This window comes from Ictidomys tridecemlineatus, chromosome 2 (genome assembly GCF_052094955.1).
Source record: "Ictidomys tridecemlineatus isolate mIctTri1 chromosome 2, mIctTri1.hap1, whole genome shotgun sequence".
Taxonomy (NCBI): domain Eukaryota; kingdom Metazoa; phylum Chordata; class Mammalia; order Rodentia; family Sciuridae; genus Ictidomys; species Ictidomys tridecemlineatus.
Genome location: NC_135478.1, coordinates 65,422,259 through 65,566,437, shown reverse-complemented (window position 1 = coordinate 65,566,437; position 144,179 = coordinate 65,422,259). Strand labels below are relative to the sequence as shown.

General features: G+C 39.6%; 1 protein-coding gene and 1 pseudogene across 1 annotated transcript; one reads left to right on the top strand and one right to left on the bottom strand.

Moving 5' to 3' along the window:
• Nucleotides 1-27,772: 27,772 nt before the first annotated feature.
• On the top strand, nt 27,773-95,358 carry LOC101978479 (VPS10 domain-containing receptor SorCS1-like). The gene is made up of 14 exons (XM_078026721.1): nt 27,773-27,895; nt 28,211-28,333; nt 33,585-33,764; nt 42,834-42,980; nt 51,559-51,661; nt 51,928-52,004; nt 53,664-53,728; nt 54,141-54,258; nt 55,729-55,859; nt 59,171-59,284; nt 70,940-71,111; nt 87,094-87,280; nt 92,909-93,042; nt 94,965-95,358. Exons 1-14 carry the CDS (start codon nt 27,773-27,775, stop codon nt 95,205-95,207), a joined length of 1,917 nt encoding a protein of 638 aa, XP_077882847.1. The 3' UTR covers nt 95,208-95,358.
• A 9,565-nt stretch (nt 95,359-104,923) lies between these two features.
• On the bottom strand, nt 104,924-125,167 carry LOC144368126 (DNA polymerase epsilon subunit 4-like; annotated as a pseudogene).
• Nucleotides 125,168-144,179: the final 19,012 nt, after the last annotated feature.

Below are 144,179 nucleotides of genomic sequence, written 5' to 3'. Positions count from 1 at the left end.
CTCAAATGAGGGTTTTGGGGGAGGAGTGAAGGAGCAGGTTATGGGCAGAGCAGGCGTCAAGCTATGCACGACTTGCAGGCTGTGGCCCAGGGCTCCAATCTTCCTGCTTCCCCACGCTCCCTGAGGGGCTGCCCTGGGGCCTCTCCATGCTTCCCAGAGGACAGTCAGGTCCCATCTTACCCATGGGATAGTCAACCTGCCTTGTTATCTACAAAGTGAGGAGGCAGATGAGAGCTGGAGGGGCAGTCCCATAGGGGGACATGAGACCAGGGCTAGGAGACAAAAGATGAGTGTTCTAACCCAGAGCCAGACTGGAACTCCTGGAACTTCAGCTTCCTTCCTGAATCAAGGAGCCAAGCATCTCCTCAGGAGCTTGCAGGAAGGAGTTTGGGGAAGGTCAAATGGGCTCCCAAACATTATATTTGTAGCACATGCAGTGTGACTAAGGAAGAGACCTGTTAGTAAGTGACATATCAGTGGAAGCAGTAGTAGAGGTGGGATGACAGCAGGACAGGATGAAGGCTACAAACATCAGAATTAACAGGCACTGTCCTTAGGTGTTGAGGATGCTCTCAGTTTGCGCTCAGGCTCTGGGATCACAGGGTGAAACTTCCCATCACTCTGCAGGCAGGATGAGATGAGAAGTGCCCTGCAGGACACTCAAGGAGCTAAGATGCACCCTGCCACAGCACAAAGGGGGGACCTGGAGGCTGGACACGACTTGCTTCCAGGGAACGACAGGGCTAAGTATACACTCACAGCTAAGAAGTCGGGGGAGAACTTATATTTATAAATCTCACTTTGAGATTGTATGCATGTTGAGACCCCAATACTGGAAACTCTCCTGGTCATCAGGCATGGGACAGAAGACCCACTGTCCCACTCCCAGCCTGGCTATTGTGAGCAGGGGGGAGTTCAAGAACAGTAAGGCTGCTTTTCAGAGAAGTTTGGGAACAACCACTGGCCATCAGCAGCCAAGTCCACAAAGATGACTTACCTAGAATGTAAACTAAGTTTGAGGCCAATAGAGGAGCTGGAAGGAGGCAGAGGGTTGTGTTGGGGAAGGGCATTTTCAGTGGCATGCCCTGCCTGGAGCTGTGGAGCCCAGGACACTACAATCAGCATGAGAGGAATCTGTGCCCACCATCACCTATGCTGTTCCTGCCCATCAGATACCATCACCAAGCAAACCCCGGGCCTGCCATAGAGATAGGTGCTGCAGGCTCAGTGGCTGCCAACACATATGGGCCTGCCCTCCTGGAGCCTAACTAGAGCAGGGTGCTGGGATCCACAATGGTGTGGATTCAGGGCATCCCTGAACTTCTCTGCCTACTCACCGAGGCCCCCATGTCTCTGGATCACATGCTACTTTTCAGGTAATGCCACTGTCTTGCATTCTGCCATCCAGGACCAGAACACACTGCCTGCCATCTACCAGTCCTTGTGTAGACAACAGGAGAATAATGCAGAGACTAGCACTGTCCCAGAAAACCTGCTGTGTGGCCTGAGCTCTGGAGAAGTAGGCTGTGCCTGTGCTGCACTGTTCTGAGCATCCAGGGAAGGATCCAGGGAGAGGCAACCCCAGGAGGAAAATCAGGGAGTCTGGCTGGGGCACATGGGTGCATGGCCAACACCTGAAGTGTCTGTTTTTGACGAAGACTTCTTTTTCCAAGAAAATAAAGGACATTGTGTCTAAAATGAGCTACCTGGGCAAAGCCCACAGAGAAGCTGTTTATATCTCTGCTGCTTGTTCTGCAGGGAAGGTGAGGAGGGAAAACAAGGCTAGCTTGAACACTGTGTAAAGGCAGCAAATTCTGTCATGCATGAAGAGTGCAAGTCAAACCAGGAGTTCTTTTCAAGTTCAAGATTCAATTTGTTGCTTTTCCTGAGCATTTGCTTCAAAAGGTACCAATTTGAATATAAAGAAAACATCAGCATCTTTATGGTTCAATAACAGGGCTTAACGACAGTCCTAAAATTGTTATCAGGGACACAAGTACAAACATTTTCTGCCATTGTAATGGCAGATGGCATTTGTATTTGTCTTCCACCCTTTTCTTAAAAAAAAAAAAAAAGAAAAGAAAAAGAAAAAACCGGCAACAAATGACCTGCTGTTTCTCCTCTGACCAGTAGAGGAAGACACTTCACTCAAGGAGACAGATATAGGCCTCAAGTTTTCTGCAGGTTGGTCATAGGATCCAAATTCCCAGAGTAGCTGGGTTCAGGTATCTGTCCTCTGTCCTGGTATAATTACTGATAGTGCCTTCTTTCCCTCTCAAAGGTATTCCAGACTACATATACTGTTGCAGTCACTCCAGGTTGAGACAATTCCAGAATGATCCTCAACTTTACCAGGGCTCTCAAGAGTTTCACTTCTGGTGGGAGAAATGTTGGCATTCCCTCTGCCTGGCACAATCTTAATGTTTGAGGCAGCTGGGGCACCAGCTCCAAAGGCTGGCTTAATTCTTAACTTTCCAGAGTCTCCCCTGACCCTCCCAGGGCAGACCTATCCCAGCTGTGTGGCTATAGGAACTTCCCACTCCTGCTTGCCTGGCTCTGCTTCAAGGTCAAGGACAGGGTGGAGTTTGCTGTATGCCTAGCATCCTGCCTTACAGATGCTCAACAAATGCTGTTAGCACTATGAGCATGGTTGGCCAGTGAGCCTTAGCTTGGTATAAATTTTTAACAGCAGCCAGCGGGTGAATTCACCAGGATGGCTAACCTGAGCCTTTTGTAGCTCCCTTCTTAGAAATGAAACTCCTTGTGCACAGTGAGCCTGAAAGGGCTGCAAGAGAGTCATCAGATGTATGTGGGTTTATTTCTGTTGACTAACAATCTGGCAGAGCTGGATCCACTGGTGATGGGGCACTACCTTGGATTTCCCAAGCAAAAGGGCTCTTCCTGCAGCTTTTGCTGGACCTTGAAGATTTCCAATAGTTTTTCTCCCTCTTAAGAGGGAGCTCAGGCTAAGATGTACTTCTTCAAACAGTCTCAAGTTAAACTTGAGAATTATGATGGTACCAAATTCAATCTTAACCAATGAGGTTGCTTAGCTGGGGGCAGGTAGGGAAAGAGGGTGTGAACCTTATCAAAGACCCCTTCCAAGAGACTGAATGAGTACATTTAATGGGGGAAAAACTCCAACCACTTTCCATGTAGCAGCTCCAGGCAGTGGTGACAGCACAACATTCCTCGGCAGTACTCTTGCCATATTTCCTAAACATCTGGAATGGTTCAGAAGATACAGGGGCAGACTTAAAGGCAGCTCATCCTGTAAAGAGCTCAATGTGTTCTCAGTGTATGATGTCACTCATGACAAACAATCCAACTCAATGCAAAAGGGACCACAGCCCCCAGGGCATTCTCACAGGACTAAGACCTCCTTCCACAAGACTCAACCCTAGGCAGGACCACCTCGGCTTCTTAAGCCTGAAGGGTACACACCTTAGTTTTGAAAAGTTCTCCTTATCCAGGGCCAGCCAGGTCATCACATGTAACTACTAGAAAACAGTAGTTACTATTTCCCTTGATTTCCTTTTCTCCACGAGCACAGCTAACAGGAGCAAGGCACCCAGAGCCTGTGGGAATGACTCTGGAGCTGAAGGCCACTTATGAAAGATGCTCCCCAAGTAGAGGGCACATGTGGTGGACACAGTAGGGTTTTCCCAGGTCTCTAAGCTGCTGTAATTCACAGAATAATTAATTAATATATTAATTCTCAGGCTGAGACCTGAGACTGACTGTCTTCTACAGAGCTGTGGCCGCCCAGGGGAGGACAGGGGCCCTCTGATTCCTGCTAGTAGGTCTATTTACTGTACACTGGGTGACTTCAACTCAGGGACAAATGTGCAGGATTCTATCTTAGAATTCTGAGAGCATCATTTCAAGGGAGTAGCCCAGTGAACTTAGCTCCAAAAGACTCTTTAATTTATCAATTAAAAGAAATAGACAGAAGGACCCACAAGGGATAAATAAATTATTAAACTATTAAGACATTGCTATAAATATGCAATGGTGATTCAAAAATTCATAATGGACTAGTACAACAAGATTGTTAGGTTTCATAAAACATCGCTGCTTTGGTGTAGCCAGCTTCCTGGGGCATGGGCCAACTGCTTCTCTACCCAGCAGCCTGGGTGCAGGGGTGCCAAGGACCTGTGGTGGAGGGCAGAGCAAGACCTTGCTGTGTGATGTTTCCTGTAGTGTAGCATGCACTCTACGAGCTTCTGCTTGATCCTGTTTCCTTTTTTGAAAGTGCTGATCTCTACTCACTTTATGGACTGCCAGTGGGTGGCAACCTAGTTTGAAGGAACAGGTTAAAGGAGCTTCCATTTCCTATGTAACCACAAGCAGTGAGTGATGACACTATGGCTCTGCAGGTCAGTTCCTATGCTGCAGGTCTGTCACAGGAATGGGGTTTGGGACAACAGTTGACAGTGACCACCATCACAGGTACTTAGAACCTGTGACCAGACACATTGGGAGTACAGGGGATCACATGTGCTTCTCATAGGGGAATCATTTCTCCAATAGACCCAAGCCTTATTTAGCTGAATTTCACCAATTTGAAGTTTGTGCTCATTGGTTAAGGGCCATAGACAACACAAACAAGATGGAAGCATATTAAAATCCTCCAAGAAAACAAGGTTGGGAAAACCCAACAATATTATGTAATGAAAGCTTACACACAAATAATATATGTGCTTACTACAAATAATTCTATTTGTACATTGAATCATGCATCCTGTAAGAGGAATTTACTGGGCCCCTCTGCTAGACAACTCTGAGCTACGGTGTGATCTGAAAGTAACACCACATTTCCTTATAAATATTTTATAATTTGGATTTTAGAAAGCAGATCAAACTACCATTCACTTTAATTAATACAAGATGGCGAGGTTCTACAGCACAAGGGCATACTTCATAAACGTTTCTATGTTTGCTATTCAGAATACGCACAAGCATCCTACAAAGAGCCCTAGGAATTGCCTGCCATGGAAGACAAACAGGAGCCTAATCCCAGCACCCAGTTGGCAAGGTGCAGCTCCGGCCTGTGCACAAGACCCCAACCCAGCACATGAGGGAAGCAGGAAAGAGGTAAATAAGCCCCACTGGAGAGGTTTGATGAGGGTTCTGTTGCCCAAGTGGGCTCATAAACTTTTCTCTGGGCTGCTTCATGGTCGGGTGGGCTTGGCAGGTGTGGGTTAAACAGGATTTGCGGCCATCTCTCAGGCACACACACCCCTTGGCTGGGTTCTAAGCTAGGATGGGCTGTGAATTCCCCAGAGGCGACCCTCGGAAGATTTGTATCTGTGACCCCTAGCCAGAACTCTTCATCAGAGTGCTTGACATAAATGGCTAAGAAAGATGTCACACAACAAAGAACATGCCCATACTTCACAAGGCGGTGACAGGGCTGTGTTAAAGAAGCTGAGAATCACCTGTGTGTACCATGTCCCAGGCGATGTCTCAAAGGGAACAGTAAGGTCTGCTGCCCCAAATTCGTCAGCTTTTCTCTCTTATTCATTAGAGCAGTAGGTCAAAGTAGGGCCCCAGGACTTAGGCATCAGCACTAATTCACCCAGAAAACCAAACTTCATATTCTGAAGCCACACCCAGACACCTCCTTTGGAATCTTGGGGGCCAGTGACCTGCTTTGAGCCAGCCCCTGGTGATGCTGGTGTAGCCCAAGGTTGAGAATCTGGCTCTGCTTGGAGGGTCCAGTGCCTACAGGAAGGGGCAGTCCTAGGCGGCCTCTACCACTTCACCTTTAGAAACAAATAAGGGAAAAGCCAATACCCAGGGGTGGGCAATGAGAAAAACAAGGAAGTGCTTTTCAGTTGCCCTCCCTCCCAGCCTTTTCTAGAGAAATCCAGCCCTTAGGCCCTGGGTGGAGCTGAGCAAATGTGTTTCAGAGCCTGCTGCTGGCCAGGTGCCATTCACAGAGAGGCCTTGGCCAGCCTCGATCATGGAAAGTCTTATGAAAAGACATGACAAGGCTCAGAGCATTGCAGACTCTCCAGGTAGATTTTATTTGGCAAATACCACCCAGCAGCCATAGCAGACATGAGCAGGCCCCTGCTCTCTCCCTACACTTAGCCCACTGCACCAAGGTCCTCCTGGGACTCAGGTCCATGGTCACAACACCAGACAAAACCAAAGGGACTGTGAGAGATTCTTAGTGGGATGAGGGCTCTGTGTGGAGTCAGGCTGCCTTTGTCACTGGGTCTGGACACCTAATTGGATAGTAGGGAGCACGGGAAAGCTCAGAGAGGAAGGGAGAGAGGGACCAACCTGGAGGACAGGCCAGTGGCCAGGCAGCATATAGAGAGTGAGGCCAGAGAGGCATTTCCAGGGAGGACAAATGCACACAGACTTCTGAGGACAATGGTGGCAGTGGGTGGACTTACTCTGCAGACTGAGCCTGGCATGGCTGGGTATGGGCAGCTGATGGCTTCCACGGAAGCCTGGGCCCTGCCCTGGGGAAAATGCCCAGGTTGGATGGCCAGTGTCCCAGCTCCAGCCCCTCCCAGGGTGACACACATGACCCCTGAGGACAGGTGGCCTGCTGCAGAGCACAGCCTTTGTCCACCCATCTCATGGCTTCCCCTGACCTACGCCAGAGCTGGCGAGGACTCTGTGGTGGGAACTCTGTGGTGGGGAGGTAGGTTAAAACACATCCATCAGCACACCTGGGCTTAAAGAATACTCAGTGCTTCAGGGAAGCCAGGAAGGGGCATGTCACACCCTGGTGGGTGCGCCAAGTGCTGTGTGATGAGGAGGAGGTCAGGAGGAGTTTTGGTCAGGAGGTGGGAAGGGGAAGGCTTGTGCATTTTACCCATTGTGAAATGGTCCCGTGCCAGGGCTGGAGACACATGATGGCTGAGGCCCACTGAGGCCCCAGTGGCTCCCACTCCACAGGAGCCCCAGAGTGCATACAGACCAAAAAGGAACTGAAGATGAGCAATCAGCTCAGGAATGGGGATTCCCACTAACGGAACCACAGAGCACCTGCTGTGAAGCTTACTTGAGTCACCAGACTATGATATTGGCTACAAACATCTAGACTTTTTATCACAGGCACAAGAATCCACTACACACAGGCCTGCAGGTGCACACACACAGTGGGGTGTGTGTGTGTGTGTGTGTGTGTGTGTGTGTGTGTGTGTGTGTCTGTGTGTGTGTGTGTGCATGCTCATGAACATGTAGGTTCATGTTGAGGGGACAGTGGGGCAAATGAGAAGGGGGTATGGAGGAGAGGCAAATGGAATTTGATTTAGGACAATCCAAGCAAGATGTCTTGGGCATGCATGTTGGAGTGTAGCCAGCAATATGCTGCTGCAGGGCAGTAATGGGTGCAAGATGCACATGGGCTCTCTACAGATGCACTGCCTGGAAAGCTGGAGTTGAAAGGAGATCCCTCTGAGCATGTGTAAAAGGACAGGGGACAGAGAGGAAATATCATGTGGCTGATCAGGAGCAACTGAGGGCATTGGTTAAACATGAGTGAATGTGGGACTCAACCCTTTGAATATTCAAAATCTTTAAACATAAAAGAAATCCCACCATGGGTACATGCTTCCAGGCTTAAGGACAGGGCAGAGGACAGGGTTACACTCCTCTGCACGTTGAAAGGCACAGTGAGGGCTGGGCATAACCAGGACTCAGCATGGCCACGGTACCTGCAGCTGCTCGAGGAGGTGGACAGTCTCCCACAGGGGTCGATCTGGAGCCTTTTCCTTCATCATCCACAGAGGCCTAAGGAAGGGTATCAGGGACCACTCATCATCCAGGGAAAATCCCACCAGTCTGCCTGTGTGTTTTCCCTCCCTATTTGTGATGGAAAACATTAATTTAGACTGGCAGCGAGAGCAGATTTGCCAAGAGCCTCTTAAATGAAGATGCAGGTACTTTCCTCAGAGGAGGCTCAGAACCATCAGAGCTCCACAGAAATCCAGACCTTAGGAAAGTTGTCTGAATGTCACAGAAAATCAGAGGAGACCTGATAGAAGTTTAGACATGCATGTTTACTATAAAATGTACCAAAGACAAATGGACAGATCTCCTCCAACACATCCAAAAGTAGAACCCAGGGCACCCAGGAACCAGGAGGGGAACCAACTAATGACCAGTCGACCATCCTTACATCTCTGCTTCCAACATCTCATTGGTACTTGGCATTCCCTCTCGCTAAGAGATAGTAGCCCAGTTCCTACTTTAGAAGAGAGAAAAAGGAGGGCCACACCTAAGACACTGCAGAGGCTGAAGAACTGTCATCAGACGTCCCATGGAAGTGTGATGCTGTACCCCACCCAGTGGGAATCTCCTACGGTAACAGAAATGCTGGCTGAAGTCCAAGGCTCAGGATGGCAGTGGGAGTAACTCTCAGGCCTGTCCACTACTGACACTCACCCATGTCCAGGGCCACTCGAATGCCTGGCCACACCTGCTCCAATCCACCCACAGGGACACAGAGTGGAGGCTGGATCAGTCCTGGTTCCCAACTCAGTGCATGTTGACCTGGAGAGACCCCCACATGCTGGCTTTAACAAGCAGCTCCTGAGGACTTAGCAAATGGCCTTCTAAAATAGCTGCTGCGTGACTTCTAGGTAAATAACACCCCTCCAAAGCAGCAGAAGGATGCTACGAGTAAATGAAATGGTGGGAGGCAGTGGGTTAAGGAAGGCAACAGGAAAACCAGGAAGTTTGGGCAGGTTGCTCTCAGTGGGTAGAAGCCGGCAGCCTCCTTCACCCTCCGCCTCACGGCGGAAAGCATGGTGGAGTTTCAGCACCAACTATTTATCACCTTCTGCACATGTCAGCTTGTAACATGTAACAATTAATTTGATGATCCCAAACTGGGCCTAACAGGATGCCTTGATGGTTCCCCAGGCCTAGATTTAGCAGAGATACACACCCTCGCTGATTTCTCCTGCAGAGGATGCTGGCATCAGCCCAGGACAACTTTCCCTCATCGCCAGTCCTCTCACCTAGGGACCGCCTTCTATCAACCTGCTCCCTGTTCCTAATCGCATGGCCAGTGTCAGGACACATGGGCTGTCACTGGCGTCTACTGACCACTTAACAGTTTAGAGGCAAAGAGGACATGAGGGGAAGAAACAGAAATTGAGTGCTGTCAATGGAGAATCAGAGGGAAACAGGCTCAAACTGTGGTTTGTGAGGAGCAAAGAAAACTGTCTCCGAGATCTAGATACCCGTAGGCAGCAAGAAAAAATAATATTATCCAGCCCTTCTCCCCAAAGTAACTCTAAACTGTTGACAGCTGCATGGTGGCTGGCCATTGTCTGCCATACCTCACCTGGACCCAGATGCCATGGGAATGCCACCCTAATGAAAACCACTGGGGTTGGTCATCAGCTCCTTCCCCATGAATCCTTTAAGACCATCCTGGGGAGGACGACACTGCAGCCACCATCAGCAATTCCCTCCCCAAACCCACCACCCAGTGACTGAAGGCACATGCCAATTTTTTCCTGAAATTACTATTCCCCAGCATGCTTTAGGGAGTGAAGTTAGGAAGGAGCACACAGAAATGGGTATCAATCACAGGAGCCACTGAACAAGGCACTCAGTGCTCCATGTACCAAGAAATCCTCTTTATGCTTCTGGCCATTGCGGCCACAAATTCCCAGCCATTAGAAGGGACAGCCATCTTTCAGAGCCATGTTCCCTGGTGAAATGAAATGTCAAAGCCAAGGAAATCCAGACAGACATGCCTTGATTATGTGCTTTCTCTCTTCCCTCTTCCCATCATGTTCTCCTCCAAGAGAGTAAGTTATTAAAGATGAAAAGCCAAATACTTAGTTCCTCTAAAACAGCATTTGTGACAGACTTATGCTGACAGAGGGGAACAGATATGGTATCAATAGTCTACCAGATTTTTTAAAAAAATAGAAGATTGATAATAATCAGAGAAACTAGTTCAACTCTCTCTCTCTGCATATTTCTTTTTCCATCCTATAAATATAGTTTGATTCATGCAAGGTCACTGGCCGGTGGTGGAACTGCTCACCTCAGGTCTTTTATCAGGAGTTTTATGGGGGTCTTGCACTTCATTCACCCCATGCCTCATAAGAAAAATGCAGCCTACATAACTTTGCAAATAATTCCAGCTGCTCTTGTCAGTAAGTAGAGACCAGGACTCTGTTTACTGTGAGTGAGCACCTGGCGAAGGCATGGCAGAGAGGTGGAGAAACAAGCAGTAAGAGGACCAGGCAGGAGATCAAACAAAAGAGGTCCTGAGCATTTTTAGTAAAGAAAAAGACAGCAGGCTCTAGTCACTAATTAATACATAGCACTCTCCAAGGAGAGGCTCCAGCCCAGGTTGCAGGCCAGAAAGCAAGAAAATAAAAGTGTGAATTCCAGATCCCCTCTCATTAAACACCCTCCGTCTGCCTTGGCTATACATTTCATTATGGCCCTTATCTCCGCCCTCAGCAGTTCCCACAGACAGCCCTGAGTTGGCAGAGCTCCCCAGGCTTCTGAGAACAGGCTGGTCCATCTCGCTGTGCATCATGGGGCTGTTTGTCATCCCCTATATTTGCCAGGTGTCTATTTGGATGGTTATGGAAGCAAAAGTCAAAACACAAATGACGCGTTGTTTGGGTGCAGAAGAGAAAGAAAACATACAGCACAACTGTGAGGCTGGTTCAGTGCTTTCTTGCTGCCCTACAATTGTTTCACACTCATCTCTGGTAAAAACCTTAAATTAAAAACATTTAAAGCACAGCACCTCTAATCCTACATGACTGAAATAATTTTTGAACACCTACCCAGGACCTACCCTCCCACCAAAGCCGCACAGGATCAGCCAATCTCAGTGAGGACTAGCCAGGCTCTGGGGGTTTCTTGCAGGCTAATTTCTCTTTTCTTATCTCCTTTAATGTCTAGTGAGGTTCACCCTCATTAACAAAAAACACACAAGAATGAGGCTGTTATTGATTCATGCTGTGCTTTTAATTCTTTTCATAACTTTCAGATTCTCATTTTTATCATAAAAGCCCTAAAAGAGGAGCAGACATATGTATAAATTGGCTACAGCCATGAAAACAGGAGCCAGAGCCCAGTGATTTACTTGAGCACCCCATCCCCAACTGCCTCCAGGCTTGTCCCAGGACCCTGGGGAGCCCAGGGCTCCTCCCCTAAGCTCAGGATGCTCCCAGACAAAAAGTGTGAAATGCACATTTCAGGAGGACAAGAGCAGGCTGACTTTTAGGGATTGTGTGCACCTAATTTGCTTAATTCAGGGTCATAATCAAGGTCTCTGATTTAAAAAAGAAGTTAGAAAGACCAACAGAAGAAAGCGAAGGGCTGTCTGGGTTGTTTCAAGGTCATGCCCCTGGCAAACAGTTTCCTTTTCTTGTTCCATTCCCTCAGGGATGTGGATGAGCTCAGGGACTCCAAGGAGGCAGGGCCCTTCTGCTCCCTGGGACCTGGGTTTTCAGTGCCTGTCACCCAGGAAGTAGGCACAGCCAAGCTCTGTAGGGCTGGTTTCCTCCCTCTTCCAGGAGAAGAAGGGTCCCACAGAGCTCGTAGGACCTGCCTTTCTCCTTTCCCAAAGGGGGTCCCTCCACCCAGCACCTGGCTCTGCCTTGCCACAGCTGGTCTGGTTCCTTTCTATCCACCCCCACATTTGGACCCCTACGAAAGAAAACACACTCTTCCAATTCCTTAGCAGCTCTTGTTGGGGCCCAGAGGTGCCATCCACTAAAAGTCATCATGAATTCAGTAGCAGGGACTCATCATCCTTGTGGCTCACCCATGCTGCAGCCTGTGGCAGGATTTCCTTTGTTTACCCCCATCTATCAATGGATACTGGGCTGCTCCCTGCTCTTGGCTATGCACACAGTGCATCTGTGAATGTAGGAGACCTTGCATTAGGATACCTACTCAGAAGTGGGTGGGGGTTTGTTTTTAGCATGAAAGAACTCTGTGGATCCTTACTGTTATGGTTTAGATGTGGTGTCCCCCAAAAGCATATTTGTGAGACAATGCAAGTCATAGAGGAGAAATGATTGGATTATAAGAACCTTAATACAATCAGTGGATTAATCTCCTGATAGGGATTGACTGAGTGGTAGCTGAAGGCAGGTGTGGCTTGAGGAGGCAGGTCCCTAGAGGTGTGATTTACATTTTGTCTGTTGAATGAGTGTCTCTTTTTACTGATTATTATCTGAGCTGGTTTACTCAGTCCCACTCTGCTGCCATGATGTCCTGCCTCATCTTGAGCCCTGAAGAATGGAATCTGCTCTCTATGGACTGAGACCTCTGAAACTGTGAACCCCCAAAGAAACTTTTACTCTTCCACAATTGTGCTGGTTGGGTCTTTTAGTTGCAGCCATGAAGAAAGCTGATAAGACACTTACCTGGCACATGTTTTGCTTTTGGTATCTGAATCCTTCTGGATCTTCAGAAAAGTCTTGGATTTTGCCCCTTGGGGGTCCCATTTGAGAGTGCTAGGTCTGGGGATCCCTCAGGTGGGTCCAGCTCTGAATCTGACGAGTCTATGAGCAGTTTCTGGGTACAGCTCCACCTGCAGCCCTCCACATTACCTCCTTCAGCCCACATCATTTCTATATTCATGACTGTAGACCAGTCTGATGTGCACAACAAAAAATCAAGTAAACATACTGCCTAGAGAGAGTAGAGAGCTTGCAAAACATGGCTACAAAGACTAAGAATTTTCTTCTCCAACGCTGACACTGCCCTATTCACCCACTTTCACCAGCTGGGAAGTAAGAAGTAATTATGCTATTAAGTTACATAACTGCCAAAGAATCAAAGTCTAAGCTAATTGTCACTGATGTGCTAAGCATTTTTAGAGTTCTGTGTGTTCCTACACAGTTGAAGTCAATGTGGTTTGCTTAGATGCTTAAGTTTCAAGCAAAGTAATTTTGATGTAATAAGCTTAATAGAGGGCTCTTGTTTCTATGTAGTTAGTGTGTATTTCATCCCATAAAATCCAGTTGCTAGACCGCTGATTTGAATCTGGCTCACACATTTACATGAAACATTCCTGATAGCTACCATACAACAGAAGCACAGAAGCATCAATTGTTGGGCGAGGCCGACTCCAGCACAGATGTGCAGAGCAGGGTCTGGGAGGGAAAGCCCCAGGCTGCATCTCCTATCTGTCTCTTCCTATCTGACAAGAAGGGCTCTCCTGGTGTGAGGCGGCTCAGAAGCTAGTAAATCTCACCTGGTTTCCACACCTGTCACGCAAGCAGATGTTGTACAAACACTACCACAAAGCCTCTTGCCAGCTCCAGGGTGGGAAAGAAGCCGGCCTGCTGGGCTTTCCTTCCCCCAGATGCGAGGAGTCCAGCACAGATCCTGGGACATATGGGCGCCCATATGCTCCATGGCTGCAGAGCACTGGAACCTGCCAGACCTGGGTCTTCCTCTGTTGCCCATCGAGTGAGAGGAGGAATCAGAGAAGGAGATCCTGACAGCACAGAAGCCATGACTTCTAGTACATGGTGACATGTTAGAGGAGAAATAAGTGTCTGCATCCCGCACATCCTGATCTGCACTCACAGGCAATGCTGGGCGAAGCTTCTTAAAACACACATATCACACTCCTGTTGATTGTGCTAAAACACACGTGCCTGCAGGTTTTGGAATGAAATGTTTTAATTTCTACCATGCACAACAATGAAACTGTATTGGGATCACCAGGAGGCAAGCAATGGCTAAGACAATTCCTTCTGATTAATAAGGCTATGATTTAGATGGGAAATTGATATTAACATGAAAATCTGTTCTGTTCACATTTTCTTTAATCCAAAGGAACAAAACAAATTGTGTTTTATCACTGTTTACTATGTACACTGTAAAAATTGTCCACAGGCAAACTGTCCCTCAGCTGGCCCCATAGTCCTAAGGGCTCCTGAGGAAGATCTGGGGTTACCACCCTCAGGCTATGTGTCCCAACACTTACTCTCAGTGTCTTGAAACTCACATGGGACCATGTCTGAGGGATAGAGTGATTGAATTCTCTGGTTCTATCTTCAATGTATCCCAAGTACGAGAATTATGCTCAAATGTTACATTATGAATGAATTTCAACTAACTTTTACAAAATGGACAAGTGAATTAAGAAAATTCCTGAAAGCCAGGTGTGGTGGCACACACTGGTGATCCCAGCAGTTTCAGAGGCTGAGGCAGGAGGATTTCGAGTTCAAAGCCAGCCTCAGCAACTTAGTGAGGACCTAAATCACTTAGAGAACCCTGTCTCTAAATAAAATATACAAAAGTACTGGGGATGTTGCTCAGTTGTTAAGCACATTTGGGTTCATTCCGTGGTACCAAAAAAAAAAAAAAAAAGAAAGGAAAATTCTTGCAAAAAGACACTCTGGATGCTGGATGCTGAAGTTGATCTGTATACAGCACAGCGAAGAGTACGAGAGGAATCAGCTCACACCTCCTCTCATCAACAGCAGCACAGATACCAGGGATCTAATCAGACCTGACAAGGAGCACCCTCCCCCACAAAACCCAGAATTACCAGAAGGTCGTTAGAAATTCAGATTCACATCCTGAATCATTAATGAGAAACTTCACCTCAAGGGTATTTGGACTATGTGATCTTAGCTAACGAAAGAATGAAGTCACGGTGCTTAGCAACACACTTAAAATACTGCTTATTTCTCCTGTAACATGTCACCATCCATTTTTGTATACATGTTACAATCTACACATGTGTAATTTACATACACATGTATGTTGGAGATGAATGCGGAGCACATTCCTTTTAACTTGACAGGCACGCTAATCGATAGGCAGAGCATCCGCCTGATTTGGAAGTGCTGGAAAAGGGAGGGATCACAATTGCAATCTGCAGCAAGTACTTCTCTCTATTCCCTGGATTTTGGTCATTGGATCCTTCCAGGTCCATGATGCAGCCAGGCAGCATGTAACAACAGCAGAGAGCAGCATGTGCCTGGGTCTGTGATGGAGAGGATGGAGGGGCCCTTGGGGTGGCGGTGGGGTGCAGGGCTGCCAGGGAAGGGTGGGCCTCCTGCAGGGTCCCTAAACATGTGCATGCAGGGGGAGCTTTAGGGCAGCCCAGATCTGATGCTGGAAGTACCTGCCATCCAGACAGCAGTGGACTGCCAAGGGGCAAGGGAGACACTGTGCACCAAAGAGCTGCTGCTTCTGCACTCAGCAGGGCAAAGAAGCCTCTGAGAACTGGACTCTAGGCTAGTCTGAATTTACAGCCAGGGCTGGAGTGCAGAGAATACATGGAAGGGGCACCCCATGGTCTTTTGCATAAGATCCTTTCCGAGGCCAACAGTGAGGTGGGCTGTCTGGGAGATAAGAACAGCATGAAGACCTGGTTTTGTTTATTAAAAAAGCTCTAGGAATGTTTGGGATGGCACCTGAGAAATTCCAAGCACAGACACATATACACATGCAATGCATACAGATGAAAATACATTTATACACACACATGCACACGCACACTCAGATACAGATGCACATACATACATACTCACACACTTGCTCACATACATACTGCACACCTACACATACTACATGCTTATATACATGCACAGATACACACCCATACACACTTTTCATTTACAATCATAAATTAAGCAGGCTGCTCACTTGCTCAGGTGAAAGTAACAGTGAATGGGAGAAACACAGGCTGCAGCTGGAGCAGAAAACTCTGTCCCTCTTTTGAGGTGTCAAGGGGCTCTGAGCAAGAGCTTTGCTTGTATTGGTCACAGGGCCAAGAGAATGCTAATACTCAAGTAGAGAATGCACTAGGGGTCAAAGGGCAGCTCCCTGGGAGAGGCATGAGTGTTCTGTGTGCACCAAGTCTCCAAACTAAATTTTCACAGCTGGTGTTTTGCTGCCATTATTTGCCACAGAGGTTGTTCACCCCATGCACACAGAGGCGAGCGCCACACATACACACACACACACACACACACACACACTCATGTTGTGGAAATGTTTTTTTCAAGTGAATTAGCATTCTTAATACACATAAAGCTCACCAAAGATCCAATATGTGTTTCCTGGACTCATTCATATCTTCTCTATAAAACCACTAGAAACATGCCAAGAAAGGGGGAAAGGGATTCTCAATGAATGAATTGCAAATCCCTTTCAAATAATCTGGGAAAGGTTGAAGTTATCTCCAAAGCCCATGCTTACTCTGGAGAAGAGAGAGCCTCATATGTGAGCAAGAGGGCTGTCATAGAACATTAGGAGGCGAGCTCCTGGTCAGCGGGCACTGCATCAGCTTCTCCATCCACCATGGTGCTCAGAGCACGCCTGTCCCCTGAAGTGATCAGCTCACAGGGTGTACAGTGAGGACATGAGATGGCCCAAAGACTGCCCATCTTATCAAGTTCAGAGCAGGTAAAATGCCCTCTTGGTATTTTGTCTTCTTAGCCTCGGAGTCAGCCTTACTCGGTGGGTCCTCTGCTTCCAAAAGAATTCCTGGACCTTCCCCCCCACCCCCACCCCCAGGGGAGAACATGATGATCAGCAGCACGACCCGCGGGGCTGACAGGAGACCCTAGGGCTTTACCCTTCCACAACACACCTGGGCAGGAAACATTCTGGTCCACCCGGCCAGGCCCTCCCCACTGTCTTCCTGTGCCACCTCCTTTCTCCCCCTCCTTCACTTACTCCATCCGCAAGGTGGGCATAGCGATGGTCTCTCTTCTCATGCCACCCGTCATGTATTGCATAATGAGACTAATGTGCAGCACTTTGAAACCAGATGACTTGGGAAACAAACAAACCCCTCCCCGCCAAGCCTGTGGCTCTGGATGGTGTCTCCGCACCAGATTGCGGCGGTGAGCTGGGTTGCAGCACGTGCAGCGTTGCAGTATTTTCTCGAGGCTTTGCTCACAGGCGCCCCAGTACTTGTCCTCTTCTTGTACCCTTCCGCCTGGAAAGAAATGGCCCTGGCTCCCCCTAGCGGCCAGAAGCTCATGGCGCTGATCTGGGATGTTTCCCATTGTCGTGGTAATTAGCCACTAGTTCAGTTGCAGCCACACTCTCCTCTGTTTCTTTGGAGACTTAACTATACTCTCATCTATTGCATTGACTGTTGCCTATAAGCTCAAAATGAAAAAAAATTCCAGGTTATTATTTTAGAGGCCACTGCCCTATACAGTGCGGTAGATGACAACCTGTGTGTTCCCCTGACCTATAGTGCCAGCCCTGCCTGGGAGGTTGATAGAATTTTCATTCTTGGTCCCCTTCTCATCCCTACTCAATTGTTACCTCTTGGGGTTGGAGCCCAGGAATCTGCGTCTTAATAGTTCTCTAGAGGATTCTGATCCACAACGAAGAATGGGAAGAACTGGTCTAGACCAAGCATCCATGGTATTTTGTTCCTATTAATCTCCAGAATCCTCATTTTATTATTAAAGAGCTGCACAAAAAGACTGTCAAAGACACTGCTTCCTTATTCCAATCAGTAATAAGCAATAATGCATTAAAGACCTTCCAGGAGCCCAAAAGACCTTCCAGGTTTGTCTCTGGATCCCTCATGTCATTAAATGGAGTCTGGGTTATTCAGGCATCTTTGGAAGGAAAAGCTTGGAAATTAAAAGTGAGAACCTAGCCTGGGAGGTCACTTCAAAGAATCCCCATCACTTGGCACCAGCCCACTGAAGAAACCAGAGGCCCCCAAAGAAACTAGAGAGCAGGCAGGTTGAATCAGAAAGCCTAAACTTTGGCTCTGTTTTCAGACTTTTCCAGTTTATTGCTATGAAATGCATTGATTGCTTTCAACACTGTTAAGCAAGGCAAGGCTCAGGATCAGTTGACTGGTTCCAAGAGGGTAATTTTATTTTTAAAAGATATTTATGTAGGGAGCAGGGCACGTTTAATAGATTCCAATTTCCAGAAAACTAGTGACCCAAGGGCCTCAATACAGAAGAACAAACTGAACATACCACTGTCACAGAAAGGATTTTGAATCAACTCCCTGCTTCACAAGGGGGAAACTGAGTCCCAGAGTAGATGTGCACTGGTGGGGACAAAGTTGTGCACAGGGTCACCTTTCAGTCTGTCTCCAGGTACTTTCAACTGATTCCAGGTCCAGTTACCAGGTAACAGTTCTAAATCATTCCACCTGATTCTTAGCCTGGTGGGAGTCCAGAAAATCTCTGTGACCAACTGGTATTTGAACTGGAAAAATCATTTTTCTAAAAGACACCTGATCTCTTTGCTGTGTCATCTCCTGGTCCCTATAGAAAATACCCTTCCACAGAGCGAACTGGGCCAAAGTCCCCAGGACGTCAATTCTCCGTGTGGAGTTTCCAAGGCAGTGTCCTTCAGTTTCCGGCTGCTCTATTGCCCCTTCCAGGAGATTGGAGACACCCCACAGGGTCTACCCCACAAAGGCTCTTGAGATTGCCCACCTGCTTTCACAAGCCAGGGATCAGAGAGCCTGTAACATCTGCACAGGAATAATCCTTCCAGGGGCAGCTCATTGTCCATGTTATCTCTAGACATCCACCACAGCATGGCTGGCTGCTCCTCTCTGCCAGGGAGAGCAACCAATAGGCCTAGAGGAAGGGCAGTACAGACTGTCAGCCCAGAAAAGATTTCCACAACACCTTTGGTTGGTCCTTCCAACAGAGGGCCATGATAAACCCTAGGGTAGGCAGGCTCTGAGGGGCTTTGGGGAAACTGGGTGATGTTGGCTCCCTCTAGTGGCATGTTGTGGAAAATTGAAAGTGGCTCTGTCCAGTGAAGAAGGTGCAAAGGGATCTGCTGGACATTATAGAACTGAGGAGTGTGTCGCAAAGATTGTCACACAGTCACCTCAAGTAACACGTTCAGTTTGTAAAGGAAGCTGTTTGGCTTTCTCCATCACATCGAGCACAGAAGGCCAGGCTACAGAGTCACTCCTGCTCTCTGACTATGGACCCATGACAACAGCAGGTCAGCCGCCGGAGCACCAGCAGTGCTGATCCTCTGCCCAGGCAGCCTCCTCCAGCCACTGTCACACTGGTAACAAACCACCTGCACTTCTCTGTGGATTTCTTCCCTCCATTAGTTAGGGAGTGTGGTGTACAGGTCAACCAGCTGACCCCCAGCTCTGAAATGCTGTAAACACCATGACTTCATAGCCATGACTCTAAAATGAGCTCCGACTATTGTTCATCTAAGAGGAAGCTGAAGCATTGTTCACAACCTTCTATGTTTGCCTGGAGTCTGTCAGCGAGCACCTTCATGAACATTACAGAACTTTGCTCTCACAGCCGCCTTCTGACACACCTTATCCTGAGCCCTCCCACTCTGTCCCAGCTCCCAGGTAGGTTTTGTATTCTGAGATGGAGCTAAAGAGAGAAAGATCCTCTTGTGTGGTCCACAGAGACCAAGGCTCCAACCCAGTGTTCAATGGGGTTCTTAGCTTGGCCTGGAAGCCCTGTGAAAATGAAGCAGAGGAACCCACCCTTCCTGGGCAGGAGGAAAAAGTCTATGTGACCCAGCCCATAATAGTAATGATAATAATAATGATGGTTAATGCTTACACTGGCTTACTGCCAGCCAGTCAGCACTCTACTTATATTAATTCTATGTCATAGGTAATCCATAAGCCCACCATTCTTGCCCGGATACCAGTATCCTTGTAACAGAAACCAAAGTCACCCGGATATTATAACTTCCTACCACAGAGTATCCAAACATCAAAGAATTGAAACAACATGGAACTCCCTAGGACAGAGGAAAGGGCTTTCATTATCTGTCATGGATCTGGAAATTGGCTTGCCTTAGGTTTTTCAGGTGCAGTTTTAAATCTCAGAACTACAAAGCGGAGTTCCCACAAAGCGGGAAGCAACACAGGAGACCACCTGGTCCAACTCCCCACTCCCCAGATAGACAGGAAGAGTCTTGAGGTATATCTTGCAGTGAGTTAGTAGCAGAACCAGATCTGGCTCCCAGGGCTACAGATTCTTGGCCCAGAGTTCTTCCCCCTCTACCATGCTGTGACTGTCCAGCACCTGAGCTGACGGATCGTACTGGAGTCTCCCCCTTGAGGGCTGCATGCACTCCCTGGTTATCAGCCAGCCCACTTGAGCTCAAGAAGCAGAATCCTGCTAATGTTGACCAAAGGCATCTAAACTTCTGTCTGGTAAATCAGTTGTCTGCCACCTTGCCCTATAAATAAAGATAGTAATTACTCCTGAAATAATAGACCCAGAGAGCTGGGACAGTCTGGGGCAGCCTGTAACAGCACTCCTGTCCACCTCATGAGGAGGAACCTTCCTCCTTTATCCATCCACCCATCTGCTCTAGACAAGACCTCCCTGGTCTGCACCAGAAGCTTTCATCAGAATTCTCTTCTTTTCTCTAAAGTGACTTTCAGTTCTTTTGCTGGTGCCCACCATGAACCCCACCTTTTCCTCACCCATCATCTCTGCTCTGGACATTTTGACCTCTCACTTTCCATTTTGGTATGGTTTCCTCCAGATGTGACAATACTCTGCCACTCTGTCACTTCCCAGCCAGAGTCAAGTCCCTGACGTTTCCAGGAGTGGTCCTGGTGGAAATAGAGCCTCCTAGATGGTTTCTCTTTGTTACTCCAGTGGGCCTAGACTTGAGTGGCAGTTCCCTGGTCCCAGGGTACCCTAAGGTTTGCTGGCCACTTTGTTTATGGGCGTTCTGTCACTTGGCTGGGAAGCAGACTTGCTCTGCTCTCGTCTGAGTGGAGAGGGAGAGAAACGTGAGGAGGGTAGTGAATATGATCCAGGGGTGGGCGCGTGGAGGAGGAGAGTGAGAGACCAGAATGAATCATGGAAACTCAGAAGCACAATAAATATAATTTGACATTTTGAAAGAGATTGAAACGACATTATCTCCCTCACCCAGGTTCTTCAATCCTTCCAGCACTAATGTCCAAATTTGCCATGCAGGTTAACCTACATAGAAGTAGATTTTTTTATTTTTTTTATTTTTGTTTTTCTTTTTAAAATCAATTTATTTATTTTAATTGGTATATATGACAGCAGAATGCATTTGGATTTATTGTACATAATTACAGCACAACTTTTCATTTCAGTGGTTGTACACGACGTAGCATCATACCATACATGCAGTCATACATGTACCTAGAGTAATGATGTCCATCTCATCTTATCATAAAGAGATAGAGATTCTACAAAAGAATCTAATGGAAATCTTCAACATGAAGGAATCAATAAATCAAATTAAAAATTAAATGAAAAGTATCACCACTAGATTAGATCACTTTGAGGACAGATTTTTCAGACCTTGAAGACAAAGTATACAATCTTGAAAATAACATTGAACATAGAGAAAAGAGCTTAAGGAATCATGAACAGAATATTCAAGAAATCTGGGATAATATTAAAAGCCAAGAAACTTAAGATTCATTTGGAATAGAGGAAGTCTCTAAGACAGAAACTAAAGGAATGCACAATCTTTTCAATGTAATAATATCAGGAAAATTTTTAAACCTGAAAAATGAAATGGAAATTAACAGGAGACATGTACAACTCCAAATATAAAAAAAAATAACAACAGATTTACTCAAATATACATTATAATCAAAATGCCTAACATTTTAAATAGTTAAATATCAAATTGAAGTTAACAACCTGAAACTTAACCAGATCCATGGAATTTACTAAAATCAACACCTTGAGGTTCATTGCACACAGAAAGTACAAGAAATCAGACAGAAAATTTGCTGTTGATTCTCAACTACTACTGTCTCCTAAGGTACTTTCTGAGAGACATGCCTTGGTTTTATTTTTCCTCACTCATCCTTTTAGTATTCCTGGCACAATCTGCTTCTTTGGTGTCCTCCCCTCCAGCCCAAATGAAACAAAGCAAAACAAAAAACAGACAAATAAAATCCCACTCCTTTTCTCCTGTCAATTTCATTTTCTTTCTTGCTTTAGTAAAGAAACAAAATCAAAAATAAAAACAAACAAAAAAAAAAAGATCCTATACTTTGTCTTCAAGTCTTATTGATCAAGAGACATAAAACTGAGAAAAGGGAAATTTCCCCAGAATTGAACACATTAATATGGTATCCCAAACTCCTTAACAGTCAGCTCCACTATATGTGGAATGGAATCCCAGGAGAAGGAGTATGAGGGCAATCATCTGAATTATTTAAAACCCAAATGGACAAAGCCGTGGAGGACGTGCTACCAGGACTGTGACAATCTGAGCCAAAGAGGAAAGAAGAAAATAAACCTAAAGGACGTATTTTCTGTCCTCAGCTCAATTTGTCTCTAGGCTGAAATCTCTGGTTTCTGCTGAAATCAGCTGCATCATAGAAGAAAAGGATTTCTCTTTCAATTATCAAGAATCAGACTGGACTTACAGGCAAAAACCTGTAGCTGGATTCTAGGACACAAGTTCTATTTCCAGGCCTGTTCCTGATTCTACAGAAATCCCAACCAAATTATAGGGGAAGAGGTCAGTATGTAACATTTCATGAAAATGCCTTTCCTAATACATCACTTCTTGTAATTCCAAGGTCATGTCTATCCACAAATGAGTAATTCTTTCTTCCCACAAGAAAGTACCTATTTTCTGACTGTAAAATAGTATTGTAACTACTCTAATATATATATATATATATATATATATATATATATATATATATATATATATATATATATGTTTATTCATTTTTAAATACATATCAGCATAGGAATCTCACCCCAAGACAAAATCCTACATATGGTCCTTCAGGCCTGACCATAGGCAAAATCAAGCCTTTGTCTGACAAGCGTCAGGAAGAAAACCTGTCCTCCCTGAGCTATACTTGGTGAAGTCTGTGTCCTTCAGGCAGTCGGGAACTCTGGCCCTGGCTACTCCACTCTAAGAACTTCCCAGATGCTTCTGCCAAGACCTCCTGAGCCAGGGCTTTACTGAGGCACTTTTCTTCACTGACTTGATATTTTCCCGATTCTTTTGGAGAAAAATGAACCCCTGTACACTTTGGTAACATGATAAATTAGTGCAGTTCTTTTGGAAAAGAGTATGGAGGTTCCTCAGAAAACTAAAGATGAAATGACAGTATGATTCAGAAATTAAAGGAATTGAAATCAGTGTGTGGAAATGATATCTGCATCTCCATATACAATGCAGCATTATTTACAATATTAAAGACATGGGATCCACTAAAGCACCCATGAAGGATGGAATGGGTTTTTTAAATGTGGGATGTATACATAATGAAATACTATTCTACTGTCACAAAGCAGCAACTTCTGTCATTTACAATAATGTGGAGGAATCTATAGGATATTTGACTAACTTAAACAAGCAAGGCACAGAGGAAAAACATCATATGACCTTATCTATATGTGGAAATTTTAAAAGTGGAGAGTAGCTGGAGGTTACCAGTGGAGTAGGTATGAGGGCCGGATGGCATGATGGAAATTATAGGTAACTGAAAAATAGCATAATTAAGATATTCTACTAATTTTAATTTTAAAGAATAATTGAACCAGTTTTCTTGAGACATACAGGGGTAGAAAAGACTCCTGAAGTTCTATGTTTGTCTAAAGAGCACATATTAATATACCCCAGTAAGGGCCACTGTCCTCCACAATGACAGCATGCACACATGAAAACATATACATTTAACCCTTGGAGGACTTATTTCTGGAAATATTTTTCTTAACACTCTTAAATTTGAGAGATTGGCTTATATTCAAGAATATATGTCTACCGGGTTCTGTGGTGTACACCTGTGATTCTATCATCTCAGATATCTGAGGCAGGAGGATTGCAAGTTTGAGGCCCGAGGGAGGTCCTGTCTCAAAATTTAAAAAAGTAAAAGGGGATGGGAGTATATCTTAGTACTAAAGTGCCCCTGGGTTTACTCTCCAGTACCATAGTTTCTGCAAAAAACAATGGATTTTTTTAAAAAAAAAAAATTAGTGTTTCTTTAAGAAGGGAGAATTTTAAAGTAAGAATCTTGACAAATAAACTCTTGCTCTTAAATGCACATTTTCTTGCTCTTCTGAATCCTCGGTAGGAGTTAGATTTTAAAACAATGTCGGGAGAGAGTAATTGGGATACAGCCCACTAACCACCAAAGTCCTAGGTTAGAACTTCTGCTGGCTCCTCTGAGGAATGTTTAGCTTGAATAGCTAAAGAATTGTCCCTATCAAGGAGGGTGACTTAAACCAATCCAACCAAAGATTGGTTTTGAAGATTTTGTTGAGATCCTATCTAAAGGATCTCCTTTGTCTTTGAAGTCAAGATAATTTTGAGTCTATCATAAAACCTGCCTAAGAGTATTTGCTTACTATTATCACAATTTATAAAACCTCATGTTTGAAAAGCTTATATTTGAATCTATAGATATAAAAACACCTCAAAAACCTACAGAAATTTCTGGAAGAAAAATTTTCTTGCATTAGCATGGTGGTTTATATGACTCAGACAGAAACTGCTCAGGGGATGGAAAACTCTGCTTTCTTTGCATATGCACATGTAAGAGAGCTGTCATTTACTGTCATTACAAACAAATTAGAGGTAAATGTAAATAGTCAATTGCATTCTATTGAAGTTACATTTCCTGTTGTCTGTAGTCCATCTACATTTTAGATGTAGGTCAGAAATCATGTCTGTTTAGCTTATTTAAGTCCTACTCAGAGTACAATGCTTGGCATAGTAGGCACTTGTTACATATGTGTTAAACACCTCCAAAACAAATGAAGGGATGAATCTTGGCCATTTCCAGATGTATTATTTAATGTATTTTTACAGATTTGTTACATTCATTAAAAATATATGGCTCAGAGATTAGGAGAGCTGTGGACTCAGGTAGAGAAATAGTACCAATCAGTGTCCTGGTAGAGGGGCCGGGGCCGGGGCCGGGGCCCGGGCTGGGAGGCATGGAGGATGAAGTGTAAAAGCATCAGTTTGTCCCTTTCCTGCCTTAGAACTCTGACCAGTTCCTCCTGAATGTCTAACCAGATGCCTTGGGAGCTTTGTGTTTGCAGCCTCAGCATCTATATCCTAAGACACAAAATATGGGCCGGGACAGTAGGAATGGACCTGGAGCAGCAAAAGGAAATAGTCCTGTCAGTTTTATGCTTTTATTTTGCCAATGAGGAAATTGATGGGAGAGGGGGATTGGGGAAAACTAGTGTTATGATAGCATAGAAAAATGAATGGGGAAAAAAGAGGTGATATCTAAATGTGAATTAGTGAAAATCTTGGGTTCAAAATGAGTTTATGGTGGGTTATTTTCAGAATTTGGCTTTTAAAATATTGATAGTTTTCACAAAAGTTTACTGAGTGCATGTGATATAGTGAGCTATTTTGTTAAAGCTAATTCTTTTCATGCATGATCTCTGTGTTCCATATAACTAAGTACTTAACTTTCCCGTGTGAGAAATAAAAGATGAATGTCAGATCAATAGTATATGGTAAGACAGGCTTTTGAACCTGGTCATATGTATTACCCCAGAGCCAGTCCCTTCTACCTTTAAGCAGTTGTTAAAGCAAAGCACAAAACCTTCAGGATCTTATTCCTCATTACGTAAAACATAAACTTGTCTATTTCTTGCTTCTGCAGTATAACAATAACTTAGAAATGTATTATCTGCATTTAAAGTGACTGCAAACACTGGATCAGATGTAATTCACCCACCCATTAGAAAATCATGAGTAACTATGTCGACTCAGTATTTTTTATCATGGATATGGTTATTTCTAGTTGGGTGGAAATGGGAAATAGTGCGGTTTTTACAAATACAAGAGGAAAATTTCCTGGGTAAAGTTGTAAAGTGTGTCTTTATTCCTGGGTTTTATGCAAATTGAATCCTACAAGCCATTTGGAAATAACTATGTTGGTGTTATACGATTTATTATAAGCATGGTACATAGTATTTTCATATTTGGCTTTATAATAATTTAGCTGAATCACTTCAGCTTCTCCTTGGATGAAAGGTTAACTCTAAAAGAAAAAATATATATATATATATATATTATAAAATTCCTTGTGATTTCTGCCCTATACTTAGCCATTTGGTAACTTTTTAAATTTTTATTTTACTGTAAAACTCAGCACTGATAAATCACTGGCCTTTACATGTAAAGTGGATTCAAAATTTATACTCTGTGACTTAGGTGAGTAGAAATATAACTTTATTCCTCTATAACTAAATACTGCTTGCTCACCAGCACCCATTTCTGCTTAAAGAAGTAATGCTCAGATGCCACTTGAATTTATCTTTCTCTCTTCCAGTTAAAATTCATTGCATTTTAAGTAAATCCAACTCTCTGGAGCAGACAAATCTTTCATAGCTTTACCCTCACCTCTTCTTTCCTTGGGTTTAAGGGCCACATTGAGTAAGTTGTAGTGGGAATGGGCATCACAGGCATCAGATCAGTGCATATTATTTGGTTGTTGCATTGCCGTAAGGAACATCACCAACTGGTCCTTCATATTGACCCTGTCAGTGCCACAATAGCAAATGAACTAAATTGTCTGCTGGTTCCTTGTCTGTGTCATGCCTGTCTTATCTTTGTTAAGTCACTCTCATATGCTTGTTGGTGCTACATTTTTTCCTAAGATGGGTTTTACCTTCTTTTAATCCCCAGCTTGGACTATTTATCCAAACTTCCTCTTCTCCACAATCATAAAAACTAACACTCCTGAATGGAAGGAAAGAAGACTCTGTAAACCTTTGGATTGGATCATAGATGTGTTTTACAACCACTCAGCCCTAACAAAAGAGATACATGGCTTTGAATTATCTGTGGCATTTAATCCTTTAAGCAGCTAAGCTTTCAAGAGGAAATCCAAGGTATTTGGATTATCATTCCTAAAATTGGAATTTGATTAAATGCTCTTTGCTTAGAGTTACTCTGTTTTTTGTGATCCAAATCAACTCTTCAGGCCAGCTGCAGTAATTGCTCATGTAACTAGAAAATGTAGTTAGTGCTTGGAAAAGCCTATCCACAATATAATCACAGTCAGTCAATCAGACCATCAGCAAATACTGAAGCTCTCTAGGTCAGTGGGAGAGTATTATGTGTGAGCTCAGAGAATAACACAGACATTGACATGACCTTGACTTAAACACGAAGGCAGGAGGCAGGACTGGCTTGGCCCTCTAGGTCATATTATGCCGTTTAATCTTTGTTTTTATGTGTGTGTGTGCAGACACACACATATCTTAAAGAATGTGGAAATATAATAAGATTACTTTTTAAAAAATACTATGATGGCAGCAATGTATAGGGTGACATAGGAGAGGTACTAAGTAACTCAGTGAGACTCTGTCTCTAAATAAAATACAGAATTGGCCTGGGGATGTGGCTCACTGGTTGATTGCCCCTGAGTTCAGTCTCTGTTACCAAAACACACATATACATACACACAAAAAAATTCTGTTTAAACATGACTCTCTGTAACCCACAAAGAGGACTAAGAGGCAATCTGCGCATAATGGCCAAGCAGATGATAACTTTCCTGTCACACTCCTGAGTGTCTGATGAACATTACCCCAGGTATTTGTTGACATTCTAAATATGCAAACTCTCACTAACGTTTCATGTCCAGGTATTCACATAGATTAAGAGCAGCAACCAAGGAGAGAGATGCTGGCAGAGTCTCTGTCCAGCCTGGTGCCTGTGCCTACGGGGAGAATATAACCCTTCTTTCTCTCTCTCCCACCCATCAAGATTCAAATTTTCCCAATTTCTTTCTAAAGAGACCTAAAATGGATTTGGACCATGATCTTGGCTTGCCTTTCTGCCTAGCATGCCGGTGTTTCTGTCTGTGGGATGTGCCTACAGTCATCAGTGTGACTTCATCAAAAGGGACCCTGGTGCCCAGAGATGTGAGGCTCCCCTTCCATTATTCAACCGGAGCCATTTCCTTCTGGTATGGCAAAGGCACCTGTTAGAGGGCTGGAGAGCTGGGCTGGAGCTGATACACTCTAAGGCTTATATCATTTGGAAACAAAAAAACCTGAGAATGTTTTCTGGCTTCTGAGCTACAGTGCAAATTAAAAGAATTATATTTTTGTACAGTGGGTTCACTTTGGGCCTCTGACTAATACACATACCGAGTGTTGGCTGATTTTTGAACTAAATGCCAATTCCTTACACTTGCCTGCACGGGCATCCATTCTGCTGCGTGGGCAACCAACTCCTTCCATTCAGGTAGCACTTCTGTGACCTGCGACCTTTATGGTAGAGCTCCTCTTACAACCTTGTTTTTATAATACAGCTGACGTCAGGAGGAAGACCACATTACTATGTGTCCTACCGGAGGAATGTGTTTGCCCAAATGAAGCTTCCGAAATACGCTTTGCCCAAGGTATACCCTGATTGGCTTTTTCCATTTCACTACTTTCTCTGATTCACATTGTCCTGCCTCCACTCTGTTCTCGGAGACCTTTTTAGTCTCTCACAGTCAAATCTTTCTTATCACCCCACCTCTGTTTCTCAAGCTGGACTTGCCTTACTTTCTTGTTTGCCAGTGTTGCTCCTTCCTTTCTCTTTTGGTGCCCCCCCATCAGTCCCTTCCTTTCTTTCATTATCTCTCTGGAATTCTTGCTTTAGGAGCATCCAAATAAATTAATGGTTTGCTTTTGCTTTTCATTAGTAATGATTTTAACAGAATGCCTTGTTTTTTTTTCTATAAAGACAGAGACAATTTATTTGGATTCATGGTATATCAGCTCAACATGTGGAACTCATTTCTATCCCAATTTATTGTTACTATTTGTTTATTGAGAGGTGTTGCAAACACATGACAGCATTATTTCTCAATGGGACTTACTAAACGGATATTCTTTAGAGTTCTGAAGCACAGCTAATTTTTTAGACTTCCCCAAACATTCCCCTTTGAACATAGCGGTATTGGGAAGTTAGAGACCCTCAACCACTGGCAACCCCAGGCGATCTTTCTGGAAACACTAAAAAACTACGTTGATACGGAGCGCCACCTAGTGGAGGTCAAACTGATGTGGGCCTTCAGAGCTGCCTGTTTGAGAGAGCACCAATGTATTTTAAGTGCCCAATTTGTTAATGTATTGGCGCTTAATCTTAGAACAAGGGAGATACATGTGTAAAATGTTTAAGAAGGGGATTTTGAAGGTTTAAATAGAATTACAGGTGGACTTTGAGCTTTGGGGTTGAAAAGAAAACCTAATGAACTTTTTTTTTTTTGATTGTTCAACACCGTCTCTTTCTCTTATATTTTCATCCTCTAACTTTGTAGTATTCCACCTTCAACCAATACAGATATCTAGACAAGAAACTATGCGACAGACCTAGTACAAGGGCATAGTAGGTCTTCTTTCCATGGAGAGCAATGATAACAAGTTGCTGACTTCTCCAAGCAGAATCTCTTAGGGGGCACCCACTCTACCCCTTAACACTGAATGGGGAGATGAAAGACCCAGCCATTAGAGGTGATAAGGCACATTGAATTGCACTATTAACTCCAAGGATCTATCTCCATGAGAGTAGCTATTATTATTTTCAGCTGCTAAGAGATCAATGACTGTTGTAATTGCCCAGACCCATGTGTCTGTTTTGGAATACACCTTTAAGTACTTCTTCTCTTGATTTGACTTAACTTTTTTTTCTTTAATAAGGTAAGAACTTACAACATTGAAGTTTGGCCTTGGAAGAAAATTGGATGAAGTTTGTTTGTAACAGGAAGACAGAATGTTGTTAACTCACACTCAATAATCTATTAGGAAGGTTCTTGAAAGAGATGAACATATTACCTCAGTAGATAAAACAACAGTTTCCCTCCTAGTGCTGAAATAAATTGTGATTTCTCTGACCCCCCCACCCACAAATGAAATAGTTGATTTGCAAGATTTGTACCTTTGAAAATAAGAATTACACTCAATGCAGGGAGCTTCTGTGGTCCAGGCAGCTTGTGGAATTGAGACCAGTTCAAGAAACTGCAGCTTTGAGGCACTCAACTTGGGCTCATCCTGAGGTGAATGTACTCTTTGAGTAAACTAAATCTGAGCCAAAACCAAATGCTATTTGCCACAGACTTGAGGCTAGAACTAAAGTCTTTGGACACACATGCTAGTGTCTTTTATACATATTTTATTTCTTTAAATGTAAATGAATAACTTCTGTTGTTAAAACAGCATCACTGTCCTTCCCTCAAATCTGATATATCACCAGGGGCATGGAGAGTAAAAGCCTATTGACTTTGGGAATCCCCAACATGGTAGTTTAAAATCAAAGAAACTTGTGTGGACCCATAGCTGGGAGATTTGGAAGAAAGACATTTTGCATTGCTTGGTCACAGCCATCATGCAGATCACGGCTGATAGTGGCCTCCAGTAGCATGCAGCCAATCTGGAAGGAAAAGCTCTACTCTGAATCCAAATTGGCCATCTATCCCCTCCCTCTGCTCTTCTGAATGAGTGTGTTCATGGCTCAGGCTCTTTTGAGCACTAAGGATAAAATGCAGTGTCTAATTTGTCCTGTCCCCACAGAAAATGGGAGCTGATGTACAAGTGAATGGATTATTGGGTCCAGGTGTGTTTTATTGTATAAAGCAATGAGATGCTCCATAACAATCCCATTAGACCTTCAAAAAGAAGGAGAAGTGATCTGTGGCAAAGGCCCATATATTTCCTGGCCTTCATCCGATCCGAGGCTGATGGGACTTTAAAGGAAGTAAGTTCGTTGCTGACCAAAGGAATTGAGACAAACCTGCACGTTCATGCTCAAATCTTCTTTAATCAGCTATTGACATTTGTCAACTCTTAAAAACCAGAGTTACCCAGAACCGTGTTTACATATATATATGTAAAGAATAACCAAGGAGCGAGCTGGGTAAATTTTAATGTTGCCATTACCATTAAGAGCATGTGGTCCTCTAGATCAGAGAGACAGGGTGACAGTCTTCATTCGCTTGACTTACTGGGGGCTCGTTCTGAGCTACTCATGTGAGATAAATGAGGCAATACATATGAAAGTGCTTGGAGCATTTTGGAGGACAGATACTCTATAAAAGCAAGGTAATATTATTAGTAGTATGGATCTGGTTGTCTCCATGGTGGAAGATCGATGTGTACCAGGGTGCAGCGGGGCATGGAGGCTGTTTGATTCGCAACAGAAGACCCAGATGGGAACCTGGATCTGTTACTAACTTGCTTTGAAACCTTGTGTGGCTGATTTGTCAATTTTTCTTTTCTTCATTTTTTTTAAATAAGGCGCTTAGATTTAAAATATTATCTTCTCAAATGTGTTACTCAGAATGAAATGTCCTCAGTGATGTTCTGCAAAAATTTGGTCCTATGATAATATAAATTTAAAGGAATAGACTCCATTATATGTTCCTTCCCTAGAGACTAACAGGAGCTCACTGGTATGCTAAAGAACCTTGAATGTACTCTCAGCAAGAAAGATCTTTAATTCAGCATTAATTCAGAATTTTACCAAAGAGCCCCTACTTTCCTTTTTACATCTTATTAAAAACCAACAATGCTGTTTTCCTACAGATCAGTTATTAAAAATGCTTTAATAGAAAAGGTATAAGATCCTGTGTTAGTCTAAAATCATGTGACTCAGTGAAAAAGAAAGAACACATTTTCCTGAAGACAAGGAAGATTTAGCAAGATGGAAAAAGAAAGATAATATTTAAATATGTTTGGCTTTTTAATTGAAACATTTAAGACCACCATCGTTTTTAAAAAGGCTTTTCAATGTAATTAGAGTGTATGAAGAGAAAGACAGATGTTCTCAGCCCATGTCTAGAGATGAAAATTTTAATCTACTATCATTATGTGACAGATTTTCTTAAGTGACCTGGAACTTGATGCATCTGTGCTTCAGTTTCAAATCTACAAAACAAGCATCTCTGCAAGGTGGGATTGTATAGATGATCTGCTTTTGTTCCCCAAAGATGACTTAGTATCTATAGCAAGGCTCATAGAAATTCTCCTGTGCAAATATTCACTCCAAAGGCACAGACATATAGATATACTAGAACCAGTTTACTCTTGAAATAGAGTAATTTGAATTCAGGGAGTATATTATATTGTTGAAGGAAGGAAACATGAACTGGGAGTAGTTTTTTGACAATTTTAAATGCCAGGGTAAGGACTCTGGTCTTGGCCTTATAGAGAATGGGGAGCCATAGAGGGTTTGTCCCTCAGTGGACAAAGGAAGGGCAACCATGGGGCTCATTTGCATAGCTAATTTCATTAGAAAGAAAGAAAACATTTGGATGAACCACCTTTTGTTGAGAGCATTAGTGAAGACAAAATAGAAAAGCCAACTCACCTTGCCTGATCAACAAGGGGGATAAAAGTGGTCCCTTAACTGAAAATAGCTATCATTTATAGAGCATATGCTAAGTACTGGGCACTATTATAAGTGTATTAACACTTAATAACTACTTTTATCTTCACAATGCAATGGGGACGCCTGCTATTTTTATCTCTATTTTGCAGGTGAAAATTCTGAGCACAGAGTTCCACCTGCATTGGCTGAATTAAAGAGCCAAGATGTGAATTCCAGTTACAAGGGCTGGGGTGATAGCTCAGTGGCACAGCACTTGCCTAGCATGCCTGAGGCCCAGGGACCCAGCTTTGCAGGAAAGAAAAGAAAAATAACTTGAGCAACAATGAAAAATTTAGTATAGAGGTGAAGGAGAACTTTCCAGCACTAGGATTGTTACTAAGGAATGATAGCCAGATATCCTGAAGTGTCTGAGGACAGAGCCAGGTTCATTTCTTAAGATTAGAAAGAGAACATAAAGGCCAAGAATCTTTCCACATTTTTCTTCTACCCTTGTGATATGTATAGCTTCGTATTTAGAAACTTTTTTCCCTTTGTTTTTATTTTTAATTTTTGGAAGTTATATTGTGTCTACTGATTTGGGAAAAATAAAAGGCAGCTGAGAGCATGTGAACAGGTATCCCCTAAAAGAGACAGGGACCCTTTGTTGGGGATGGCAAGCTCTTGTCTGTGTTAGAATCCACTTCTCCATAGTTCTGAACAAGGGGAAAGGGTTTGGAATTTCACCCAGATGCAGCTTCCCGCTGCTTATTATTAAAGTATCTTATTAAGATGCATATTTTGATTTCATAAATGGGCCCTGAAGTTCTGTGTATCTAACAAGCTTGCAGATGGCATCCATTTTCTTAGTCTGTGGACCATGGTAAGAGATGAAGGGTTTTCTCTTTTCTCTCTGTTCCTGCAGACTTTCCTCATATTTGCCTCACATAAGCTTTACCATGTTTAAACTTGACAAATACATCAGAATGATTGGTTCTCCATAGTCATATATATTTAAGACAGTATTCTTCAAATTCTCTAATGAGGACATTAAATTATAACTGAGCCACTAAGCATCTCTCTTATTTTTTCTCATGATCTTACTGCCTGACCTCTCACATGATGAAGAAAACATATGAATAACCCTTATCTAATTATTATTTTTATATATGCAAATGGATGCTCTCTGTCTTTCATCAAAATGCTGATTCTGATATACTTCAGTAGATCCCAAGCTTATTAGGTGCACGCCAGTTAACGCATAAAACTCTTCTTCCCTCTTCACTTCCTGTATCTTCCTGCAGGATATGCATGTCATTAGCACAGATGAGAACCAAGTGTTTGCAGCAGTCCAAGAATGGAACCAGAATGATACCTACAACCTCTACATCTCAGACACCCAAGGTGTCTACTTCACATTGGACTTGGAGAATGTCCAGAGCAGCAGAGGTCCTGAGGGTAATGTCATGATTGACCTCTATGAGGTATGTCACCAGGTACATGTGGTCGCTGAGCTATAGCAGTGACTGGACTGGCCAAGGAAGAGCCAGTGCCAGTTGTTGGATCATTTTATTACTGTTTCCATGTGCAGTCTCATTGCACTTGGGAGTTGAAGGGATTTATGGAATGTTTTTGTTAGTTCATTTGCAATCCACAGAACTCTCTGGGAGGCATTCTCTTTGACCAAGTCTGCAAGATGTGAAGGCCCAGAGAGGACTTGGAGAGTGTCTGGGTAGATAGACAATGAAAGTGTTTGCATAAGTGTGTTCCACACATGGCATTTGAAAATAGTTTGACGAGGCTGACAGGGTGCTGCAAGAAGAACCAGTGGGCAGAACTCCTTTATCTCTCTCTGAAGAGTGAAAGGGACAGGGACATCTTGGCATGACATCAGAGAACACTTTTTAACTCAGTGACTTCCCCTAGCTAATGATCTTCCTCTTCCTGGACCAGAATGTGAGATAAGATTAAGAGGTTTTTTCCCTCCAAAATCTGGGAAAAGTAATTTAACAAACCACAACAAAACCAGAGCTTTCTGGATTCCCCAAGGGAACTAAGGTTCTTCATTCCTCAAAATAATACAAATTAAAAATAAACTCATACACTTTGGATCAACCAGTTTTTATGACAAACACCAGTGCTTTAATTGCCTTTTAAGGCACAGTTGGGTAGAAAGAAAGCTAGTATTTGGGGTTGTATTTTAGCCATTTGCCAGACGTATCATGCACCAAGAAGAATTTATAATGGGTTATAATGTGTCATTTTAAAAACATGCAGGATTTAGAAAATAATGTCATACCTATATTCTATCTGATAAAAAAAAATCTAAAATGGATTTAAACATGTAGTATCCTAATGTCACAATCATTTGGTGGAGGGTAAATTCAGGCTTTCAAGTAGTTGTTTATATAATAAGAAGCAAGGGAGTTATATCCAGGATGAAAGAAACCAATTTCACTTACAAAACTCAAGCCCATCACTGTAATTCTTCTTAGTGATTTCTGTTTTCCTTTCCCTTTAGGAACTCATAGAGATGTCTTCTAGGAACTAGATTTCTCTGTATGTATAAAGGCTGGTTAATAAATGGTCTGCCAAATTCATTGTCCAAGTATTTATGATACAATTATGACAGACTAGCAAGAGACATGATTTGTGTGTATGTATTTAGAAAAAATGTACTGCAAACTTTTCCCACTTTCTATCCTGACCATGTTTCAGGTAAATATAGTATCTTACATCTCTGCCTGAAACTGAACATGTATTCTGGAAAACATTTACATACTCTGGTGATTTAGTTTCAAATTCCCTTCAGATGAAATTTAATTTAGAGGATAGATTTTAGATTCAGGTTGCCTGGGTGAAAACCCTTGCTATACCATTTGTTTGTAGTTTTGAGCCAAATCTATACTCTCTCAGCCACAGTGTCCTTGTTTAAAATATGGAGATAAACACAGGACCTCCAGGATGGAATCTCTCTGAGAATGAAATGAGTTAATTTTTGTATGTGTTGAGTGCAATACCTGGAATACAGTAATGCTCAACAAAATGTAGATGACATAATTAATATGTTACAAAGAGTCTAAACATCAATATAATCTTGTACTCTTGTAGTCCTCAAATATGCTCTCATTGTTTAAATGTTCAATACATTTCCATTATTTTGGATTTCTACTTCTTCTCATATTGCAATTAGCATTATGACCATATGTCCTTTTTTTTGACACAAACTAGTTGACTTCTTATAAGCAAGTATAAATTGTCACATTGCTTTCCTCCTTTGTAAATGCCCTGTGGACATTTAAATTTGAAGTGTGTTTTGTTGAAATGCCATACATTCTCTTCCCTGGATCCAGCATTTACAATGGAAGTGTCTTCAGGTGTCCAGCTGTTGTGATATCACACCAGCTGCCCCAGCCTAATCGTCCAGAGTGCTTTCTTGGGTCTGGTTCTGTATTTGGTCTCTGGAGTACATTTTCTGATTTATCAGGTAGCTTCCTGATTATTCTCTCCTCTTTTATCAAATCCATTCAAAATAGAGGTTCCTGATACATTTTGTTTTCTGCCAGAAATAAAGACCATTTTAATTGGTCCCTTGATAATGGGAAAGATGACAGATCTGAGCAGGAATGACTTTGCAATGTCTTGCTATTTGCGATTGTTTTCATGGATTGTTTTCTGAATTCAAATGTTGGCATGGGTATGGAATTAGAATAGGAAGCAGGGTGACCTCTGGACATGGCAAACATTCCTTTGTTAATCCTGCAGTTCCCCTTTGTGTCTCTCTTGCAGTTGAGTCTCTGTAGGGAAACTGCTGCCTCTGATTATCATCACTTTGAGCAGTGGTGTGACTGTATTATGTAAAGGTGTTCTGCATCCTGGGGCCAGGAGTGAAGCATCTTTGTTTTATTAGCCTGATAGTTCACAGCAACTTGAAATTGATGTGATCAGAACGACAGTGCCATATCTGCTGATTACCTAGATACAAAGAATATTGGTGGACACGGAGCCTGGCACAAATGTTCCCTTAAATCTGATTGTTCTGGCTAGCAGGAAGCTGAAAGCCATCCAGCATGAATTTCCCAGTAGAGTTGCAATGAATGATGAGAGCTTAGAGATAAATGAAAAGTAAGAAAATCCATACATGAGTTAATAAGGAACAGAGATGAGCATCATAAGAGATGGGGGAGACAGGGATGGAATATACGGAGTGCACATCTGCTCACATTTGGGGGTGACTAAAGAGGATGCCATTCATTGTTTATATGCTTCTGCATGCCAGTCACTTGCTGTTTCTGTACCTGCGATCTCTTGAAGCTATTTTAACAGAGGTGAACTGTTTCAGCTATGAGCATGTAGATGGGCCCATATCTTAGGAATTACATTGTTGATGGGTCCTTATGGGAAATGCAGAAGGAAGCAAAAGTCTCATTAAAACCATTTTGTTTGCACATACATTAGAACCTGGTTACAAATACTCCATCCTTTACTCTAGCTGCTACATGTGTATAGGGAATGAAATGGGAAAATGTTGAGGATAAAGTGTTGGGGAACAATCTCCTGTGGTTTAATTATTAAAATTCCAGAATTTTCTCTGAGTGTGAATTTGACATTGAACATGTCTCTTGTTTAAGATGGTGAAGAAATGTGAGCCCGAAAAGTTGGCTACAGAGTAAACATATTAGAAATATTTTTGGTTGTTGTATATGAGATATAATAATAATAGCAAATATTTTGGGGTGGAAATTTTGTACAAAGCACTGTGGAAATAATCTTCCATAACTATACCATTCAATCCACATTTGAACTTTGGAATATAGAGGGACTATAATCACTCTCCTCTCATTAAGTAAATAGAGGTTGAGATAATATAACCATTTTTACAAGGATTCAAAGCTAGTTTGTGACAGAATTAGGACCTAAATCCGAGCGTCTGTAAACTCCTCACTATGAAATATTGTTTCTTCCCTGAAAGATTGTTTCTGATTGCAGATGAGTAATGGCATCAAGATTGAAAGATATTACAGGGCAGGAAAATTGCATTAGACTTTGCCTAGCAGTGGAAGAAACCATACAGGAAGAAGAAAACTATCTGAGGGAATATTTAATATGAATAGAATCAGCAGTTGATGACTCCGGACCTATACATCACCTTCAGAAGCAAGTTTGTGACTTATAAGGCAGTACTTACACATGACTCCAAATTTTTGTGTGGTGGATGCATGTGTGTAAGAAAAGCCTGGAAGCAAATTGTCCTAAGACATTGCTATTCCTGAATAGCTCAAAAGTTCCAATAGCATTGTATTAGTTAAATAACAGAAGACGGCATGCTTGATGGTGGCCAGAGCGAAAGGGATGTGATAAGTGTGTCTGAGACATGTGATTCCAGTGTATTTGGGTGGTGTGGATGATGAAAGGGAATGTGGCAGCTTTGGACAATATCCTCCCTCCTTTGGGAAGGGAATATTAATTAATGATGATGAAGAGCCCTTTGGCTTAATGGGCAATGACAGTTCACCCAAGCTGAGTGGGAAAGGTTGTGTTGGGAGTGAAGCCACCTGGCTGACAGATTCGGAATGCACAAGAATGTGGGCGAATGGATGGGCCATGACATGCATCAGGAAAGCCATAACCAGTGAGCAGGATGCCGTGGCATCTTTAGCACATTATGCATGTCCTGTCTTTAAAAGAGAAAATTCAACAGTCCCAGTACTGCTGATGTGACTTCTTGAAGAAAAACTACCTCTTACAAGATGGGAAAGAATGCTGTCCAACTCAAGACATCCTTATTACAGGATGTAGAACAGGTTCCTGTCTCTCCAGGAGGAGAGTGTCTTTTGATCAGGGGAATAGGGGAAGAAAGAACATTTAAATCTTTTTTTTTTAATCAAGTAAGTTTGCTGGTTGCAGAGGCAACCCTGACTGCTTCTGAGTACGTGTCTCTTCTGGCTGAGATCTTGTCTTTAGAAGATAAAAATATCCCATCACAAAGCCCAAAGAAATGACAGTTATGAAAATGCTCTCTTTCTTGCCATACTTTTTCATCTGTTTTTAATTCTCCTCAAATTTTGACACTTAGGATTTTTTATTTAAGTCGAGAGAGTGGAAATAAATCATCTCTCAATCACCATCAGAATAGAAATAAAGAAAATACCAGCCGAAGGCTGCTCTCAACATTACCTCTACATGAACCATTGGTGCAGGGGACAACCATCTAGAGAGTGAATCAAAAAAATGAGGAAGGTATGTGAGGTTCTTCCTTTAAATCAAGAAATCCCAACATCTAGCACATTCTCATTCTCAAAAAAAAAGAAAAGAAAAAGAAAATCTGTTGAATAAAGGGACAGTGGCTTAGAAAATCTAGGTGTTTTATCCTCAGTGCTTAAAAAAGTACATGACACATAGAAGATGCTCAGAAAATATTTACTGAATGACTGTTGAGTACATTACTGAAGGATGACTAAAGGGTATTTTCCTATTGTCATGATATCCCAATATGGTATTTCTCTCAGGATACTCAGGTAAGAGAAAAGTTTGAAAAAATAATATAGCCACAGTGTTATGAACTCTAGAGTTAGACTAAAAATGGAGTCCAGATCTCAGCTTCTCTAGCTGAATGACATTAGGCAAGTGATTGTCCACATCTGAGCCTTAGTTCAATCATCAGCACAATGAGAATAAGTGACTCTTCCACTCAGAGTGCGCCAAGAGACCCAGGAGCTCATGTTTGCAGGAGCTTTTCATGAAATGTCTCGTTATTTATTAGCATTCAGTAAATTTATGTTATTTTTGTAGTTGTTACATCTTCTAATGCAGAACTCTTACTACCTATCTTATGAAAACAAAATTGGGGCTCATTGTACAAAGTGACTTTACCTTTAATAATTTTAAAGAAGCAATATGGTAAAGTGAACAGCAATCCAAAGATTATCTTAAGGTTGGAGACTGTAATGTAAGAGTTCATAAAAGAAGATAAAGTTGAATTAACTTGTGATAAGAAGTATAAAGAGTACAAGAGAAGTCTACGGGAAGATTGTCATCCATAAGAAGATTCTACAGTTGTTGAGACCAAGATATAGCCATATCTATACAAAACAAGTGGAAGAACAGAGAAACGTTAGAGACAATCAAGATGAAAAGAGGTTCTTATTTCTGGGAAAGGGTTATAGAGCTGGATCTTGAGGTAGAGGTAGAGACACATTGAGAAGTTATCTGAGAAATTTGGGGTTGGCCTATAAGCATGAAGAGAGCAAGAGAAAAGAAGAAACAGCACTGTAAGATGCTCATGCTCAGGTACAGTAAATGTTTGAAATGCTCTCTACTAGGTTGAGGTTTGAGCTATTGCATATTCATATTAAGAACCTCGTAAAAATGATAACCTGGCTTCTATAATATTAAAAACAAGAAATAATTTTTCATGACCTTTGAGATTTCTCTTATCCAATTCATCCATATGAGAAGTGAAGAGAGAACAGTAGCTTCTCAAGACACCAAGCCCTCTTGGAAGTCTTTCTGCAGAATTCAGTAGCATAAAAGTTAACAGTTCTTTCCCCAAGGGAAGATGAGCTTCCACCAATGTGCTGCACCTTTTTCAAAGGAGTGTCTTTGCTGGAAATGCCGTGTCCATGTGAAGGCAGAACTTCTGCTGGGAATACTACATTTCCCCACCCTTGCTGTCCTTCAGTTTTACTCAATTCTTTTAGTTGTAGATGGACAGAATGCCTTTATTTCATTGCTTATTTTTATGTGGTGCTGAGGATCGAACCCAGTGCCTCATGCATGCTAGGCAAGCGCTCTGCCACTGAGCTATAGCCCCATCCCCTTACTCAGTTCTTAAACATGCATGTAATGTGGGCACAGAAGGAGGTCATCTGGCAATATAAATATGTTCTTTCATCCTCAGTGGGACCCCCCCCACCTTACATACACCCATAAACACCCATGCATACCCACAAAATTTCACATTTGGGACCCTTTTGAGATCCATAGGCCTGCAATGAGAAGGAACACAAAAGGCATTATGAGATCTTATTTAAAAAGCATTAGAAGAAAGTACCTCCTGCATAAATAAGGTTGCAGTGGGAAACACAGATGGATTGATCAAGCCCAGAGGCAGAGCAGAGTGAGTGGAACAGAACCTAGGAGCAGGGCTGACCATCTTTGCATACCAGGCTAGAGAGCAAGACAATAAAAGACACTTCAAATGGAAAAGTGTCTTGTCTGTAAGAGGGGAAATAAACAGACTCTCTCCAAATCTAGCCTCTGTTGATACACATTCCCTCTACTTTGCCAAGTTTTTATTCCTCAAGATAAACGTGAAGGTCAAGCTGCCAGAGATGAATTACAAAGCCCAGCTCTCTGCTCAAGTAGCATTTGATAATGCCAAGCAGTGGGGGCCCAATAAAATCACCACTTTTGCAAATCAGGTGAACCAGATCTACACATGCATAACCCTGCTCTGCTGCCCTTGGCAAAAGAAGGAGAGAGCAGGAAGGAAACTGGGCAATGAAAATATGGGACTAGGTAACATTTTTATTTCTTATTGTAACCCTCTAGAATACTGAGTGACTAACTAAGACAGAGTCGTTTCTCATTTCTGGTTATGGTATAGAGAGAAGACCAGCATGACTTTGTTGAAAATTCTGATATATGAAATTTCATTTTTAAAGAACAGGCAGTTTGGTCATATTTAAGTTTCTAACAGCTGCTTGAACATATGCAAAAGTAATATAGAGTCTCCTGGTGAGCAGCCCTTATGGAGCTGGTATAGCAAATAACTAGATATAATTTGGAACTAACATAGTGTCATTGGGAGTCTGAGTGCCCCAATAGCTCCTGCCTAACTCTTTTTTTGAGGATTGACAGAGCACAAGAAATTGTCCTAGCTGCTGTTGATTGCCCAGAATGTAGCTCCTTTTCCTAAATAGTTCAAAGTATTCCTCTCAGCAACGCGTTTAAACCATTTATTTGTTTAACAAACTTGTAGTTCCAAATTTAGCCCAACTCTGAATTATCCCAGATGCCAAATCAGCAGGTACAAACTAATGAAGTCTGACTGTGTCCAAAGCAAAGGCAAAGCGTGTGTCTTCTATTGATCGAAGCCCAACCTCTTTGATTTGCCACATTTGGAGCTATAGTTACTGAAAGAATTTTGAGAGTCATACAGATTTGAGTAGGAAACCCAACGCTCTGTAATCATAAACCATTCATTTTGTCCGCACCTTAGTTTTCTCATCCATAAAAGTTCCTAAGACAGGTTGATAGCAAGTGTTGAAGTTTGTCTATGAAGGACTGGGATAGTGCTTGATAGTATTGTTTCACTCATCTGATTCAAAATATTCACTTGGTAATACAATGGTTCCGAGTTAAGTAGGTTCAGAGATACTTACTTATCCATTTATGTCCCGTGCACCTGTCTCGGGTAGCTTTTAATCTAAGTCTCCCCTCCCTCATCCTCCAAATGTGGCTCATGAGAACTCTCTCTCTCGGTTATTGAGAGCATTAAGTGAGATGCTGCACATGCAGAGATGAAAAGCACAACTCAACACATTTTAGTTCTTTTCTTCACTGCTCTCCATTATTTCTGGATTGGGATTATTTTCTGCAGGGTGAAATCTATGTTTGATCAGTCCAGACCACCTGAAAATTCAGTGCACAGTGGATAACTTGTTATTGCACAATTTTGACAATTGGTCAATTATTACCTCTTTCTTAACATATAGAAGAAAGAAAATAGTTATCTTCTCAGAGTTAAACAATTGATAAGAACTGCTAATGGTGAGAAAAAAAACCATTATAATGGACAGGGATCAATTAGTGATTTAGAAAAACAATGTTTTCTTAAGTTTTAAGGTTTTTCTCAAATGTACACTGCATTTGGTGAATTAAAAGAGATCTTATACCAAAAAAAATCACAACAGTTATTATAATAGAATCTTTGACTCTTCTCAGTTGCCCAAGGCTGCAGATGGCTCAGTAATTTGGTCATTAAGAGCACAAGCTCTAAAGCCATTGAGTTCTGGGTAAAAATTCTAGGTATATACTGTGTGTCCTTAGTGTAACTTGGGAAAGTGTAACTCTGGATAAGCCTGAGATCTCATATGTGGAATAAAGAATAGAGTGATTTTTTCCCCCAGGAGGACTGTTAACAGGATTAAATGAGATACAAAATATTTAAGACTCTGGGTGCTAGTCTAGCTTACAATAAAAGTAGTGTTTCTTTATTGAGCACTTGGAAAGTAACAGAACTGAGTGCAACCAGAGTTTATCTCCTGGCAACTAAAGGCTGCTGCCTACCTACCTTAGAGTAATAATAAGCTTCTGTCAAACTTGTATTATGATTCCTATACAACAAGGGGCTGATCTGCTGCTTTCTGTCCAACTATCTGGGGAGTCATACCTAAGCATCATCTGCCCACCTCCATTCTCACCCTGTGTTTCTTCCAAGACAAATGCTCTTGGCTGAAATTTGACAGCTTGCTTAAAAAAAAAAGGTGAACAAAGATGTCTCTTCTTCTCAAATTGATGTATTTTTCAGCCATGTCCATTTTTCCCAGGTAGCAGGGATAAAGGGAATGTTCTTGGCTAACAAGAAGATTGACAACCAAGTGAAGACCTTCATCACATACAACAAAGGCAGAGACTGGCGTTTGCTGCAGGCACCAGACACAGATCTCAGAGGGGACCCTGTACATTGCTTGCTGGTGAGTCTTCTTGGTGGAGTAGAGCACCCCCACAGAGAAGGCCTGGAAGTGCCTTTAATAAGAGGATGAGGCTAGTTCTGGGATGTTTGTTCAGTTGATGAACAAAATGGGCAGGAAAGGGCGTAAAGGCAGAGTTTGCAGAAAAGAATCTCAGGGCTGCCTTTGTGATGGGCCAAGGAGATAAGAGCATATGATCAGTCTTGTGCTCATGACCAGGATCTTTATTTCCCCCAGTTTTTTTTTGTTGTTTGTTTGTTTGGGGGATTTTTGTTTGTTTCTTTCTTTTTGAATTGAACCTAGGGTCTCATGCATGCTAAAGTGCACCCTTCTTCTAATGAACATTTACTGCCCTATAAGCAGAGTCCTGACCAGGACCTCAACTGGTAGTTTCAGGCAGAATATGATCATATTCATCTTTCATGAGAGTGTCCCATAAATATTCTTACTTTCTTGTAAAAAATCCCATTACAGTTCTAATGAGGAATACATTTAGCTGCAAAACTGATGAATTGAATGCAGAATTGTGTGACAGATTCCCGTGGTAAGGTTTGCTTGCATTTTGAGATAAGTTTATGCCTCAAAAAAAGGGTTAAATATTACCAATTTAAACCCGTTTATTTTCTTTATATTATGTTCCACTCATTTGTCTTAGTCTATAAAGCTTGGGCTGAGAGAATCGATGGCCTGTGGAAAAATATGACCCATTGTGTTTTTCTAAACAATATTTCACTGTTGAAAAAACACAATCATGTTTTTTCTTGTCTGTGTTGTCTATGGCTACTTTCACTCTACAAAGGTAGAATCAAGTCGTCCTGACAGAATATGGCCAACAAAGCCTAAGATATTTACTTTATAGCCCACTGAAAAACAATTTCTGACCCCTGCTTGAACTATGCTTTTCTTTTAATTATCTTACCTTTGGGCACAGTGTAAATTTTCTATATATTTAATGATATCATGGTATCCAAGAGAAGGATCAAAGATGGTTCTTGCCTTCAAGGAGTGTTCAGTCAATACTTCTCTATTTGAGTGAGGTTAAGTTAATAAATGAAAGATCATAGGGTCACATCTTATCACTCTTAGTAGCTCTGAGGCCTGCTCCATACTTGACGCACCAAGAGATACTCAGTGAATGTAGGAGGAAGAAAGAGATGAATTGCGGATTAAAGTCTCATGAAATTAATATGATTTGTTTCTGTAAAATAGTTCAGAAGTTATGTTTAAGTGAAGGAAAAGGAAAGGCAGTATATAAACCTCTAGGTTTATATAAGAAGACCACTTAGTTTTAGCAGGAAGGGCTTGGTGCATGGTGCGTGTATATTCAGCCTGTCATCTTCCTGCCTGTCTATCCTTGTTCACACTCTGCACAAACCTGACTTTGATGTTATCCTCCCTCGGCTTGCTTCTTCCATCCTACAAAGCCTGGATGGTCACTTAGCAGGTTCATCCTGCACAGCAGTAGGTGGGTCACCCTCCTACTCAAGAAGACGCCAGCAGCTAGAGCTTGACCTTATTAGTTGCAGAGGATATCACAGTTGTCACTGTGCATCAGGGAAGCAGTCTAAAATTCAGCCTCCCACTCAGCTTCCATCCTTATTACTGGCAACTGGGAGAAAAAGAGCCATTTGTTATAGTGAATGCACAAAGCTGTTGACAGACTAAGTAAATATAATAGCGATTTATTGAATGCCTATACTATGCAAGGCACAGTCACGTGGCATGAAAACAAACAAACAAACAACAGCAACAAAACCCCCAAACAAGTCCATCTTCCTAGCTAAGCTATTCTAAGTTGGAATATTGTGATATTTAGTCAAAGATGCATTGAATGTTCCAGTATCTTAATACAGTCTTCCATTCCCACCAGGTACTTTGCAGAGAATGAGATGAGCCTATGAGAGAGAATAAACCATGTGACATGGTTTATAGGCTCTTCAGCCTCATAAATGAGTCATTAAAAATGGCTCTTAGAAGGCTGGTAAAGTGCTTGCCTAGCATGTGTGAGGTACTGGGTTTGATCCTCAGCACTATATAAAATAAATAAAGATATTGTGTGTTCATCTACAACTAAAAACATATTAAAAAATAGAATGGCTCTTAGGTTTTTAGCTAAGTGGTAGAACACTTTCCTGGTATGTACAAAGCACCTCTGGGTTTTATTTTCAGCACTAAAAAAAGAAATTAATTAATACTAGTAATAATAAAATAACAAAAGTGATTCAAAACCTAACAGCAAAGTGTTCCCTGCTTCACCCCAACCCAGAATCATGAAATCATATTGCTGTGCCTCCAAAATAAACTTACACTATTAGTTCCTTCCCTACCCCTGCTGGGACCATCCTAATCCAAGCCACAAGCATGTGTCACCAGACCCACAGTGACCCACAGTAACTTTCTATCCCCATTTCTATCTGGCAATCCATTCTCCACACAATAGACAAAGCAAACTTTTTGTTTTAAAATCAACTTTATTGAAGTAAAACAGAGAGATAAAAACAACTACTTTAAGGGAATACTTTGATGAAGTTTGACAAATGTATATACCTACTATCACAATCAAGGTGGGATATTTCCATCACCCTAAAAATCTATCTGGGCTCTTTTGCAATTAGAATCACACTCCCACCCCTAGAAAACCAACTCTTCTTCCTAATATTAAAATAGATTTATCTTTTCTCAAATTTCATAAAATGTTATCAACTTAAATTTTTGAAAATCCACATCATATCTCTCATTAACTTCAGCATTCAAATGGTTTTCTAGTTCAAATTCCTTATCATGCCTGACAGGTCCCATATGATCTGGCCTCTGTCTATTTCTCCCTGATCTCTAACCTCTAGCTCCACCTTCCTTACACAGAAGCTCTGGTTCAGAGGTGTGAGTTCTTTTCACACCATGAATATATATAATGTATTCATTTATGTCTTGGGGTATTTGAATTTCTTATTATTTTTTAAAAAATGTCTTTCCGTTAATTATGTTTTTTCTTGGCATTCAGGTTCTTACTTCTCAAACAGCTTTCTTGAGAATCCAGTAAAGTTATATTCATCTTAATTCTTTTTTTCCCATGACCTCTACTCTATCTGAAATCAGCACATATATTCATTGACTTTCTCATCCACATCCCCCTGTTAACTGTGAGTTTCATGAATATGGGACTGTGCCTGTCTTTCTGGCCATTAAAAGATCAGCTCCAAGAATCATATCTGCCACAGGGCAGGTGCTCAACATCCATACCGTGTTTGGGAGTTATGCTTGGAGTATACTTGAGAGTGTTGTTTGAGTTTCACATTTGGACTCCAGTGGAAGCCATGTGTTCCCTTGGATGATGACAAAGAAGGATTTGTTGTAACATCCGTCTCCTGAAGCTCTTGGGCTCAAGTTGGCTTCAAAGTCAACAAAATCACAATCTTCATTAAGATTGAGGAGAGATGAATTACTGTGATGGAGATGTGTGGTATGCAGGAGTCCTTTATCCTTCCTCCTTCATTAACCCTGTTGCTTACTGCATTTTCAACATGGACGCTTAAAAAACAGGTAGCTTGACTGAGGAAGGTAAAATGTCAAAGGGGTGGGAAGGAGAGACCAAAATCATTTTTTAAAAATCTGCCAAAGGCCACAAAATAGGAAGGAAAATCTTTGAGCTACAGGAGACCCAGACTGTTAAAAACCTTCTTTAGGCTCAGGAGCTGGTTGGCAGAGAGGAGTTAAAAAGTGATTTTAGATTGTGAGAACTTGGAAAGTGACAGTATCACCGAAAGCACAGCCTAGTGATTAGAACGGAGATTTTTTTCCAGCAGGGCTGTTACAAATGTGGAACAAGTTCAGAATTACAGCCCCAAATGGAATGTTCCTGGGAAAATGCATTCTATAGAAATAAGACATCCAGGGTAATTTGGGGCTGTATTTTTAGGACTTTCAGATGGATTGCTTGAAGGACTCAGCTGGGATTTCTTTCCTCTGAAGACTGCATTGTACAATTAGGTAGGGTATTACAGGTCATGGTCCACTGGCCTCGAAGCCCCGGGATCGGGCTCCCAAGAGGCAAGATGTGAGCTGAACTGAGCCTGTGACAAATCCTTGGTCCCCTGGGGAAGGTGCAGTGTTTCATGCAGAGGGGCCCTGACTTCTTTATGGATTCCTTTGGCAGCATTTTACTGGAACTGAGCAGGCAGTTGCCCCAAGAGATTCATGACTCTGCTTTCCACCTCACTGCGCTGTGTGTGACACCACTTGTGGTGCTGGTTTGGAATAGAACCGAACACCCCACACCCAGCCCATTGACTGAGGGCCTCCCTCATCTTTGCTATTAAACCTTTACTGAAGAGCTAATGAGTCCTAGCTCCAATTCAGAGTCAGAAACTACACATAAATGGGTGTATTGGGGTGAGGTGGTTATAGGTATTTGGAGATTTGCTTGCTGCCTTGTTATTTATGAAATTCTGATCAATCCTTTCAGTACAATATTCAGATCAGTAGTTTTGGGGAAAAGGCACTGTGAAGATAGTATCTAAAGGCTGTTATAGAGGTTGGAAGGAAAAAGAATTTTAAGCTGATTGACTCTCAAATACTCTCTAACCATTTGTTAAGTTCGTTTATTTCATAGTGTAGAAATGTCTTCTGTCATTTGGTAATTCCCCATTGGCCATGAGAGTGCCTAAAACAGGGTAGATAATTAATGATTCACCTGGAAAACATTATGCTAAGTGAAATAATCCAGGTACAAAAAGACAATTACCACATGTTCTCATTTATATGTAGAAGCTGAAACACTCAGACTCTGAGGAGCAGAGGACAGATGGTGGATGAATGGGGAGCTGTCCATCAAAGGGCACAATGCTTCCATTAGACAGGAGAAGTAAATGATCAGTATTTGAGGTGAAAAACTAGTTGTGGTTCAATTAAATCTAGCAGACATTTATGGAATACTTGCCATGGCCAAAATATCTCGTCAGTTAAAATAAAACATAAAAGAAGAAAGGTCGTTTTAGAACCTAGAAGTCCACCAATGGGCTTTCAGGGTTTGTGAGCTCCCTGGAATTGAATGGAAGCTGTGTGCTTGTCCTTGTGCTTTTATGTGATCCTTAATTTGTATTAGATTTTCAAACATTATACCTGACCCTGAAAAGATTAAAGACTAAGGATCCAATTGTTCCTAGAATTGACCAATTGATGATGTGCCATGGCTCATGCATATGTGCAAGTCAGGCTTGTGACTGGTCCCTCCACCCTCTGTAAATCAGCTGCCAGGTCATTGGTGGTTTCAGTATGCATTCCTGTATTTTTTTTCAAAGTTTTTGCATTTTTTCTTTTTTTCACACTTTTTATTGGTGCATTGCAGTTGTACATAGTGGTGGGATTTGTTGTTACTCTTTGTACGTGCACAAGATATAACAACATAATTTGGACAATATTATTTCCCACTACTTCTGGAATTTCCTCCTCTATACCCCCTCTCTCATCCCTTTTCTCTGCTCTATTGATTTCTCTTTCATTTTATTTTTTTAAATATGGAAATAGAAGAGATACAGAGAACTGCTCTTGGAGCAAGCTATGCTTTGAATTTGTTGCATTTGAGACAACCCTGAAAATATAGCAACATCTGTGACCATTAACATAGGGTAGGTAGGTGTACAGGGCCTGCTTGCTAACTTGATAAAAGAAGGCAGGAAAGAGCAGGACATGGTGGCCTGCACATGTAATCCCATCTACCCTGCAGTCTGTGGCAGGATGATTGCAAGTTCAAGACCATCCTGGGCAATGTAGTGAGACTATTGTCTCAAAATGAAATGTAAAAATATCTGGGGATGTAGCTCAGTGGCAAAGACCTTGTCTATCATCTGTGAAAGCCTAGGTTTAATCTTTAGGACTGGGGGCGGGGGTGGTGGGTTGCTGTTGGGAAAAGTGTCTCTGAATTGTAAACTGTTCATGCGAATCCCAGAGCCTGGTCTTGTGTCCTGCAGGAACTTGGAGTCACTTGATAGTCATTATAATAAAATTTCTCAATTAGTTTTAACTTTGATGACTTTTAACTTTTTGACAGATGTCCAAAGCAGGTACAGAAGTTTAAATTAAAAAGTGACAATCACTTAACATTGTTTTTCTTCACATATTTGGGTAGACTATGTAAATGCTTTGAAAAATAATATGAAAGAAAGGGGGAAAAAGAAAACCACAGAATATTCTCCATGTACCAGCTGGGGGCAATCCAGTACTACAAATGTGAGAGTGGAGAAAATATGCACCAAAAAGATCGTTTCTAATGCTACTGTGCAAACTGGTGTCTTTTCCTCTCCAATCAATATGTCTTGGTCCGCTGAACACCATAGCAACAGAGCAGCCAATTGAAAACGTCCTGTTTCCTTTGTAATGGCAAGTTTCCCACACCAAATAATCCTTGGCTCAAGTGGCAACTGAGTTCCACAGTCTTCCAGCTGTGGCAGCAGCTGGCTCAAGATTGCAAGCTTGGTATTCCCCAATGCAGGAAATTTCTACACTCTTAGAAAGTGCAGGCGGCTTTGCATTAAGCCTAGATGTCTATTTATGATGCCCAACTCCAGTATGCTTCTTGGGATGCCATGGAAATGGTCACATTACTCAGATTGTATGATTTGTGATCAATTCCATGTACCTCTGGCATTGTTCTGAGTAGAATAGTTAATCAATGTCTTCCATGCCCCAATTTAAAAAAAGGCAGTACTTGATATTACATCCTTTTATTGATTCATCTTTTTATTGGATTCTATGCACAATTCCACAGAAGATGCAAAGAAGCAGTTGACGTGCTTTCTTCATTTGTAGAGTGTCTCTTTAGGAGATAAAACTGTACCATACCTGAAATAGGTTACTCAGGATTGTGCATCATAAAATAAATTGTAGTTTATCAGAGAAGGGGAGGCTTTTCTGATAAGCTGCAGTTGTCAGGAAAATGTTCACGGAGAATATGATGAATGCACCCACTCTATTCTGTCTTAATGTTGGCTGAGCATTGGGCAATACTGACCTGGGACATCTACAGCATTTAGCAGTATCTATTCTAGTCTTCCTCTTGGACAAAAGGATGCCAGATACATGACTCTGGTGTTTCTTTTTTAGAGGGGCTATCTTTCTTACTTTTACAGAGCATTATAAAGTAAAATGTTGTTTGAAAGTTTTACGTGTAATTTTCGTACAAAACCAATCAATTGTTTCTTGGGAGTTTTACTTTCTGTGTTGACAGTGAGGAAAACACTCTCATACTATCTGCAGTTTTATTTTGCCAGGATTTTGGTTACTTTTATTCCTGAGTTTCATTTTTAGCTCATCATTTACTCCATTCTATATAAATTTAATCATTGTATCTCTGTAGTTCTCTGAATATCTGTTGGCTGAGACTTACAGAGCAGAATAAAAGTAATAACAGAGATACATTGGTGATTCCAAAGACTCAAGTCGATAAGATTAGAAAATAATCTTCCTGGGAGATGAAAAAAAATATAGGTTCAAACACAAACTTGTATTTTTTGACAACTCAGTACAAGGATTATTTTAAACAAAATTCGTAGAAGATTTATTATCCTCTTTTTTCTTTTTTTTTTTTTTTTTTTGGAAAGCTGTTGATATCTTAATCAGGGAACTTGATCAAGGTTTTCAGACATAGATAAACAAACCCCTCATATTTTCATTTAAATTTTTGTTACTAGTGCATTTTGTCTACAAGTATGACTGCTGTATTGAATAAAACGGATTCTAGAAGGTAAGGAGGTGCAGGCCAACTTTGGAATTTTAATAGAGACATTGTGTCTGTTGCTTGGCGAATGTTAGGACATGGGTACATGTCACACAGTCTTTTCCCAACTAAGATTGGGATCTCAACTGAAGAATGACTAAAAGATGCCAGCTGAATTTTTCAAAGTTCTCCTGGCCTGACTCAACCTTTTCTGGCTTCAGATTCCATTTCTCCTCTTAATCGTACCTGGCTATACCCTGCAACTCTTCTGCTTTGTTATTGATGTTCCCCATGTCTGAACATCTTGCCCACAGTTCAAAGCCTACTCATCCACCATTTTCTCTTAGGAACTCCCCCTGCCCAATCCAAAGTTGGACTGTGCCTCCTCACTTTCTAGAATCTCATATAATGTGTTGTCTGTATTTATCTTATGGCTGTTAAAATACTCTCTCTTTATAGTAGTAAATAGAAAGATCTCATGTTTTCTACTTGAATTGTAACCTCTCAAATGTCCAAATTTGAGGCTTTGCAACCCTGTATTAAACTTCCTCTAGAGTTTTATGTATATAATACTTAAATACTCATCAAACTACCAAATTGGCACTTATATCAGCAAATTACACCTACAGTGAAGGAGCTTTCTATTCTTGCAAACTTGGCAATTGTCTTACACTTATAAGACACTAGATATTTGTGGAATGCAAGGTGGTAGTTGGGTGGACGAATGGGTGGTAAGAGGACACAGGGATGGGGAAAGATAGATGGGCTGATGGGATGGACAGATAGATGGATGCATGAATGCTCTGAATTGGAGCTTTAAGTGACCATTAGCTTTTGTGCTGTTATGACTCTCATTTCTTCCCTGTGTAGCCCTATTGCTCACTACACCTTCACCTGAAAGTCTCTAAGAATCCCTACACATCAGGAATCATTGCCAGCAGAGACACAGCTCCAAGCATCATAGTTGCTTCAGGTAAGAAGCTTGTCTCCTTTGCTTGCTGTTGTAGATGGTGCTGATTTTAAGAAGCTAGATATCCGTGGTTGGAATTTAATGAGCAGGCTAGAAATATTTTCAAAGGCACCTAAACCATTAACCCTGAAGCAAGTATGTTGAAAACCCCTGCTTGGACAAAATGCTTGCAGTCAAAAATCCTTCTCAGGCCATGCAGACTGCTGATCTAGGCCATTGTTAGTTTTTGTGGAAAGTTCTTTTCACTAATGGTGATGTGCTCTTTCTAGGTAATATAGGTTCTGAACTGTCAGACAGCGACATCAGTATGTTTGTCTCTTCAGATGCAGGGAACACTTGGAGGCAGGTAAGAAAAGGCCCTGGGTTGTATTGCAGAAGTTTAAATAGCATAAAAATTGTTCAATTTGGTTCAAGTCTAGGAACTTATTTAGCAGTGGTACATGCTACACAAGAATCCTAAAACATACTACGTGGTTTTTTTTAAATAAAAGTCTCAGGCTGGGGTTATGGTTCAGCGGTAGAGCGCTCACCTTGCATGTGTGAGACCCTGGGTTTGATTCTCAGTACCACATAAAAATAAGTGAAATAAAGGTGTTTTGTCCAACTACAACTAAAAAATAAATTTTAAAAAAGTCTCAAACAAATCTTTTGAGTTTAGCAAATTCTTGTGCAGTTTTATTTCTTTTGTTATTTAATAAAGATAATTCTTAATTAGGACCTGGAGGTAAAGACATTTATAAGTGAACATTTTTTTCAAATTAGAACTGATGGAATTTTTCCCAAAAAAGGAAAAACAGAATACCTGTGGATTTATCAAATAGGAACTTGGAACTTGAAGGGTTCTCTTGAGATCCTTCACTGTTGTTTTCCTCTATCACTAGGTTGAGTTTTGACAAAGGGAGATCTTGGAGCAAATACAGTTTCACTTCTATTCCACTTTTTGTGGATGGGGTTCTGGGTGAACTGGGAGAAGAAACACTAATCATAATGTAAGTGGAAAGCTATGGTACGGTTCAGCCTTAATACAGGAGAGTAAATCCAGAAAGATGTTTTATATCTGAGTCTGCTTTGATTTGCTGCTGTTAGGTTTGAGGTTGTTATCACAGTCAGTGCCCCCTGCTACAGGAGTCCCTAGCAAAAAGGTGAAAAAAAATGTGGGCAATCATTTTCTTGGCTCTGATAGGTTTGTGGAGACTCAGACTGGGGGTGGTAGCAGAAGAGAAAAGCTCTTTTCTTTCTATATTCAATGAGTTAGGGAAATTAGAAGGAATTATTTCAGGAGCAAATAAAACTATGCATTTAAAATTTTAATATAAGCAGAGTGTATATGCAGAAAGTCTCAGGCATCTAAGTATAATTTCTATTTCAGTCAGAACACAGCATTTGATCAAAACCCCATGAGGGATTTTATTTTCTATGGCTCTTTACCTAACCCAATTGTGAGGTATATTAGGAAAACCATGAGAACAATCTGTTCTTGTGAAATTGCATTTACATTCATTCTTGTCTGAAAAGTGATGATCATTAATTTGTGAAAGACTTGATTAATGACTCGGCTGCCTATGGGTTTAAAAATATGGGCTTTGAACTTGGAATACGAAACTGTGATATTTCCTTCCCCTAGAAAATTGGCCATGGGAAAACAGAAAAGGAAGGTTTCAAAGTAGTTGATCCTATCATCATTGAAAATTTCAAAATCAAAGTAAATAATTGGCTTGTTTTCTAACCCCATACTGCACTTTTTTTCAATGATAGAAAACATCAAGAAAAATTTAATATGCCTAATAGCTATGCTTTTGCTCATGGGAAACATAGCTATATTAGCAATATATTCCATAATTTGCTTTTATTCAGTTTTTATATTTGCCACTTTGTGGCTTTTATCTACACATATGATTGTTGATTCAATCACTGCATTAAACACCTGAGTCTCTGAGTAGGGAGAGTAGAATGTTCAATGTAGGAGCACGCCATTACCATTTGGCTGTGGTGTCTACTTCCCTAGGGACTGGTGGAAACACCAAATAGCATGGAAACAAACAAAGAAAACAAACAAACAACAAAAAAAGGGTATATTAGCTCTAAAATTTTCAAGTATAATCTTGGATCACCTAGATTGCACTTCTTGTGACTGTTTTCTCTGTCATTTTTGTCAATTATTGTTGTGGTAAAACATATACAAGTGGACTCTTAAGTTAAATACACTGAGATCCATCTGTACCCATGATTAGTGGCTTGAATTTGGTTCGGATGAACCTCTTTGAGCCTCAAGTTATCTATCTTCAATGAGGAGCCCATAATGGTATCCTCTTCATAAATGTATTTGGACAATTAAAAGCTTTGACCCATGTAATGTGCCTGGCATGACACATGACACCCCTGTGAACACCAGGTTCAGAGTTAACACAACAAATGCAAGCTCTTGTCAATACTGTTGCCCTTGTGATTATCGTGTTTACTTTTATCATCATGAACCCTGTAGAGTGTTTGGATACTTCAGCCACCGCTCTGAATGGCAGCTGGTTAAAGTGAACTACAAGTCCATTTTCGACAGATGGTGTGCCGAGGAGGACTACAGGCCTTGGCAGCTACACAGCCAGGTAAGGGGAAGACAGCTGAGACTGAGCCCTGGGCAGGGGGCATGAGAGGTGATCAAGGAAAGCCCGTCCTTCAGGCTTAGAAACTGGAGATCTCTAGGCCAAAATGCCCATTTCTTCCTTTCATTCGTTCTTACATAATTTGCATGACACAGCATTGAACAAACTCAACATTTATATCTTGTTTTGAAGTTATTTCTGTTGTATTATGCTAGAATATAATGAGATAAAATTCAAATGTGCTTGGCTTAGACTTACAACTCAAAATACCAACTCAGCACTGAGATTCAAACATAATTTATCTGAGCATGTCATACAGTGGGGGCAGGGTAAGGAAAAGATCTTCCATTTTATCTACCGTTTCAGACAGAGGCAATGCATAAAATAACAAATTAATGCTCCCTAAGCAATTCCAGAAAAACCCTTCCTGTCCATTTCCTGGATTCCCTGGGAATACATAGTACTTCTTGCCTCCTTCTAAGGTACTCAAAGTATAAAAATACAGAATTATGAATAGGAAACTTTACTACATCCTGGCCTCTTATTTATTCAGTTCACATCAAAAGGCTTGGATGAAAATGTCCCTTTAATTTTCTATGGTGGGAGCCATTTCTACAGGCCTCTCTGAGGATCTAGTGGAAGCTCTTATTACAAAGCCATCACTTTGTTCAGGCAGTGAAACATGGTAGGTTCCAAACCTGGACTAAGGATTGCATTTGCATGAAGATGTGTAATGGAGCCTCAGGAAAGACAGCCTAGAACCAATTAAACACAATTCTGCCCTCGTTGTTCAGAAGCACAAAAGAAGCTATGTTTGACAGTGGGCGCTGTATTAGCTAGAAACACCCTCCCTATTCAGTGGCTCAATAATAAAATTATCGCTCACTTACATTGCTGCTATTTTCCCCTTTGGGATGCATAAGCATTGTGATATTCAAAGCTTTTATTTATTTCATGTAAAACACTGAATTTAGTTCTCTTGTTTGTCTAGTAGATGAACATAAAATCAGTGCTATAAAGATGTGTGGGCAGAAGCATAATAAATCGGGACAAAATGGTTCTTTACATTTCTTAGCAACACTCGTATTTCGTATGCTCATAAATGACCAACTGTATAAATCTTTTGTTAGAAGAGAATTGAACTTAATTACTACTGGTTTGCCAACTAGTTATAATCTGTCTTAATTATCTGTGTGTCCTCTGTAGCACTAAGATGTAACCCTCCCCCAGTACCAGTTTGTTAAACACATGAAGAGTTAGGAATTTATTAGACAAATTCCAGTACTTCTTAGGATTATCTTTATAGTCACATATTATGATAGACATCAAAAACAAAATGCTGTTAGCACAAAGTACCACACCAGAATCTGTATTACACTAAGGTTTGTGAATATCTCCCTAACCTTCTCTAAAATGGAACAGGAAACATACAAGCTATGTGCCCAGCTGTGTGTGATGGTTGTCTGCTCACAGGGGGAAGCATGCATCATGGGAGCCAAGAGGATATACAAGAAGCGAAAATCTGAGCGGAACTGTATGCAAGGAAAATATGCAGGAGCTATGGAATCTGAACCCTGTGTTTGCACAGAAGCTGATTTTGACTGGTGAGCTGGCACCATTATTCCATGGAGTCATTCTATATTTCAAATACACATGGCCCTTGAAGAGAGTTTAGATTGGAAATAGTAGTGAGTGACCTATGTAGGGCTCATGGCAAACCTCAGATTCTTATAAGATTATCTCTTGGGGACATTATGGTTACTAGCTATGTGCCTATGTGATGACAAAATCAGGCATTTCTTTAGATTTAAAGAGGATTAAGAAGATAGTTGGTAATTATCTTCATAGAGTTGATGGATACTTTGGTCAAAAAGAGAAGCTAGATCTATCCTATGTTACTTTGGACAGCAAATCTGAAAACAATAATTGGACTTTGCAGGGTACAAAGATAAAGTCTAGATAAATTCTTTCTGGAATCCAGGGTTTTCAGTAGTAAATGATAGTCTTATAATGCGTAAATTCTCTATCTCTGAAAATTTTCAATCAGTGGTCAGCTGAATACAGCTAATAGAGATGTGGAAGACATTTGTGAGCTCACTGTCAGGATGGCTTTGATGGCATTATGAATCTTTGAACTGGTAAAGAAGCTAGTTAAAACTGGAGAAGTACTGAGACTTTGAGAGGTTTAAACAAAACTCAGAGTGCTGTAGAATTCTTGCTGGAACATTTGCTAAGCAGAAACTTTGCTTAAGGGACCAAGGATGAGTACCTTCACTTTATTCTTAGTCAGTGTTTAGTGGTCAGGTAAGGTTGACAAATTATTAATGGTAAATAATTATTCCATTTGTAATTATCTCTATCACATTTTATGTTATTTATTTTCCTCTTCTTCTGTATTTCTGTTGTATATAGTTATGCATTTGTGTGTGTGTGTGTGTGTATTTTTTACTTTAGAGAAAACAATCACTAAATAGGTATGTAGATGTTGAACAATTGAAATGTGACCTGGATAAGAGCTTTATTCAGGTATTTAACAATTTATTTCTAACTGTGTAACCATCACAGGTCAAATACCTGATCATCAAAATATCAGTGATCAAACTGAGACATTGTGTGTGTGTGTGTGTGTGTGTGTGTGTGTGTGTGTGTATAATCATATTTTAGAAGAATTTTGTCTTCTCTAACAGTAGGAGATGTTCTCTGAATGAGTAGTACTGGGAAGGCCTGGCAAAACTGTGCTCCAGTGGTCTGACAACTATCCATAGCTATCCCCTTTATTGATGGATAAGGCAAGTCATCTGGGCACAGTGGTGCACACCTGTGATCCCAGTGACTCAGGAGGCTGAGGCAAGGGGATTGTGAGTTCAAAGCCAGCCTCAGAAACTTAGTGAAGCCCTAAGTAACTCAGTGAGACCCTGTCTCTAATTTTATATCTATATCTATATCTATCTATCTATCTATCTATCTATCTATCTATCTATCTATATATATATATATATATATAAAGGGGCTGAGGATGTGGCTCAGTGGTTAGGCTTTCTGAGTTCAATCTCTAGAACCAAAAAATAAATAATTAAAAAAGAACCAGTGCCGTATCTCTTTGGGGTCAGCCAAGGCAATAGAGCTGCAATGACTTTAGCTCATAAGGACTTCCACAGGAGCCTCCCCAACAGTGACTTCTGTTGTAGTCAGTGTAACATTACACTAATAAAGTGACAAAAATTTTATAATTTTATACCTGTCCTGCACTTTGGCACTGACATCCTGAAATACATTTATAAGAAATCTTACCATGGGTTTTTAAGTCAGTCATCACAACCCTCTTTTCCATCATGCACTTTATTCAAGGAGGATTTGCAGAGGAAGTCAGCATGTTACACTACCAGCTTAGCTTTGGCCTTATGTAACAGTCATTTGTTTTCAGAGAGCAAAGTTATTCTCTGGTAGAAAATTTAAGAGGATAAGTAAGAAGAGAGACCCCAATCCCCTAGTTTCTCCTGGAGACACTTCTTAGGTTTATTTTCTGCAAGGTTCCAAAATAAACCAGCATGTTGTTCCTGTTCTTCATGTTCAGTTGAAAGCTACTCCAGAGTGGGGGAAACCCAGGATAAGGAAAGCAACCAGGCTTCTCTCCTTCCCTATCCCTTGGCCCCATCCTTGCATTCATTTGTGAAGGGGATCTGTCATCATCTCACCAGGTGAACTGCATTTAGACAAGAAGAAAATTAATCATGAACAAGGCCATTGTAAGGTTTTTCTGGTCAGATGGGATTTGGGGGAACTGCATGATTTGTGAAAATATTTTGGAAGGCTCACCATGACGTTGTTGGGCTTTTACTGGTGGCTGGGGTTTCAGTGATTCCACCTGACTGCAATGTAATGAAAAGTGTTGTTACTAAATGTTCCCTTTTAGCTTGGTTCCCTGGCCATTGCCCCAGGTGACCTTGCCAGGCATGCTCCAGCATTTTTAATGTAATTCCTTGAAGTGAGCACTGGGTGTCCTGGAGGCAGTGATTCTGAAGTCTTACTATTCATGCTGTGTTGAACCAGCACCAAATCTAGCTGGTATGTGCAGAATTCTAAGTACCAGCTGCCTGGAGACAGGCCCCTGAGCTCAGCCGATGTCTTCCTTCCCACCCCTCATGTGCCAGCATCTCACCTCCATTACACAGATGGGCCAATTCCTACTAATGCTTGCTGATTGCTGCCTGTAATTTGTCTGTGCATGCAGAGGTGCAATTTGTTGTCATCCTCTGTGCCTGGTTTCATCTCCCAGAAGCCAAGAATATCAGGCCACTCAGAGGCCCCTGGAAGCAAGGACAGAGGACTGGGAGAGAAGACAGACAGTTTCCAAACCAGAGAGAAGTTATAGAGCTGTTAGTCCCAACTGGCAGCAATTACTACCTGGGACAAAACTTTTCCTAAGGGGATGCTCTAGACACTTCTGAAGGACATTTTTTTGGCCGTGACTTTAAAACATATGGTTTGTGCACAGGGAAACCTGGCTCTGCTCCAGTCGGTAAATCCAGATGTCTTGGAAGAACATCCCAAAGACATCACCTGTAATGAAGCCTGTGCCACATGTGGCTGTATTAAACTCTATGGAGGAGTCATGTCTAGAGCTCCAGCTTCCACCACTGCCTGGTTTCTAATTACATTCAGTGTTTCTTTCTAATGAGAACACAATCCACTATTTTAACTTAAAGGTGCTTAAATGGAATTATCGATTCTGAAGGAGGTTTTCATGGATTGTTGATAGATAGTCTATGAGAGGCAAGTTCCATTTTTAAGTTATTGATTTAAGGAATACATCCTTTTGACTGACTGGGGTAGAAGGTGGCTGTGGACTAACATGAAATTGTTCTGAGTCATTTTCCACCTACTGAAAGGTTTATCTTGGCTCTTTCCCCCACAGTGACTATGGCTATGAGTGGCACAGCAATGGGCAGTGCCTGCCAGCATTTTGGTTCAATCCATCCTCTCTCTCAAAGGACTGCAGCATTGGACAGAGCTACCTCAATAGTACTGGGTGAGTTTCGGAGGCAGTGACCTCGAGAGGATCAATCTTTTCGGCTTTTGAGCATGTGTTCAACTGACAGAATTACTTCTGATCCAAGACTATGTAATGCATGTGCTTCATTTTAATAAGACAGCACAGCTTGGCATTGATAGTGCACTTTGTATCTGAGACTAAGACTCTGGTTTCAAATACACAAAGGAGGAAGGTTTCCTTGGAGGAAGAAGATGATGATGCTATTGACATAGACATTTCTTTACTCTTTGATACTTTATCAGCTCTTTACTCATGTGAGGTTACCTCTTACACTCACTCCATCTGCATGAGGAAGGCCAAATAGATGATTTTTTTTTCTATTTTATTTATTTATTTTTGCTTTTTCTTTTTTTTCTTTTTTTTTTATTGTTGGTCGTTCAAAACATTACACAGTTCTTAATACATCATCTTTCACAGTTTGATTCAAGTGGGTTATGAACTCCCAACTTTACCCCGTATACAAATTGCTATATCACATCAGTTACCCTTCCATTGATTGACATATTGCTTTTCTAGTGTCTGATGTATTGAGAAGAAGATTTACATTAAACAGGGATGAGAGGTGGGAGGGAAAGGGAGTGAGAATGATATATAAGAGGAAAGGAGGGGTAAGACAAGATGGGTTTTTTTATGTGCTTTTTGTTTTGTAGATGTGGAAGCCTGAGTCAAAATGGGAGCTCATTAACTTTTCAACTTACAAGTTTTAACAGGAGTGTGCTTCACTTTCTGTCTGTAGTAAGGAATTGCCTCATGTGAATTGGAAACAGGACAGTTTCAGGATCTGCAGGATGAATCATCAATCTGGAGACGCAGAAACGCTGATGGCTTAGTTCCAGTCTGACTCAGAAAGCCAGTGGTAGAGTTCCTGTCCAAAGGCCAAGAAGCTTGAGACCCAGAAAGAAACAACATTTAGGCTGGAATCCATAGACTAGGAAACAAGCCAATGTCCCACATTGTGGGACATCAGTCATAAGAATTCTCTCTTACCTAGGGTGAGCGTGGGGGAGACTATCAAACTGTCAGACTTTCTGTTCTATTCAGACCTTCACATGATTAATTTAGGTCTACTCACATCAGGAGGGCAGTCTGCTTTTCTGCCTATATAAATGTTAATCTCATCTAAAGACATCCTCACGGAAACACCCAAAAAAATGTTGAACTAAATATCTGGGCACCTGTAGCCCAGTCAGATTGATATTGAATTAACTATCACCAGTGATTTAAAGGAGTTCTATATTTAGCTGTGATAAAGGCATTTTGGTTAGGATAAGGAAAATAAGTCTTTTCTTTTAAAGATGTATAATGCCTGTGTTTTGTGCTTGGATAAGAAGTATACTTATTGAAAACTTTTGAAGATGAGTAATGAGTACAGTATTGATCATTGTACTATTTTCTCTCTGTTGTGCCTATTTCCAAATTCTCATATAAAAAGGTTAAAATGATAGGAAGAAAAGGGAAGGGAAGGAGATGGGAGGGAAAGAAAAGAGAAAGAAGGGGAAATAAGATCTCAACAATAATCTAGGTCTGTTTGTCCAAGTTTCTTCTCATTTCTAATGCCAGCTGTAGGATACAGAATCCACTGCAGGAAGTGAAATTTTCATTTATGTACTTCTTTATTAAAATTTTTTAATATTTTAAATATTAAATAATTTTAATAATATAAACCAAATTTTATAAATCATTATTCTAAAGGAGTAAAAGATGCAGAAATGGACTTTGACTATTCCTATGTCTGATGTTAGGGATTCCTTTGGATGAAGGAATACCTTTGGATGAAGGAATAAACTATGATTCATTTAAATAAAAGCACAAAATATGAGGAAAATGTAATAGGTCAGGGAGGTCTATAGCATCTAGTACCTTGGAGAACAAAATAAAAAGGGCTGATTATTTAATTCAACTTAATGGAGAAGGAAGGCAAAGACAAAAATATTTGATTATTTGCATGTACCAGCATATTTGGACATTGTAAAGGGCACTGGGAATCTCTAAAGGTAATTTAAGAATTGTTTATTTCCACCACTAACTCAAATCAATCCAAATAATTGTATTATTCTCTCTTTGGTGTTAATGAGAGGAATCTGAAGCACAATAGGTCACAGTTGTTCCAGATCTGATGCAATCACAGGAATAAGATGGAGTGACCTCTTACTTTTCAGTTTATTGAGATTGTATAAGTCCTGAATATACTGACTTATATAAAATGAAACATCAAATTATTAAGTTATAATTTCCTATTCAGAAGCATTTATTGCCTGTGCCCTTGAAAAATTACAGTTTCAGTTGATTTGGTGATAAGTGTCCGGGTTACATAAATGTGTATCAATGCAATTGTTTATGTTCAATAGTCAAAATCAGAGCACAGTCTCCTACAGTACAACCTGCACCCTCAGGGTGATGTTCAAATCAATGAGCATTAATGATAGCTTCTGACCCCAGGTGATTTTTATTAGGTTGCTATCCACTGAGTTTGTACATTCCATTCAAACATTTTACACAAAAGCATCAGCATCAGCCTAAGAGCTTATGTGAAAAAGAACATGTGGTAAGTTCTAGGCATCAATAGGTATGACCTGCACTTCTAAGAATGGTGCTCATAGGTGGAAGAGTAACCACTGGATTAGGGTCCTGTAGGGGACAGTCAGAGGGAGAGGTGTCAGTAGTAAACTCACTGATCAGTGTATTGAGTGAGTCACTCATTTTGCATGGGGAACTGGGAGACCTTCAGTTGGTACAAGGGCCTGAGTCATCTTAAAGACCTCACAACATCAAATTCCCATGTGCAGTGTTTGTAGCCAGCTCTAAAGTTGTGAAGTGGAAAAAGGTAGGTGAAACTAAAAAATAACTCTCTGTCTTTCCTAATGTCAGTGCAGCATATCGCCTCAGATGTCCCTTGGCTGTATGTTGATTCAGCAATATTTCATAAGCACAGATTCAGCATGTAATATTGTAGTCACTACAATGCTGCTACCTTTCTATTAAAAACATTTAATTACAAAAGAATTGTATAGATAGATATGTTTTAGGTGTTAAAATCTGCTTGGATCATTACCCAATCCTAGCCCCATTCCCACAACTATTTATTTGGTATTCATGCTTCCAAACACTTTTTTTAGAATTCGCCAGTGAATAACTATGCCAAGAGAAAGTACATAAAATCGATTTGGAGGGCTGTTTTTGTGTGATTTGCTGTTTTTATGTGATAGATATTCTATTTCCCTTTTTAAGTTAAAAACATATTTTAAACATCTTTCCAAGTCAGAATATAGAAGGCTACTTTCCATCTCATTTCTTTTTATTCCATGGTATTAAGTGTTATAGAATTATTTAATTTTTCCCTTCATTGAACATTTGGGTTGGTTGTTTTGGGTTTTTTTGTCACTATAAAGAAGGCTACAATTAACATTCCAACACCATATTACTTATTATTAAAAACAGACAAAGCTAATTAAATCTCTTGGCAATGGAGGTGTTTCTGCTAGATTATAAAGCAAATTCCACTCAGCCAACTGGACCTGAGTATCAGGCGGTGCCAAATAGTTCCCTCACAGGGTTTTAAACAGGAGCTTCCTGCCCACCTGTTGCCTGTGAGTCCCACAAGGTAGGAATTTGAATTAACTGCCTCCCTCTTTAGAAGGCAAATGCCAGTGGATTCAATAAGGGTAAGATGAGGGGAAGCTCAAGTAAGCTTTTCCTAGATGAAAAAGAAGTGAGTAAGCGCAGAATGTGCCTCCAGGGGGCCGCCATCATGACTCCTGGTCCACAGGTATCAGGGTTTCTAATGTCCACGCCTGGAGCAGTGAGTCAGCAAAGCCCTGCTGTCTTCCACTGTCACCGAACTGCCTGGTTCACCTCTGGCCCCTTAAAACGTCCACAAACCATTTCACATCCAGATGAAAAGTAAGGACTTTGCCTGCTTGGATGGAAAGTGAAATATAATTAAGGATATTTCATATGGTGTAAAATAGAAAGATTTTTGAATAAAATGATGGAGGGTTTTCCATCCAAAGCTACCATTGACTGTTATCTTTCGTGAGTGATTTAGTTTCTTTGAGCCTTAGTTTCTTAACCTATTACATTTTGCTATTTGCCTTCAAGTGTGAATAACTGTGATACCATATAGAAAGCATGTAGCATAATGCTGGGTACATGTATTACAAAATACAAATACCATCAATTTCTATCATCTAAGGGTTTCTCTAGAGAAAAAGAGAGAGGTAGGGAACTTTCTTTTATTGTGAATCTGTAGCCCAGACATGTATTTGATGCCTGGTTGTCACTGCAATGCTGATATCTGGGACATTTTTCATCTAAACCTCTGCTGTGCTGTCTATAAAACAAAAAGAAGTACCCCCATAGGCGCCTAAAGTCACATAATTAGAAAGTGATAGAACTGTGGTACACCAAAACACCTGTCTATCTTTCATGCCATTTTGACCAGAAACTCATTTACCTGACTGCTAAACATGTTTCTTTTGCTCAAACAAAATGACAACCATATTAATTTCATATTCTGTTGCATGTAAATGCTGAAATAACTTGAAATTCATTCCCTTTTTTCTGCACCAGTATCTATAATTATCTCAGTTTGCACATACACAAGCACAGCCTCACTGAGTTATACCTATATATGGTTAAATTTTGTTTATAGTGTGTTGGAACCAAGGAACACACTGCAAATTTAAGTTGCTAAATTAACTAGGACATTGCTTGTTTCATGCCAGTAGTAAAAAGATTCTGTAAATATCAAATAAAGTGGCACTGGGTTGGTTTGCTCTAAGAAAACAAGATAATCTTCTCAAGGGACGGATTTCTTCTTGCTATTAAGTTGCAGTTATTTCTAGATGTATTTTTTTAAAGTGCATGTAGAAATTTCTGTCTGTGGAATTTCTTTATAGGAGCCATTAATACCTCATGGAAGAATGTTCAAAGACAACTCTTACTATTTCTCAGGGTTAGTTTATCAATATATGATGGGGATATTTACTCATGAAGCACAATTTTAAAATGATAGTTTAATTTCTGTCACTATATAAAATATTTAGTGAGTCCAAGAAAAAAAAAATACAGACTTAAGTTCTATGAAAAATAACAATTTCCATACTATTAACATACATTTTGGATGTTTTAAAATAGGCTTTTATAAACATATTCCTCTCTGCAGCAGCCATAGAAACACTGAACCCCTATCTAACATACCATTCCCTTGAATTTGCTATTTCCAGGGACATCGTGAGCTGTGATCTTTTCCCATTTGACTCTATTCCAGGTGCCCTGTGGGGATTTTGATGTTCTGTCTGATCTCTGTTCAATGAAATTTGTCAGTGTGCATCAAGGAGAATAATTGGCCCTAAAAGTGGTGCATGTGTTTAAAGTCCACAGAAAGGAAATCACTTGCATTATTTACAGACTGATCGCTGCAGGGGACTGTGTAGCTGTTTTCTAGCCAAGAACTCTGCAGTCTCAATTTGAACACACAATTATTGCTTGTTGATGTGAAGTTGACTCCTCAGAGTATGCTTCTTAGCTGAGGTTTCCCATCTTTTCATGGAAGTCATAGGGATTGGGAAATGAAGAAGATGCGTATTACAGTCATGGACACCCACTTCCTCTTATGGTTGTTCCTACCCGTATCGATAGCATTGGCATTAGTGTTTCTCACCCAGGTGCTCTGACAAAGCGGCAAAAGAACAGCAAATTAGCCCAGAGTCCCTGGACTCCTAAACATTTTCTGTCTGACCTTGTGCAATTCTCTAAGCTAACTCCTTTTCCTGATGTGCAAAACAAGGGGATTAGATGATCTTTGAGATGCCTTCAAACTCTAAAATTTACTTGATCAACTGAAATGATTCAATGGTAGGATTCTTTGGACTGCAGGTGTTCTAAAAAAGGAAACATGTTTCTATAATTCGGTTTGACAATGAATTGACTCAGATTGTGGATCCTATGAGCCAGTTCTCATGATTCTTTATATTAAGCCATTTAGTCAAGTGTGGCTGCATGCCCCATTTTATCATGCTTGTGTTCAAAAGGAAGTCCCATTCCATTTACTATTCAAAATTAAATAACTTGTGCTTCATCTTGCTTAATGCAAGAGCCACTTTATTCCATTCACTTGGTTTTCTGTCTCATTCCAGGCCCTTATCCCTAGGTCTGCCTACTTGGTTTAAGGGAAAAGTTCAGAGAGTGGTTTTGCCTTCAGGTAAAGAATTTGGAAGACCTCCCTAGTCAGCCATGGACATTCTAAATGTTGCTATTAGGGTTGTTGCATAGGATGATTGTTGATTCATGGGCACATTCTTATCAATGAGCATGCTTTATCACCTGGATTCCAATTAAAGCATCTTTGAGCTGCATATACCTACACACAATGGATACATATAGCCAGCCACCAGTAAGGCCTGTCAGCTTGGATGTCTGGCACAGTCACTGAAGATAAGGAGACCTGGACTCCTCCACCACTGCTTTCCTGGGGGCAGTTTCTCTCAGTAAAGTTATGGAAGAACCTATCTCTATTCCTTTGTTAAGCCCTACTACTGCCATCAGAGGTCTGTAGGTATATAGATCTTTAAATTTATGCACATGAACATACACATGTTGCTGTTTCCTCATTACATGCATTGTTAAGAGTAGTAGGTCTAGGAATATTTTAAGTCTTAGCCACACACTGTACCCAGACCCAACCCCCTTCTGTGTCCCTAATGCTTGCTGTATTTCCTACTTCATTAAGTCCAGTATCATTAGAACAAAGCAGAGTTTTCCCTTGAAACCAAAGCACATAGTCCAATCCACAAAATGAAACTATTTTATTTTTTTCTCATTGTGAGTGCTAATATGGGAAACCATCACTCAGTGGCAATAATATCCAACTGGGTACAGCAAGAACTAGAGTTCCAGTTTACCTCAGTCATTACATGTTATAATTCCTATGACAAAAAAGGAAGATGCATCTTTACATCAAAGCCTGATTTCTTGGGTTATTTTTTAAAGCATGAGTCAAAGTGTAAGAGGAGGAAAGAGTATCCCACATAGAATGAAAAACAATTGACAATTTGGTTCCACAACACTAGTTTTAACCTCCAGGGTACTGGCATTTAATCCTGGCTGTAAGCTAGAATCAACAGGGGATTTAAAGTGAAAACAAAACAAACTGATATCCAAAGTTCCCAATTAAATTCAAATTCCTAGGGGAAGGTCCTAGGCATCATAACTGTATAAAATGCCCTCAAGTGATTCAAAGGGTCAGATAGAAGTGAGATTTCTGCATCTTATGGAATGTCAAAGAGATAAGTGTACTCTCATATTCATTGCAACGTTACTCCAGTGCGCAAAACATGGAAGCCAAATAGGTGTCCATTAGTAGATGAATGAATAAGGGAAATGTGGTATACACAGTGGACTACTAAGAAGTCTTTAAACAGAATGACCCTCAGTCATTTCCAACAACATGGATGGAACTAGCGGACATGCTGCCAAGTGAAATAATCCAGGCACAGGAAGACAAACACCACAGGATCTCACTTACATGTGGAATATTAAAAATTTGCTGCCATAGAATCAGAAGAGAAAGGTGTTTACCATAGTGGGTAGATGATAGTGAAAAGGGAGATGTCCTTTAAAGCATACAAGTTGTAGTTAGACTGGAGAAATGAGTTTTAGTAATCTGCACGGGACCACAGTTAATAACAACATATTGTTCATTTAAGATTTTCCAAAAAGATAGATTTTTAATGTTTGCACCACAAAAAAATAACTTGATGTATATATTTGTTACCTTGATTGAATCTTTCTACGATGTCTATATTGATTACATTGTAGTCCATAAATATGCAGTTATTATTAGATTTGAGATCTGCTGAGCTTACACAATACTCTTACCTTAATAAGTGAATAGTTATAAATACATATAGTCCGACCACACCACCTCAAATTCACAAGAGGGAAAAAAAAAGGCTGAATAGAAAAATCTGGAGTATGAAGACTTACAATGCTTCTTTCCAGGTTTAGCCTCACAAAGAAGAAAATATGGCCTTCATATTTTTTTAAAAAAAATTGTCCAGGCAGCACAGAAGCAAAATGAAAGAAAGTATGGGTAAAAAGGAAGAGGTGACAGAGTCATATCAAGATAGGAAGGAGGAGAATGGCTGAAACTGGGGGTGTTGGAGTAATAAAGCAGTCTCCACTGATGAGCTTAGGTAATATCAAAGGCACATTTGCAGAATATTTCCTTTTCAGTAATTGTACAAAGACTCCCTTGCACTTTTCTACAAAGCACTTTTCTCCTTGGCAGATTGAAGAATGTTTTACCAACTAGATGCATCTCAGTAATATCCAGAGCTCAGGTCCAATGTAATCACAAGTTGCCTTGTTATTACGGAGGTAGCAACCCCATTTAATAACATATTAAATGCATTATTCATTTATGTAACTCAGACCCAGGGACAGCTGCTGGGATGAAAATAGAACCATTCTGTAATGCAAAAAGCAGGTGTGTGCTTACTTGAGTAAATTAACTCTGTATTTATGCACAATTTTCTTCTAAATTTCAGGGACAGGTCTGGTAGGGCTAATGTGATGCCATTTTCATCCAAGAAATAAAATGGTTTCAGAATGGTTTTTAATGAGCATTTAAAAAAAATCACCAAAAGCCTTCTCTGTGGCAGAATCCCAGGAGGATAGATTCATGCTTTGGGTTGAAGCATAACTCCTGTTGCTGCAGGATTTAGAAGAACCTGAGGTCAGAATGGGTGACAAACAAAAGAAATACTCTGCACCTCATGATGCCAACTGCTCGCCAAGATGGAGCCACAGGTGTGTTTGATGCTATGCAATTAAAAAACATAACCTGCCTTTAGTTTGCACACTGCCACCCCTCTGAAACCAGCAGGCAGTTTCTAATGCACAGTTAAACTCCCTGAGATGCCATGATTATTACGGAGGGTTTTGCTGGTCATTTTCTTGCTACTATTGCTGTTACCAAAATGTTTTCATTCTCCAACGTATGCACCATGGGAGTTTTTTTCCCCTCTTTCCTCTCCCACCTGCCCTATTTTCTCTCCTAATCAGTTTACACTCATAAAATCATAAAAGGGAATTTCTTTTCTAGGCTGATGTTCAAATGGCTCAGGCATGACAGTGACCCAGCAGAATGGGCAGTGATCTAAGTGCTGGAGCTGGAATTTGGAGGCTTCCCATTCAGCTAGGTGTTAACTCCTTAGTTGATGGATTATGAGGAGAAGCAAGGACTCCCAGGCTAGAGATAAGCACGGCTCATTTGGTGGGTGAGGGGTGAGTGTTTGGGGCAGCAGTAATAACTGATGCTATGCTGGTATGTCAACATGTAAACTGATACAGTCATGCCAGTGAGCTAGATTCTGAGCTCTGCTTATTTGAGCACAAGGAGACCCTCAAGGAGGTTTAAAGTTTATACATTTCTCAGGAATCTTGTGAAATCATGCAATTCAAATAATTTCTATTATATGAATCATGAAGACTTCTTTAGGAGTATAGATGTGGCTCAATCTTACTACTGTAAAGAGGCAGTACAGGGTAATAGTAAAGAAAGGATGTATTATAGGGATAAATAATCCAAATTGGCCATGCAAGAGAACACAGAAGCAGAAGGAGCAGAAGAAAATAAGTGGTTTCAAGAAGATTAGAAAGAGATTTGGATGGAGCAGAGTGAGCTGGCTGGGGAGAAACTTCAGAAAAAGTAGAATAAAATCATCTTGTAGGGGGCTTATGTGAAGAATTAGAGGATTCGCAGTTTATCTGGAGGGCATTTGGAAACCATGAAGCTTGTGAACAGGGAAGAGAAATAACAATACTAACTGAAAATAGTTTAAAACATTTCACAAGTACTTGCTAAGTGATAGGGCAGTTTTCAGCAATCTGGGTACATAAATTCATGGAATTCTTGCACCGACCCCATGACATGAGTTAAGTATTAATGGTTGACCTTGTGCTGATCCATGATGTCCAAAGTGCTTTTTCAAGTTTCTCATTGATTATTTAACCCTGCTTTTAGCTTTTCAATTCTGAGATTCAGGAACAGAGGGAAGGACATTGGCTAGATGTAGATGAATTGGAAAACTGCCTGTAGCTCAGATAGATCCAATCTATTGCCAGTGTTGTCAAGTTTTCCTGGAACCTAGTTTTACCCATTCTTTTATGTACTGTGTGAACTTTTCATGGTATAGTCACCAAGCTGAGTAGTAGTGACAAAGACTATATAGCCTACAAAGCAAAAGGCTTATTAGCTGGCCTCTTAAAAGTTTACCAACCTTGGTCTAGTATATTTTTATTTCTTCCAATTTATGTTCTACTACTAACTCTGGAAAAGTGAATTTGAGAGATCAACTATAACTACAGGGGTTGCCGAGCACCTCAGGGGGGAAAAACGATGAATTGGTAATACTGAACCTCAAAGTTCTTAAAGGTTGGTCATCCTGAATATACAGATTCTTATTTACCATGAAGCTGATAAATTTCTAATAAATTGAAAGGGACATATTTGTAAGATAATTCATTTATTCTTTTATTAGAGCTAAAATGAAAATAAGCAAAAGTTTGAAGGATTTACTCAGAATGCAAAAACTGAAGCCTCCTTGGTGTAAGGTTTCAATAGTTTAATTAGTATACCTTCTCAAGAAATGATTAGAAATTACCAAATTTAGCCAGCTTTTTCTGTACTATGTCATTACTGTAGCATCCTTTCTCTGAATTGTAAGTTCCCTTGCCATCTATGCAGTAGTCCCCCTTTATCCACAGTTTCAGGTACCCATGGTCAACTGCAGCCAAAAAATATTAAATGGAAAATTCCAGAAATACATGTTTTATTAGTTTTCAACTGTGTCTCATTCTGAGCAGTGAGGTGAATCCATGCCTAACTCTACATCACAATGCCTTTGTCGTTCAGTTAACAGCGTCTCATCATGTAGCCAATGTTCACCTCCCATCATCATAGGAAGATACTGGGAGTTCAGTAAAATATTGGGAGAGAGAGAGGGAGACAGAGAGAGACCACATTCACACCAATGTTATTATAGTCTATTATTGAAATTGTTCTCTTTTATTGTTATTGTTGTTAATCTCTTATTGTATCTAATTTGTAAATCACACTTTCTAATAGACATATGTGTATAGGGAAAAGCTTGTATTTATCAGGTTTGTTACTATTCATAGTTCAGGCATCAAGGGGATCTTAGAACATATGCCCAGGACTGTATTATTCATTCTGGTCCTTAATTATATGTTCTTTAAATGATCTCCTTAATTATCGACTTATGTCTCTTCATCCTGATTTTTGACTTAGTGTAGGGACAATGTCTTCCACTGTGTGCATTTCCTACAGTTCTGAAATGAAGAAGTGATTCATCAGTTGATTCGATGAATCAAAGAAGTCGATTAAGATGCAAATAATAGGTAACAATTTGTTGCTCCAATTATTTCTCTCTATTTATCTCTATTGGAAGCTATATATGAATCAGCCCTAATGCTCAGAGTAACAAGGAAGGTAGGTGGATGATGTCCCTGATGGTCCTCAGGGCCAAGCAGCTCAGTGTAGTAAATTCATGGGAGTGATCTTCTTTGTAAAGAGCTAGTTGACAATTTGAGCTTTTCTCCTTTTAGGTATAGAAAGGTGGTTTCCAATAACTGCACTGATGGCGTGCAAGAACAGTACACAGCCAAACCACAGAAGTGTCCGGGGAAGGCCCCTCGTGGCCTCCGGATCGTCACTGCAGATGGAAAGCCGACTGCAGAACAGGGGCACAATGTCACTCTCATGGTGCAGCTGGAAGAGGTAGGCTGATACCTGTCTCCCTCTCACCTTCTAGAGCTGGTGATTTTGTTCTAACAAAGCATAGTTCCCTTTGCGTATCTTTTTTAACCTTCTCATTTTTGATGCAGTGGTTTTTTGGTCTTTTAACTTTGCTTTATTGGTACTTTCAGCAAAATATGTTCTCAGGATATATTAACAGTATTCCCAGAGTAATTTAACCCACACATATACTCACTGACCTAACAGATGCTAATGCTTTTGCCCTCTCAGCCTCACTTCTTGACTTTTTAATTTTTTTTCAAAGGGAACAAGCTGGCCAAACATACATCATGAAGGCCAATCTAAACATCACCAAGTCTAATATCTTTGACAGTTGAGAGCTTGTATTTTGGTAACACCTGAGGGCTATGATTATGAGCATCAGTTATTGTTTGCCAAACTATGGTTGTCTGAAATTTCTGACTACATAGACGGCAGATAAGATGAAGGTTCTCCTATGAGGTTTAGAATGCACACAGGATTTTTGTCATCTTGTAAATGAAGAAGAAGGCCTCCCAGGACAAGTACTTTCATTACATTATTTCAGTTATTACACCAGGCAGTCCTACCTTCAACCATATTTTAGGGGAAGCTGAAATGTGCCAAGCACTGTACTGGGCCAAGCAAATAAAAAGGGATTTTAAAAGTCAATATTAAATATGTACCATTGCCTTCCAGTTTCCTCTTCTGACAGCTCTTGGCTTCAGGTCTTTGACATGCATGGACTCCCCTGGAGAGCATGTTCACATTTTGGCCACATCCCCAAAGATTTTCATTTGGAGAGTTAATGGAGCCTAAGAATTCCTTTTTGGAGCAAGTTCACAGGTTATACCTTGTGCTTGGAGGAAAACAAACAAAAACAATGTCAATGTTTTTGGGAGAGGACAAATAAGGAGAGAACAAAATCATAGGCTCTGCGGCATGACTTGAAAGAAAAAGGTGAAGTAATTAGGATTGCTTTGTCAGGTTACATCAAAATTATTTGTATTTTTGTTCCTATGGGATAAATGAATATTGAGTTTGAAACTGTGGCTTAGATAATGCTTTCCTTCTGGTCCAAGGGCTACTTAAAAACCAGTGCTTTAATCTAATACTCTTTTCCTAATACTCCTAAATGAGTGCCTTTCAAGACCAATATTCTAAATACTGAGATTTCCCCCAAATCCTGTAGTTGGAACTAGAATTATACAAGTTAATTTAGGTCAATTGGAATTGCTTGTATTTCACATAAATAAATTCTGTGGGGACTTCTGCCTCAGGCTATGACAGATTAGCTTGCAGCAAACCAAATCAAGAAGACTGGGAAGCTAAGTTCTCTTCTCGAGAGATGAGGGATTCGAAGGGATTAGTACAATATTTTATCTTATATTTCTCTTCAAGAACTTTGTCAATTGATATATTATACTGTATAATAGGCTTGGATTTCAGATTCCTAAATAAGACCAGACAGAAAGTGTTGGCTAAAAAGGAATAGTATAATAATAATAATAATAATAATAATAATAATAATAATGATAAGAAATAAAGGAAATGAGTAGTAGAGCACTTGGTTAGCCTGTGTGAGGCACTGGATTTGATGCTCAGCACCACATAAATAAATAGATAAAATAAAGTACTATGTCCATATACAACTAAAAAAAATGGTAGAAAATGATGAAATGATAGGTAGGTCTAACACAGATGGAATTATAGGCCTAGCAAAGAGGGACATAAGGATCAAGCATCACTTCTGAAGAAACAGTGGCTAAGAATGTTCTTAGAGTCAAGAAATGGAACAGAATCAAGAAACAGAGTAATATAAAAATATATGTTTATGTATAATCTAATGAAATGAATATATATGAGTATGTATACTTACAGAGTATATGCATATATATATATTTTTCAGTAACAAATGCATAAATATCAATAAACAAATCATAATCTTTTCAATAATGGTACTGCAACACTGAATATCTACATGGGATATTGAGGCCATTGACTATGTTTTCCCATAATACAAGAAATAATTCTCACTGGACTGTAAATCTAATTTTGAAAGATAAAACCAAACTTTCTAAAAGGAAACAAGAGTATCTTCATAACCTTGAGTTTGACAAAGATTTTTTTTTAAAGGAAACAATCCGCTGGGCATAAAGAATCTATGGTTTAGAGCACATTAACAAATACTATATAAAATCAAACAAAATATAGTACTTCGTCTTTAGATCTTTGTGGGGAAAAAAATCTCAGTTTGATTCTTAGGGAAGAATTCATTTCCTAGACCAACCTTTTACACTGTTTACCTGCATTGTATATTTCCCAGAGACACATAGAACCTGATTATGATTCCCCAAAAGGTATCTCTTTTGAAGTAGTAGATGCTTATTCTGTTGCTCCGTTTCTTAGAACATAGTAGAGCACTCTCTAAAGTAAGTCCTTTTGCTCCTGGTCAGCTCAGACCTTTGCACAAATGAGAACACACTTGAGGGGCATGGCCTTGTCTCAGTTCCATCTGGCTTTCCAAATAACAATGATCATCAGGCATTTCACATTGGGCTGCCTGACATGGGAAAATGGGAACAGACTGGGTGACCTGGTACTAAGATGTGTGAATTCATGCCTTCTGCTCTCAGGAAGGGAAAAAAATATTAAGTCAATTCATTCCACTTGAGTGGGTGAAGCTACATTGGCAGGGATGAAGTCTGCTGCCTTCTGCTATCAGACATGGCCCCTGGATGCTCTTATCTCCTGTGCAGACATGGAAGCCAAGACAACTGACTCCCATCAGGAGGCCCTGGAGATCACACATTTGAATATGTGATTCTGTGCTTATTCTTCACAGACTCTTGCAGAAACAACTGACTCAACAGTTTGTTGCTCTCTTGATTATGCACATAGGCATGTGTGATAAAAGTAATGAACAAGGAAGAGTAAAGGTCTCTGTGTATCCAGGGATCACTGAACTTTGGCACAATTAAATGACAATTTGGATGTACATTTATTGAGCACTATCAGTTCTAGTTTGCAAGTGCATCACTTGGATTATCTCATTTAGATCTCACAATGCTCTATGTTAATAGGTGGTGTCATATTTGCCATTTATAGATGATGTAGCTGAGGCACAAAAAAGCAAAGTAACTTAGCTGAGATCATACACATACTAAGTAGTAGACTCAGGAGTCGAGTTCAAGCTTGTAGCATCTTATCTTTCTATAGCTTCTCTATGATAGAAAGAAACATTTTCTGGGCAAGAACTTCCTATAGTTTCTGTGCCTCCGTAGAAACCCTTGGCTGGGGGCAGATAGTAACAAAGATAAAGAAGTAGAAAGGAAAACCAACACCATCTCTGCCCAAGCCAGTTTGGCCTACAGGTGCTCCTGTATTGTCAGACACTAGTTGGCAAATCTACCAATATATTTCTCCTTTTCTCAGATGATTTATACTTTCAGATCAGTTTATTGAAAAACATTTCAGCAAAGAGAGATACTAAATCCTCTCTTGGGTTTCTCCCTCTTTGCAAAACTATGCCTTTCATGAATGCCTACTTACATCTGACATTGTTGAATTTATTCTAAAGAGTATTGAAAATCATAGGCTATGAATGCAGTACTGAAGGAGTTTAGAATCCATGTATAGTAAATCACATTTCTCCTGTGGCTTAGGTATGAATTAAAATGTAATTATTTAATAAAAATTAAATCCCACTAAAACAATTTTAAAATTCCCCCCATAACTGACAGCACATGTTGTTTCTAAATCCTCCTCAGAAATCTCTTGAGCATTCACTTCTCACTTGAACTTGATGCACCTAATTTACTTCGGAAATAGTGTCTCACTCATGCCCAATATCTAGGGCCAAGTGTTATAACAATAGGAATATTTAATGTCATTCCTCTGATACCTGAAAAATAGCAAGTCTTTCCAGTGCCAAAGAGATCCAGAGGTCCCTGCTACCTTCTGATGTGACATAATGGTTGTGATTAATGCAGAAGTGAATGAAAGACTCCCCTTCCCTAGAGGGATATTTTTTTTTTCATTTGTGCACTGAAGCCTGTGTCTCTGTTTCATTGTTCAACTTTCTCCTATAGTCTTGTGGTCCCTCTTGGGCTTGGAGGATGTACGGGCTGATGAAGCCCTCTTTGTTTGTTCTCAATTACTTACATCCAAACCCCTCCACATAGTTTCCATCTCCTCTGCCTATTAACTGAAGCACCATAAGGCTAGGGAAACAATAGTTAGATGTATATCTATTTATTTGTTCTTCAATATATATATTTCTAAGCACCAATTTTATGTCATACTTTCCATTTACAAGTAGACTTACTTTAGATGTAAGTGGGAATAATGTTTTTGGGTTAACGAGGACCTCTGCTGTATTGAACACTATGTAAAAATCCATCCATATGAAGCATAAATGACTAAAAAGTGCAGAACAAAAAAAAAACAAATTTATTGCATCACATTATAATAATATTTTTGACATTCTCAAATAAACTATGAATATCATTAAGGTAAGAATCATGTCACTTCTAGTTGCATATTGATAGAGCACATTTATAGAGAAAAAATAACACAATAAATATGTGTGGATTTAAATAAGCTTCTCCAGTAAGAACAGAGATAAAGCCCAAACTTGGAAGGAAAAGACTGTTGAAGTTTGAATACCTTACAAAACAGGTTAAAATCTCCATTTGAAATCTAAGTCTCTTCCTTTATCCTCTAATTGTGCATGTCCTAATTGAAACACAGGAATACATGAAGCCAGGGCCAGTGGCCCATGCCTGTAATTATTGCTTCTCAGGAAGCTAACACAGAAGGACCACAAGTTCAAGAACAGCCTGGGAAATTTATCAAGACTCCATCTCAAAAGTGAAAAGGGCTTTGGATGGCCTTCAGATGTAGAACACTTGCCTAACATGAGTGAGGTCCTGAATTCACTCCCCAGTTCAGAGAGGGAGAGAGAAAGAAAGAGAGAGAGAGAGAGAGAGAAGAAGAAGAAGAAGAAGAAGAAGAAGAAGAAGAAGAAGAAGAAGAAGAAGAAGAGAAGGAGGAGGAGGAGGAGGAGGAGGAGGAGGAGGAGGAGGAGGAGGAGGGGGGAGGAGGGAAGAGGAGGAGGGAGGAGGGAGGAGGAGGAGGAGGAGGAGGAGGATGGGGGAGGAGGAGGAATGAGCAATGGTAGAGAAGAGAGAGAGAAGGAGGAGGAGGGAGGAGGAGAAAGAAGGAGAAATGGTAGAGAAGATGACCTTGATTAAACTTGATAACATTGCTAAAACCAGAGCAAAGCAGAGAACTTTCTCTTATTGACAATAGAAACTCGGAGGTAAGGTTACCGAGGCTAGCTTATAATTTCACATATGACAATAAGTACCTAAGCTAGAGTACTGCAGATTTTACCTGTGTAAGAAATTAAATCCCTTCTGCAAATAGCATATGAAGTCACCCTCAAAATTTAGGTGACATAAGTGACTTCCTAACACAGTTTCTCTAACATCCCACAGTCTGCCTTACCTGAAATATTACTCAGAGGTCAACATAACTGTTGAGGTTGATGAAAAATTCCAGTGTCAGCATCCATCACTTCTGCTTTTAGAGTTCTCTCCATATGTATGCTAAAGTGCTGGAGAGCTTCATTCGGATCAGAAAGGCAAAGGAGTGGTCTTGCTTCTCAAACTCATTGTAGCACAACTGAGGAGAATACTCACATGCACACACACACACACACACACACGTGGGCATGTGTGCACACGCATGCACACACAGACATTGTATTTGTTCATTGTTGTCTCTGAAAGAACAAAGAACAGTTGATCCAGGAACCAACCAAGAAGGAAGTGGAAGAATCTATGAGGTTGTGTCTAAGAAGCCAAACCTTTTCAACTATGCCTGAGTCTTACCAAGTTGATCAAAGATGTTTTTGCACTGATACCTAATCATGCAGTGAGAGGTGGCATCTCAGCATTTGGAGACTGACTCAAGGTGGATGGTCTCTGGAGCACTAACAAGCACCTGATGAGCCTACAGACTTTCAACATGATAACTCAACTGCACAGAGGAATCCAGTGCAAGAACCTGCAGGCACAGGGTGGTTGGTGAAGGACCAAATCCATCTCTAGAACTCAACACAACCAATTTGGGAATAGTGTCTGCATGTTACAGAAAATAAATCACATCTGTTTTATACCACTGTAAGAATAAAGAGATGCCATTTGTGCATACTTTAAGACTTTAAAATTAAATCTGAGGCAAGAGACTAAAATTAAAACTTTGATTGGTGTCTCATTGTTTCAATACTTCCATTTACATACAAACACTGAAACTTAAAAAGGAAAATTTATGGTCACAGTTTCAATGAGATTTAAGAGAAACCTGAGGGCTGTGTCCTCATTAGATGGATTCCTATGAGCCATAATTTCACTTTCACATACATTGAAAGACTGAGGGGGCATGGACGTGTCCACAGTGTAATAACACTTCATAAATATTGCAGAGTGCTGGCCACCATCAGATGGTAGAGAATATGGCCTTAATAAAATGTGCTGTGAGATGCTCCTTTGTTTGAATTCATGACAGAAATTGACCTACTTTTTCATCTAGAAGAAAGACTATTTGGAGCCTTTAGAAGTAGCACAAAAGGGTTGGCAGACAGTGTTAAGTTGGGACAGATATCAGGTTCAAGGCCAGCTCAGTTCTGACATACAAGCCTCAGTTGTTTTCTCCTTCTACACAAAGAAGCAAAAGCTGATTTCAATAAGCCATGAGATTTGAGACTTTTCTCGTGTATTATTGCTTACTCTATTCAGCTTTACTCTCTTTGACTCTAATGAGGCAATTGAGCCACTTCATTTCTCTTCCCGTGTTGCCTGAGGTTACAAAGGAAAGAAGGAAATGGGGCCGGAAGTGTGGGTTGTCTTCAGCCAGAGGCCTAGTGTCTAAAGTTCAAGTTGCATTGGTTGGGCTCCAGTTTTCTCTCCTCTCAAAAACAGTACACATAAGTTGGGGTATTACTGTTCCTTGGGGTCTCAGAGGAGAGATGTTTGCTAAGAGTTTTGCTCTGCCTTGACCATCAAAGGGAGATACCTGGCTGATTACTGAGGATTTCAGGTCAATGAACATCCTAGGGCCTCAAGTCCTGAAATAGTCTTCAGTTTGGAATTTTATCCTCCTAGCCTGCTTGATTGAGGCTCTAACATCCCACATCATTCACAGGGTGGCAACCACCCTCCAGTAAGGACTTCACCACACCTGCCAATCCTTGACTGTGGATAACTTCCTCCAGCTCAGGCTTTGCAGTTTTCCATTCATTATTCTATGTCTCAGCCTCAGGAGCTCAGTGTTCAACCTAATCCATAACTGATGTGCAATGGAAAATTTCTACCATGTCACAGGAGCACTTAGTAAATGCTGCACCTTCACCAGAGCTGAGATGATCCCAGCAGCCCAAAGATGTATTAGGATATGTATGTGTGGGTGTTCAATACCACCAATGACAAGAATAATGGAATTATAAAAGTGACTGCCTATCTGAACTAGAAGTAGCCATGAGGATCCTCGGGTCTGCCCATCTTTAATTTACAGGCAAAGAAATTGAGATCCAAATTTTTAAAGTATTTCAAAGGATATGCAACTATCACTTCTAGCTGACCTCTGCAAGGCACCTCTTCCACATGTAGCACCCCGCTAGACCTCTGTAAACTCACTTTGATTCCACAACAGCCTAATAATTTGGAAAGGGGATGAAGCAACTTTAAGGGTAAGAAATAGTGTGTCCATTTCATAGAAGGGGTTGTGTCACTTGGTGAAGTCCACCAAGTGATGACAGGCATAAAAACTGAAAGGTATGTGAAAATGTCTACAGCAAAATCTTCAAATAGTGATTCCACAGCTGTTATGGTAGTCTTGGTTATGTGTATGTGTTCAGGAATTCTCCTTGATTAAGATGATATTCACCAATCTGTTGTCAATCTGCTTTCTAGGTGGCAAAATTGTGTGCAATTTTAATTTTCTTTTTCATCATTTTTTGACATTTCCCCAATGAATACACCATGACTTCTCTCTCTGTTTCTTTTCATAAAGCTTACATATTTCTATTACATCTTTTACTACTAGGAAAATCTGGTTGCCCTGGTTGATTCCTAAAGGAATCTTCCTACTACTCATTTAAAAATGTAATTCTGTTCTTATTACATAGTTGAATGTTTTACTTTATGAGTGATTTTAAAAGTCATTCAGAAACATTTATAAGATATATGTCCCTTGGTAACTCCATAGTTTTCCAGACAAAGTCTACTGAGGTAATTCCTTAAGCCACCATGTAGTAGTAATATAGAGAAAATGCTTAATCATTTAAAAATATCTACATGGAGTAGAGAGGCCCCAATTTATAGTCATCTCTCTACTTACACAAGCCAAGTGTGCCTCTTCTATGTACGCTGTTCTACCCTAAGCCAGGCACCAAGTACAGAAGACATAAAAACAAAATTTGAAAGTCTGTAGTTCCTTCAAATATATGGTGTTATATCCATTTGGAAGTGAAGGAGTAAATCATTTTGTGAGGTTCCTATTGAAAGTTCTTGATCTGAATGTTACATCTAGAAGTACTTGGAAGTTTAGTTAGGCAAATCCCAAGGATCAGAGTCCTCAGAGAAAGGCTTAAAAACCGAGCTAGTTGTTTTCTGATTAATAAAAGGTGAAATTGTCATAAGTCAAGTCCAATGATGTGTTGTTCAATACTGTAGTCTCTCTGGTATCCCTGGCCTTGACAGGAGTGACTTATGCCTTGAAACATTATGTATCATACTCTTCAGTGTGGTGGCCATTCCTCCTCCAGGTCAGACCATACAAGTTCATGTTGCCATTCCTTGCCAAGAGGCCCAGGAGACCTGTGTACCTGGGGAGACACCTGTGCTTTAGAAAACCATCTCTGGACAGGCAAGGGGAGGAGGCTGCCTCTGTTCTGCACCTCTTCATGTGGTTCAGAGCTCAGGTCTGAAACTGAAGAAAAGCCCATAGGGCATGATTCAAGCCATAGGTGCTGGAGAGACCCTCTTCCAGCTGTTCTGGTGTGGCAGCCTCAGCTTTCAGCATTGGTAGCACCTCTTAAAAGGAATACAAGAGGCCCAGGAACTTGCTTGGAGACAAAAGATAGGACAGGTGTAACTGCCTTTTGTCATAGAGTGGTTTGTTCTGCATAGGAAGTTCCCAGATCACCATTATAAAACCTCCCCTGGGAAGGCCCAAATGGCAGTTATTTTACTTCCCGATTCATTCATTGTCAAACACTCACACCACCAGGGGTCCTCACAATCAGAATTTTGTAGCTTCCATGGTATTTTTTAGAGCCTGGCATATTTCACTGGGAACCTCTTACATCAGTATTTTCAGAAGAATTTTTTACATGTTTGCATGCCCCTAAAGGGATTTAATTAGTGTCTTACTCTGTTTTGTACTGGTCTAATAGACTGAGATGAGTAATTTATAAAGAACAGAGATTTACTTGTTACAGGACTGGAAGCTGGCAAGTTCATAGTCGAGGTACTTACATCTGGCAAGGGTCATCTCATGCATCATCCCATGGTGGTAGGTAGGTTGGCAAGAGAACATGTGTACTGATGAGAGAGAGGGGCCCACATTCATATTTTATCAAGAAGGCCCCACCTCTCAGCACTCTTACACTGAGGATGAATTTCCAGCTCTTGACCTTTGGAGGACGCCTTCAGCAGTCAGCCCTCTGATTTCATGTATGAATGAATACCCACTCTAGCATCCAACTAGACATGAGCACAGCAGAGCAGGATGAGTGTCCTGTGAATGAGTAGGAGTGTGAGACTTGGAGTTAAAAAGGACCAGTCTAATGATTCTAAGAAAATTTAAACAGGCCTGAGTCTTTCAAGTTTGAAGATTAAATAAGATAATACACAGAAATAGTTTCTATTATTTCTTATACAATAAACTTTCAAGAAACCTTTCTCTGCTTCCTAGTGACCACCAAGGTATGTTCTAGAGTAATCTAATTTGCACCCCCACTTTGTGTGTGAGTCACATGAGTTCAATCATATTGAATAAGTGGAATGTAGATAAAACTTCTATCCAGTGCTCCTTCAACTGGCTGATGAAACATTTTATTTGAAGTCCAAGGTAAAAGAAAAGCAAGGAATGGGGAGACAGGTAAACGAGAAATGAAAGATGGAGACCAGGCAGAGATAACATGAGATTTTATTTGTCAGAGCCAACAAATAAAGGCACATCTCTCCATAGATAGAGAGAGGCAAAACAGGCTTGGGGATCTGAACATTTATGGGGCGGTCTCAGGGATTAGAGAGCCAGGTGGATCCTGATGGTGTGTGTGTGTGTGTGTGTGTGTGTGTGTGTGTGTGAAGTTTTGGGCTTGTTGTGAGGGAGTGGTGAGCCTTTCTCAGAAATGCCCTTGGCTGGGAAAGTGAAATTTTTCTTAAAACAGCAGCTGTCACTTAAGATGGCCATCCAGATGCTAAGCAAGGACCTTTTACACAGGGCACGTTGCTCCACAGTTTTCTCCTTTCCCACTTGTCAAGATCTTGCTAACCTGGGTCTGCCTACCTGGAGTAGTAGGCTAGGTAATGCTGAGTGACTTGCCCCCTGCCTAAAGATTGCCGTACGCTAAAGGGCTGAGGTCTATGATTTCTCTTTAGGATGCTCAATGCTGCATAAGGATTTTTATTTTGGTCTTTTTTCCCCTTTTTTAAATTTTTTATTTGTTCTAATCAGTTATCCATGACAGCAGAATGCTCTTCAATTCATCGTACACAATGGAGCCCAATTGTTCACTTGTCTGGTGGTACACTAAGTAGAGTCACATCATTCATGCAATCATACACATATACCTCGGGTAATGATGTCTGTCTCATTTGACCATCTTATTTTGGCCCAATTTGTGGTCACAAGAGTACTTAAATAACAACAGACACCCAAACTAATGTTGACTATATTTAATCTTCATATATAATATCGGTGTCACATTCTGCTTAGGTCCCATATATTTAATCAATATTTCAATACTTACAGTAATAGTGGAGATAAAATATTGTGATTTGCAATGCTTCTATCCCCCTTTTAAATCTAATGGGATCACCATTTCCCCACATTTCTCCCCTGTCTTTCAGAGCTCCTGTTGTCTTCCAGCCCCTCACTTTATGCCACCCAAGCCAGAGTAATCAGCATGGTTACATTTGTTAACACCCTGCTCTGTTCTTATACCCACCCACTTAGACTTATGGTATTTACACTGTGACATTTTTTGTTTATTTTTAATGAAATGGGATGTACTAACTCGGTCTCTACAATGCAGTTTTTGTTGAATGATCTTTAAGCTCCTTCAGAGACAAAATGTTACCGAAGCCTGAGTTAGGCCCACTGTCATGCTCTGACAATGAGCTTGGTTTCATGCAGCGAGTCTCTGACACTTCCTTATGACTCTGAGTCTTGCTTCTGGACTGAGGCCTCCGTGTGGAGTTACTGTGGCATTTATTTTCCCGTTCTTCTCTGAGTCTATGTCACAGAATCTGATAGGTGCACACACCTTTCACTGCTTCTGTTAATCTGGGCTTTATTGTAGCTGATTGAGACATTTGTTTTTCTATTACAGAAGTCAGTGATGCCCTTGGAGAATCCCCATCTGGATTTCTTGTGGCTTTTCTGCTTTTGCCTGGCACTTATTTGAGCCAGTCTTCTCAGTTCTGCATCTATTTTACGGCAGGTGACTAAAGGGCTGTGGATGTAAAGAACTTTCTGTGATAGTCCAGGGGTTTGCTGGCCTGGGTTCAGGTGCAGAAACAATGGCTTTCATTCATTAAATTCAAGTAACTCTCAATTATACATAAAGCTTCCCCAACCATGGATTATAGAAACTGAGTCTTATATTCCCTATCTTCTCTATGGATTGAGCATGATACTGCTTCACTGGGGCCAGAGAGAAGGGAAGAGTATGGAATTCATGCCAACCCTTCTTTAGTTAGAAGTGTCTAAGTCAAAATGTTGACCGAGGGGAAAACAGTCAAAGCAGTAAACAGAGTCAAACAAGAGAAGAAAAGTGAAGCCTCATCTTTGTTATCACCTTGCTCTCACCCTGAAAGGTATTATTAGGAACTCTCACCTGAAGAAACTCAGTGAGAACTGTGCTAAATGGAAAGTCTAAAACCCCTCCAGAATGCTCTTAATAGCTGTATGACTCTAGGAATCTTATTTAACATGTCTCCATCCCAGTTTCCTACTGTATCAAAGAGAAATTCCATCTGTCCTTTCAATCTCCCGGGTATCTTAACAGCTAAATGAGATAATATATTAAAAAATGCCATTTTGATAAACAAACACATTATAAAGGCACAATAATCAAACTGCATTAAAAAATGATTATCAGAATCCAGACACTAGCAGAATACATTCCAGCCCTTAGGATTTTGCAAATGAGTGTGGTATCAGCCAGCGACTCATTTTCCTAGAGAAGGCAGCTGATCTTGACTGCACATATCCCGGAACTTCTGTGAGTGATTGTGCTGTATTCCACCAACAGGGAGTTTAGCCCTTCCATTCCTGGCTTTATTAATGCACCTTTAGCACTTCAAATCCTAGAGCATCCTGAAGAAACTTTATCATCACGTTAAAATCTAATAAGAATAGCATCATTTTGTGCTATACCATATTCATCTTTGGATGAATCCAATCACAAGAAGGCCTGCCATTCAACAGTCTGAACCAGAGGGCCTCAACCCTGAGTACAGCCCCATGCCAATGGGGGACCTTCTAGATCTGCAACTAGACTGAGCATCCTCCCCAGAAACCATGAAACATGGTTCTTGGGAGTAGTTGGGCATCAGCATTCAAAAAAAAAAATCTATAAGAGATGCTGCTGTTAAATGCTCGGAATAACTGATTACGACACCAATAAACTATTTGAGTTAGTTTTCAGAGATGCATGTAACTTCATGAGGCAGCTTTTCTTTTCAGTCTGCCATCATCTACCCCAAATTACCTGCTTATTAGCTTCCCAGCATACATGGACCCGTTTCGTTCCATCCTCCACATGGTAGCTGGCAAGATCATATATCACCATGCATCTTACCCCAAACTCCTGCTTGGCACACTTTCATGGCTGTCCATTGCTCTTAGAAGAAAGGTCAAATTCAGAAACTGGACCCTCAAATCCCAAAAGGCCTCTGTCTCCTCTCCAGCCTCATTTTACAAGACATTCTTGTCATCTCTTTCTTTAGTCTCCTTCACCTGTTTCCACTGTACCATCGCCCCTTGCCACAGAGCCTTCCACATCGGTTTCTCTCTTTCTCACCACCTCCCTCACCTCCCACTCTCTCACTCAGTTTTTCATTTGGTTAATTTATTTTCTTCCTTCAGGTTTTCTCAGCTCAGTTATCATTTTCTCTGGGAAGACTTCCTTGAGGTTCCCAGTCCATGAGCCTCCCAGCTCTCCTTACTGTATGAGCTCACCATGCCCCGGGACACTCCTCCATGCCTTTTTGTTACTAGTGTGATTATTTAAAATGCATTTATCTCACTAATGATGTGTGGAAGCTCGTGAAATCCCAGGCCATGTTTGTATTGTGAATTTGGTTAATATTTACCTCCTTGCAAAATGTATGTGTGTTTAGGTGATATATATGTATATTAAGGTTAGATATATGTCTATCTAGATATATGTACATACATCTAGATAGGTAAATGGATCTTCTAAAAACCTGATTCTGCTGTGGTCTTGGATGGCATATTTAAAACATTTTCCACTAGAGATGTTTATTGCTGCATTCATGTAAACATTGAGTAACTCCCTTCTTTCACCAACTGTATGTACAGAGAACTTTATCATAAATCGAGATGTCAGAATGTTATCAAGCCAAAGGACCACATGAAATCCAGACAGATAGAACGTGGAGGGGTTTTATGTAACTAACAAGATGTCTAAGTCAAGGCCAGCTAAAGGAAAACAATGAATACCAAACAGGAAATTCATAGCAATGTAGACTGAAATGATGTTGGCTGACATTTTACTCTTTCCGATTCTGTGGGTGGCTTCTCTCTCCTTCACTATCTCTTTGTCTCTCTCTCAGGGGAGAATGAAGCAGAGTTGGCTATGGGTGGGAATCTCCCCTCTGTCCTCTTGTAAGCGATGGCCTCTCTCTGATGCCTTCTTTGTCCCCACAAAGCTTATCTCTCTCCCTCTCCCACTCCACTGCTTGTCACATGCCCTGGAGAACCCCGTCTACTCTGATATTTACCCCAGAACCTGGTTTCAAAAAAGTGGTCCTCCCCCCCCCACCCCCGGCACACACGTAGGGTTGGCTTCCCAATCACTCTGTCAAAAACCCAGAAGACCTGGAAATGGAAACTCACCAGAAACAGAAAGATGGATTCATCAGTCCACTCTGGTTGCCCAAGTGAAGGACAAGTTAGCAAGAAGAGTTGACATTTATATTTATTAATGAAGGGAATTCAAGTAATTCCACAATGCCTGAGCTTGTGGATGTTTGCTTTATAGTTTTGAGTCGGGTTTCTTTTTCCACCCCAGGGGAGGACTTTGGCCTGTGTGTTTCCTGAGAGTTGTACTAGGTTCTCAATGAGCGTTAGCTGCTGTGTGCCCCTTGACAGTGCTCAACTAGGCATAGATCAGAGGAGTAAGTCACACAGATTCATAAGATTTAAACTGCTTTTCCTTTGGCTGTGAAATAATCCTTTAACCATCAGCTTTTAAATTTGGCCTTTTCAAAAAATATGATACCATATAAACCTTACTTAATCAAAAGACATTTCTAATTTAAAGGTATTTTTTTCTTTTTCTTTTTATCTGAAAATGGGAAAGACTATCAAAAAGAATGAAACATAGTTTGATAAAGATGGACTGTGTGAAAGAAGATTTTAGTTTTTGTTGTTTTGCCAATTTGGTCTAAGTAATTTTGCTTCTTGAGAAACTAAAGAGGTCTGAGGTTTTGGAATAGAGACTTTATCTTCTGTCTGCTCATGGGAAATTTAGATTCATAAAATCCCACTCCAGCTTTACAGAAGTATTATAGGTCTTTTACAGCTGTGTTGTTTTTATAGTCATTTATTTTTGTGTAACATTTTATGGATTACTAAATATCTACATATTTTTAAGAATCTTTTGAGTTAAGATGGTATGGTAGTATTGTGTCCATTTCATAAGATTTGGTAACTGAGACCAAAGCAGGCTGAATGATAGACCCCATGTATGAAGTCATCTAGCTTGTTAATAACACAGTGGAATTCAAGCCTCAGGGGCTTCAATGCTTTACTCACAGTGGTATGTTGAAATGGATGAACCAAAATCCAGAGGACCAGGTCATAATCCTGGTCCACCAGTTACTAGCTGTGTTAACCTGAGTGAATGATGAAACCTTTGTAGACTTCAGATTCTTCATCTGTTAAGGCATTTGAACTGTCCCTGTTCTTTTATTCAGACTCAGATTCTGTGAAGACTAAAATGAGACCATTTTCTAATACAAAATACTGAATTTTAAGAGAATGCAGTGTCCTATCTGATGTCAGGCTAGGTGTCCTCTACCCTTCCTCCAACATGGTTACGGAACCAGAAACAAAGTGGATGACTCAGGAGACGCAGAAGGTACCTGGTGACCACAACAGGTAGGCTGAATTTTTGAAGCCACCTGGGTGCAATTTTATTGATGTGGATGATAAGACTGTTAACAAAGCCTTCTTGAGTAATTGAATATCAAATTGAACCTGATAATCAAACACTGTTAATGTCCAAAGCCTTGAAATTTCTGGTAGTTGGTGCCCTTCACGTTTGGAGAGTATCCATCTTAGCAAATTCCTGTCTGCCAGGGAGTGTCAGAGGGATTCTATCAAAACAGACAGATGTTCCCAGCTGTTGGAGGAGCCAAGACCAAAACAAGCCCCAGGCCCCTAGAAAGTGCAGCCAAGCTCTGGCTCCCTTCCTGCTGACTGACTCTGGGCTCTTTTGCAGGGTGATGTCCAGCGGACACTCATCCAAGTGGACTTTGGTGATGGCATTGCAGTGTCTTACGTCAATCTCAGCTCCATGGAAGATGGGATCAAACACGTCTATCAGAACGTGGGCATTTTCCGAGTGACCGTGCAGGTGGACAACAGTCTGGGGTCTAACAGCACCATCCTGTACTTACATGTAACTTGTATGTTATTACTGTTGTTGGCTTATGACATAGCTTAAATTCGTGTCCTTTTAAAATGTGATCCCACATTTCTTATCCAGAAGAAACACAGGAGTTACATTTTAGCAGAGGGGGGAAAGGAAATGAGTCAGAGGGCAAAGGAGAGATAAGAGTTCCAAGACATGCTTTAGCTTTTCCCCATTGAGGAATCAGAAGGCCTGGCTGGATGTAATGAGATAACAACTAAAGTATGTTGGGTATATTGTGTGTCATAAATATCGTATGCATGAACTTGCCCCCCACAGTCCTCAGACTCATTTTGGTTCTTAGAAAAATAGTTTAAATTAAAGTAATTTCTTTATATTAAGGCTTAGTTCAAATTTCAAGTCCCCAGAGAAAGAGTATTAAGGCCTGACAATACTCTAAACCTCTCCCCTGCACCTTGACCAGGGAGCAAAATCGAGTAATGAAAGTAACATCTAGGTCTCTGACTTTAAATAATAAGAATAATATAAAAACTGTGTGAAAGGACAGGACTATTTAGGGATGCCCAAGAGACAGTGTGGTTGCTGAAGACTGCAAATATATTACTTCTTCTCCATCTTTGCCTATTGTATACTCATGGCTGAGGTTCTCTGAGGAAGCACACACTCCCTTATTTGGGTCTAAACAGAGTTAGGCAGGGTTCTCACTTTGCTTCCCCACTTTGGCTACACTTTATTAAGCTCTTCCTCTGTATGCCAGGTAGGCTTTGCACTAAAAGCTCTTTATGTGTATTACCACACTTCTCAAAACAATCCTATGAAGTAGAAGCAGTGAGAAACTCTGCTTTGCAAAGGACCACAGTGCTAAAAGTGAATTGTTTGAGGTAGCTGATGTACTACCTAACAGAGCCAGGCCCCAGACTCAGGCCTGCCAGTCTCAGGAATTCCAGTTTTTGATCACTAAAGTTGGGGTCAGTGTGAAGGGTGGCTTTGGGCTGCAGGAACTAACTCCATCAGCAGGAATTCTCTCCCTGCCTACCTTGGCAAACATCCTGAAGAAATATGAGTGTTTAGGTTAGAAGCAGCTTCCTTGTTACACAACTATGCAGGTTTAAGATGCATTGCACAGGTTCCCCTCCATCTCATATAGCCCAAGACACAATACCCCCTGTCCATCAGTGTTGAGGGCAATAAAAGGGATGATCATGAGAATAATCTAAAAATCTCTGAAGGTACACCACAAACGTTAATTATTGGTAACAAAAAAAATGACTTGCGTCACAAATGTCAGTCCATTTGCTGAGAATGGTGGCCTTTCTAGTAGCTTATCATTTCCTACAACTTGTTATGTGAGGGGGGATTTCTACCAGACAGCTACTCTCCTTGGGAAATGGAGCTGCAGTCCACTTCTCATGTATTTATTATGCATTCACCTCACTCCAGTCATGTACAACTCTGGACCTAGAATTCAGGAGTGCCTCTGATCTCAGCTTCTCAGGGCCTCCCATTGAGTCCTCCCTGGCTCAACCTCCCTGTCCCTCTGTGCACTTTTTCTCATTTTTATACATGATCAGATCCCTTGAGGGATCTACTGCTTCCCCTAAGGACCCTCCCCGATTTTCTAAATCCAGGGAAGGAAAACAATAGATAGTTGACCTCTGCTCAAGATTAAGGCCTGCCAAAGCCCAAGGCTTCTAAAAGAAATGAGTTTCTTTGTTCCTCTGCATTTTTTTCATTCCATCAACCTGGTTGATCAGGTAAAATAGCAGGAGATGATTTGTGATTGAAGGTTTGTGTTCTGACTTTAATTTCTCAGACTCCTCTTGGGTGAAGTTATTGGGTAAGCCCACCTCCTCATATTAATGGAACCCCTTTCTGAGCCTGGCCTTGGGGACTAGAATTCACTCTTATATACAGATTGTGTTAAAGCAGGATCATATTTAAAGCTGTTTGTAGCTCATATTCACCTAATACCCACACCTCAGCAGGGTCCACATGTTCTGACACGTTAGCTCAGTACCTCTTCTAAAGGCTCTGGGGTGCTTTACTATGCCCTTAAACTCATTTTGTCTGTTTTCACATCTGTACCATAATAAATGACTTAGGCCCTTCCTTTCAGGTAGAAAACAAAGATTGGAGAAGCTCTCTGACTTGGGCACTGTTTCACAATAAAAGGAAGACAAATAAGAGTAGCACTGAGTCGCACTCCCAAACATCTAATGCCTGGGAGGTGTAGTAAGTGATTTTTAGTGCCTAAGTGCAGGTGGGGGACAGAGTTGGCTTTGTGAGAGAAAAGTTTTTAAAAGTACTAGACAGAGTTTGATGTGCTGTTTAAGTCCAAATGCTGGTCATATTACTCTGTCTCACTGAACCTAGATTTTCTTCTCTATCAAATGGAAGCACATCTTGTTCTCAAAAGATATATCAAGCAAGTACCCTGTCAACTAACAACATTTGGATTTCCATCATCTTAAAGTAGCATGTGCATTTGGACTTTGTGGATTCTGAGCTACAGAACTAGCCACAAAGCTTGCTAACCTCCTCTCTGCCTCTGTCCCACTGACTCCCCCATCGGTCAACTCCAGAAAACCCATTTCTTGTCTTACATACACATTCTCTCCACTCTCCAGTGCAGAAAGGTGATTTTATTCCAAATCAGAGGTTTTTCAATATGGGTTTGCAAAGGTCATCAGAAACAAATGGAGCCCATTTTCCTGCTTTAATGCGTGCAGGAATGGGCCAGCCGCTCTCACAGAGCACCTGGGTAATTTGTTGAAGGCTGACAGTTGGAAATTCCTTGGGGATAGTATTCACTGTGCTCTGCTGTTTTGCAAACTAATGAGACACGTGCTGCAGCCAGCATTGTCTTCAGCTGGATGGGGCAGAGAATTTAGAGGGCATGCAGATTTTTGCTCAGAAAGCTGCCCTATCACAACCATCTTGCAAGGAAAAAAAAAAAACATTGAAGACTCTGCAAACTTGCAGGATGGGAGGTGAAAGAAGATGAGGTAGATGTTCTAGTTCTTCCTCAAACCATTTCCTTAACTGCTCCCTTCCATAGGAGCAATTTGCAGATATGTCTCTGGCCCCACCTTAGGGTAAAGTTATCCATATGGCTTGAAAAAACATGTGGCTTCGCAACTATTCATGCCATCATTATATTGACCAGCAAATCAGAACAGGTTTTTTTTTTTTTTTTAAAGTGTGGTTGAATGAGCCACCTGCTCAGAATTAAATAGTAATTTTCTTTTTCTGGGTTCTATCCCTAACCTACTAAATTAATAGGAAATGTAGTATCATAGTGTGCTTTGAACACATTAGTATGCTTCTTATATATGCTGAAGTTTGAGAAAGTCTGATAGGAATATCTTCCTTATAGTTCAAATCCCCTTTACTTCCTCTAGTGTCTTTATAAAAATAATTTCAAATAAATAAGAATATGACATATTTGCAATATTTAATTAAATATTCAGAAGTCTTCAGGACATAAATGCTAGAGGGAGATCACAGCAGTCAGTGTGCGCATACACACACACACACACACACACACACACACAAAATGTTCAGTCTCACAGACATCAGCTGTTTCCTGCAGCATGGGAAGGCAATACAAGAAAAGGATAGGGAAACCCAATTCACCCAATTCCTAATTCTCTCAACCATCTTGCCAGGAATATTCATATGGAGTGATGCAGCGCCACCTGCTGTCCCTTTTGTGCACCGCAGGCACCTATATGCTAGAGCAGCATCTACCAATTTGTTTAGTTCTTTGAGCAGAACCATCAACTGGGGACTTCCATGGGGTGGAATTACCCTGTGGCTCCTTTAGGGAAGACTTCACCCTCTGTGCAGAACAGAGATGCTTAATGGTTAGGGTTCTGGACAGCAAAACCCAGGTATTTTATACCCATGATAAGTAGGTAAAGGCAAGAGGCCAGGCAAATCTGAAAAATGTCACACTTTTATGGAGGTATAATGTATATACATGCAAGTATAAACGTATACAAGCCCATATATATGTACTTCAGAGCCTACAAGGCCAATGTGCTGTGTGTCCTTGAACCCTGATGGACCTGCTCGGCTACACGTTTCCCTCCATCTTTCCACTTAGCTGTTCTTGCATCCTTGCTCGTCGGCTGACATGGAAAGCACATCTTCTCCTCAAGGTCTTTATACTGGAGCATCACAAATAGACACTTGATATAATCTTTCACTCTATCCAGGCCACTGTTCAAACATCATTTCTTCTGAGAAGGCTTCTTTAACCACTCCATCAAAATTAGCCCTGCTTTATGTTTTCAATAACTTTTTTCCCTTAAAATTACCTAAGCTTATTAAGTGCTAAATATCTCTGGGACCTAAGATAATACTCAATACCTAAAAGTACTGTTTAGTTAGTTTTTTCATCACTGTGACCAAAGGATCTGGCAAGTTCAGTGTTGAGGAGAGGAAGTTTATTTGGGGCTCATAGTTTTAGAGGTCTCAGTCCATAGACGGCTGACTCTATAGCTCTGGCCCAAGATGAGGCAGAACATCATGACAGAGGAAAGTAGTTCAGGATCTGGCAACAAGGATGCAGCTCTCTTGACTCCTCAGGGACAAAATATAATCCCTAATGGCTCACCCCAGTGACCTACGTCCTCCAAGCATACCCTACCTGCTCAGAGTTACCGTCCAGTTAATCCATATCAGTGGATTAATTCACTGATCAGATTGCATCTCCCAATTCTACCATTCCACATCTGAACAATTCTTGCATTGTCGCAGACATCAGCTTTTGGGGGATGCCCCATATCTAAACCATGTAAAGTGCTTAAGAACTATCGATTGAATGAATGACCATGACTCACTAACAAGATGTCTTATTTGTCATTGACACAATGACAGGGAGAGCATCACAGAGGAGGTGATGCTGGAACCGAAACCTGAAGGCTGACAGGGCCGTGAGAAAGGTGTATAAACACAGGCCCTGCAGAGGGCAAAGGTGTGCCCACCGGGGGAAAAGTGTGAGTGGCAATGGCAAGATCTGCCCAATCAATGATGGCAAGAACAAAGGGCATATTCCAAAGCCTGGAACGCACTGGCACAGAGCCCTTCCTGTGTGCCTCTTTCCTGGGCAGGCCTAACTCAGCCCCAAATATAGTGTGTTCCATGCTTACCAGGCAGATTCCTACTCACATGCTCACACACACAGGCACACCTACACACACCTTTGAAATGCAAAAATAATAAAGAAAAATTACTCGTGAAATGATTTGGGGATTTGCCTACTACTACTCACCCCAACATGATTCTCGGCAGGTCCCCATGATTCATTTATCACCAAGGCTATAATCTCTTGGAAAGACCTTGCATCTCCCTGTGAAATCTTGTCCGATCATTTAAGGACTTCATAAACTACTTGTAAATTTTTTTTTAACTTTCACCATCTGTAACTCAGGTTTTAGACCTGTAAGTAAGATCTGTAAATGCAAAATGACAAAATGACATTGTTTGCAATATATTTCTGTTCTCCAAAGTGGTGAGAGCACGGGGCACTTCCCTTAGGGAAGGTGGCTGTGATGTTTGAGAGGCTTCTGAGTAAATATGTGTTCTCTCAGAGCAGGGAAGGCAGAGCAGCGGAAGCTCATCCCTCTCCATGGCCCCTCTTTGTCTTGTGTTTTAGGTCCCTTGGAGCATGTGCACCTATCTATTCCCTTTGTTACCACAAAGAACAAGGAGTTCAATGCAACTGTGGTGCTGTGGCCCAGCCAAGTGGGCACCCTCACTTATGTGTGGTGGTATGGAAACAACACAGAGGTGAGTCTGCCTTCCGTACAGGGCTAGTGACTGAGGCTCATCTTATGCTGCCTAAAGCCAAACAGAAGGGAATATGGCTTATGAATGCAAGAGTTCAGGGGGAGCCCTAGCTTCAGGGCCAGCAGGCAGTCTGTGTTAAGTATCTCATTACAAAGAGGCAACCCATATCCAGGAAAAGCAACCCGTATCCATTACAACCCCCTCCCCACTGCCACATAAATGCATGTACACACACACACACACACACACACAAAAAAATGGCCTTGCATCCTAAATCAGACACGGTCCTTTCTTTAGGTCAGCTTCATCTTTTATGTTTTCCGTAAATATTCCTGGTACTCAAAAGTCAGCAATAATTCTAAAACCAGTAGAGACCTTAACCTTCATTTACTCTTAGTCCTTCCTTTTGCAGATGAGAAGAGTGAGGCTGCTACAGCAGAAGTAGCTTCCTCCAATCTCTTCTAGGTGCTTCATAGAGAGGCAAAATCCCAGACCTTCTGCTCCCTTTATTCATTTTTCCTTCCTGCCCTCCAGGCTGCATGGTCTTTGTCAGTTTTGAACTCATTATATTCTCAGAAGATTAAATACTTCCAAATGTCAGTAAGGTAGTGGGATTAAGGCCCAAAGCATCCCTTCCCCAAAGGGCACTCAGATGAACCTCCCTGGACAGGGACGCTCTATCATCTTCCAAGAGTTACATTCACTTCGTGGCTTTGCTCTTCCAATGCTATACACCTCATTTTAGTAAAAACGTGATTTTCTTTGAGAACTGAATTTTGGCTTTAACTGTAGACGTAGCTGTGCACATGCAGGGAGGAAAGCTCTCTTGCACCTAGACCTGCTGCAAGCCTGATAGAGAAAGAAGCTCTCGCCCCCACTGCTGACACAACAGAGTACAAAAGAAGCTCCTTGATTTCTTCTGAAGCCATGCATGCAAATGTAGCCCATTGGGCCCACTGTCCACAGTGGGAAAGGAGAAATCAATGCTATTTGCCCGAAAGCTGGTATAGACTGTGAAAGCACTGAACAACTTTCTTCTCTGCCTCCTATTGTTTTTTTTTCTTAATTTTAATATAAAACAAAATTCTCAACCGACCCTATTAAAAATCATTCTTATGCTGGACTTTAGTCTGCCCTCCACCATACAGGGAATTAAATGAATTTTGATTTTAGAGCTAATTAAGAAAAGATGGGAAAGAAATATTTGTGAGGAGTGAGTCATGGGAGGTCATCAGATTAATAATTTTTTCTTCTAGAAACTTGGCATCTGCTTATGTTACAGGTAGCAGTCCTCCAATACTTTTTTTTTTCTTTTTTGAGTCCTGAAACCACAATCCCATAACTACTTATTTTCACGGAAGCTACTTCCAGAAAACTGTTGATGGCGCTTCTCACAGGAAGCTGCCACACCTCCCACCCCTATCTATTGTCCAGTTTAAGTGTCCACAGTTGCTGTGTTCCATGGGAATTTCATATTAATAGTAGACTCTAGAGGTGAATGTTTGGCAACGTATAGATTTTCTGTGGCTGCTATTAAGTTTGGATTAATAAGAGATCCCCTTTCTTGTTTGATTTGAAAGTGCCCTTGGATTAAAACACGTGCTTCATCAAAATAGATTGTGAAAAAAGAGAGACATATATCCCATCAACAAGAAAGACCTGTTGATTTTCCAGTCCAGAGTCAGGATGATACCAGGAGAGAGGTGTCCAATCCCCCCAAAATGGGAGAATCCCCTGGGGCCCTTGTTGCAATAGACAGCCTCCCCTCTGGCCTGCATTTCAGGTGATGGGGATACATACATAGAAAGTTCCATGCTAGTGTACCAGGAAGAGCCCCTGCAGAGTTATCGACCACCTGGTTCACTGCTATTTCAACTTTAACTAAGCAGCTTTCTGCTTGCTCTGTTTCCCATTTATTATAGCCCTTGATCACCTTGGAGGGAAGCATATCATTCAAATTTACTTCAGAAGGAATGAACACCATCACAGTGCAGGTCTCTGCCGGAAATGCCATCCTGCAGGACACAAAGACCATCGCAGTGTACGGTGAGGATCTGTCTCTGAGGATCTTTGCTGATCTGTCCCTGCCCCCATGCTCAGATGAGGATGTCTGGTACCATAGCACTGGGAGTCCTTCTGGCTTAGACTTTCACCTGGACAACTGAGAAAGAGCTGAGATGATTCTGGTCTCCTCCTTTAGGGAAATTTGATTCACCAACAAAACTGTGGCCACAGGACCCAGAAGGAGTTTGTTCTGTGTTTTTTTCTTTTTTTTTTTAAGAGAGAGAGGGGGGAGAGAGAGGAGAGAGAGAGAGAGAGAGAGAGAGAGTTTATTTTTCAGTTTTCGGTGGACACAACATCTTTATTTTATTTTTATATGGTGCTGAGATCAGAACCTAGTGCCCTGTGCATGCCAGGCGAGCACATTACTGCTTGAGCCACATCTCCAGCCCTGTTCTGTGTTCTTGAAGTTGGTCTGAAGCACTTAGACTGTTGGCTCACTCACCTCAAGTGGAGCAGCCTGGGTTTCATTATGAGTAAAGCCGGTTCATTTCACTTGAGATGCTGGTAGCATTTGAATAGCTAAAACCAGTTCTAAAAGAAAAGAGCTAATGCCGCAGCATATTTTGAAAGTTCAACTTTAAGAGAAATCTTCCATTATCAAATTACTTTTAAAAATCTCTTTCAAAAGTCAGAATTTAAAAAAAAATATAAAAAACTGAACAAACAAAAAACCCTCTGCTCGACTAAAAGCAAAGCAAAGGAAGGGTCATAATAAGTGGATGTCACTCATAGCAGTAGACTGGCTGTTGAACAATCTGATGTAGGGAACAATTTTGTGATCAAGGTGGGAAATTGAATGTGGTCAAAGCATCAGATGGAATGAAAATGTGCTGAAATGGAAAAGTGCGATCATTGCTTAGAAATGGGATATAAAAACAATATATCTAGATTGATACCATTTTGGTAAGTTTTTTTTTCTGCATAGAAAGCTGTTTAGGTGGATATGAACCAGGTGTTATCAGGAGAGGATAAAAAGGCAAACATTTAATATTAATATGGAAGGGGTACATATGCATCACAGAATAGTTGGAAAAGAGGATTTAAAATTAGGTGAGGAAAGTATGTGCTGTGCCAAAAGAGAGAACAAGAAAGAAAGAAAGGCCAAGAAAGGGCAGCAAGGACCCCAGTTCTGTAAATTAATTGATTCTGATGAGATAATTTGGGACTTCTTTCTGTGGAGAGTCAGGTTTTGTTTTTCAGTTCTCAGCTTGCCAGTTTGACGTTCAAAACCTGAAAATCATTTGTAGGCCACTTGAAGCATGTCTGAGGACCCAAGGGCCAAGGACACTATTCCATGCATGGGTGGCCGGGAATTAGATTTCATGATTTTTCTTCTCTCCCTTCCTCCTGAAGAGACTTGATCAGTCCAGATAGTAGCAGGAAGTAAACAAGGGCTGAGAGTTTCCTAACTAGGCCCCATCAGTGAGTAAGGCCTCTCTGCCAGGTGGCCGTAGAGTGGCTGTGTGCAGTGGGGAGAACTTTTGCTTCTCTTTCCTCCCCCACCTCTTTTCTTGGTCCCTGGAAATGCATTTAATCTTCTTCGTATCAAGCCTACTACCAGGCAGGTGATATTATTAGTCATTTTCTCCTGGGGGTAAATAACTTGCCCCACTTAGTAAGAGGTAGAGTTGGACTTCCAACCCAGACCACCTAGTCCCAGGGCCCATGGTCTGAAATCACCCTGATGGACTAACTTTGGTTTCTTTTCCATCGGATGCTCTTTTTCCTCTCTCTGCCCCTTCTGGATGTCACAGGCTGCACTAATGGCACTCAGCCATTAGCGTGACAGATGTCCTCTTGGTTAAGTGTATGGGTAGCCTCCTCGTTAGAATCACAAAGAAAACCTTAAATCTGGAGGGGTTTTGGCCTTTTCTTATCAGGTGTCATTTTACAGATAGGAACTTGAGACCCAAATATGAATGATTACTGGTTTAAAGTCATTTCTGCTATTTAATGATCCAGCAATGGTCACGGTGAAGGTGATAATAACTAAAACATTTATGAAGCACTTACCACCTGTATCTGTTCTAAGCACTTGATGTATATGGTCTGTTTTCTTGAATCCTTTGAACAGACAAAAAAAATCTGTAATTATCACTGTTTTACAGATAAGCAAACATGAGATAAGTGTAATGAATAAACAGCCTAAGAATTCTGAACCCAGAGGGCAAGTTTCTGTGTACCTTCTACCCCACTGCTGTTCTTCTTCCTCTTTCTGCAGTCTCCTTAAAGGAATCATCCAAGGGTGACTCACTTTACATAAAATGCATTCTCTCTCTCTTCATTAAAGATTTCAGAAGAAGAAGTGGTCTCCCCCTCCTTTAACCAAATTCCTGAGCCACCAACCATCCTTAACTCATCTTCAATCAAATGAGTTATCCAAGGTGTCCTACACATGATTTGGAATTTTTAATGACAAGTGTGACTTATTAAGGAAGAATCACACCAGACAGAATTAAAAAGGCAGGATTGAACTCCACTGAAACAAAAGGCAGAAGATCCCAACATGCTGGGATTAGCTAATAGGAAAGTACTGGAGAATACTGAGGAGTACATGGAGTTATCAGTGTGATTAGTCCTCTGCTTGAATGAAGGACCCTTTGGGGTAAGTTAGTTTCCCATCCTCCCTCATAATCAAGGAGACAGGGAAACCTTTATTTCTTGATGATAATGAACCCTTTCCTGAGTTGTAGCAGATTAGAATCTTTAGCATCTCAGTGGGGTAGAGAAAGAAATTACAGCTGCAAGTTATGTAGAGTAAATGCTCAAGGAAAGGGAGGTCAGGGGCCTCTGGTTAGACACCTGTCTAAAGCTTAGTCAAAGGGAAGAGGATACCTTTATGGTCAGAGGAAGAAGGCCTTCCACAGAGAAGTGGATGGAGGGGCTGGAGATGCAGCCCAGTAGCAGATACTTGGCCAACATGCATAGCATACAGGAGGCCCTGGGTTCAATCCCCAGTACCACACATACACAATAAAACAAAATTTGGCTACCTGGAGTAACCCTCAATAGAATGAAAGAAAGAAAATCTAGTTTGCATTATTTCCATTAATTTGCTCCTGCATTATTTCCATTAATTTGCTCCAGGGTATGGGTTTGCCTTTAAATAAAAAATGCAAATGCTCTTTCAGCACCTGCAAAAGAGCTATATTTCTGGTGTTTGCCTGAAGTCCTCCCACAGGCAGCCCCTGTAAATTCAGCCACACCATCACCACTTCTCAGCTGTCATCATGGAGGCAGCTGTATCATCCATGTCCTTTCACTAAGGTGAATACTGTCCCATGTAGATAACTCTCTAGAGCTTGGTGATAGGTGCAGAGAAAGTGAGAGTGACATAAATTTATACCATCAGAGCTGCAAAGTTACGACTCAGTGGATGCATCCTCAGTGCCACGGTTTACCATGCTGCTAATTAACATGCATTTTGTTATTCTCCATCAGAACTGAATCAGTGATATTCACCTAGGTGACCAGTGACTCATAAAATAGTCAAGCTTTGAAAAATATGTCTTTGGAATCAGGTTACTGCCATAAATTCACATCTTATAATGTAAGCGTCTTCAAAGCATGTGTTTGATAACCCATCAGCATCATTAGGAAGTGCACGAGGGGGGTTTTATGTTTCCTGAATTTATAATTTATACCAGTGACATCGCTTAGCCCCTACTGAAACCCAAGGACATGCTTAAAATAAAGACTGTGTACTGAAGAAGTAAACATAGAAATAACAGAGAGCCTTCACTATAATTTAATCATTTATTTATTCAATAGACATTTACTAATTAAATGTCCCAGAGATAGTAATTGAAAACCTACTATGTTCTAGCACTCTCTCACAGCCAGGAACATAGTCCCTGTTCTTAATCATTTTGCATTCCAATTAGGGATACATGTAGTGAAGACAAATTAAATAATATTAGGTATAAAGAAGACAAACAGGATCCAGAGATGGAGGGTACCTGGGGCTGGTGAACAGGAGGCTGCCTGAGGTCAGTTGGTCAGAAAGTCTGCTAGCAGACTGAATAATGAGAAGAGCTACATGCTGTGATGTGCAGAGGCAGAGGTGAGCTGGGGTAGGAGAGTAAGTCTACACCAGGGTGTGGGGAACAGGAAGGCTTGGTAAGAATCTAAACTTCACTGTGGAGTCATTCACAGGTTGTAGGGGAGAGCTTACGTGAGTGTGCCCTTTGGCAAACACTGTCCTGTGTTAAGGTATAGAAACCATAAAAATGCACCCTGGAAACTTCCAACTCTGGGAAGCAAAACTGATAAGCCCTGGATGCTGTGCTCCAGAATTCCTCGCTGTTGTGGGCCTGGCTGCTGCTTCTAGGGATGGGTCCCAGCTAGTGATGGGGGTTTCAGGGGTACCAAGGCTGGCCCATTCCTGGGATGCAGTGGACTCCTTTGCAGGTCAGCTTTGGTTCAACATCTCCCAGTACTTGCTGAGCCTTCTGCATGCTGCAGGGCAGTCACCAGCCCTCTTCCTCTCTTTCACAGCCCTGCATGCCTGTGAGCTGATGGCTCTCCATGCTTCCTCTGGGTCCCACCTCGTTTTCTCCCAAAGATGATTCTGTTCATAAAATCTTTGCTTGTTTAATCCCCAACCTATTTCATGGAGGATGCAGATGAACCCAGGCCTAATTCAAGGGTTACACAAAAAGCGAACACAGTCCTCAACATAAGGAGCTTAAAATTCCTTTCAATGAAACTTCTTTGCAGACAAAAGATAAAGTAACTATAATAAATAAAAGTATATAATTATATAACTATTGTTATACAATCATATGATAAAAGTATGTGAAAAACATAGTAGTTTCATTAAAAAAATTAAAATGTTTGGGGTTTGGTAGAAAGGTCAGTCGGGAAAGCTTAAACTAGAGCTTGAAGCTTTGTGGAAAGACATTGGGGTGAATGGGCATTCCAAGTGGAGGAAGAGGACAGGCAAAGGCCCTGGGGTCATAAGTATATCATGTATTTAGAGCCCTAAGGTCAGTTAGTGTCTAGGAAGGCAAAGTCTGGAACTAGGGATAATAGTCAGAGACTACAGAGCTAGGCGTGAGCCAGAGTCCTAGAATTCGATTTATAAAATTTATTAAATAAAATCAAATTATCCAATCAAGGGCTAGGTTGAGTGCTTACTTCACCTGCACAAGGCCTTGAGTTCAATCCACAGCACCCAAAAGAAAATTAAAAGAATCCAAACTAACATATAATTCAAGATATGTGCCTCTTCTTTTACATGTTTATGTGAAGTCATGACACATATGTAAATTATATATGTTCTGTTGTCGCGACCCCTTGCCCGCAAGGAAGACGCAACTCAGGAATCTTCTTTCAGCAGTTTATTCAGGCCCTTGATATCTCTTCTACTAATCCTCGGATGCCCCTCCCAGCCTTAATAAAGCATCTCAAGGCCCAATGCGAAGCTGCTACGTGGAACTTTCTCATAGGGTGCTGAAAAACCATGCGCCAACTCTCCCAAATAAGGAGTTGTTTGTCACAAACCACAGCGAAGCCAGCGCCATCTTGTAATGGCGACCAAAATCTGCAGAAGCGGCAGAAGCGGCTCACCACATTCTGTCACTACATTTTGTGTATGCCTTCTAAGAATATGATCACTGGAATAAAAAAATAACAGTCTATATAAATTTAATGGCTGAATTTTCTTAAAAGAGTGACTTTGTTTAAAAATATAATATATTGCAATGGCAATTTGGCTACTTGTGTCTGAATCACCACTCCCAAAGAAGTGTCTTTAATTTGTTTCTATGCCTATCCTTTAGCACTGATAGATTCAAATATTTGTTACTGTGACCAGTAGTCAAAAAATATAAATAGGGTTGGTAATCACAATAAATGAAATAAATTTATTTTCTATTAAACACAGAAGTGTTTAATAGAAAATAAATGTTCACCTCCTCTTGCTGCTCTGAAGGAAGTGGTGTGAGGAGAGCAGCATGGATGGCAGCCCAGGTGCTTTCTTATAAAAAATAATTTGTTTTAAAAATCACAAGGAATTACTAGATGCTGTAACTCTTGAATGGTTCAAGACTCAATTGATTCGTGCCCACTCAGGGACACTGCCTGGTCATTTGGGGAGGGGGGATAGGAAGGGGATAGGAAGGGCAGCATAATACAACGGACACTAGTATGGCAGTATGTATAAATGTGGCTGTATAATCAATGTGGTCCTGTAATCTGTACTCGTGGGAATAATAAGAATTCATACCCCATTTGAAACAAATGTATGATATATGATATGTCCAGATCAATGTAATGTTTTGAGCAACAATAAATTTCTGATGTTTAATAAATAAATAAATTTTAAAGTAAAAAAAAAGCCTTGAAACAAAAATGACCACTTAAGTTTTGGAGACCAAATGTATAGCATGGGGACTATAATTAATACTACATATTGTTAATAGACATAGTTAACAATGCATATTTGAAATTTGCAAAGAGAGTATTATCTTAATAGATATTAATTATATATTAAATGATCTTCCCATTAAAAAGAAAGTTAACTGTGAGATAATGACTATGTTGCCTTATCAGTTGTAGCAATCATTTCATAATGTATAAGGATATGAAAACATCAAATGCTATAGCTTGACTATATCATTTTTATTTGTCAATGACACCTTAATAAATCAGGGGAAAAACCTCAATTGAATTTTATTCAATTGAATGTGATTTTATTATCAATCTAACTAGCCAAAAAGGTCATAATAACTAAAAGATTTAGAGAACTGCAGATGGAGCTCAGTAGAAGCATTAAGAATGCACTGGGCTAAACTCCCAGCACATAAAAGGAAAACAAATGGCCTTATTTGTATAATCAAATAAAATAATAATAATTGCTGCTTTTAGGAAAACATGTTGGACCTGAAATACAGTTGATATTATCAGAATCAAAATACTTTCCTCTCATTAAATTGCATAGCTAGACTATGAGAAACTTTCAGTTTAACATTGTAAGTATGTTTACATTAAACACACCACCAAAACAACCAAAAAAGCTTTATTTTTTTACTTTTGGGAAATTAAAAAAAAAATGGGCATAGTATAGCTTAGAAAATTATTAATATACTGGAAACATGATACTGACATAAATACTCCAGGACACACCAGAAACTTTGACACTAGCCTGTCATTCCAGATACTTGGGAAGCTAAGGAAATAGGATTACAAATTTGAGACCTACCTGGTAATTTAGAAATACTTTGTCTCAAAATATACTTTATAAGAGGGCGGGGGATATTTGTACTTCAGTGCTTGCCCTGCATGTGTAAACCAAAGGTCCAATCAACAGTGCAAAAAATTCTCAAGCTCATATATCTGATCACAGACAATCATAGAAGAAGTAGAATAGGGCAGAAGCCACTATGTAAACTTACAAAAAATTATTAAACTATACCTGAACTCACAATACTAACATGTCTAAACTCTGCTTTCAAAAATTCAAAAAAAGATAATGTTTTAGATATTATAAAAAGTATATGTTGTGGCTTGGGTTTTGGCTTAGTGGTAGAAAACTCACGTAGAATCTGTGAGGTGTTGCGTTCAATCCTCAACACCTAATAAAAATGAATAAATAAAATAAAATTATTGTGTCCATCTATAACTATTAAAAAAGAGAAGTGTGTGTGCTTTACTAATGAATCCACCAAATACTATGAATGTACACTTGACTCTGCTCTAAAAGCTACCTTATAAGCACATGGAGGCACCAACATTAAGATAAAATATTATCATGGAACTTTCACAAGAAATAACCCTAATAAACAAACAATCTCAAAGAAAAAAATTCAAACTTCTAACACCAAAATCACAATTGGTGCATTTTTAAATGATATTTTGAAGAGGAGTGAAGCATAATAGAGTTCTACAACAATTATTCCTGATATCAATAAAGTTTGATGTTTATCAGAAAGCCTGTCCTTTTACTAGCAACCAATAAATAATTAACTTTCTGGTGAATGTATATTTTAATAAGATATAAGGATATGCTTTCTAAATTTTAAAATTATAAAAAATAATTATAAATACATATAATAAATAGATTATTTAGAAAATGTATTTAAATTACAAAATGCAGCTCATGACTTATTTCTTACATACTGTAATAGTTTGAGTCCTGAGAAATTTTAATCTATAGTGGTTTTAAGTATCATGCATTATAATAGTTGATATGAAAAATATCACCATCCTAGGTCGGAAAGTTGGTGGAATTAGGTGGATATCATTAACCTAGGTACATGTATAATTTCATGAATGTCATGACCATACCTTGTGTACAACCATAGAAGTGAAAAAGTAAGCTCCATTTGTGTACAATAAATTGAAAAGGATTCTGCTGTCATGTATAACTGATTATAACAAGTACCTAAAAATTAAAAAAAGTTAAATTAAAACACACCATCCTGCTTCTATCTTCTAAAACTGATTTTAAAAAAATTTGCTTAGAATAATGTCATCCAAATAAGAAAGATGTATTGTGGATTATGAGCACATATATGTATAAGCACATGATCTTTTTAACCATATCTCTGAATACCTCTTATGTTTGAGTCCTTCAAAGACATCTTCTGTGTGGATGTGTGGTGATGGGATCAAACCCAGGACCTCTCACATGCTAGGCAAGTGCTTTGCCATGAGCTTTATGCCCAGCCCTTAAAGATGTCTAAATAAGCTCAACTTAATTAAAATAAGTCAATAGTACCAAAAGAATCTCCAAAAAGATAAGTCTTTTAATCAAAAATAAAGTAAATTAAAAGTATGTTTTTAAAATATTGTTGATAAAAAACAGCAAAAGTTCACAAGATTCTGTTGAAAACTAGAAAAAGAAAAAAACAAATGCTGAACTAGAAGACAGTTGGACATGGAAGATTTCTGAGTACATACAGACATTATAAAATGACTCTAAAATAAGGAAACTATAAACTGACCAATAAAAATAGAAAACATGGACTGATGCTAAGAGATCTTTCACTGAAAAAGAGCACAGAATCATCAGGGATCAGCATTGACTGTTAATTAACCTTTGACAAATTATGATTTTATTTTTGTAAAATATATATATATATATATATATATATATATATATATATTAGCTGTTGATCGACTTTTATTTTATTTATTCATTTTTATTGCAATACTGAGAATTGAACTCAGTGCCTCACACATGCTAGGCAAGAGCTCTACCTCTGAGTCACAACCCCAGCTGATTTTATTTTAATGTCTGTGATTAACCAAGTTGCTTGACAAATCAGGAGGAGGAGAATCAGGAATTAAAAGCCAGCCTCATCTAATTAGCAAGACCTTTTCTCAAAATTAAATAAATTAATAAGTAAAAAAGCACTGAGTCAGGGGCTCAGTGGATAGAAACCCCTGGTTTTGATCACTGGCACATAAATAAATAAATAAATAAATAAATAAATAAATAAATAAATAAATAAATAAATAAATAGATAGATAGATAGATAGATAGATACATAGATAGATAGATAAATAGATAGATAGATAGATAAATATTTAAAACAGAAGGAGGGGAAATATTTTTTAATTTGGTTTAATGCATATGAAAACCTGAGGTACTTCATCCATTGCAGGAGAGATGTCGATAAAATAGGCATTATTTTATGTACCACTGCAAAAACTGCCAATTAGCACACTGAGGAAACATAGTGTGTAGCTGCTCCACTTTGCCCAGCAGGTGGTGCCAGGAGAGAGGTGGGATCTGGAGGGAAGACAGAGACAGGAGGACTGTGCGTCTGGAGGAGAGGTGGGCCTGGGATGGGGTGGATTCTAGAGGGGGCTAGGATTTGGTGGAGTGAGAACGGGGTTGCATCTGGAGGAGAGGTTGGGTCTTTAGAATGGCCAGGGCCTGGAAAAGGGTGGGGTCTGAAGTAAGGGCAGAGTCTCGAGGAGGGCAAGGCATGGGAGAGTTGGGGTCTTTAGGAAGGGACATGTCCAGAGGAAGGGTAAGGTTATACAGAAATAGGTTCAATCTGGGTGAGATCTGGAGCTCGGTATCTGGAAAAGGGCTTGATCCTGAAACAGAGAACTTCTCTGAAGTAGGTGTACGGACTTGAGGAGGGCTGGAGACTGGGAGAGGGGCAGGGACTGCAAATTTGACAGGATCATAGTAAAAAGTGGATATGGAAGAGTTGGGGGAATCAGGAGAAGAGATGGTGTGTAAAGAAGTATTAGGGTCTGGAGGATGTGGGTGGGGTCTGGAGGAAGAACAGGATATGGAGAAAGGTGAAGATTTGGAGAGGGTATATGGAGGATGGAGAAAGTCATTATGAGGATGTGAGGTCTGGAGAAGGTTCTGAGTGCCTGGAACTGGGAGCAGGAGGGGGCAGGAGGTGATGAGGAGTAGAGGCCTTGGTGGTCACTAATTTTCAGAGCATCTCAATCTTCAAACTTCCTTCCTGAAATCCCAATCTAGGTTATGCTGAGACTGAGCTGAGCAGAGGCAGTGAGAGTCTGCCATACTCACCACCTTCCATAGTACTAGGTGTCTGCAGACACACTGAATCCAGGGACAGTTTTCCTTGGACCACCAATTAAAACTACCTATACTGTTCTAGCTGTCTAAAGATGCTAAGGAAGTGACAGGGGTTCATTGCATAATGTTAACAGGGAAAGTTGCAGACATGGTGACAAATGCCTGTTATCCACCTAATAGGGAGAGTGAGACAGGAATATTTCAAGTTTGAGACAAGCATTGAAAACTTAGCAAGAGAGTGTCTCCAAATAAAAAAAGAACTGGGGATATTGTTCAGTAGATAAGCACCTACCTAGGATACATGAGGTCCTGGACTCACTCCCCTGTACTGAAAATGAATGAATGAATGAATGAATGAATGAATAAAAGGAAAAAAGATAAAAATGGAGAGGAATGCACGGCTATTTTAAAGTCATTTTCTTTTTTCAGCCTTCTTTTTCTTTATTCTTTTCATATATTTTAATACTTATGGACAATGAACTATATGTCAGAAGCTGAAGAGCATTTGAAAAGCAAAACGTAAAGTGCTATTTATTCTGTGTGATTCAATTCAAAATAATGGTGTTCTAAAATAAACATGAAAGTCCGTGGAAAAGGCCATATTGGGCTCATAGAAAACTGATTCTTCAATATATTTTCAAGGCTCCAACTTCCTTGAAAATACCCATAAATTTCAAACAATAAAATTAAGAATAAATAAGTGTCATGAATTTGAAGTAAAAGCTTTTGCTCAGCAAAAGAAACAGAAGTATAAAAAAGTCTACAGAATTGGAGATCTTTGGCAGCTTCTCTTCCAACCACATATTAATATCCAGATAAAAGAACTCAAAACCCTTAATATCAGTAATAAAAAACTCAATGAAAATTGGCAAAATAAATAAATAGGCATTTCGCAAAAGAATAAATAAAAATGGCCAAGAAATACATAAAAAAGTTTAGTTAAACAGGTAAATGAAAATTGAAACTACACTGAAATTTTATCTCAGTTCAGTTATAATGGCAAACATAAAGAATACAAATAATACTACATGTTGGTGAGCATTGGGGGAGGTACACTTATATGTTGTTGGTAGAAATGCAAATAAGCACAACTCTGGAAAGCTGTATTGAGATTTGTAAAAAAAATAAATAAAATAAATATATAAATAAATAAAAGCTAGGAATGCAGGCTGGGCTTATCCCGGCCCTGAGATCTGAGGGAAAACTAGCTTGATCCCAGCTCTCTCCTTCACTATTTTGTACAGTATCACTGAAAATAAGTACCGTTTCTTGAGACTGTGACTCTCATCATTTAACACTGTGACCTCACTGGTTTCTGTGCACCTGCAGGGAATAAGCAGGAATGCTGATGGAGGTTTCTGAGCCTGAGGGGATGGGTCCCAAGTGCAATTAATTACTTGTTTTCTTTGATGTATTAATGTTGTTTTTTTTCAGTGTTAAAGTATTAGAAAAAATATTGAAAAATTGAAAAGTGTGTTAAGATCACTAAGTTATTTGTTACCTTGTGATGACAAAACAGACCTGGTTGGAAAATGAAATTGTAAAAATACTATGGTAATGGGGCTGGGGATGTGGCTCAAGCGGTAGCGCGCTCGCCTGGCATGCGTGCGGCCCAGGTTCGATCCTCAGCACCACATACCAACAAACATGTTGTGTCCGCCGAGAACTAAAAAATAAATATTAAAAATTCTCTCTCTCCCTCTCTCCTCTCTCACTCTCTCTTTAAAGAAAATACTATGGTAAGAAACCTACTAATAGGTAAGGTGTCAATTCCATTGCCATCTCTCAGTCTTTCTCCAGGAAGCCTGATTGACTGTGGGTCCCTACAACTTGGATTGTAGAGAACTTCTCTTGAGGGTCTGACCACTCCCCTTTGAAGTGTAAATGCACCTGTGCAGGCTTCAGGCCCAAGAACAGATGTTTATCAAAGGTATGGTAAGAATGGCCAGTTATTCCCCTAATCTGTAAACAAGTTTCCCATTAAAAACTCTGTGCAGAATCATATATCGGGTAGACTAGAAAATTTATGAGGCTTGATAGCCAATAAATGTTGTGAGAAAGTGTGAATGGGTGCACAGAAATTGGAGTTTTGTTGTCTTTTGGGATCCTCTAGAGTACAATATAATTTGGAGTTCTTCTCCTCACTAGTGCTGCTTGCTGCTCGTTTCTCAACCAATCTTTTCCCCTATGCCTCCCAATATTATTATTCTTAATAAAATCAGCATTTATTAAAAACTTATTCCATAATTTTTTGGAACTAAACACATCAATTACATTTTTATTTGGTTGAGAAAGTCTCAGTTTAATTGGCAGTGTATATATATTTTTCCTCATTTTAAAAGTTTTATTAGAGGACATTATTATACATAATAGCGGGGTCCATTTTGACATGCGTACATGCATGGGATATAATTTGCTACATTTTATTCCCAGTACTTTTATTTTGCTTTTTTCTCCTTCCTTTACTCCATGCCCCTTATTTGTCTTTCTTCCATTTAATTATTGTTTAATAAAATGGTGCTTTATAGATATACATGAAGGTGGAATTTACTGGGGTCTATTCATATATGCACATACATCATTTGGTCAATCTTGTACCTCAGTTCCTCCCTTTTCCATCCCTCCTCACTCCTTTGTAATTATGCTGCACCCTATTTTGCCAAGGACATGGTATGACTGGCACTGTCACTGATTTACTGACCAACATTGAAAATGTTATAAAATCAAAGACTTGAGGTATTAAGTACAACTGCCATGGGAGTCTCCCTGAGAATCATCTTTATTCTGCCATGAGTTCACATGCTTCTATTGGATATTTGTTTTTAACATTTATTTTTTAGTTGTAGGTGGACACACAGTATCTTTATTTTATTGAGAATCAAACCCAGTGCCTCACACATGCTAGGTGAGTACTATACCACTGAGCCCAAAAAACCCAGTCTTAGTGGGTAATTCTTCTGATTCTATGTGTCATAGCTGACTGTGAGTACCTGGGAAGAATAATATGGACTAACTGTACTCGTAAATTTGAGATTTCAACAGACAAATGGGTATATAAATCCACATCATTAAGTCTAAATCCATAATGAAATTTGGCAAAGACTAAAATACATCTTTCTGCACAGTCTCATTTGCTATTCTGCAATGAAAAATAAGTTGACTATCTATCAGTCATATAAAAGCAATAATATTTAATTTGTTCTTTAATTCAGTTTATGATACATAGTATGAATAATTGTGATAAGCCCTTGAATTAAGTGATATATAAAAAAATTCTGATTTACTTACAGGAAGGAATAGAGGCATTATAATAAACATCAAAATAATGTGATCTCACTTTTTATCAAAATTATATTTGTATAAATTGGATTCATGTTCTTATAACTTACATAATGTTTATAAAGTCTGTGTATCATACTAGTTCATTTGTAACTTATCCAAAACAGACATGATTCTCACCAAAACAAAAATGTAGTTATTCCATTAATGTACAGAAGAACAAAGAGGATTATTCAAATACTGAGATTTGAGAAAAATTAACTATATTATTTATTAAACTCTAGAAATCCTTCAAGTGGGTGCTGGAGACCAAGACAGTATGTTCTGGCAAGTGTGATGTCTGTTTTTGTTTCTGGTATCATAAGTTCTGCATTTTTTATTTTTCTGCTTTGAGAGCAAACACATAGCCATATATTCCCAATAACCCAACATGTACAAGTTTAGGAAGTATTTTCTATCAATCATCTTTAACCTAATAACATTCAAAGTACAGATATAATACCAAAAATAAAGTCAACATTTAGAATTGGAGACAAACATAATCTTTAGTGATAAGAATCCCTTAATTTTATACTTTAAAAATAATAACAACCTGTCACAGCGGGGCAAAATTGTGACTTATGAAGTCGAGGGAGAAATAAAGAATGTCCACATGCTTCTGCCCCTTTCAATGCTTCATTCATTCAAATTACTCAATATAATTTTACTCTATAGGTTCTTAATCAAGAAAACAGAAATCCTTATTGCTAGGCACTGCAATAGACATAATCAATTCACAGCAAACAATTCTAGATTAATACTAAGAATTGCAAAGCACACTTAGTCATGAGAGGCTAGTGGCAGAAATTCTCTTTGCATGCTAAATTCAAAAGTCTCAAGTCTTAGGTATTGTGTCTAGCATATGCATACTCACTCAAATCACAGTGATCAGGTCTGGAACCAAGGCAGGCTTTTCCCAGCATAGAGTGGATGATCAGTTGAGGAGAGGAGTCATAGGGAGATGTTAAGTCTCTCAACAAGGTCCAGACAAGGCTTTAGAATTTGAGATTGATGAGGATCACACAGACGATCAGGAGAATGATGACAAGTGCTGGAAGTTCAGGTCCTCATCAGGCTTTCCAGCTCAAGTGCATCCTTGTTTTTATTGGCTGAATCCCTGTCCATTAGCTCTATATTTTACACTGTATTTTGAGGCTTTTGACCTTCCCCTAGCAATCCTTATCAGCTACCACTGGATTTCTCCATGGCATCCCTTATCCTGGGGTCAGAAACTTATGGTCTGGTAGTCATTAAAACATCTGTCAAATTCTAATAAATGGTCTAACCTTTTATTGTTCCCAGCTTCTCTTAAATCCTAAATATCTTAATTTTCTAGTGAATCTGTTAGGAATTATCTGCCACAGCAGCTCAACTAAGGTGTGTCTATATAGTACTCCAAATTTTTTAAGCACACAGCAAAGTCTTAACCCTAAATTTAAGATTACTTATAACAATTTTGCAAGAATCATTAGGTTGTTACAATCAATATATATCAAAATGTTAGCATCAAATGGAAGGCAGAAGTAATTTTCAATCAATGTCATAAAATGGTATTTTCAGTTTCCCAGCCTGTTTCTCAGGAAATCCAGGTGGGTGTTAACACAGATAACTGGGTCCAATTATATCCAAGTGTGCTGTAAAGTGCAGGTATTATTCATTATGTTATATCCACTTCTCCTTATTCAGAGGTGACTGTAGAGTGGTCCCATAGCCATCTAATATTACCTACATGTGTTTTAAGTTCTTTGTGTCTTGTTTTAATTTTTTTATTCCATTTAGCATGCATACTAAAAATTTTAAGGCTATCATGAATATGCATATTAGCAGTGCATAGTGGAGAATTTCTTTTATGTCCTGGAACCATTTTGGAATGTGCCAGCATACTGTGTCAAACTTGAGGAGCTTATAGAGTTAATCTGCCCAAGAGCATCATAATCTATTGACTACATTATGTTTGTATGATAAATAATCTGTTTTTATTACATGTACTACTGGTGAGACAATGTGATTTCTGTTATTAAGTGTGCTATATCCAGTATTATTTGGGCATCCTGTCTTTGTAGTTGTTGTATAATATGTTAAGTCTGGTTTTGAAGTTGCTTCATACATTCCAATTGTATGTCTGGTTTATCCTCTAATTTTCTTCAAATACCATATTAGTTTGTAATGTGTGTTTTATCTGTATCTGTTGATTTGAGAAAGCTGTTATACATTTACCTGATTTAGTGTATAATGTCAACTTCCATGTGCTTCAGGTAAATGTAAAACAATTACCAAAACATATATTGGTGTCAGAATATTCAGAGTAATAATAATAATAATCCTCACTATGGGAGTTGCTGTCAGATGTGTTTTGTGTCGTTGTAATTGTTTGTGTTTAGGGTATATGTGTTTACATGGATAGTTATGCCAACGGTATTAGGTAAACAGACAGCAAAAAGATTATTTCTGAATCGTATTACTTCTTCCTGTGCGTCAATTATAGTGACCTTAGATGTATGTAACTCATGATGGTTTATATGATGGTTTATGTATAGGTAAGTTAATGTGTCAATTGGTATCACTGAAACTTCCAGTAAAATTGTTCCATTGAGGCTAATTTCTGATATTAGTGGTTTTATGTGTTTATTTAGTTCATTCTCTTATCCATTTTTCTGTATAAAAGCATCATAATATTCTTTATGGGCTGTTAGTGTCTGAAATATAGTTCACCTCTGTAGTTCAGCTTGCTGTATGATATCTGTGATTGTATATAAAGATCTGAAAATTATTTTTAGTCCATGAATTTCTTTGTCTCTAATGTGTTCCAGGGCTGTAATTCTAACATCCATGTCGTCTATGTTTTGCACTAAAGATTTATTCTAATGCTATAGCTGTCCAGCTATAGCTATCTATTCTAAAATCTCCCTTGTTTTTCTAATGTGTTGTCTTTGTATTGTTGGAATATGCATTACTTTTTTTATGGCATCTCCTATATAGCTCCTTAGCGTATAGTGTTGTGTCAATAGTTAATGTTATCCTCTGAATTATGGGATTTACAATTATTTGTAAAGGAATTTGTATATTTGGTATTACATAAGGTGATTGTTGTTAGCCTTGGACTTTCTCTATATAATTTCATTCCTGATGGGTAATGTGCTGAAAATAGTTTATGTGTGGCATTAATACCTCTTCTATCAATTATACATGGTTGGTGTTGATCCCTGATGTAACATCTTTCAAAGGACATGAATAATACAAATAAATACATGTTCCTGTTTCTGCCATGATCTTTTAGCAATTAAAGTTCTTTTAAATAGAGCTGTGTGAGCCACAAAATAATATTGACTTAATTCCCATGGCTTATTCCATTTTTGTAATAGCATGTAGAAATTGTAGGGCATATTATGATCTACTCTATATTGTGATACTCAATCAAAATTCATGCCTGCTGTTTTCCACCATGATTAAGGCCTTTTGTCTGCTGCTTTTATCTTATACCTGGGGTAGAAGTAGGTGTATTGAATTTTACATTGACTCCACTCTAGCAATCCTATCAGTGTGTCTGGTGTTACATAATCATCTATCCATAGAGCTCCACTTATGTTAAGTTTAGGGTCTTATCCTTTGTCTGGTTATGGTATTATGTATGTTTGGTTTTCTGTTTTTATATATAAGGAAATTTCAAAGTCTAATCTGTTGTCCATGTGTATTGCACCTACTTGGTCACCCAAAAAGAATACAGATAATATGGATGTACATTTGTTGTCATCTATACTATGAGATATATTCATAAATCTTGTTACTTTCATTAGTTCTTATAGAGACATGACCAACATTTTGTTATATGTCTGGGTTTCTGTTTGGAGATCAGATTGTGGACTATATGGTGTTATGAATGATGCAATAGGAAGTGCTCTATAGTCAAATAATGCCACTAGACTCTTTTCTAGAAGCATGAAATGTGGCTTAGTTGAGTTCCAATGTGTCACACTGTGTGTTTATGTGTGTTTCCAATTCCATGAAACATTATAAGTGTTCTCCTATTGTATGGTTTATTAAGTTGAATTTTATTCATGCTGATTCTAGTGTATAGTTTTCCTTCTTATTGTTGCAAGATATGATTTATTAGTATAATGTGTGAAATTATTGAAATGTGTGAAGGTGGTATTTTCTGCTATTTTTTCTTGAGAATTTATATTTGGTGTCAATAGCTTCAAGCACATCTCCAACATTGTTTGTTTTTATGTTCCTATACATAGTTAATTTTTTATGATGGTAGTTAATGCAAGAGTATTCTAAGAATGCTTGTGAGTTTTTGCCTCAGGGTAATGTGGATTGACTATGTAATTGGTTGTGTAGGAGGTTCTTGGGGATTGTCCCTATTGAGGTATGTGTATGGTAAAATGCATTACTAATTAGTGATGCATATGCATGAAGATTGTGGAAACATGGATGAAAATAAGAGTGATAAAAGTTTTAATTCTGTAGCACTTTTGTATTTTAATTCTGTAGGCATTTTTCCCCAGGTTCCAGGATGCCAAGCCTACGTTCCCCTAAGAGAAAAGCTGATTATGTCTCATGGTCTGCTCAGGCCATGCCTTGGCCTGGTGTGGGGGTGGAAGGCTGCCTCCTTGCTCTCCCTCTCCACATGTCTTCACACAAAAAGAGCAATATAATTGCCAACAGGACTTTTTGGGTGGCTATACTGTGCTATGTGTGGCAGAAATTTGTGGTTGCACAACCCTAGTGGCTCTTATCTCATGGCAATGGAGAGTGCACCACCTCCATACTTCAGCAGGAGATAGGGAATAGGAGGTTGCACAGGAATGGTTGTGCTCTGGGCCAGACTGGGATCAGCTGGAAGCCAATGTGTGTTTTAGCTTCCTAGGAGTGAACCAGACCTCTGTGTAATGCTGAAATCAGTGGGAGGTTGGCAACAGGAGTGAGACCCAGGCCTGAATGAACCCAGGGAACCTGGGAGCTCAGGAAAGGGGTCTTAAGAGAAGGGTGTCTTGTTATGGTATGGCAGTAGAAGGTCTGTGGTTTATCTTAGAAGGCGATGGTCATATCCACTTCCTAGGCCACAGGGTGAGGGGACTGGGGGGCAAGAAAGTAAATGCTATGGTGCCCAAAAGAATTAGGAGTGATAGGAGAGCTTAACATAATCTTCAATTATGTAAATTCACATCAAAATTTTATTAGGATTTTATTTCACCCCAAGAAGAAGTAGTATTATGAAAATTGGTGAAAATTTGGAAAAAATAAAATGTTTCTACAATGTTGGTGGATATATAAATTATTTTAGCCAGTATGGAGAAAAAAAAATATATATATGTGTGTGTGTGTGTGTGTGTGTGTGTGTGTGTGTGTGCTATATGGATGCCACGTATATAACCATATATGCAGAAGGATATATACTGCTGAGTATATATTTTTGGGAAATAAATTCAGCATACAAAGGAGATACCTTCACAACCATGTTTATTTTGGTACTATTCACAGTAAGATATAGAATGAGCATAGATGCCTTTCAAAAAATGAATGTAGAAAGAATTGTGGCATATACACATGATGGAATTATATTTTGTCATAAAGAAGAATGAAACATCTCATTTCAGGACAATATATGGAATTTTATATTACCGTGTCACATAAAATTAGTCATGGAAACATTTGTACCATACAAATTCTCTCATTTGTGGAAATAAAAGAAAAAGCAATGAGGAGAGAAGGATAAGACAGATTATTTGTAAAACATAATGGGATGAGAGAGAGAGAGAGAGAGAGAGAGAGAGAGAGAGAGAGAGAGAGAGAGAGAGAGATTCATAAAGGCTTAGGTAATAAAAATTGTTAAAATGTGATATCAATAGTTAAAAATGACATGGAATACTGTTACCCCATTATTTCCACAATAACCAATTCAAGGGCTTTATGTTATTATTATTGTTGTTGGTGGTGGTATGTGTCTTATTTCAACAGTACCCCTTGCTTGTAACAGAGTTGGCTTGAGTCACATTCTTCTACATCCTATTCTAAAAGCAGCCCAATCTCCTAAATATTGGAGTCTGCTGGAGCAGTGATTCCCTAAGTGTGGTCCCAATCCCATCAGTTTCAGACTCATAGAATGGCTATGAATGCCCATTTACAGGACTTATCTGGAGTAGCAGTGGTAGTGGCCCTCTGCCTGGCCAGTTTCCTCATTAACCTAGAAGGTAAGAGGCATTCTCACAAAAGACACCTTAGGAGTCACTGACATTTACCTGAATGGGAGGGGGCCTCCCAGGGAGGGGTTTGAAATCCTGTAATTGGAAGAGTTCAGGTTCAACCTGGTAGATACTCTGGAAAGAATTCTTAAAAGTAGCACCTAATGGCTGTATACACACCACTCTATTTTATTTATTAATTAATTCTTTCTGGCAAAAATGTATATTGGAACACAGTTACTATCATTTATTTGTAGCAAGGTACTAGATTTTAACTCTAATTAGGTCATATTGTCTGTAATATTTGCACCTGGAAATTTTTAGAATATCATCATTCAATGTTTTTTGCTATTATGGAAATGTCTTGTGTCTATCCTATCTAATCTAGTAGCTTCAAGCACATAATATTTTGGCAAAAGCAGAGGGATGCCCTCTTTCACTATTCTATTTAACATAGTTCTTGAAACACTAGCCAGAGTAATTAGAGAGATGAAAGAAATTAAAGGGATATGGGTAGGTAAAGAATAACTCAAATTAGCACTATTTGCTTACAATATAATTCTATACCTAGAAGACCCAACAAATTCTACCAGAAAACTGCTAGAACTGGTAAATGACATCAGAAAAGAAGCAAGATACAAAATTAATACCAATAAATTAAAGGCATTTCTGCATATCAGTTATGTATCCTCTGAAAGGGCAATGAGAAAAACTACCTCATTTACAATAGTATAAAAATAATAATAAAATATTTGGGAATCAACTTATTGCAAGGGGTGAAAGACTTCTACAATAAAAACTAAAGAATCCTAAGAAAACAAACATCAAAGAAAACATAAGAAGATGGAGAGATCTACATGTTTTTAATAGGTAAAATTAAAATTGTCAAAATGACCATACTACCAAAAGCACTATACAGATTTAATGCTATTTAACTCAAAATCCCAATGACATTCCTCAGAAATAGAAAAAACAGTCATGAAATTTATCTGGCAAAATAAGAGACCCAGAATAGCTAAAGCAATCCTTAGCAAGAAGATTGAAGCAGAAACCATCATTATAGCACAACTTGAACTATGCTACAGATCAAGAGTAAATAAATAAATGAATAAATAAATAAATAAAAATAAAAAATAATAAAAAAAACCAGTATGGTGTTGACACCAAAATATACTTGTAGACCAATGGTAGAGAATAGATAACACAGAGACTAACCCCCCTAATTATAGTTATCTTATATTTGACAAAGGTATCAAAACTACACATTGGAGGAAAGATAGTCTCTTCAACAGATGATGCTGGGAATATGGGAAATTTATATTCAATAAAATGAAATCAAACCCCTGTATCTTACCGTGCACAAAACTTAACTCAAAATGAATCAAGGACCTAGGAATTAAACCAGAGACACACTGTGTCTGTTAGAAAAAAACATAGGCCCAAATCTCCATCATATCTGATTATTCCACAACTTTCTTAATAAGACTCCATAGCACAATAATTAATATTAATTATCAATAAATAAGATGAATTCAAACTAAAAATGTTCTTCTCAGCAAAATAAACAATCAGTGAAGTGAATAGAGAGCTTTCTAATTGGGAATAAATTCTTACCACATGCACATTTGATATAGAATTAATCTCTAAAGAACTCAAAAATCTTAAAACAAAAATAAAAGCAAGCAAATAAACAGCAACAACAACAATAACAAAAACAACAACAGCAAAATAACCCAACCAATCAATGAGCCAAGGAACTGAACAGACACTTCTCAGAAGATGATATACAATCAATCGATACATACATGAACAATTGTTCAACATTCCTAGCAATTAGAGAAATGGAAATCAAAAATACTCAGTGATTTCATCTTACTCCAATAATATAAGAATAAGAACACAATGAGTGTTGGCAAAAATGTAGGTAAAATGCACATACTCATACAATGCTGGTGGAACTTCAAATTGGTGCAGAAAATCTGGAAAGCAATATGGAGATTTCTTGGAAAATTTGCAATGGAACTACCATTTGACCAAACTATTCCACTCTTCATTCTGTACCCAAAGGACTTAAAAACAGCATACTACATGGACACAGCCACATCAATGCAGCACAATTCACAATAGCTAAACTGTGGAACCAACCTAGATGTCCTTCAGTAGATGAATGGACAAAGAAAATGTGGGTATATATACACAATGGAATATTATTGAGCATTAAAATAGAATAAAATCATGACATATGCAGGTAAATTGATGGAGCTGGAGAATATAATGCTACGTGAATTTTGCCAGTCCCTAAGAAACAAATGCCAAATGATTTATCTGACTTAAGGATGCTAATTCATAACATGATGAGGGAGGAGCAGGATGGGAGGGTTAAATAAATTCCAGATAAAGCAAAGGAGAAAAGGGTATGAAAGGGAAGAAAGGAGGTATAGGTGTAAAAAAGAAAGTGGAATGTGATTTTTATCATTACCCTAAGTACATTTATGAAGCCACAAATGATATTACTTTGTGTACAACCAGATATATAAAAATTTTGTTTTATACATGTAATATGAATTTTAAGGCATTCTGTTCTTATATATAACAAATTAAAAATTTTAATAAAATAAAAAAATTCATACATACAAAAAAAAACAGACAATAATTATTAGGTCTTCAAGTGGTATCCTAATTTAAGCCATCCCCAACATCTTATTCATACATATAAATTTTCTTAAAAATGTAATAATTCATCTTAAAAGGAAATTAAACCACTAAATTCAAATATACTATAATTTGTCAGGAGTATATTTTGGTGGTTTAATTATTTTCTTGCATTGATAATATGACTTAGTTTGAACATGCAAGTGTTGTCTAGTGAAAGCACTGAGCCTTTACAGGTAGTTTTTTCTGCTAAAAAGTTATTAATTGTGAGTGGGGGATGGGTAGAGACAACTGTGTGGGAGAGTTTGCAGTAAGCTGGCCTAGATGGATGGCAACATTCCTACCCCAAGGCAGACAGAAATTTAAGAATAATGGGAGATTCAAGAAAGGGAGGTGTGTGTAGAGTAGGAATGTGCACTGGCATCCATAGTTCAACCCAGAGAAGGTGTAGTATGAGTTTTCAAATTGAGTCAAGAGAGAGCCAGGAGACTAAGGACAATATATAAAAGTACAGCTACAGAGGCTGGCAATTTTTAGGTGGCTTGGCTTCCATACAAAAAAAGCCTCCCCTACACACAAGAGCATAGGCCAATCCCCTCTGCCTAGTTCCCTACACAAAGGTGTGTTTCCAGCTCTGAGAACCCTCACATATATACTTGCCTTCTGCTATCTATAACCTCTTGTTTCCCATTTCCCCAAACTAGAAAAACATATCTCAGAGGGATACTATGCCATATTCTCAGAGTGATACTGTGCCATATTCTCAGAGTGATACTGTGCCAGGCTCTAATCACCCACACATGCTGATTTTGTTTTTGTAATTTTTTTAGTGTTGAAAAACTTTTATTTATTTAGGTGGTACTAAGATTAAAACCCAGTACTTCACACATGCTAGGGAAATGTTCTACCATTGAGCCATGATGCCAGCCCACACACGCTGATTTCAATAAGCTGAAGTCTATAGCCAACCCTACACACTACTTTATCTGCCACCTAGTCAACCTGGACCCAAGCCTATCTTATTATCCCCTTTATTTTTTGCATCGTCTAAATTTAGAAAATTATGATATCAACTCAGTTTTAACATGGCACCCAGGAATTTGATGGTTCCACCTGCACATCCCTGAAAACACAGGGTGGGGGACTCTTACCATTCTGTCCCCTGTCAGCTCCAAAGAGCATTATATTAGTTCTATACCCCCATCCCTTTTAAAGAAAACTAAAGCCTACAAAAATGAGAGTTCCACAATCTCAACACATGGAGAACACTAAATTGGCTTTCTTCCAAAAAATAATAAGGAAAGAATAATAAGAAAAACCAGTATGACATGCTACCAGTATATTGCTCACCACAATTGCTTCCACAAGAAAACACTCTAAGGTTTTGAAGTAGTGGTGAAGATGGCATTCATAGCTCTGCAAAGAGCTCCAGTCCTTAACTGAGATACCCAGTGTGGTCATTGATTTCTCATAAACACAAGGTTTGTAGTGTCCAATTTTTTTTAACATTGTTTTTCTCCTTTCTTTTTAGTTAAGTCTAGTGTGGCATGCTCGCAACTTGAGGAAATGTTAAAAGGTAGCTCTTACATTTGTAATGTAGTAGTTGTCCACTAAGTGAAAAGTTGTTAAAATAACTGAAATGTTCCCATAGCTTCATTGAAGTATACTTAAAAGTATAAGCACCCATTTATTCTATGTAGGGGTATGTTTTGATGTAAATATACCCACATGGATCCATTTCCATATTCTCAGCAACCATGCCTCTTCTCCTGATGACCTTGTATATTAAATTCAGATCATCAAGAACTTATATAAATCAAACTACTCATTACTTTTTTTGTGTGTGTCTGACTTATTTTATTTAGTATAATTTTTTTTGATACTTATTCATCTTCTGAGTATTTCAGTAGACTCATTCAGTCTTCACTTGTGAGGATTCAATATTTTTTATCCAAAATTTTTCAAATGAGAATATCTAAAGTAATTTGGATATCATAAATTTATTTTAAAAGGGAGAGTGAGAGAAGAATGTCTTGTGGATGACATTCTAATTTACAAAAATTTATAATTTGCTGATAGCTTTTACAAATAATGTGAAGGTAATTTTATGAAATATTTTTTCACACCTGTGTTTTGACTGTGACCTGTCACATAAGGCCTGGTGTGGATCTTTCCACATGCAGCATCATGTTACCTCTCTTAATGATTCATATTCATGAACATTTTTGATTTTTTGATTCACAGTGCTTTTCTTTTAGAACATGGTTTATCATTTAACTTTCATGAGCATTTTGATCATTTCCAATTGATGTTTATTAGTGCAACCTTCTGTGGAATTTGCATAGCTCTGTATAGAATTATGATCCTATATTTTAGTTAGACAGTTTTTTGTGTAAAATATGAGTCTTATTTTATAAATTTATTTAAATTTTAAAGTATATGTTCAATTGTTTTACTTTAAAATGCTCCAAGATGTATTCATGAACTCTTTACCCTGGCCTGATGTCTATGTTCATACCTCAGCCTTGTTTAATGTTGTAAATCTTAACATGTTTTCCTGATAATTTTTTAGATCTATATTAAGAATGATGAGTGGATGCAGTGACCATTTCCCAGTGTACTTTAATTAACTCTTCTGTGAGAAATTGCCTGTGGGAAATCCATCTGAAATTGTCAATTCTGTAATCTTTTACACTTTAAGGCTTGTATAAGAAAAAAAAAAGATTTCTTGCAACCACAATTATACTTAAAATATGAACAGAATCATGTGTTTTAACTTGGTAAAGGCATTAAGATTTTGTAAAATTTAAATTTATATATTAGAGCATATCAAATCATAATTTTTAATAAAAATAAAAATAATCTTTATTTGATGTATTTGTCGAAAAAGTATTAGTTTTGAATGCTGAGTATCCTACATTAAAAAAATATATAATTCCTACAAGTAAAAATTCACAAGTCACAGAAATCTGAATGGTGATATCATTGCATGCTTCTGAAATGGACATTGTCATGAAGTATTTATCACTCCCTGTGACTTAAGGATTGTTCCATGTCATTGTGTGGTTAAAAGTCTGCAAAAATAAAAATAGATGGTACATGTTCAGATGATTGCTGATAAGTGATAAAACATGGTATGTACAGAAAAATAAATTGTCTCCAGAAAATCTTTTGGATGTCTGAATTCTTTGACAGTTCTGATTCTTCTGTCCAGAGAGTGGTGGCCTTTCTTTTTAACAAAGATATCTTGTTTCTTACAGTGCACATACAGCTTACCCATGGCATATGATTATAAAATCTTTCTTTCTTGCAATTTAAATTGTCACTAACATTTTATAATTTATGAAGTGTCACAAAGAGGTATATAATATCAAGACTATTTATGTATGTGCATTTCTATGAGGCTTGCAGGGAGCATAGCCCTGTTCATTTTATAATTTTGTTGCAGTTTTGATTTCTTTATCTAGGACAAGTTTAGATAAGAAACATCCAAATGAAAGCACAAGCAGCCCAATTAGAACTGTCTGCTAGTGGGATACTGAGTAGACTTGATCTAGTTTTGACAGAAATTTGCAAGTGGCAAAACTTTAATATAAAACCTGTTTTTATATGTCTAGTTGCTTGTGTGTGGCATTTGAAAATAGAATGTATGTATCAACAAAATGATTTTTAAAATGTAAATGCATTTGGTTGTTGTCATTTACATGATATTCAGTTTACTATTGGGGGAGGTCTGGGGTTAAACCCAGGGACAGTTAACTAACTGGGTAACATCCCCAAATTGGTTTATTTATTTATTTATTTATTTATTTATTTATTTATTTAAATTTTTAGAAAGGGTTATCATCAAGTTGCTTAAGGTTATCATGAAGTATGCTAAGTTTCTAAGCCTGGTTTTGAACTTATGATCTTCTTCCCTTGACCTCCCAAGTTGGTAATATGACAGGCATGCACTTGGAACTTTATCAATTTTGAGGGGATGAATAGTAGAGATTGAATGAAAAGGCACTAAACCACTGAGGTATATTTCCAATCCTACTTTGTATTTTATTTAAAACAGGGTTTTACTGAGATGCTTAGTGCCTTGCCATTGCTGATGGTTGCTTTGAACCTGTGATTCTCTTGTTTTATCCTCCAAAGCCACTGAGATTACAGGCATGCACCAACATGCCCAGCCAGTTTACCATTTTTTTAAAGCCTTAGAAATCTTTTATCCAATATAAAATTCATTATTTAAAAATTGATTAAGACATAACCATCAAAAAGTCAGGAATTCTTAAGAATAGTATATAATTCCATCCATTTCCCTGCAAATACAATTATGTTAATATTTTAAGTGCTGAGTATTATTCCATTGTGTATATATGTCACTTTTTTATCCATTCATCTACTGAAGGACATCCAGGTTGGCTCCAGAGTCTACCTATTGTGAATTGTGCTGCTATAGACATTAATGTGGCTATGTCCCTGTACTATGCTGTTTTTAGGTCTTTTGGGTATAGTCCAAAAAGAGAAATAGCTGGGTCAAATGGTGGTTCCATTCCCAGCTTTCCAAGGAATCTACATACTGCTTTCCAAATTGGCTGCACCAATTTGCAGTCCCTCCAACAGTGTATGACTGTACCTTTTTCCCTGCATCCTTGTCAGCATTTGTTGTTGTTTGTCTTTATCATGGCTGCCATTCTTACTGGAGTGAGATGGTATCTTAGAGTAATTTTGGTTTGCATTTCTCTGATTGCTAGGGATGATGAGCATTTTTTTCATATATTTGTTGATTGATAATATATCTTCTGAGAAGTGTCTGTTCAGGTCCTTGGCCCATTTGGTGATTGGGTTATTATTTTATTTTATTTTATTTTATTTTTTGGTGTTTAGCTTTTTGAGTTCTTTGTATACCCTAGAGATTAGAGATCTATCTGATGTGTGAGGGGTAAAAATTTGTTCCCAGGATATAGGCTCCTTATTCATCTCACATACTATTACCCTTGCTGAGAAAAAACCTCTATATAGAGAAAAGGGGTGGGAGGAAAAGGGAAGGATAAATGGCATTGCACGGATAATGAAAGGTGACCATCATTGTTATACAAAATACATGTATGAAGATGTGAGGAAAAAAAGAATAGTGGTACCTTAGATTAGGTAGAGAGAAGTGATGGGAGGGAAGGGGATGGGTTGGGGAGATAGGGAGGACAGTAGAATAAAACAGACATCATTATTATTACTGTGTGTATATATGTGAATGCATGACCAATGTGATTCTGCAACCTGTATACTCAGAAAAATGAGATATTGTATCCCATTTGATTCAAATGTATGAAAAAAATAATATAAAGTAAAAAAAAGAATAGTATATAATTACATAGGGAACAATTACTTTTAAACTAACAAAAATACACTGATTTAAGTTTATCTTCTTGGTGAGAATGAACTGAGGGCACATGGATTCTGAAAAGCTATTCAATCAGAACATATGGATTTAAGAGTAAGACTTAGGAATTCAGTAGAAGAAATAGCTGAGAAAGCAGTTAAAATGTGGTAATTCAAATATTTCCTGTTTTGATGACAAGATTTAGTTAGTACATGAGTTAACCTAAAATTCCTAAGAAAAAAATAGTTACAAGAAGTACAGAATATCAATGCAAAGTAATCAGTACACACAGACTGCTAAAGAAGAAAATGGACAGAAGTAACCTTTTAAATGTTGGCAATTGTTCCTGATGGCTAACATTATGATGAGGGAACAAAATTTGTATTTATTTACATTTAGGGATGGAAAACACAAGCAGGTACAAAACTTTCCAATTCATCTGAGTCCACCATGTGTCTTCATATTCCCTCTCCCTTCTTTATGGTTAGAAGTTTGCCAGAAGTTCTAACTCCCCAAGGGAAACTGACTATAAATAGAGTTAGCAAGTTTGTTTTCACTGTCCTAATAGGAAGTAAGGAGAAGAAACTATCCCTGTACAAATAAGAGAGAACCAAACATTTGTTTATAAGAGCTGAACTTGCATCTTTAGCATGAAAAAACAGGTGGAAATGATTTTCCACTGATAAAAAGCTTACCTTCCAGAAAAGCAAATTCATCGACAGCTTCTATCGCATTATCTGAAACACAAGGAAAAGGGACACTTGACTGTGGTCATTTGGACATCAGCTCCAAATTAGCACAATCCACACAATGAAGGAGATGAGGCTTTATACAAATTTAGGCATTTATAAAATATGTCCCTTGCTGTCTTGAGATCTATTTCTGTTCCATCACTAAATCTTACATACTGGCTGCCTAATAGAGTAAAGTCAAGTCCAGGCAAATACTGTTCAATGAGAGGGGGAAATGTGAAGCCTCCTATCAAGTTGCTTTACTCTTGAATTTATTCTCTTTGCTCTGAAAGTTATCAGAGAAGAGTTTGGCAATATAGCAGGGAGTACAAGATACAGTATATGAAAACTTCAGACATGTGCATGGGTTAGCAGCTGGATAGAGGGTCAGAAATCAAACACCTACTTTGCCTTCTCAACCTGCAAAGGGAAAGCTTAACCCAGCCCTCCATTGTCTATTGCCAGATACTATAGAGACACTCTACCCAAATCTCTGCTCTGAAGGGTTTTCCTCTTTCCTTGTTAAGCACAACAGTAGGCATCTTTTGCAATGGTCTCCACAAACAGTTCCTGTCAAACAAATGAACAAATTAAAAAATCAATAGACTCCTGTTTTTGAAAGAAAAGAAGGTGAAGGGCTCAAGCAGGTGGGGGAGGTTCTGAAACTTAAGACGGTACAGGACTTCACTAAGGTCATTCCAGTACCTCTTCCCCCAGAAGGCCACTACGTCCCTTCCCCCCTACTCATAAATCCACCGCGTTCCTTTACTAGACTGCTACAAGTTGTATGTGAGCCAGGAGAGGTGAAAATTAAAGTTGATCTCTGCGCCCTCGTAAAGTGGTTAACAAAGCAATACAACACATGAAGGTGCGTGACACTCTTCTCCAACCTTCCCTGATTACACACACCTCGGACTGCAAACACCCCTTTCACTTTCCGGCTCAGCACAGCCAGCTCAGACCCTCTTTTTCCTCCTCCCCAAATTCCGCCAAACAGCCCCAAGCCCCGCCCCAAGGAAGCCACGCCCCCAGAACCACGCGCTGCCACCCCTAGTGCCCTTGCACTCCCGTCGCAGCGGGGCTCGAGCCACAATGAAGATTGCTTTCTCTGCCACTAGCGTTACATCGGGTCCGCCTTCACCAAAGCCTTCATTGGCGCCAAAGGCAGCCTCCAGAGTCCAGCCCCGCCCCCCCCCATACACACACTCTTTGGAGCTTGAGCTTGTGAGGCCGCTGCCTCCCCTCCAGGCCCCTCCTCCTCCCTGGGCGCCCCGCTTCCAGCCGCTGCCTCCATCCTGGCACTGAGTGTGCTGCGCAAGGCCACCGACTGTGAGCTCGCAAGCGGTGCTGGCCCCTTCACCCACCGCCCCCACCCCACCCCACTAGGCTCCTGTCCTTCTTAGAACTGATCACAGTTATAATCCTGCATTTCCCTGTGTGATTATTAGAACGATGTTTGTCTCCTCCTCCTTCACCTCCAAATCAAAACCTCCATAAAGAAGATATTCCTGGGGGCTGGGGTTGGCTCAGTGGTAGAGCACTAGTCTAGCACATGTGAGGCCCTGAGTTCGATCCTCAGCACCACATAAAAATAAATTTAAAAATGAAGGTACAATATCTTTGTGTCCAACTACAACTAAAAAATTATAAAGAAAGAAGGTGTTCTCGCCTGATTTTGCTCATTGAGCAGTGTGGTACCGTATCTGGCACTTAGTAGGTGCTCAATACATATTTACTGGGTGAATGAATCATTAACAGTGACTCACTTGGAATTGATGTCTCAAAAAAAAAAAAAAAAAGCCTGTTAGAATTGTTATTTGAAAATGCCCACCAAAAGCCTCTAGTAATTCCTATAATGGGTTCTGTCCTTCCCTCAATCCTTAGAATCACGCCCTTGAACAATTAATTTAGCATTTTCTTGCTTATTTTGTTTACTTTGATGGAGGGGAAAGGTAAAAGCATGAAATAAAGAAAAATATCTTTTATAACTTAAAAAAACAGAAAATAAGATAGATACTTGTAATGACACTTTTGGATCATTTCCTTTGTTTGTTTAGTCTCCTTCTTTATATGAACAACAGACACAGTCAGAAGTTGAATTTGCCCCACACTCTCATCTGTGGAATCTGGTTTTTGGAAAAGTTTATGAGCAACCAGGAGTAGCAATCATGAAGAGCCAAACACTATCTTAAATCACTTCCCAAAAATTCCGTTTTAGTTCAGTGGTCAAGAAGATTGGATTTTCTTATTCTCGAGAAATAATAGAATTAAGTATATGTAGTATTTAAGAAGTGTTCAAAAGAGAGTAAGGAAGTAGTAAATGTCAAGTTGTGTGACATTTCAGTTATGAATTAAACTGATATGTAGAAATATTTACCACATAAACAGTGTTAAGTATCATTTATTATCCCACCAGTGCTTATAATTAGGAGCACTTTTTATGTTAAGCTTAATTCCAAGAGGCTTATTATGATTATTTTTGAACAAATTTAACTTTGAAATTGTTCTTGTAGAATATCTATCCAAGCTCTTTCACCCCATCATGGGCATGACATGTAGACTAAGGCCATGAAATTCAGGGATTTGTGAACCACAGCTATGATCACTTTGCCCAGCATTGGAAGCTCCTAAGAGGCTGAGAGAATGCTGGTGGCGTGCATCAATACAAGTCCACAAATAACACTCTGGTCACTTGGAAGAGCAGTATGAAGTTTTATCTCCTGAAAAATAACCAGAATTTCTCTGTCAATATTCTGTAGATCCTTGGTGAAGCAGACAAGAGTCAATGCTGCTGAAACAATAGTTGCCATCTTTGATGGATGCAGCCAGTCTACCACAAAGTTTTGGGGAGAAGAAATCTCATGAAGCATCCAGTAATTGTGAAGGTTCTTAAACAGAAGACCTAAGGAGGAGTTCAAGGATATGGGACAGCCTCTGTTCTAGTGATCAAATAGAGGTAGGATTCATTAAACATTACAAGTTCTTTTCAGAAAGAGAGAAAGGAGAGAAGGAGAAAGTTTTCCAGGGAAGGAGAGAGAAAGGAGAAAAACTATAAATAAGCAGTAAATTTATTCCTACTGTGAATCAGGCCTGACTTCCCACTAACATTATTTTTAGAAGTTGGATTTATTGGTCTCATGCTGATACAATTCAATAATTTTCTATAAGGGCACGACACCTGGTTCAAATCTTTCAAAATCTTGTTCAAAATCTTTCTTCTGATTCAATCTGTAGTAAGAAGCCATCCATCTCTATTATACACAAATGCAGCATTCTCAAAGAGAACTTTGAAATTCATTCCTTTACTAGTTCCTGCCCTCTAGAGTAGAGGACTAGGACCAAATGGAACTCAAGCAGACATTAGGAGTAAGGGCTGGGTAGCAATTTTGTATCAGGCAGTCAATCATTTGTACACTATTGTGATAGCTTCAAATTATGTCCATAAGTTTTTTGACACTCCTATTTCAAAAAGTGGAGTCTGAAATCCCTCTCCTCAAGTGTATGCTGGACTCCATGACTAACTTTTAATAATAGATAATATGAAGAAGTGACCTGTATGCCCTTCAAGATTAGATCATAAAAGACATAGTGCACAAGAAGACTACAAGAGCTAATATATGAGTTCAGCAAGGTTACAAGATTCAGGATCAATATGAAAAATCAATTGTATTTTTAAACAACAGAAATGAACAGTCCAAAATTTAAGAAAATAATTCTATGTATAATCACATCAAATGAAAAAATAATTTTTAAAAATGAATTTAACCAATCAAGTGCAAAATCTGCATACTAATCTTTTATAGTTAGGAATTTAAAGAACATCAAATTAGCTTGGAAGATACCCTGTGTTCATAAATTGGAAGGCAATACTGTATAAATTGATCTAAGATTCAGTACAATCTCTATCAAAATCCCTGCTTGCTGTTTTCACAGAAATTGACAATCTTATCCTAAAATCCATATGTAAATGCAAGGAAACTAGAAAAGCCAAAACAATTTTGAAGAGGAAGAACAAAGTTAGAGGATTCACACATGTCAATTTCAAAACTCACTACAAAGCTATAGTAATAAAGACTGAGCAGTATTGGCTTAAGGACAAGCATATAGATGAATGAAATGAAAATGAAAACCCAGAAATAAACTTATACATTTATGATTAATTGACTTTCAACAAGGGCACCAAGACAATTCGATGAGCAATGCATAATCTTTTCAACAAACTGTGCTAGGGCAGCTGAATAACCAAATACAAAAGAATGAAATTGGGTTCTTATCCTACATCATATACAAAAAATTAACTCAAAATGAATCAAAGAATTGAAAAGAAGACCACAACTATAAAACTCTCAGAAGAAAACATGGATATAAATTTTATGACTTTGTATTTAGCAAAGAACCCTTAGACAAAAGCATCAAAAGCATGAGAAACAAGAAAAACCAGATAAATTGGACTTCATTAAAATTTTTAAATTTGTGCTTCAATGAAGCTATTAAAAGGATAAAAAGACAAAGTATTTGAAAAATCATATATTTAATAAAGGACTTGTACCTAGAATAGGATATTGGTGAAAAATAAACAGCTAATACAATAATAGATTTTAAAAAACCCAGTTTAAGAATGGGCACAGGATTTGTATAGACATTTCTCCAAAGAAGATATACAATTAAAAAATGCTGAATATCATTATTATTTAGAAAAGGAAAATACAAGTCAAAACCACAATGAAATACCACTTTTCACTAAGATGGCTATAACATCAATGAGAGAGAGAGAGAGAGAGAGAGAGAGAGAGAGAGAGAGAGAGGAGAGAGGAGAGAGAGAAAGACAAAAAGTATTGGTGAGTATATTGAGAAATTGGAACCCTTGCATATTTCTGGTCATATTTTCTGGTAGTGCAGCTACTTTGGAAAATAGATGGGCAATATCTTTAAAAGTTTAACAGAGTTACCATATGACCAATCAATTCCATCCCTAGGTATATGCCCAAGAAAACTGAAAACATATGTCTGAGTAAAAACTTGTACACAGATATTCTTAGCAACATTCTTTATAATGTACAAAAGTAGAAACAGCCCAAATGTCCATGAACTTATGAACAGATAAACTAAGTGTGACCTATTCATACAACATAATATTGTTAGGCCATAAAAAGGAATAAAGCACTGATACAAGTTGCAAAATGGATGAATCTTGAGAACATGCTAAATGAAAGAAACCAGACACAGAAGACCACATATCATAGGCAAACTCATTAAAATAAAAAGTAGATTGATGGTTGCCAGGTGCTGTGGGGAGGGAAAAATGAGAAGTGACTGTCAGTGGATATGGAGTTTCTCTGAGGGATAATGAAAATATGCAAAAAATAGTGGTAATTATTGCACAACCTTGTAAATATACTAAAGGCCACTGAGTTTACACTTTAAAAGCATGAATGTTGTGATATGTAAATTCTATTTCAAAATTTTAAAAACTATTTTTTAAAAAGGCACTACTGATTCCTTTCTCTCCTCACCTCCTGCTTTCCTTCCTCCCTCCTTTCCTCCCTTCCTCATCTATCAATCACTGTAGGAGAAATTAGCTGTCATATTAAGGACACTCAAATGGCACTATTTGACATATGTGTGAAAAATTGAAGCCTCCCATAGGTAAGCAGCAAGAGAACTGAACCTTTGAGATAACATCCATGAAAACGAGCTGTCTTAGAAATGTATCCTCAAACCCTCACTGACTAAGACAACTGTATTAGGAAGGACTAAGATCTTTACTGCAATATCATGAGAGACCCTGAGCCAGAACTACCCAGTTAAGCCACTCCCAAATTGTGAACTCATAGAAACTGTAAGATGATACATACATGTTGATTGTTTTAAACTACTAAGCCTTGGGACAATTGTCATGCAGCAATAGATAATTAACACATAACCAAGAAACCCACTCTTTCAGGCACTATGCTAGCCATTGAGGATCCATCAGTAAGTAAAAGTAGATACAATCCCTGCCTTTGTATAGCTTAAAATATAACACATATGGTAGATATTAATCAAATAAGTACAGAAGTGTGTCATTACAAACTGCTATATATGACAAAAGAAAACCCCAGGTTGTCATAAGAAGATGATCCCAATTTATATTATTATTCTGGAAGGTATTATTCAAAGACTACTCATTTTCCAATTCACCTGTCATCTACCCATCAGGGTCAGAGAGAATGCTTTGAATAGGTCCTAGACCAGGTCTACTGATGCTGCCCATTGAGCAGATAACAGACCTGCCCTACCACTCCGAGACTGCATTCAGAAGAGTTCACACCATAAAACTTGTAGTTTGTGTCTTTATGAGGGAGCGAGACTGCATTCAGAAGAGTTCACACCATAAAACTTGTAGTTTGTGTCTTTATGAGGGAGCTACCCACCAACAGCTGACCAGTACAAGGAGGAATTTTAGGCAATTCATAGTATCAGCCAGTCATGCTCTGGCACACCAAGACTAATATTTATCAGTGTCAAGCAATGGAGACAGCAGGTGTTCTTTTATACTTGAATGTAGCATTCTACCCATTCAGAAAATTAGAAAGTGGCTATCCAAGGCCCCATAAGGTCAGAAGTACCATTAATTCTGATGTTCTCTCTCCTATAATATCTCTCTATATGTATTCACCTTGTCTTTACTACTTCCCTAGCTCTGACCAAGGCCCAGTTCTCCATGCCATGTGTACATGCCTCAATAACCAAGACACAGAATTGAAATAAATGGTGAAATGTGATGTAAGGAGAGTGGCCTCCCACTAGCACTGTGGTCACTCCAACACTTGATTATAATGGAAACTAACTGTTCTAAAGTGCATTCATGGGAACTTTTCCCCAACTTCCAATATAAAAACTCAAAATATACCTAGATTTATACCTGAGACAACCAGGAAAAATCCAAGCCAAGCTCTCTCGAGAAAGATGTCTGGAGAATGGGTGATGCTATTCAGCAGACACTCCATCACCAGCTCACAAACAAGAGTAGGCAAATTTCTTAATCCCCTCACCACCCCCCACACACAAAGATTTGTTCCAGACACTTATAAGTTTTATTTCATCTCCATGAACCCAAATTTCTAGTTTTCTGCACTTATATGACTATTCTTTTTATTCAGTTCTTTGACACTTAAAACTCTCTGCTGAAATTCTTAGAACCCAGATATTCTATAAGACCTAAGGAAATAATCGGCTTCCTTAATAAAATAAAATAAAAAATTTTCAATAAGTACTATATTATTCATTACTATAACAAAATACCGAGATAAGTAAACTTTATTTTTTAAATAAAAAGAAGTTTATTGAGTCTCACAGTTTTAGTATATTGAAAGTCCAAACAGGATAGAGCAGGTGAGGGAACCCCCTTGGTCCTATCACCTTATGGCAGATGGCAATGGTGGAACTATGTGCAAGATGGAGAAATCACAGTGTCAAACAGGAAGCCAGAGAGGTTAATTGGGCCAGGCTCAGGCTTTCATCACAGCCCTCTAGAGGGAACTAACCAGAGCCCCACAAGAAATACCTCAATCCCTTCTAAGAGCATATCTCCACTGACTTTCCTCCAGGCTCCATCTCTTAAAAGTTCATACCATTTTCTGTGACCAGCACCTTGGAGATCAAACCTCCAACACATCACCTTTTGGGACACACACACAAACCACATCCATGTAGCAAGTGCATAATGATGAAAAAAAAACTAAAGATTAAGATTATAAATACTATTGAACAGAAATTACTTTCTTGTTCCTTTCTCACTAATGAGCAATAATCAAGTTGGTATACTTCCTATATGACATGAAATTCCACTAATGTAACAGAGAATTTGAATTGAGGATGCCTGTACTACCTTCAGTTCAGGAAATAGATCAATTTTTCCACCACATTTCTCTGTTCGAACTTCCTGCAAAATCTGCATTCCCACGACCCACAGGCCATGATGTTATTTGTTTTTCAGTTGGCACCAAACTCAGCTGTAAGCACTGAAATAATGTGGTGGAATATATATATATTTCAGATTATCTTCAAAGCAAAACCCTAAAACTTAAAAATTCTCATGGAATATTCATTCCTTCAAAAACATATCTATAGACCTAGTTTGAGAAACACACTTCAAGAACACAACTGGGTCACCACCAAGACATTTTTTAAGCATAGTATATTACCAAGGCCTTGGGAGCATCTGGGGGAACACAACAACAGTCCTGTGATAAAGTCTGTTAATCTGATTTACAGAATCCTGTTCATCCATCTGCAGCTTAAAGCCACTTCCTGGCTGTTTTCCTGCCTGACCCCAAGTCAAACCTCTCATCCAGCACCAGGTACGAGCTCCCAAAGGCTGATGCAAGGGTTGATCTTACCCTTCAGAGGAAACCCTTGTCCAAGGCAGAGACAAGAGGATTACCCAGCAGCCTCAGCAGAATCATGTTCATCATACCATGTGCAGCAGTGCAGGACTCCACAACTCTCTGTGCTGGCTCTTTCCTCTGGCCTTCAGTGTTTCATTGCCTTGAGCAAGAACTCTCTTGCCAGCTTTAATCATGAACAAATTCACAGCTTTGCTATAACATTAGCTCAAGGATTACAAACATAATTTCCTCCCCTAATTGCCGGATATGACTGTACCAGTGCCACCAAACTCCCTCTTTTCCTCCCACTCCACCCCACCCAACTATGAGGCAAGATGCTGCAGAAAGTTCTAGTAGTTAAGCCAGGTCATTGGAAGATATACATTTTATTTCCCTAGGCCTAAAGTTCTCCAAGTAACAAATTCAAGGGATTTTAGTGAAAGGAATTTCAGTTTTGAAAAAGCAGGTGAATGAGCTGGGTTCTTCTTCAACCATGGTTTCTTCTTTATGGATTTGGTCAAAGGCCTTCTTCACAATCTTCTATCTATGGTGCCCTTTCCCTGTCCTCTTATATTGGTATGGTCAAAGCTAGATAAAATTCTATGCAGAAATAAAGTTAGTAAAGAGAAAGTGCCAACAACAAAATTATACCATTATCAATGACAATAAGATAAAATAGCAGAAAGGAGACTAATAAGCAGAATAGATATAAAGAATAAATAATATAAAAAATGAAAGATTAAAAATCATAGGTTTAAAAGTCAGACTAGGTAAATAAAATAATAAATAGATAAATTGAATACACTAGAAAGACATAAATGAATAATGTATTAAAAGAAAGAAAAGTTAAATATAGTCAAAATTAGAGAAGGCAGGATTGGTGATATAGCTGAGTGGTAGAACAGTTGCCCAACGTATGTGAAGCCCTGATTTCAATCCCCAACACTAGAATTAAAAAACAAAAAAGTGGAGAACACAAAGGCCAGCATCTTCTAATAGGGCAAACTGGGTGGGTCCCTTGATCTACTTATACTGAAGTTTCCCCACTTTTTCCAGTGCTAGTAAAGACAACTCCTGAGGACTGTTCTCTTGTGAAGTCGCCCCAAGTTAGCACACTGCAGTACAAAAAATATCAGGGCAACAAGGATCTCACCATTCAGCTTAAGCTGCCTCGTACTTCTAAACAGCTCTTAGTCCACAATTAAGAAACTTTGCATCAAGCACTAAGTTGCTCCAGTTGGCTTTGCAACATAGCCCCTACAGGTATACAAACCCATTGTCAAACTGGATGGTTTCTCCATAACCAGAGCACATGCCTGCCATGGCCCATTAACTGTGCTTTTTAGCCTGGGCCACCTCGCTGTGGAATGGCCTTGTGTACTGCCTCTACCCCTCCTGCTGTTCTGGGCTGCTCAGTTAATTCACAAAATGGTAAGTGAAAGGAAAGCAAGAAACCAGGAGACAGGCGAGAAATGAAAGATGGAGACCAGGCGGAGATACACACCAGAGTTTATTGGTTAGAGCTGACAAATAAAGGCACATCTCTTCATAGCCAAAGAGAGGCAAAACAGGCTTGAGGATTGGGACTTTTATGGGTCAGGCTCAGGGGTCCCGGCGGGTCCTAACGCAGGTGGTTGATGGGTTGGGTTGGTATGAGGGAGTGGTGAGCTTTTCTCAGAAAGAACCTTAGGCAGAAAAATGAAATTTTCTTAAAATGGTGACTGTCCTTTAAGATGGCCATCCAGATGCTAAGGAAGAACCTTACAGTAATATCCAGGCTTCTGGTCAAATTCAGGTTCTCTATTTCCCTATCACTTTTGAAAGGAAAGTGACCACAGCACTTGGAGCAACCAAAAGATCTTTATTGCAGCAGTGAAACAAAGAGAAAAGAAAGAAGAGAGAGAGAGAGAGAGAGAGAGAGAGAGAGAGAGAGAGAGAGAGAGAGAGAGAGAGAGAACGGAAGGGGAGAGATGAAGAGGGAGAGAGCAAGAGCAAGAGAGAGACAGAGAGCACATGCAAGAGAGACAAAGAGAGCAAGAGAGAGGGGGGGCTGGCAGGAGGGAGTTTTTATAGCCCAAATCTAATGGGGCCTCTGGGTCTGCAAGCTGCCTTGTTGGCCCAGGAGGGGTTAAGTGTTCAACCTTGAGCGGGGTTGAATGTTCAGACTTGAGGCAAACAGGTGATAAAGGACCAGATGGAGGGGGATTTGAGTGCGTGGGGTATCTTGCAGCCAACATCTGTTCAGCCTGTCCTGCAGACAACACAGTTCAGCCTGCTCTGCATCCAACAGCTCTAGCAATGGAAACAGAGATTTCTTTTACTTGGCATTTAATAAACACTCAAATCCTGGTGAGTCACTGCCTGCCTGCTTCAGCCTGGTGAAAAAAGACTAGAGAGTAGGCAGTCTCCCAGGGGCAGCAGGACAAAATTTCACTTCCACACTGTTTTTACATTTTCACATTTTACATATGTTCTCAGAACTGAAAAGACTAGGAAGGAGTTAAATGGAAGACTTTGAAATTCATGGAGGCAGAACCTAAGTGTTGTTTGTTCCATCTTCCCATTTCATCACCCAAATAAAGACTCCATCCCTGCAGTCACTTCTGACCCCTGGACTCCAGTGCAAGGGCAATGCTTAGGCCTGCAGCTGAGGATAGGTGTGGGAGGTAGACTGAAAGAGGGAGGGAGAGAGAGATCCTTGAGGAAGGGTTACACAAGGCTATTAACAATTGTGATTATTTCAGGGGCCCGAGGGAAGAAACAGGGTGGGGGGGGCAGGAATAATTAACTTTTTATTTGCTGATCTTAGTATTATTTCTCCCATTACAATAAAAAAATATTGCTCTCATAATTTGAAAAGTAATAATAAAATTATCTGAAAAAGAAAGAAATTTTTTTGTCATTATAAGACTGCTGAGGAAGAAGAAATGTTTTACAAAGAGGAACTGGGAGTGTGAATATTCATTTACATACTGAAATACATACCCATTGAATCAATATGCATAAACACATATCCTTTCTTTCCAGACCAGACCAGATTCTGCAGAGTGTTGATATGTCAAGTTATCATTCTAAGGGCAAACATTGTCTGAGTCTGCCAGATAGCTACTTCAGCAGGCAGAGATCTGTACAAACTTCTTTGATGTGGAGCCCTGAGATAACAGAGTGTCTTGGAAGCAAATTATTTCTACTACCCCTGAAGACTTAAAGACACTGTATCACACTTTTCTTTTTTGTTTTTTTTCTTTCTTTTTTTATTGTTAGTTGTTCAAAACATTGCAAAGCTCTTGACATATCATATTTCATACATTTGATTCAAGTAGATTATGAACTCCCATTTTTACCCCATATACAGATTGCAGAATCACATCGGTTACACATCCACGTTTTTACATACTGTCATACTAGTGTCTGATGTATTCTGCTGCCTTTCCTATCCTCTACTATCCCCCTTCCCCTCCCCTCCCCTCCCCTCTCTCTACCCCATCTATCGTAACTCATTTCTCTCTCTTGTTTTTTTCCCTTTCCCCTCACTTCTTCTTATATGTAATTTTGTATAACAAAGAGGGTCTCCTTCTATTTCCATGCAATTTTCCTTCTCTCTCCCTTTCCCTCCCACCTCTCATCCCTGTTTAATGGTAATCTTCTTCTCCTACTCTTCCTCCCTGCTCTGTTCTTAGTTGCCCTCCTTATATCAAATAAGACATTTGGCATTTGTTTTTAGGGATTGGCTAGCTTCACTTAGCATAATCTGCTCTAATGCCATCCATTTCCCTGCAAATGCCATGAATTTGTCATTTTTTAGTGCTGAGTAATAGTCCATTGTGTGTCACACTTTTCTAAGACAGAGCCAGCAATACTGAATGGATTAGTCACTATGAACTCTCTGTGCCAGGGTGTGAGAGAGAGAGCAGTGTTTGGAAGTATAGTAGAAATTCTATAATTAATGAATATATTGAAATAGAATTCTCTCAGCATTAATCTTACTCCAGTTCTAACTTCTTAAGATATAACTCTAAGGAGATGGTATTTCTTTTTAAAATTTCTTTAAAGATGACCCCATGGAAGTGGGAAAATTAATTATTCAAAATAATTAACATTTTAAAAAAAATTGGCCCAAATTTTTCCAACATCATAAATACCACCTCTATCAAAATAGTCTATAAAAACACTTTGAGTGTCATAGTCCTGTCCCAACTCTCAGCCAAAAACCCAAATTTCAGATGAGAGGGAAGATTTTGTGGGTCCTGGTATCATATGGGGGAAAGAGGGTCAATGGAGACAACAAAGCTGTACACGTGTGAAGACCACAGCACCAAACAGAGACCTGGCCAGGTAATGGAGCTGGAGAAGAGGGAAGAACTCCTGGCACAGAAGTACTAGACTTTACCTAGCAAACCCTATAGTTAGCATTAGGAAAATTTTCCTTTTAGGAGACATTGGCTTCCCTGGGAGTAAACCTTGATGGTTGACTCTGATCTTGGACTTGAGTGAACCTCAATAGCTAAATTCACTTCTTGTTTTGACTTTGCTTTAGGTTCTGGTAGAACTGCTTAATAGCTACTTCTAACATTTCAGCCCTGGCTCCTGAATGGCTTCTCACTGCTGGTCACAATAATCGACCTGACCTTCACCTACCCACCCATCACTTCACCTGTGGCACCTGCTTAAATTCTTACTCTACATGCCAAGAAACATCCCCTGCTGATCTTCCCCACTGTCTTGCATTTTAAAGATATTCAGACTTTGATAAGGGCAATCAAAGTAGTATACACATAAATCACATATTGGTGGGCAGGAATAGAAGTTACTCTTTGCTCTTCCCTCCAGCTCCTCCACAGCCTTTTTCTGGGCAAGTTACTTTCAATTATGTTGAGAGCCACAGCTGAAGGGGCCCCAGCAAACTTCCAGCTGCCAGCAAACTTCCAGCTGTCAGCTGATGATTGGCTCACAGTGGCCCCAGCAAACTTCCGGCTGCTAGCTGATTGGCTCCTCTGCAGTGATGCTCATTGGGCTGTTTCCCCTCCCTTTCAGACCAAGAAGCTGCTCATTGGGGACTTTGTTTTGGCTCCGCCCACACGACCCAGACAATTGGCCTCAAGAGCAGGAGTGGGGGGTGGGTTGAGAGGCTTGTGGGAAGCCCCGGTGGTGGCAGGTGGGCTCTGAGGGAATTCTGAAGAGCTGGGGTGGTGTGGCGTGTGTTCTAAAAATAAAGTTCATTTCTGCTTGATAAGTGGCTCGTGAATTGTGTCTAGCACAATTCTCTTTCTTTTTCCAGAAATCCCAGCAGTCTTCGACTGTACCTTGGTTGCTCAAGACTTCCCCAAAACATGAAGTTCCTTGAGTCAGAGATGCTACTCTATTTTTTGTGTGTGCTCCCACAGCACCCAACAGATGATTTCAAAGCAGTTGTTCAATAAATGCTTACTGATTGGTTGGCCATGATTGATTCAGAACTCAAATATTCTTTAGTCATTCATCATGCATAAAAACATAAGTGTAACATTTGAATATCAATGATAAGATATGCTGAAAAATTGTGATATGAATGAATTATTTATCAAATTAATGAGATTTTCTGGACATAGCTGAGTTGTCTTATAGAATGTCCTGCATAATGGATTATATTATATATATTTTAATTAAATACTACTTTATCATACATAATCAGTTTAATTTTCTGCCTGTACAAATAATACTCTTTGTGACTGTTCTTATTTTAGAAAGGATTAATTGAAGAATACCATGTATATAACAAAGAACATAAATTATATTTTTGTACACTTATTTTTGAGACCTCAATAAATTATCACAAATGGATCACACCTGTGTAACCAACACATACACACACACACACACACACACACACACACACATCAAGAAGTCTTAGGAAGCCTCAGAAAGCCTACCTCACAGCCCCTCTTCTTCCACATAAACTCTTACCCTGACTCTACCACTAAGAATTTATTTTATATAAACAGAATGATGCAGTGTGTGTTCTGTTGAGTTTACATTGTGTTATAATCATTTGCAGTTCCTGTTTTCTTTTCTATTTCCCTCCCCACTGGCTTCTCACAGAGGATCCATGTCTGACTTGGTTGTTTATCTGCCAGGTGCCTAGACTAGCCCCTGGCCTCTGGCAGCTACTCAGTATTGTCATTAAATAACTGAACAAATGAAACCTTACACATATTTTCAGTGATTGGGCCAATTTTAAAACTCAGAGATTCTCAACTTAATAAAAGAGGTAAAAGGCCTCTACAATGAAAACTACAGAAGGCTAAAGAAAGAAATCAAAGAAGACCTTAGAAGATGAAAAACTCTTTCTTGTTTTTGGATAGGTAGAATTGATATTGTCAAAATGACAATACTACCAACAGCACTATACAGATTTAATGCAATTCCAATCAATTCCCAATGACATTCCTCATAGAAATAGAAAAGGAAATCATGAAATTCATCTGGAAAAATTAAAGACCCAAAATAGCCAAAGCAATCCTTAGCAATAAGAGTGAAGCAGGTGATATCACAACACCAGACCTTAAACTATACTACAGAGCAACAGTAACAAAAATGGCATGGTATTGGCACCAAAATAGATTGGTAGACCAATGGTACAGAATAGAGGGCACAGAGAAAAAACCTACATAAATACAGTTATCTCATACTAGATAAAGGCTCCAAAAATATGTATTGGAGAAAAGACAGCCTCTTCATAAAATGGTGCTGGGAAAACTGGAAATCAATATGCAGCAAAATTAAATTAAGCCCCTATCTCTCACCATGCAAAAAATTCAACTCAAAGTGGATCAAGGACCTATGAATTATAGCAGAGACCCTGCACCTAATAGAATAAAAAGTAAGACCAAATCTTCATCATATTGGATTAGGCCTCAGTTTTCTTAACAAGACTCCTAAAGCATAAGAAATAAAATGAAGAGCTGATAAATGGGATGGATTCAAACTAAAAAGAAACAATCAGTGAGGTGAAGAGAGAGTATACAGAATGGGAGCAAATTTCTACCACATGCACATCAGATAGAGCACTAATACCCAGGAATATAAAGAACTCAACAAACTTAACACTGAAAAAATAAATAACTCAAACAATAAATGGGCTAAGGAACTAAACAGACTCTTCTCAGAAGAAGATATACAATTGATCAACAAATATATGAAAAAATGTTCAACATCCCTAGCAATTAGAGAAATGCAAATAAAAACTACTCTAAGATTTCATCCCACTCCAGTCCAATGTCATTTATCAAGAATACAAGCAACAATAAATTTTGGTGAGGATGTGGGGGGCTCTTAAATTACTGGTGGGACTGCAAATTGGTGCAACCAATCTGGAAAGCAGTATGGAGATTCCTCAGAAAACTTTCAATGGAATCACCATTTGACCCAGCTATCCCATTCCTTGGTTTATACCCAAAGGACTTAAAAACAACACACTATATAGGGATACAGCCACATCAATGTTTATAGCAGCACAATTCACAACAGCTAAATTGTGAAACTAACCTAAATGCCCTTCAACAGATGAATGGATAAAGAAATTATATACACAATGGAATATTACTCTGCATTAAAAGAGAATAAAATCATGGCATTTGCAGGTAAGTGGATGGAGTTGGAGAATATTATGCTAAGTGAAATAAGCCAATCCCCAAAAAACAAAGACCAAATGTTTTCTCTGATAAGTGAATGCTGATCCATAATGGGGGTGGGGGGAAGCATGGGAGGAATGGAGAAACTTTGGATAGGGCAAAGAGGAGGGAGAAAAAGGGAGGGGGGCACAGGGGTAGTAAATATGGTGGAATAAGATGAACATCATTACCCTAGGTACATGTATGAACACACAAATGGTGTGACTCTACTTTGTGTACAATCAGAGAAATAAAAAGTTGTGCTTCATTTGTGTATTGTGAATCAAAATGCATTCTGCTGTCAAGTATAACTAATTAGAACAAATTAATAAATACATAAATAATAATAAAAACAAAATTAAAAACTCAGAGATTCTTACTCTAAACCAATGACTTTGTCTTTTGCTTTTGTAAAAAATTGTGTATAAACAGTCCCATCTGCTTCATGCAAGAAACTCTGGAGAATCTGGAGAGCTTTTTTTTAATATAAATTTTCTTATACCTATTTTAACTTTATTTTGTTTATTTTTATGTGGTGCTGAGGATAGAACACAATGCCTCATGTGTGCAAGGCAAGCACTTTACTGCTGAGCCACAGCCACAGCCCTGGAGAGTTTTGATGACCATTCCATTCTTAAAATAGTTGAAGCCCTTATGGGCTCCATAAAGCTGGCTAGTACAAACCCACAAATACTTTAAGTTCAGAATCAGAGCCATATGTGAGTTGTATGAGATGATTTTCAGGTACCTATTTGTAAAAGTTGGTATTTTAGTCAGCTTCTGTCACTGTGAGGAAAATACCTATTGAAGAAAGCCCTCTGCAGACAGAGCCCCAGACAATGGTTTTGAATTATTCTTGCCATTAGAAAGAATATTTATGAAGTAAAAATGGTAGTTCATTGCCATTAAACATTTGAGCCATCCAGTTCCCTTGATCTGGATTTCATGCTCATGAGCAACTTTCTGATATTTACCTTCCTTAGAGGTCTGTCTTCAGTGGAAGATGATGTGAGAAGAGACAAGCATTCCAGACAGAGAGGCAGTTCCAGTCCTCTTTTGAATCAACAAATTGGCATGCTGGTTTCATGCATCAGCTCTTCATGCTTAATTAAAGCTGAGAGATGGATCTGCACACAGTCTTCTGAAAATCCAGTTCTTAAACCTGCAAGGCCCTGGACAGAAGTGGTGCCACCCTGTGAGGTCTCTCAGAGATGCCAAATACTCATCCTCTGATGTACCTCACCTTGCCTTTAGCAAAAAAAAAAATTCCTCTAGCTTTATATCTATCTGCTGACTCTGAGAGCATTGATTATGAGGAACCAGATGTGGGTTGGCAAATCCCTGATCCTGATTAGAGAAAGAACACTAGACAGCAGAGGATAATACAACCCTCCTCCCTCAGCAACAAAAACAAGTCTTAATGTGTTTTGTGTATGAGGATGTTATATAGCCCTGGTCCACTTTCAATTAATTTTAGTTTAGGAAATACATTTGTGTCCCAAGATTATGAGTATTAACTGTTTTTTCATAGCTGTCAATTTTCTCCACATGAAAATAAGCATAATAATACTTACCATGCCCCCATTGATTTTCTAATCATTGGTTCATTCAACAAATATTGAGTGCCTGCCATATGAGAGCTACTATGCCAGGCATGGTGGTGTTTGAGGAAATAGAGATGCATGGTTTCTGCCTTCTAATGGGGAAGACATAACTTAAATTAATTGCATTAGTCCATTAATTGCATTAGTACAAACCCCAAAATACTACACACTGGGTGGCTTAAACAACAGAAATTTATTGCTCACAATTTTGGGGGCTGGGAAGTCCAAACTTGAAGTGTTAACAAATTTGGTTTCTGGGGAGGACTTTTCCTGGTTTGTAGAGGGCTGCCTTCTTGCCGTGCCTTCACATGTCCTTTTCCTTGTGCATCCTCAGACAAAAAGAGAGAGAAAGGCAAAAAGAACTCTCCGTTATCTCTTTTTATAAGGGTACCAGTCTCCTAGGATCAGGGCCTTACCTTCAGGACCCACTTAACCTTAATTACTTCTGTCAAGAAATTTTCACCAAATACAGCCACATTAGAGATTAAGGCTTCAACAAACGAGTTTGAGGGAGAGGATACACAAACATCACTGCTGGCAAATTATTAAGGTGGTCAGGATTGAAAAGAAGAAGCTAAGAAAAACCCTTTGGGGAGAGTTAAATGACATCACCTACCTGGTTCTTTGACCACTCCATTTCTTTGGGTAGTCCATTGTCCAAGACAAGGAGATGTACAAAACAGCCCCCCACTAACTTACCTAATAAGATCCATTAAACTTTCTTTCCTACAGAACTTCATTGTCAGCAAAATTTGCAAGCAAAACTCCCTTAAAAAATTTTTCATAGTTGCCAGTATTGAAAAAAAAATCTGCAGCATGAACATCATTCAAAGATGCTTGTGTATTTCTGGTTTCAGAACCCGCTCTGCCTCTGCCGCTACCCCTGATGCCCCCTGAAGAAGGCAGCCAGGGTGACCTTGGCCACTGGAACTACACTGTTCTTGCTGCCACTAGAAGCTAGCAAAGCACATCTCCTTCAATGATAACTCCTTTTTGTTTTTATTTTATCTTCCTGTTTTGGAGCCCTTAGAATAAATTTACTCAGGACTTGACTCAAAGAAATCCAACACTTTTCTACTGAGAAGGATTTTCTTATCTATCCAGAAGACTTTTTCTATCTGAGGGATTGGAGAATGCTCTACCCTCAATTCTCAGGAATATTAATTCCTCACTGAATTATGTTCACCAAAATTTCACATTGAGGTCCTACCCCAGTTTCTCAGAATGTGACCTTATTTGCATGGAAGGTCTTTAGAGAGATGATTAAGTAAAAATGAAGAGTGAAAGTAAACAAACAAGCAAAACTGGTATGAACCTTAATCCAATATGACTGGTGTCCCTACAACAAGGGGAAATATGGAGACAGACACGCAGACAGGAAGAATCCCACAGGACTAAGAAGACAGCCATCTACAAACTCAGGAAAATCCTTCCCTCAGAACCCTCAAAAGAAATCAGCCCTACCAACATGTCAATTTCAGATGTCTAGCCTTTAGAACTATGAGACAACTCATTCCTATTGTTCAATTCATCCAATTTGTGTGGGCCAGTCCCAAGGCCAATGCAGAAAATAATCTGCCTTATTTGTTGTTGAGTAAACAAGTGACTCCTGTCATTGCCTGTCATGCCTGCCAGCACATGTATTTCTTGAAAGTGGAAGTATTCTCAGTTTGGGAAACAGAAGACAGCAGGGGTTTGGGTCAGGAGAATCATTCTTGCAAAAGATACTGAGCTTTGGCAGAGTTGATAATGACAAACACACCAGGCAACTCAGTTACCTTCTTGTTCCTGGGGACCCTGTGCACCAATGTGTGGTTTCCTTGGTGACAGGAAAGCTGCTGGAGAGACAGCAATTTGGGGGACATCTGACTGGTTCTGATGCTAACTGGTTCTCACAGCTTTGATTGGGATGGAAAGATTTAGAGTCCCTACTGGTTTTTACAAATTAAACCCTCCTCTTCTGCTTATAAACATTGATTTATATTAGGGTATTCTCCTGTGACCAGCATGTTCTCTACCATAGAAGTTGACTTGGTAGAGCTTCTGGCAGGATTCTGAGATTGGGATCTTTGGAGCAGGCAAACAAGGTACAGCTACACCCTAATGTGTTTCTTAGGTGGTGCTTCTGAGGGCATGCATCAGGCAGATCAAGTTAGGAATACAGGAACCACAACAGTTATTTCAACAATAAATTTAATCTAGGCAATTGGTTAGGCAGGTACTGGAAATTGAAAAGGCAAAAGGGGAATATCAAGAAAATCAACATACTGTAGGAAGCAGTCTTACTTCTGGAGCTGGAGAACAAAGGGATGAGATTGGAGTTTTAATTATTTAGAAGCTTGGATGAAGGGCCCAGCAAAGCTGGGACCCATACCTTCATGAGTGGTGACTGCCTAGTACTTCTGTAGCTGGAGCTCAGAGCAGAAAAACTAGAAACAGAAACCCATTGTTTTTGGAATAAACTATCACTGCAAGGTTTAGAAAAGCAGAGATGTTACCCACCCTCACTCTAATATACACAGAGCTCTTGAGTTTACTGTCCTCCATTTTCATGCCTATTTCTAAGAATATTTTTTCTTTTTTCTTTTTTTTTTTTTGGTACTGGGGATTAAACCCAGATGTGCTTAGCCACTGAGCCACATCCCAAGCCATTTTTATATCTTACTTTGAGACAGGATCTCGCT

What these genes read in the sequence shown, in the direction of transcription:
- LOC101978479 (XM_078026721.1), top strand. Translation starts at nt 27,773, where the DNA reads ATGCCGGTGTTTCTGTCTGTGGGATGTGCCTACAGTCATCAGTGTGAC. An exon ending in AAACAAACAACAAAAAAAGG is followed by an intron (nt 53,729 to 54,140) that starts GTATATTAGCTC and finishes TGAACCCTGTAG; the next exon opens with AGTGTTTGGATACTTCAGCC. An exon ending in GGTATGGAAACAACACAGAG is followed by an intron (nt 93,043 to 94,964) that starts GTGAGTCTGCCT and finishes CATTTATTATAG; the next exon opens with CCCTTGATCACCTTGGAGGG.